This window comes from Sinohyriopsis cumingii, unplaced genomic scaffold (genome assembly GCF_028554795.1).
Source record: "Sinohyriopsis cumingii isolate HCF-2022 unplaced genomic scaffold, ASM2855479v2 utg001505l, whole genome shotgun sequence".
NCBI classification, from domain to species: Eukaryota; Metazoa; Mollusca; class Bivalvia; order Unionida; family Unionidae; genus Sinohyriopsis; species Sinohyriopsis cumingii.
This window is the reverse complement of record NW_028316006.1, coordinates 429,530-541,766: the sequence shown is the minus strand read 5'-3', so window position 1 is coordinate 541,766 and position 112,237 is coordinate 429,530. Positions and strand designations below refer to the sequence as shown.

Sequence of the window (112,237 nt, the reverse complement as noted above, 5' to 3'; positions counted from 1 at the left end):
AGACCACCCACGGAAAGACTGATACATCATGAGTGATTAACAACCGAGTACCATTTCAGCAATCAATGATCTTTATTTCGATCATATATATATATTTAGACAACAGAAATTAACCTTAAAAATCTTGTTCATTTCATACATTTAGAAAACTTGCATGCTGGCTTGACGAGATGCCCCCCTTGTTTAGCTTCTTTTGAATAGTGTAAATTTATCTTACTGTTTAAATATAAAAAGTAATCCTGTGATATGGACAGTTAAATTCCAAATAGCAGCAGCTTTTGTTTAAAAACACAACATAAAAAACACTGAATTTACACTTAAATGTGCACATGTTTAGTCCTTAAGCAGTAATGGCCCATTTACGAGACTGAATATACATGTACACAACTATCAACTAATTGAGTTCTGAATGCACGTGTATTGTAAGGGATTGGCCATTATTTTGATGGGGCTTAATTATTTCAGACTGTCGTATTTTTTTAATTTTTTTTATTCATTACAAGATAAGTTTGTTTCAAGTAAAGCAAGAAATGGCATAGTGTCCTTTTTATACCACAAATCAGAATAAGACAATAGTTTTCAAGCATTTAACCCCTCTCCCTCCTTTTAAATGGTCTCTCTTTAATAATGACCTGCCTTTAGCAAATATTCAGCAGAAAAAAACTATTGTAATTAGAGGTTACTACATTTGTTTGGGAAAATATGAACAAGTTTTTCTGAAAAATGCTGCATGACCTTGTGGAGTGCAGAATATTTAAGAAAAAACGAGTACATATTTTCCCATATAAAATGCTCATTTTGTTTACCTTCAGTAGCTTTTTGTTCTCGAATATAATATTTTTAAAGGCTTATTTGAAAAGTTCACAATTAGAAAATGTCGCTTTTTCTGGTTATGTGCACTGACCTCGTTTGGGACCTCAAAACACTGTTTGAGTCTTGAAAAGAAAAACAACACTGTGTGCGAATATGTGGCAGGTATGTTATTAACCTACCAACCCCAGAATTTTGCACCTGTACCAGTGGATTACATTATGACCATAGCACAATAGATACATTCCTGTCCTTACTACCATACATTAATCTTTTTGATCCAGCATCAAACATCCTACCTGACCTTAGTACAGGACATATTTATTGCTCCATACCTCTCCCTCCATTAACCTTAGCATGAGACACACTACATTTCTTACCCAAGCATCTACTTTCCTGAGCATGCTACTGGATGTATCTTCATTTGTGACCTCAGTGCCTTCCTGAGCATGGTACTGGATGTATCTTCATTTGTGACCTCAGTGCCTTCCTGAGCACGGTACTGGATGTATCTTCATTTGTGACCTCAGTGCCAAACATCTCAACATTACCTCACCTTAGCACCAAACATATCTTTCTAATCCTGGCCGTACTGTCAGATATGTCTACTGTCCTAACCAGACAGTCACCTCCCTGACCTTAGCACTGACACATCACCAAACCAGACTTTAACAACATACTACATTCCTAACCCAGCACCAGACATATCTAACTTTCAGACTGTATCATGGGACATACTATCTTCATGACCTGATTACCAGAAATGTCTACATTCCAGGCCTTAGCACAGGACATGTCTCCCTAACCATGGCAAATGAGATATATTTACCTCTGATGCTAACACACGACATCTCCTTCCCTGACCTTAGAACTGGGGCATATCTATATCTGGACCTTGGGATCTTGAACCAACATCTCAGATATTGCTGAGAAGATTGGAACAAATCTTATATAGCCAACTTCTCTTGCATTTTTCAGGGTTACATAGTTTAAAGTTTTGTAGGGTTACATAGTTCCAAGTTTTGTAGAGTTACATAGTTTAAAGTTTTGTTGGGTTACATAGTTTAAAGCCTAGTGTCATAACAAAGGTAATAGCAACCATAATAAATACAGGAGCTTTTATGAATTCATTTACTTTTGTGGGTATGCCAAATGTGGAACATGCATGGGTATTTAACATTATGGTGTGGAACAGAGATCCCATTCCCATAGAAATTTTAATGTTCCCTGTGTCGTTAAATTTAGAAATGGGGCAACCAAACATTAATCCACAAAAACTGGCACACAAGAAACAAAATAGTAAACTGACAGTAAATGATTTGGTTATATGCACATTTGTTGATGATGACAGTATTATAAGGCAAGTATCATGACAATTCATTAGACTGCAGGGCTAGTTAGGTCAAAAGACAAAATAGCAGCCGTATCTACATCAAGAGGTTTATAACTTGGACAATAATATTCTCATTCAAAGTCCATAACCCGGACAAAAACTGCATTCATCAGTTATTTCCATACCAAGGTCCTGTCATTGATCTTTCTGATTATCTGTAGCAACCATGAAATGAACATACTTTCTATACTTTCTTTTCCAGCTGTAACTCCATTGCTTTCACGCCAGAGTTGCTGTCTAGACTTTTATCTAATGGGGGTGGGGGGACATCCCACTTATGAAAATAAGGGTAAGCAGAACAAAAAGGAGGAAGGAGGAAATGGCCAAAGTTCACTATTGATCTATCACTTCAATATCTATCTAGGTGAATCAAAGAATTTGTGTTACTACTCATTGTTTCAATGGCAATCATTCTTGTACCTGAAAATTGAGTCATAAATAAAATTTAGGGACAATACTTTAAAACACTCCTGAAGAATATGAAGGAGTTAAACTGTGCAGTGGTGTACTGTGGTGGGTATAGGGGGGTGCTCCACACTGGATGACAGCCAGAAAGGGGTGAGGTGCTATTGGAAGAATTGAAATACCAGTACAAGTTTTCAAACCAAATGAAAAATTTGCCAAAGAAAAAGTTATTTCCGAATTGCTTGTGACATCACTGTACTGTTTACATACCTACCTACAAACATAATATATATTTCTGTGTGTTTACATTTTAAGATTTTTTGTGGGGGTGCCAAAGGAAGGATCCACTCAGGGTTCCAAATACTTTTAGGTACACCCCTCAATCCATGTTTATAAGTTCATAAACTAACAATCGCCTAATAAACAGTCCAAAAGATTATACCTATTAAGCTGGTGATCAGACCTATTAAAGTTGCATATCGAGTGTTTGACAAATTAAGAAATTTGACATACATTTGCAGTTTAACAAGCTTTTAAATTGATGTCAATTCTGATGCTGATTAATTCAAACCTCAATTCAGTCGAGGCACATAGCTAAAATTCTCACTTCTAACACTTTTACAACTCAAATAATCTGACAAAACTCATGGCTTTAAAAATATATCGCTATCACTATCATCAGCTAGTATTTGCTGAGCAAAATCATTAGAGGAATGTGCTGGGATTCAGCACTTTTTGATTTTCTAGGTAGCCTGTATTTTAAACAGGCATTTCTTAAATTTTCTTGATGCATGGTTCAAACTACAACAGAATGTCTTGTCCAGGACTATATGTCCTACTTGGTGAAGTTGTTGTTGTTGTTGTTGTTGTTGTTGTGGGGTTTAACACCATTTTTCAGCACACAATAGGCTATGCATGGCGGCCAGTATTAATGGTGGAGGAAGAACCCGGGAAGAACCACCGACCCACGAGAAGCTACTGGCAAGCTTTCTCACATACCCACATTGGCCGAATCTGAAATTCGAATCCATGCAGACAGAGGTGAGATGGCAGTGATCCATAATGGACAGCGCTTTAGACCACTCGGCCACTCAGGGCCCCACTTTGTGAAGTTAAAGAGTGTTAATGACATCATGTGAAAGGGGAGCTATGCATGATATCTGATTAATTCCTGTGGATTATGATAATAGTGGATTGGTTAGCATATGAAAGAAAAAAACCTTACTTCAATCGTCACAAAACATAAAATAAATGACTCAAAAGTAAAGTTTTCAATCTTATTTTATTTTTTAACCAACTCTCTAAAATGTAATGACTTTCAATGACCTTGGTGAAATATTAATGACTTTCAAGGTCTTGAATTGAATACTTATTGCTACTATACAAAAATAACATAAGCGGGTACTTAGAAACTGTACATGTGTTTTACAATAAATACTTCATCATAAATAGCACACTCACTATACATGTGCACAGAAAGCAGTCAACAGAGTATTGAAACTAAGTAAATCCAATGCTCAAATCATCCATACATGAAGAAAATCAAAAGAAAACTACAAGAATTAATATTGGCAATCCAATTAAGTTTAATACAATTAATTCTAACATAAGAAAAGATATATCGCTGTGTTTACTTTTACTACAGGACCTCTAATACATATTCAAACATCAATTACATTTTGAAACTCATCACTACTCAATACCAAAATGGCTGCCATGTATAATAATAACCAATTCAGCTAGTACATTGGTTGCCTTGCAAATGACCACTAATAACATACTATTTTCAAAATAAATAACAGACTTGATTCCAAATACATCACAGAATCAACATTTTCTTATCAAAATTATAATGAAATCAGGTACGGTAATTTTCCATGAACTATCAAACTGCCTTAATGTTTTCATGATCACATATTTATATTTACAGTCAATGTCTTATTTTCATGACTTCAAGTCTTCTTGGCTTTATTATCAATGAAATAAAATACACAGGTGCTTCAATTCTGAGTTTATAGATTGTACATTTATTCCTATTCAGAATTCAGTAAATATCATGAGTTCTCTGGAACTTTTTGGGCTTGAGCTGCAGACTCCAATATTCTTCTCTTCCATTCAGCATAATTTACTTTACTTGTTGTTACATCTATCTTCTGTGCTTTATGATTTGGTTCCAATGAATCTGTGACAGAAAAGCAGTAATATTCTGTTATAGAAAGAAACAAGATGATAAAATTATAGGAAGAAAAAAAAGGCCCAAGAAGGTAGCTAAACATTTGACCATTTTACTAAGCAGGTTAATGTACTATTGTAAGAGCCCAAATCTATGTAATCTCACAACCTTTATAGCATCTCTATTTTACCAGCCTGATAAACTTTTTTCCAAAGATAAAAGCATAATTAATATGTAAAGATCATGCTCAAAATCAAATGCACTCAAAAGCTTTTTGATATAAGCCTATTTAACAAGTTCTATCAAAATTGGATGAGGAAAAAGGTCTCTCCAGTGAAGTAAAAAAAATCAAACTCAGCCAGTCTGATGGAAGATCACCTTATTAACATACACAGATTGCATTTATTATAGTACCAGTCTAATAACATGAAGCTATAAGCTTATCTACCAGATTAAGCACAATCTGATAAAAAGATTCTGTCTCCTGTGTGGATATAGGCTTTCAACTCAGAAGATTAACTCATAAATTGGCTTAGATCTGCACACTGCTCTTGTGGCCTAGTGATTAGAGCAGGTTGCAGATTCAAACCTCTGCCGAGTCATACCAAAAACTTATTATCTAAATTACCTTAATAAGTCTATAATTGTTGTAATTAGATTGGGTTCCTGCAATCTTTTAAAATATAATTCCATGACTTTTTCAAGACCTTTTTACCATTTTCAAGAGTACCTACTACGCAAATTTATGACCTCTAATATTTTTACCCAACACTTAAATATAACACAAAAACAAATTTTACAGCTGGTTTTGGGCATATTTCATCCTACTGGATTTTTCTCCATCTGGATATAGTCAAATAGGCACCAATCAACATGATATAAAGTTTAGGAGATAGTTTACATAGCATGTGTTCTTACACTACCACACAAATCTGCTTAGTGAAACAGTCAACTGTTAAGCAATGCAGAAGAACAGACCCACCTGGGGTTTATTTTTTTAGCATGAAACCATAAACACTCATATTTTGTTAGGTCTAACAGACAATGCAACAACTAAGTATTCCAAACTTTTCTTACTACTCAATTTTAATACATGTATGAATTCACTTTTCCAAGCGTACATTTTTCAGTTGCTGAGGTAAATTATATCAGGCTCATCCTGTTATTGAATCAAGGTTTCTTGGAAAAATAGTCCAGTTTTATATTAATCAGTCAAAGGCTGTTGGAAAGAAAATATGTTTTTATAAATGTAGACAGCATGTGTTGATGCTCATTATTAAGATGAACAATTTCTTTATTTAATGTGCTATATTTACCCTGAAACTGCCTTTCAACTTCATCAAGCAGTGTTCTGGATCTTTTCTTAGTCACTATTTTCTTGCTTTCTGAAAATCCAAAAATAATACAATCCTATAAATAGGAAGACCTGAAATTCTGCATTTTCTTGCATCAAATAACAAATTGAACATAAAAGCTTAAAAGTAAATCTGCATGACTTTCTAATCTTTCCCTAGCTCAATGTCTTTGCCTTTTACTTCTAAAAATAAGACATTTCTGCAATCATAAACATTCTTGTAACCTTTGTCAAAGGGAAAATAATGCATGGAAAAAATAGAGTAAAACCAGCATTTAGTGCAAAGATATATTGGGAATGAATTTTCTGTGTTGAGCTTAAAAAATATGGTTTGTACTGTTTTTTAAGCAATTATATAGAGAGTATATTTATAATAAAACATGTTAATAAGTAATAATGACAATGTCTTTTCTCAAAGGAATAAAACTTTGTTTACTTTTGCCAACTGAAGAAGTATAAATGAAGTTGAAAAATATCTTATTCCAACTAATCATCCAAATATTTTTTCATGAAACCAGAGACACTTGTATTTAGTTAGGCCTAACAGACAACATGGCAACTAAGCAATTAAGTATTTCTTTCCATTTCCAGTTTAAATATATTTTGCTTTCACAAGCTAACATTTGTCAGTTGCCTAAGTGATGGATATCAGGCCAACTTGAGTCTCTTCTTTTTTTAAGGCTTTTATCATTTTATATATATGTGGCCATTACTGATGGAGGAATGGCATCATTTGTATAAGTTTGAAAGCACAGAAACATAGGCTGTCAGCCTTGGTCAAATTTGAAAGTTTTTGAAAAGAAGTCATTTAAAGGTTTCTTTATTTTTAGTAATGGTGACCATATATGAAGGTAGGTCAACATCATCTGTTTAAAATTGAAAGCCCTTTATGCGAGTCAAATTTGGTTGAATTCTGTTGAATGTAAATAGTTTTGGAGAAAGTTTTTTTTTGTTTATATAGTGATGGTGGCCATATTTGATGCCCAATCTGTACAATTCTGAGAGGACAACTCCAGGACATCATATATGAAACTGGGTTGAATTCAGCTGAGCAAGAAGAAAATAAAAGTGTTGATGCAAAGAATCATACCATGAACTCTTCTGGCCTTATGACCAGATAAGCTCATAAACATGTTCCATAAAATAGCACTGAAAATGAGAAGTACACTGGAACAATCTGTTCTTATCAATAATGCACTACTGTGCTCAAACATCCAAAATACATCTGTTGGGGGATTAGGCCTCTCTCATAATGGCACATCTGCTAATGAAGTAATGGAGAATGAGAACCCTAAAGACCTTAAATAAGGCACTATTACAGCAATTACCCTGGTGAATGCTCTGGAAGTAGAAGCTAGGTCAAAAAGGAACACCTCAAAATTGAAAGATATTTTTGGGTCCCAGATAAAGCTACAGAAACTGCCTGTGGAATGGGAGGATGGAGATGTGAAGATAAACATCCTGGTGATCATTCAGTCATTCAAGCCAGATAGCTTTCCTGGCTGAGGCAGTTGTCACCATCTTGAACTGCTCTTCGTGAAGGAAGTTGTCCAATGTGATAAAAAAAAAACCAATGTTAAGTCAACACTATTTCACCACCAATCACCCATCCCATCTTGTAAACTGAAGAAACTGGGGATAAAGTCCCAAACTTTGTTTTTCACCCTCTTTACTGTACCCTTCTTTAGATGTGAGTACACCTCTTCTCATCAATACCAGCTGAAACTGATGGAACAGAATGGAGGTCCTTGAAAGACAAGGAGGGTCTCAGAATCAAAGCCAGTAACACCCTCATTATAAAATGGACACTGTCATCGTCTGAGAGGTCCAACCCTCTGAAAACTGGAACACTGGAATGGGGGGGGGATTGCAAGAAATTTTTTGAATTCTTTTGGGTGATTGCCTCCCTCCTTTGTGAAGGAAGTGAGATCTGTAGATTACCTCCACTGGTCACTACTGCCACCTCATCATGAGAAAGACAGGCAGAAATGGGATTTAAACTGGAACTGATTTCAATTTTGATTGTTGCTCTTTTTAATATGCTTAGGAGAGGGAGTCTTGGACCTTTCAGATTCTGGTTGTTTCTTCACTAGTTCAGCTGCACCTGGTGCCATGGCTGGAGACCAGTGTTGCTAATCCCTTAAATTCTTTGATGCAACTGTAGGGATTAGCCCTTCAAATGCACCTCTGCATCTAGACAGCAGCCATTAAAAGGCTTTTTCTCTGATCCAGCAAACACTTGGGTGTCACTATGGTAATATTTCTCCTGAGGTTTCTCCATCATTTCACCTAGTGGGTGCAGATGGCAAATTGAACTGAGTAGATGGACCAGGTTCTTCTGTCAACAAAAATAAATTTTTTGTTCTTCCTGTTTTCACTCCTGGAGCTTGGCACAATTATTTTGCCTCACTGCCGTCCTGGGAGACAGGGGCCTCCTGATCTAAGGTTCATCAAACCATCTCTGTTCATATCATTTTGATCTTTCTCTGAGGAGGCAGTTTCTGGGACTCACTCTCCTCTTTCATCAAATCTTTTTTGACTGTCACTAGACACATCAACCAGTGCCCAGCAATAGATCTTAACAGACTGTCAGCTGATATAATGCTTGGTGACCAGTTCCCAGTAGCATGGTGCCCATTCACCAGACCACTGGTCAGATGATGTAGACCTTAATGGAGAATCTCTGTCTGGGAAACTCAACACACCAATGAATAAGACCTTGCTTTAATGCAATGTCTACAAGTGTGAGATGACAAATGCTTCCCTATGCTGGGAGGGCAAAGCTTACTTTTTGGGGTTTGACTTCACTATGCCAGGAAGTGCCAACAATCCCTCCCTAAAAAAGCTCCCATTACTGAACTTCCTAATTCCAGACATCACTCTCAATGCAGTATCTAAACTCTGTACAATGTGAAGTGCCATCACCGAAGCAAGCAACTTATGTACAATGGTAGGTGTCAAAGACATCTCCTGAGTACTGAGGGTGTCCTCCTGAGACGAGAAGGACCTTTCCTCCACTTCCAAATGGCAGGCATATTAAAACTAGAGAGAAAAAAAATCTCTTAGAATTAATTAACTTCAATCAGATTTACTTCTAATCAACCTACAGCAAGTAGTATGGGACATACAAGTGTTCTCTGGTGGCACTTTATTTTTTGCTTGTGGCTGTCTTAAGAACAGTTCTGACAATTCTAAGGATCACTGCCCTAAATTAAAATAATCTGTTTTCTCACTTTTTTATAGCTGTATTTACAATTCATTCCGTGTCCATAATTAAGTTGTTTTTGTTGTTATGGGGTTTAACGCCATTTTTCAGCACACGATGGGCTATGCATGGCAGCCAGTATTAATGGTGCTGGAAGAACCCCACAATTAAGTATTATGACCTGAAAAGAAACCATGAAATCAGAATATGAATCGGAGGAGTACCATATATACTCATCTACAAGTCAGGTCCAACCGTATACGACACAGATCCTGACCCGCCATCAGATAATGTGTTGGCTTATCAGAGTCTATGTTGTTTATTATACTAATTACTCCTAAAAAACAGCACAGACCCAGATCTGCTAGTGCATTATGCAATGGTAGATGGGTGCATGCAGATTACAGTTGGAATGACATATTCAAGTATAATATTAAAATTTACCAATAGCTTTCATAGCATGTTGTTCCAAATCAGCAACAAGTCGATCAAAAATGGTTTTCTTCACTCCACATTTCTGCAACAGCTTGCTTCTGTCCATTTTTAATTTCAGATTTCTGCAATGAACAAACTCAATATATATGACAGTCATTTAGAAATTTTGCTTAAATTGTTTCATTATGCTCTTAATTTCTTACATCATTTCCCAGATGAAATTTGATTTCTGAACATAATGTTGTACCACCTGGTGTTAAGTTAGATGGAAAAAACCCAGGTTATTATTGCATCTGTAAATTATTAGAACTAGTCCACCAGCTTGTGAGAAATCAGTCTTAAATTTCTCATTTTTTCAGACACAAGTGAAATGTAACCACGAGCAAGAGGGAGTTGGTTCAGTTCGTCTCTGAGTAAGTGGATAAAGCAATTCAGACATATATAAATTTCAGTCAGATTTTGCCTTCAAGTTTGTAGTTGTAACAGAATATTCAGCAAATCAGGCCAAACTAGACCTGAGAGAATTACAAAACATTATTTCTGCAACTGTAACTTTCAAAAACACATTTAATTAACTTTCATAAATCCTCATTCAATAGGACTTGTGTTCAAAATTCTTGGGATTTATTTAGCAATACCTTAAGTTCTTTTTACATTTTATCACCTGTATTTTAGGGGGAAAATTACTTATTGATTCTCACTCTTTTCTACTACCTATTTTAAGACTATACTGTCATAGAAAATTGTGTGTGCGTGATTAGGATTTTTAATGTAGCTAAAACAAGTTTTCAGTCATATCGCTACGATGTCTGCAGTGTGTCAGTTTATAGACATGTAGCATGATGTCCCACCCAGTCACATTATCCTGACACCAGGCCGACCAGTCCTAACACTAACCTCTTAATGCTGAGCACCTAGCGAGGCAGCTGTTAGTACCATTTTTAAAGTCTTTAGTGTGACTCGGCCAGGGTTTGAACCCACGACCTCCCTCTTTTGAGGCAGACGCTCTAACCACTTGGAAAATTGGGCACTCTTCCATGGATACAAATTTCTCTACAACATTTCAGAAATATTTGTTTTTAAAATTTACCTTGTTTTGGAATTTTTTAAGTACCAGGTATTATGTCACATTTTAGAAATTTTTAGTGAAACCAATGCGCTTTTACAATGTAGTCTAAAGTGGAAAACATTTTTTTTTCAAATTAAACACAGGAACAGTTAGACTACTTGAAAAGGAATGAATTGCTTCAGCTTGACATAAAATATGATCTTTCTGAGGACAAGGCTTCTTTAATGAAGCAAGAAATAATAAAAAATATTTTGGTTCAATATTTGGTAGAAAAGAATGTTTTGGACAAGTTTTTGGATTTTATTAGTGAGTCTGCATCAGGCTCTAACTTAAAAGTTATGGAACTGAAATTAAAACACAAGAATGAAATAGAATTAAGAAAGCTTGTGAAAAATAAATGCAACTGGAGAAAGGGGAAAGAGAAAGATAAGTACCGGTACAACTGGAGTTGCAGAAAGAAGGAGAGACAAATACATTTGCAGTTGCAGAAAGCAGAAAGAGGAGCTATGCTAACACAAATAAAGATGCAATGTGAAAAAGAAAGGGAAAAAGAAGAAAAAAAGCAAATGTCAATTTAGATGTTATTAAATATATCAGGTTAGTACTCCATTTTAAAGAAACAGAAGTAGATAAATATTTTCCTCATTTTGAAGAAGAAACAAAATGCTTAAAATTTGAAATGGCCAAGGGAGGACTGGACTCTTATTACAAAGTGAATATTTTGGTAAAGCTTGTGTCATCTACACTTCCCTGTCAGTACAGCAAAGTGCTGATTATGATCTGGTTAAGGAATGTTAAGGAAGGGTTAAAAGTTGGTACCTGATACTTATCGACAAAAGTTTAGGAACTATAAAAAAGAAACTGGACAAACCCATGTCGAATTTGCAAGAGAAAAAGAGCAACCATTTGCCAAAAAAGTTTCTCAAGATTACAAAAATCTCAGACAACTCATATTAGTTGAAGAATTTGAGAACTGGGCTATAGTGACATTCAGATTATCCTGATGAGTTCAACATTTAAACTTTAGAACAGGGGTCGGCAAACTTTTTTTGTAAAAGGCCACATTCCATAGCTCCTAAAATTTCTTTGTCAGTAAGTCTTTCACTCAGCAGTCTTCTGGTAAAATGTATTTCAGCCTAGTATGAGCACTCAAATCTCAATCTAGCACAACTTTTAGAAATCAAGTTTCCAATAAGATTGATCAGAAATCCATATCTCTTCCTATGTGTACTTATTGCAAGAAGAACATATTATATCTGATTGCTACAAACTGAAAAATAAGCAATAGAATCAAGGCAGACCATTTCTAAATGCTCTTATTTCTAAGAGGTCAAGGTCATGTATTAAGTGTGTGTGTGATTTGGATTTTTAACGTAGCTTTAACAATCTTTCAGTCATATTGCTATGATGTCTGCAGTGTGTCAGTTTATAGTGATGTCTAGCACTGGGGCACAATGCTGCAGACGTGAAGCCTGATGGCCCACCCAGTCACATTATCCTGACACCATGCCAACCAGCCCTGACACTAACCTCTTAATGCCGAGAGCCAAGCAAAGCAGCTGTTAGTACAATTTTTATAAGTCTTTGGTATGACTCGACCAGGGATCCAACCCACGACCTCCTGCATCCAAGGTGGACGCTTTAACCACTAGGCTTCCAGAGCGGTCGTCATGTATTAAAAGCAGTACATTTGTTGGGTCTAACAAACCCCAGTCTGATTTTATTATGGAGAATTATGAAACATTCATGTCACATGGTTTTGTATCACACATTAGTGATGATTATGCCAATCCTATTTGTACTAAAATTTTAACGGACACGGGAGCTTCTCAGTCTTTTATTATCTGGTATGCTGCCTTTTTCTGAGAAGCTTCTTCTAATAAGAGTGTTCTTATTCAGGGAGTTGAGTGTGGCTTTGTTAATGTTCCTCTCCATTGTGTAAATTTATCATCCGACTTAGTCTCAGGACCCATGACAGTCATTCATTACTACACTGTTGTCTTTACCCACTGAGGGCATTCATTTATTACTAGGCAATGACCTAGCTGGAGAAAAGATAACATCATGCTTGTCAAGGCAATAGGCAATCTAATAGCGGAAGAAATATTGATTTATGTATACTCTGTGTCTTTCATAAGATTTCATCTTGTGGAAATTTGTATGACAGGTACATTTGACTAATAGTAGAAAGCTTTGTTGTATAAATCTTTCTTTTTCTTTATGAGGGGAGGTATTATGTAATTTAATTTGCATTGCTTGTTTGTTAGTTTATTCATTTTCATGATATGCTCTGCGTGATGTAAAGTTGTATTTTGTAGCTGACCTTGTCCAAAATTACAATAACATAATTTTTACATTTTTTCACTTTGTTTTCTAAGGAAACAAATTACTTGTTGAAGTTTACAAAAACTGTTGGTTCTCACTCTTTTCTATTACTTATTTTAAGACCATAGAGTCGTAATAGTAAAATTAATTGAGAGTCGTAATAGTAAAATTAATTGTCTTAGCTTCATTATAAGTCATTCCATGTATAACAAGAATCTATCATTACCACCTTGTAATCAGAAAAGTGAATACATATTGCTCAATGCCTTGTTAATAGCTAGCAATGGACATGTTAATGTACGTCAGAAGATTATGTACTTAAATGCCTTATTAATATCTAGCAATGGACATGTTAATGTACGTCAGAAGATTATGTACTTAAATGCCTTGTTAATATCTAGCAATGGACATGTTAATGTACATCAGAAGATTATGTACTTAAATGCCTTGTTAATATCTAGCAATGGACATGTTAATGTACATCAGAAGATTATGTACTTAAATGCCTTGTTAATACCTAGCAATAGACATGTTAATGTACATCAGAAGATGATGTACTTAAATGCCTTATTAATAGCTAGCAATGGACATGTTAATGTACGTCAGAAAATTATGTACTTAAATGCCTTGTTAATATCTAGCAATGGACATGTTAATGTACATCTAAAGATTATGTACTTAAATGCCTTGTTAATATATAGCAATGGACATGTTAATGTACATCAGAAGATTATGTACTTAAATGCCTTGTTAATATCTAGCAATGGACATGTTAATGTACATCAGAAGATTATGTACTTAAATGATTGCTGGTTTTTATGTATACTATATATACTCACTTATAAGTCAAGTTCAACTGCAAACTGCATAGACTCAGATATGCCGGCACATTATTTGCATTATTATGGGTCTCTGCAGTTGTGGGTAATCAGAAGAATAAACGTAGACTCTGATATTCTGGCACACTATGCTTTTGCAGATATGGACTGTTGTTGTGTGCCATTTGATTTGATTTATAAGTGAGTTATGTGGAAACAAGTCTTCTTCTTTAGCAAACTGTGTTCATTACCACACTGAACAAGAAACCTCTGTCAACAATATTTGTGAATTATTGGGGAATATACAGACCTACAAGCTGCACATAATGCAGCTCCTTGGAACAACAGAGTTGTGAAATCCATCTCTTGACATGCTTTACTGTTGTAATCCTCCTCATAACTGAAAGATAGAACCCAGGATAACATAGTCAAGGTCAACAAAAAAAAAAATTGGTTGTGACAATCCATAAAGTGAAATTATTCCACCCAGTGTTGTCGATCACAGACTGGTTACATCATGTGGCAATATAATAGGTGCTCCACAAATATAAAAAAGTTTAGTAATACATTGATTTTTATAACCACGAGAGAGACAGTGAACAAGAGATTCTGCTTTAAACAAGAAATCACATGCTAGTATTGGCAAGTTCATATGAGAAGAAAAAAGATGCTGAAGGAATGACAGCAAATATCACCACAGCATTTCTTGCGATCTTTATTTTGATAACAGTCCATATAATCATGTTACAAATTGCCTCAGCATCTTCTTTATTCTCACATTAACTCAATGAATACTTACATGTGATTTATTTTTCTTTTTGTTTACTAAAAAGAAATCTTCTTCTCTCACATAAATTTATATATATTTTATGAAGTACCTTAATGTTTCTATGGCATTCTCTGCCAGAAATTTATCTTTCATCTCCTGCAACACATTCTTTCATTACATTTTCATGGATGAGTGAATATTATAAATAGCACTTTCTCCTGTAGCTCAGCCAACAGGCAAGTTCCCAGCAATGCAATGGACATTCACTGTTACAAATCATAATTTGGTGATTTTAGGCAAAATGTAGGAGTTTTGGAGGTGGAGGTGACATAAAAGGAGAAACTGACAAAAAAAACTGATCTGGCAAAAAATTGATCAAGTAATTATATCACGCAGAGCTTTTATCAGCCAGGAGCTGGGTGATTTACCTGGCTACTTTTACTTTATACTCTGCTACTTAAAAAAAAACCTGCATCCCTGTTGGGAGATGTCACCACCCACCTTCTTTGGCAACTCACGCTCCTACTTTAAATCTAATGGAAGGCCCTGTCATGGGCATATGGGATCTGAGTCAAATTGTGTTAGAGTCACCAACCCTGCACCTGTGTCAGACATTTTTGTGTGTACAATTTACCTCTCTGTGAGTGCATGCACATGTGTGTGTGTGTTTACTTCTAAGTCTTTTTCATAAAAAAATTAAAATTCAATTCATGTAGAGTAGGGATTATCTTATAAACCAGACATACCAAACATTTTGATAGATCTAAGGGTAATGTTGGGCAAGCTAGATGTCTGCAGTACACAACAATTGTGTAAATTCAAATAATTTTACATTTTCATGCCACTATTCCAATTCAGAAATGTGCATTTGCTATGAACTGTGCTTATCATTTTCATGAGAGTATTTATTACAAATACTTGTATCTAAAGTTATTTGGATTATAATCATTTGAAAGTAAGGCATATGAAATAATACCATCACAAAGTGAAGTGTCCATCAATGCTGTTGACCACTGGTGTTTACTAGTTAGTATACTGCTTCCGTTTTCATACAACCTGTATTTGTATTAATATTTGTGTTTTGTTGCATAGACACTGTGTTTGATGCAATAAAAGTTTGGTTTATTCTGTATTTTTCTTTTCCATAAGTGAGATTTAATTTCCAATTAATATTTCAAAAGTGTTCTGCTAGTTCATGTGGTTTATAAGCCTTTGGTTTGTAAAGGCAGCAATCACTTTGTTTTCAAGTTGTGAATCATTTTGATTGAGCCAAGATGTACTTTCTCAGTGCCAAGTGGAGTTCTACATCTTCTAGTGAATATTTGACCTTACTCCTTTACCTTGTAAAGACAGCACCCTCTTTGTTTTACCATGGGACAACCCTTTGATTGAGCCTTGACTATGATACTGCTCAGTGCCAAGAAACAGAGGGTGTTTATTTTAACTCCTTGTGATTCCACTGCACAAATGACACACGTTTAGTTCCAGCCTTTAATAGATTTCAGTCTGTATCATGCCAGTGATGATGAGGAATGGAGTCAGACGATATTTACAAAGACCAGATGATGATTTACAATGACATTTCAGAACATTATCAGACAATGATGATGAATTCTTGGACCCTGTACCAGATCACATTAGATAGTGACATTTATAAGAGATCATGAATCATTAGAACAAACTGTAAGTTCTCAATTTACTTGTCACACTCAGGGATATAACTGTTTTTGTTTTTATTTTTCCTATCTTAACTTTAAACCTATCAAGTTCTGCTTCTTTATTTTTTCAAAGTGGAACTCTGATTCACTGGCAAGTCGCCCCTTGAGACAGAACTGATTTGAAAAATACACCCCAACTTATAGGAGAGTCAAAACAAAAATGACTTTGTAGCCCTAAAATGGGGTGGGGGTGTTTTTTCTGGCTATTAAGCGAAAGTGTGTATATAAATAAAATTAGAACACCTTGTGTCACTTGAACTTGATTTTTCGTTTTACTGGACAAAATATACATGACTAACATCTGTTGATTACACTGGTCAACAGTGAAATCATTACTGACTTGAAAAGGCCCTAATCTGTAGTATTTTGGTGTGCCGAACACGAATATAACCGTGAAAAATTTGTATTGGCTCTCGTTTTGAAGATATTCATATACCTCATTTTCTATGTTTCACTGTGTAAATTTCTCCAGTAGGACTGCAGCAACATCCGGAATAATGATGTAACATTGCATAATACCATCATGCTCACATCATCCACAGTTGATTGCATCATTTTCTGATGCAATGCAATACTAATGCCATGCGGCTGCTGAAGTAAGTTGACGTCAGCAGTGTACTATACATGTGTAGGCCTATTATACTAATGCCAGGCGGCTGCTGAAGCTGACGTAAGCAGTGTACTATATAAAGCCCAATCAGATAGGTTCAGCATTTAAAATATTTTAGACGTTGTGCGAGACAGTTCAAGCTACTGTTACATAAAACTTATTATTTTATCCATTTACGTACAATAAAGAACAGTAATGCCTCGAAAGTGTGTTAATACCGCGGACAATTTTTGCTATATTTGTGGGGAAGTGACATTTTCCAACCAGAAGAAAAGTATCAATTCTCAAGTGAAGAAGGCATATCATCTTTACTTCGGATGCAAGGTTGGTGACCAAGACAAGCCTTGGGCTCCGCATATATGCTGTGCTACATGTACAACACAGCTTTCACAGTGGTTGAATTGCAAAAGGTCATCAATGCCGTTTGCAGTCCCAATGGTGTGGAGAGAGCCAAGCAACCACCTAAATGACTGTTACTTCTGCTTGGTTCCTCCTCTTTCCGGCGGAATAACGAAGCGAAAGAAGTTGAGAATAGTCTACCCAAACATTCCGTCTGCATTGAGACCAGTTCCACATGGTGAGGGACTTCCTATTCCAGAACCTCCAGCAGAATATTCTCTTGATTCATCTGACGAAGACAAAGGTGAGTCGACCTGTTCTTCTCCTGGTCCATCAGCATGCAGTGATCCAGATTTTCACTGTGGTGCATCATCAACCCCACACAGAATAACACAGGAAGAACTAAATGACCTGATTCGTGATTTGGACTTATCAAAGAACAAGGCAGAATTGCTAGGATCAAGACTCCAACAATGGAATCTTCTAGAAGAAGATGTCACAATTACTGCATATCGAAAGCGCCACCAGCAATTGGAGCCTTTCTTCAGAAAGGAAAGTAATCTGATATTCTGTTCCGATATTGAGGGCCTCATGAATGCTTTAAAAATCACTCATGACCCACAAGAATGGAGACTATTTGTGGACTCTTCGAAACTGAGTCTCAAGGCTGTGCTTTTGCACAATGGAAACATTCTTCCATCTATTCCAGTAGCGTATGCTGTCCACATGAAAGAGACATACGATAACTTAAGGCAGCTACTGAATTCCATTGAGTATAACAAGTACAGCTGGCACCTCTGTGGTGATTTGAAGGTAGTTGCCCTTTTAATGGGACTGCAGCAAGGATATACAAAATACATGTGTTTCTTATGCGAGTGGGATAGCCGAGCAAGGGAAATGCACTACATGAGGAAGGAATGGACTCACAGGCAGAATGTAGCCATTGGAGAGAAGAATATCCAACACCCAGCTCTGGTTGAGGCTCAGAAAATCTTGCTACCACCCCTTCACATCAAACTAGGTTTGATGAAGAACTTCGTGAAAACCATTGACCGGACTTTGCCAGCATTCCGATACCTGCATGAAAAATTCCCTCGACTCAGCGAAGCAAAGATTAAAGAGGGAGTTTTTGTGGGTCCTCAGATTCGAGAGCTTTTCAAAGATGACCGGTTCAACAACTTGCTGGAAGGTGACGCGAAACAAGCATGGAATGCTTTTCGCCTAGTTTCTACAAACTTCCTCGGAAATGTTAGGGCAGAAAACTATAAGGAACTAGTAGAAGACATGTTGATGAAGTATAAGAAACTTGGCTGCAATATGTCTCTAAAGATTCACTTCCTTCATTCCCATTTGGATTTCTTTCCTAGCAACTGTGGTATTGTTAGTGATGAACACGGCGAACGTTTTCATCAAGATATCGCAACAATGGAACAAAGATACCAGGGAAAATGGTCCACTACAATGCTGGCTGACTACTGCTGGACACTCCTCAGAGATGCTCCCGAACAGCTGTACAAGAGACAGGCGAAGAAATCTAAGATGTAGTCAATGACTTGATTTTTTATAGGTAGGCTATTACAGTTGACCTTTTACTATTGGAATGCATTTCGTTATGTAAACATTAATTTCTTGCAGATTACAAAAAAACTAGAGCCAATTTTGCAATTTGACTGTCATATTCGTGTTCAGCACATAAAAATTGATAAGAATTGACTAATTTTATTTCAGTAACATGACTTTTGTAAAAATTTGTTGTCCAGTGTTACTGGTATTAAACTTTAATTCATGTTTCAATGCAACTTTTTTATGAAGGTCTCTTAAATCTATAAAGTTCTGGGACCTTTGATATGTAAACAATTCCTCCAAGTGTTGGAAAATGCATTCCTTTTGGCAACATATTTTGGCATGGATAGACACTTGAAGAAAGAACTGAGCTGTGACAGAAATAACTATAATAAAAAACATGTTGGAAATGACGTTGAACACTATCTGTGAAACAAAGTTACAAGTTTTCAGTGCACTTCCTCTTTATTTCTGAAAAACTGTCTTGTCCATGAATTTCACTTTATATCCTGTATGTAATGCTACTGCATTTGCACAGCTCTAGAAAAAGATTATTTTACCCTAGCATTTGTGCCTGACCTGTGTAGAGCTTCCTGAGCTAGAGTTGTTGCCCCTGTGCACCCAAACTGAACAGCGAGTTCTTTAATGGAGGTTTTCTCTTGAAGATCCAGCAAATTTTCCATTGCCTTTAGGGCAGAACAATACAGTTTCTTCTGCAGTCCAGACAGTCGCACAACACTTGCCTGTAAAAAAACAAGAAAGGATAATGAATGCAAATATATCCTGACACCAGGCCGACTAGTCCTAACACTAACCTCTTAATGCTCAGTGCCAAGTGAGGCAACTGTTTGTACCATTTTTGTAAGTCTTTGGTATGACTCAGCTGGGGATCAAACCCACGACCTCCTGCATCCAAGGCGGATGCTCTAACCACTAGGCCACTGGAGCGGTCTTACAAAGACTAAGAAATGATCCAGTGGCTCATAACCTTGAAACAGTTTTACTTTGAAGAAAAAATGTACATACCAAAAAGTTTTCTCAACAATCATATTTTCAAGTAAATAAGGTTTAATGAAATTTTTTGTCAAAAATATCAGTAAATCATTGCACCATTTTATTTATTTATTATTAATACTGTTGTTGCAGAAGTATCAGTTGTTTTTCAACTTTTTAATTTTGACCCCAAAATCAATAAGTCTCCTTCTCCAAAGTGCAAGCCCTCCATAAACACCGACCTTTGACCTTTTCACTCCAAAATCAACAGGCTTCTTACCCAATCAATAAGTCATCCATTAATTTTGGTGAAGACACATGGTCAATAACTGAAATATTTCTGTCCGTATTCTAGTCTTTCAGTCACAGTGGCCTTGATCTCTGACCTTTTGACACTCAACTCAATAGGCTTCTTCCTTACCCATGTGCAAGCCATCCACAAAGTTTGGTCTGTGGTATAGAACTGTTACTGTATGGAAACCATTGTTCTTCTTTCAGTCAGTGACCATGAACTTTGATTCCAAACTCAACAGACTTATTCCAAGTATAAACAATCCTCCAAGTCTGGTTGCTGTAGATGGAGGAAATTATGAGCTATTGTGCAGAAACCATTATTATTCTTTCAGACAGTGCCCTTAAGTTTTAAAACAAAAAAACAATAGGGTTCCTCTTTACACCAGGTGCAAGCCATCCACAATGTTTGGCAACTATTTTAGCTGTGCATGTTATCATTAAAAGAGTACATCATAAGAACATGATGCAATAGCTGGATAGCAAGTTCAAAGACTTGGACTAGCTGCTGATTGGTGGCAAAATGTGCTGATATTTACAATTCCAGAATTGTACATGTGGTCATTATGATCAAAATACAACTTTAGCTCTCATAATTATGTTTGTGTAACCAAATAAGTAGATCATGTGACATCAAAATCGACCCACATCAAGACTTAGACAAAATGCCATTTGCAAATTTGGATAAGTGTTTTGGGCTAAATGGCAAACTGATGAAGATCGTAATGAGATTCAGAAGAGTGCTAAAGTTGCTAGAACTGATAGTTTGGATGGAATAGCAGCCAAGTGTAGTAAAGTGCATGGTGCCTCGCTTAGTGTTTGGAATAAAACATTTCCGTGGATTGAAAAAATTCAGTCTCACCCTGATGGACAAACAAGAGCTATATGCCAGTGGTATAAAGAATCTGGAAAATTAAACTCAATGGGAACCATTGGTTCTTCTCATCTGGACATTTAGCAACTTCAGGCAAGCCCAATATGCTTCTGGGAGGGGACCGCAACTTTTGCTGGTGGAACTTCTATTTTTAAAAAATAGAAATCCTGGACTCCTTGTTTTAAAATCCTAGTAAGACCTCTGTTAACTTTTTTTTAAGTTTGATCAAATTCAGTTAAATAAGAGTTCATTAAAAGGACTGGTGCTCTTGAGGACAAAACAAATTTCCAGATATTCAAGATAATACCAAATTTTTAATTTTAACTGCCTAGTTTTTAAACCATTTCTGATATCCTTCAGTAATAATTTTTTTCTTCTGAAATGTGATGCTGTAGTGGACATATTAATCAGATTGGAAATTTTTTTGTTATGGACCAACTATGCACCAACCCCATGTTCAAAGAGCCATCAATTTGGGAGTAAAGATGACCACATTGAGGGTCAATTTCCACCATTTTCATTTAGGACCGGTATGTGAGAAAGCTTGCCAGTAGCTTCTTGTGGGTCTGTGGTTCTCTCTGGGGTTTTCCTGGGTTCTTCCTCCACCATTAATACTGGCCGCCATGTATAGCCTATCGTGTGCTGAAAAATGGCGTTAAACCCTATAACAACAACAACATTTAGGACCAACAAAAACCATACAACTTTTCTAACCAAAACCCCTTGTCAAACTGACATTCATTTAAGAGAAAAGACCTTCCTACTACACCTCACATCAGGGCTGACGTCACGTTGTAAAAAGTTTTCTGGTGATAACCCTGTGCTAATATGAGGTTCTATTTTGGTGGAGTGACACACACATGACTTTCAAGGTGTCTACCATGATAGCCATACTGGGTCTCAGATGCACACCATTTCTATTTAGGCCAAACAAATGTATATCTATGAGAAGTAGCAACAATAAGATGGCAACTGCACATTGATTTTGGCCTAACTAAACTATGGGATGAATGTGTATGTAAAATTACTTGGCAGTTCTCCAAGCAGTTTAGGACTGAAAATGACAACAGGTGATGGACGACACATGAAAGATTATCCAAGAAGCTCTTCTGAACTGTAGAGCTAAAAATATGGCTTAAAGAATGTCAACAATATCAGCTGCAAGATCATATAAATATGCATAGATCTAACCTCATTTGAAATCATCTAAGGAATATATTCCATGTTTGATCAGAATATGATCACAAATATGGCTTACCGAGACGTGCAAGATTACATTATTAATATGTGTGGATATCAAACCCATCCAAGATCTTGATGACATAAGCGCATATTTCAAATATGATCAAAATCAGATTACAAATGTGGCTTCCAGAGTGGTGGTTACATTAGCCAGTCAGGTGCAGGACCACCTCATTAACATGCATGCGTCATCAAACTTATCCAAGAGCTTGATATATTTCATGTTTAATCAAAATCAGATCAGAATATGGTCTGCACAGCAGACACAAGCTCAGTCAATTAGATATAAAAATCAGCTCGTTAGTTCATCTGGATCTCTCTCTCATTATCAAACCCATCCAAGATTGTGAAAAAATAACCCCACATTTCAAGGTTCATAAAAACCAGATCAGAAATATAAAATAGCTGCTGATCTGCTATCACATAATTTGCCAAAAGAACACGGTTAATGTAGTTTGTTCTACTCACTCACAAACTGAACATACCCAAAAATGTTGGAGCACTAGGTGATACTGTGAGTGGCAAGATTAAATAAGATTAACAATTCACGTCATTAAAGAAAAGACAAAAGACGAGAAAAAAATTGTCAGGTCGATTGTGGAAAAACAATTTAGCTGTATAAAACTTAAGTATCTTGTAATTTAGCTGTATAAAACTTAAGTATCTTGTAATTTAGCTGTATAAAACTTATCTTGTAATTTAGCTGTATAAAACTTAAGTATCTTGTAATTTAGCTGTTTAAAACTTAAGTATCTTGTTCATGTCTTGTTTATTATGACATCTCAGGGATCGTGCTGGGCTTCGCCAATCTGGCAAATTGCGATTTTTCTTCCTTATTGGCGACAAAATATACCATCTGGTGATTTTTTGGGCGATAACATATTTGGCTGTTGGGTTTGGAGTGAAGAAATTCAAAGGCACAATGACAGGAAGCCACAAACTTGGATATAAAATTGCACTGGAATCTACTGTTACATAAACAAATCCTTTGTTCATATTGATAAACCACCCTACCACAGCATTGTGATATCATAATCTCTGTGTGTGTACTTTGGATTTTTAACATAGCTTTAACAATTTTGCAGTCATATCGCTACAATGTCTGCAGTGGCAGTTTATGGTGATGGTGTTTGATTGGAATCCAGGTAATTTTTGCCTGCCTAGAACTGTACCTGCACTGAGAATTCACAGATATCAGTCTGCGAAAAAGAACAACAAAAGATATGTCCCTTGTAGATTGTTTACACCAAGTGGATACATACTGACTTCATCACTTGAGAAGGTGTTGACATCAACACTTGATTTTAGCACGTGTTCCTTATGTTTTTGGATAATGGCAGCTGCTGGATAAACAAGGTCAAATTAATAATATTGGACTGTACCTTATCCACAGCGTGGCTGCATGCTGAAGCTGCCAAATCCAAACAAAGGACAATCTTACTGGAACCAGTCAGTTTGAGGGCAGACAGGCTGGTGCTACTCGCTCGAATATCAACCAGATGGCTATATTCTTCTGCTTTTCTAGAATGAAATTAAAATAAAACAAATATATTTACTACATATCTTTAAGACAACTTATTTTTTTAATTCTATGATTCCCAGAAGTTTAAAGATGCAGCTGGGAATCTATATGTTACAATCCTTTATTATGTCTCATCAAAACAAACACATGTGGATGATCTCTGATACCAAATTCAATCTTGCAATATGTTGTGATATTTGGAGACCATAAAAAATACATCACTGTTGAAAACTCATGATGCTGAATACATACTGCTGCTGCTGAATCAACACAATTTTCTATATACAAACCAGCAAATGAACACATTCATTTTCATACATATAAATGATATCGATGTAAGTGGGTAGCAATATGATTGCATTTGTTTCAGGCATATAAACAGCAACTAACCAGCCACATACAACTGGTGACAATCAATACATGTATGATAGTGAATTGTTTAGCAGCATGTTTTTGTTGCAAATGGGATATAGATCAAACGAGGACTACCATTTTTTTGTTGTAACTGGGATATAGATCAAATGAGGATTGGGACTCTGGCTTCCAGTGACATCTTTCAGCTGCTGTTTTTGCCCCTTTCCCATCACTGCAGGGCTTGATATAGTCGAACGTAAACAGCAGACAGTTCCTTCATGCCTGCGGAATGGAACTTTTAGGTGGAGTGCAGTCTGCACCCTTTAAACCTGGGGTTCATTTACCATGGCCCAGCAAGCCAGGATGGTGACAGCGAGGTCCGCAGGCCGTAGGTTTTATATCGGAGTTTCCCTCTCCTAGGCGGATGGCCAACCATGACTGAAGAGATCTGCCTTCCCTGCTATTTCAAACCACAGCTGGTCAGCCATAGCTGCGATCGACTAATACATATGATGCGCCCTGGTCCCAGTTGAAAGAAATACACTGTCCATCAAAATGTAAAGATTTTCCTTCCTTGCACATATCTAGGCAAGTAATTAAATTTCATTCATATAGAGTCTGAAACCCTTTTATTTACTTTTAATTCATAAAATTTTGTGCCAAGCAGTGTCAAATAATGTAAAGAATACAAGAAGAATTGGTCACATGACTCTGACAACAAATTTTTATCTAGCTTGTGTAGGCCCATTAGGTATTGTTACATCTTCAGACTCATTTCAGCATGGGTTGTCTGATCAGTATTATAAAATCCAGTTAATAATAATAATAAAAATAATAATAATGAGTAATTTGTATATCGCCTACTCTTTAGAAGCTCTAAGCGCTTTACAACATTAGACAACACCTGTAAGATAAAAAACATAATGATATGATTACAAAAACAAACACCAAGAAATTAGAAAACATTATTAAAAAAAATTATTAAAAAAACAAACAAAAAAAACCAAACATGCTGAGAATATTTAAGGTAGGAAACATTATTAGGTCTTTAAGTTTGTTCTTGCAGTCGAAATAAGTGAGTTTTGAGAGCTCTCTTGAATGTGATCACTGTGTCTTTGTGTCTAAGTTCAGTTGGCAATTCATTCCATGTTGCTGGGCCCTGGTATGCAAAAGAACGCTGTCCATATGACTTTGTTTTCATAGTGGGAATAATGAGTATACGATTGTCAGAAGAGGAGCGCAAATATCTTGCTGGTGTGTAAACATGGGTGAGGTCAGATAGGTATGTTGGACTAGAGTCCGACAGTGAAACATAGCACAGAGAACAAATTTTGTGTTTGATTCTGGATCGAATGGATAGCCAGTGTAGGGTACAGAGCAGTGGGGAGGTGTGCTCTGATCATGGTACTCTAAGTATGATCTGAGCAGCTGTAATGACCCCTGCCATTCCATCAAATTCATAAAAAGTGCTTTCTAGACCTCTGACATACAATTTAAGTTTTCGGCAATTGGGGTTAACTACAAAGGTGCCAAGTAATATAATTTAACATCAAAAATCATAATTATTTATTGGATCCACTACAACTCTACATACAAGACAAAGATCCTAATTTTGAATTTTTTAAACTTCAAAAGTTTTATTAAATGTGTTGCCTTTACATGTGAGTTCCCAAATTTTTCTTGTTTTCTTTAACACCATACTACCAACAGTGTCTGTATTTCTCAGCTGCCATGGTAACAGGACATTCTCTTTTGAAGACCCTCATCTGAGGTCAGACCAAACCAATTTACATATTGCAGTAGGTACTGTCTGATCACAAAATGCCATGAAAATTCATGATGTAAATGCATTGGTCAATGAGTTTTGTCATTATCTTTCATTAAAAAAATTTAAATGTGATAAAGTCATTGGACCAAAATGTCATGAAATTTCATGTAAAGTGTGTTTTGCCATTATCCTTCATTTAGAAATTATTGAATTTGATAAAGAAATAAAGAAAATAAGAGTTCTTTGCACACACATTCCGTCTTTTCACACTTTAGTACTACCAGTGTATCCCCCAGGAGTGTAAAATTCAGGGTAAAAATAAAAACTTGGTGTCAGAACTGGGGGTCAAATAAAAAATGTGGGGGTCAAATATGATTCATACTTTTTCAGCTTGAAATAAGATATTGCAACTTGCACAACAGACTCTCTCTCTCACTCTCTCTAAACATACAAATAAACCAACATCCACAATTAAGAAACAAATGCATTGTCCATTCAAAGAATAATTTTATTAGGTCATTTTTCTTTTAAAGTCGTAATATTAACAGTCTTTTTATAATCAATATGAAGCAATATTATAGCCCAACACATTACATACAAGCCAATACAAAAAGCCAAATAAATCCTTTTAACCAAATGAGTTAATTCACTGCCTTTCATAAAATGTATACTATCATTGGCTTCATTGTACTTCATCATAGAACACATTTATCCAAATATCAAGGAGGATAATGATTCATCTTCTTTCTAATAAGTTACACTTGATCTTTAAGATCTTTCTTTTATTGCGGCAAAGTTAATAACCAACAAAATCTGCAATGACCCACTGACTTTGTAATCCAAATAACACATTTGTCTCTGCAAGTTTACTGATTTCTTTGTTGTGAAAGAATGTTTTGGGTTATAATGTGTTCTCCAGATATCTTGTGGCAAACGAGGGCAGATTTTTTAAAATTCTAAAACCCTGTCATGAAAGGATTATTCATAATTGCAGTCTTCGCAATCATGCAATCAGAAGTCACACTGGTAATCCTAATGGATGTGCCGTATTCCAGTCAAGGGAATTATTTTCTCCATTTTTCATTCAAGTTAGATCCACAGCCACTCTTTTGTGTTCTGCTTCTTTCACTTTCTTTGCTAATGATTTTTAGTGCACAACATTTAAATCTGGAGATCACTTTCTAGTGCAATAAGCATTGAGGTTAAACATCTAGATGACAGCTTGCGAGATTTGGGGAAGCTACTCTGTCATAACATTGCCTATGCTAGTCTGGTTCATTGTTTTGTATGTTCCCTGCGTTGCACTCTACTATATGAATAGAGGAGTGCAAAGCAGGGAGCAAATAAAGCCAGGAACCAGTCAATGCCTATGCTCGAAGTATATATGATGTCATCCATCGTCCAGTGCATTGGGTATTAAATAAATCCTGATCACATTATGATAATCCTTTGCGTCAAAAAAATGCACGGCAACAAAGTGTGTGCATCAATTTTCTCCAGCGTGCGTCCCTGATGCACAAATTGGTACTACTGTCCTTCCGTGTAGTATTATATAGTACATAGATCTATAGATACAATGACACCATCACACATTAAGCAACGGATGGTGTATGGTCAAAGATAAAGTAAAAATGGTAGCAATATGACATTCAGAAGAGTAATGATAATAAAGGCAGAAATAAGTAAGTGAATTCCTTCATACTTAGACAAATTTGGTTATTGTAGCGGCAATGAGATAATATACCTGAACTAAGACGGCCCTGAGAATCACATTTTAATTGTGGCTGAGTTCATTAGACTGTGATTTTGGAAAGCTCCTGCTTTTGAGATAAAAAAAGTCAGGAGCTTCTGAAATTACTGATTCCAAGTACCAATTGTACTATAATCTGACTACACATACCCGTTTGTACCCCCCTACTGATTTAAATAATGGAAATCTTTAATGTGATAAAAAGTGTAAAGAACTGAATCTATTCATTCACTGATTTATAATTTCTAACCTGACTGTGGGTAGAGTGTCCCTAACACCATCATCATCCGCATGTTTCATGCTTAACGGAAGTTTTCAATATAATAGACAGACATGCTCAAAATCAATTTCCAGTTGCTGGATAAGTCTATTTTCAGCAAAGGGGTGTATGAACGACTACATACATATGTCATCTGCTTCTGATATTAACAATGTCAAATCAAGCAAAGGAAAAGAAGGACAACAACAAACTTGCCTTTCACATGGGTTTAACAAGAGGTTTAATTTCTATGTTCAAGTGTGCAATGGGATATAATTCCAAACTCTCAACGTTATGGTAATTTACGGAATTATCCGGCAGTTACTGAATAGGATGAACTATGTTATTATGTTGTCTGATGAAAATAAACTAGCCCAAAGTGTACACAAAATGGCGCTGTGTTAGTATGGAAAGTCTGTTAAGCATTCAAGGTGCTGGGGATGTCAGAATTAGTGCCTAGTCCGAGTTTCCTCTGACCCTTGCCACCCCATTTTTGATATTTGGACATTTATGTTGGGGTACACCCCAACATAAATGTCCAAACAACAAAAATGGGGTGGCAAGGGTCAGAAAAAACTCAGACTATATTAGTGCCATTCTGGTCACAGTCAGGTTAGAAATTATAAATCACTGATTTAATTGACTTAGTTCTGTGCAATTTTCATCACGTTATTGAAATCGGTAGGGGAGTACAAACAAACGGGAATTATTGTGAGACTAAAGTCCTACAACGTAAGTCTTACTTTGTAGGACTAGTACTATTGTACTTGGGAAGAAACTGAACCTGAAACAATTTTGCTGACGCTGATTTTAACATGCATGTACATTATGACTAACAGTTAAATTGTAAGCAACAATACGAGCCCCTGTGATGTGCTGTGGGTGGCAGATGGATGGAATAATGTACTTTTATGTTTGTTACTGTATATAGTGATAGTCAGTTTGGAATAAATGTATGAAAATGTCAGCGACAACCTAGTGTCTGCGTTCAAAAAATATATGATCTGTGTTCGAAATTTCAGCAGACAATTTTATACATATAAGATTACCTAAGTATACGTGCAGATGTGATCCCTAATTTGGATCCGATAATTTTCATATTTTCATCCATCGTGATCTACTTTCCAAATTCCCGCACCAAGTTCTGCAAGCAGGTTTTAAGTCCCGTTTGTTTAGCACAGCAAAATATTCAGATATAAAAGACAGAGACAGTCTGGAAATTTCATTTGGAACTTGCCGTTCAAACATAATACAAGAAGAAATCCAAATACATCACTGGGTGATCACATGACTTCAATATGGTGGGTGTAGTTCCTCTTTCTAGCTAGTGATATTGACCAGGGAAATCTTTACAACGTCAAAATGGTGGGCGTATTCCCTTATTTTTGCTAAGAAAATTGCTAATGCAAAATTTACTGAATAGTTTGTCATTTTCTACAGTGATCTGAAGGACTAGGTCAAATTTGAACATGTCAAAATCATTCTAAAATTGCCTTTCGGAAAATATACGAACGTAGTTAAATGGGGGGGGGGGGGTTGGTTGGTTTCCTGTATTTGTAATTTCCATGTAAAATCTCCTCCATATATTATATAGTATTATTGCACTATTTTACAAATGTCAGTTATCAACTATCATGGTTACTGTGTGTTAGGATATTTTAAATTCCGTTGGTAAGGCATACAACAATGAAAACAATATCGATTATGAGAAAGGTGACTATGAGGATCCCGTTTTGGATTTCGTTTAATGATTTTTTTGTGTGTGAGGGGGATGTCGTTCCCTTTAGTTAAAATCCATTTGCAGATTATAAATAGGGTATTTGCAAAAATTGTGTCTGACCCAATTATGAACTAGGCAGTGTTGATTTTAAAGTTGTGCTTGCCTTCTTAGCAGTTAATCCAGAATTGAAACAGCACCCTAGTGAAAATTAAAATGAACCGCCAACATATGCAAAGACTGGTAATGTGAGCACATGATCATGTCACAACTGGACATGGTCCATTTTAAACTTTCAAGGAAATGGCATCATTCTGTAAGGAACTTAATTATTTTGATCAGTGTTTTTTGTGTTGCTGTTGTTAATTTCTAAATTAATTTCTTTTGGAAGTAAAAGCTGTCAGACTGCACAACTTCACTTACTGTCTTAATGATGTCATATAGGCTGTTCACAAAGTTACATGATCATATGACCATTCAAAATTTTAGCACTTGGTTTGGGAAGATTATCATAAAGGCTCTGTTTTAGTTTGGGATTGAGCTGCATAGAAAGTAAGAGCTCATTCGAAAATTGAAAGGAATTTGCAAGTAAAATGTCTCCTCTAACAGAACTGGAAGTGTCAGGATGCACACTTTGAAAAAATGTTAAAATTAGCTCAAGTGCTAAATGAGTCAGATGTACAGCTTTCCTGGATACCTCTTTAAAACAGAGAGAGAGAGAGAGAGAGATTCAACAAGGATGTACAAGGAAAGTTCATTTTAAACAAAAACTGAGGCAACATCCCAAACAGGACCATTTTACTGTGAGATCAGTTTGTCATGCTAACAAATCTATATGGTAATGCAAGTTTGGGTACACAAACTGATCAAATTTTATGACGACTTTTGACAGTGTGAGTCATGAAAACTTAATTTACAAACTGCACCAGTACAGTCTTGGAGGCAGTATTCTTCCTTAAATCAGGGACTTCCAGAATGGCAGGAGTCAGACAGTTGTGACTGGTTGCAAGGAATCATAGTCCAGAGGTCTCACTAGGATTTTAAAACTAGGAGTCCAGGACTCCCATTTTTTAAAAATAGGAGTCCCACCAGCAAAAGTTGCAGTCCTCTCCCATAAAACTATGCAAATTATAAGAATTATTGGTTGCCATTGAGTTTCACTTCTACATTCTTTATAACATTGACATAGCTCTTGTTTGTCCATCAGAGTGAGTCTGAATTTTGTCAATCCATGGAACGTCTTATTCAGATGTTTTAAGCTAGGCATCACATGCTTCTTACACTTGGCTACTGTCCCATCCAAACTATCAGTTCTAACTACTTTAACACTTTCTTGAATCTCATTATAATCTTCGTCAGTTTGCCATTTAACACCAAAATACTCATTCAAGTCTAAGTCTCAACATTTCTTGATTCTGAGGTCACGTTCACTGCTTATTCCGCTACACTCAGAAATTAACACAATAATGAAAGTTAAAGTTGTTTATTTGATGTACTGTTATTAATTACCACATATACATCTCTGGGTCTTTCTGCCTCTGAATTCAAGCATTGTAAATATCAGTACATTTTTTCACCCAGCTGCCAGTCAAAGCCTTTGATCTTGGTGCCCAGCTATTGCAGCATGTTCTTTTGATGTATTCTATAATTATGGCGACATTTACTTGGGGGGGGGGGGGGCTTTTAGCCACTAAATTCTGTCATTGTAAATATCAGCACAGCTAATTGATCAACACTTTTCCTACACAGCATGTGGCTCAAGCAAAAACTGGTAAGCCTTTGAATTTTGCTGCCCACCTATTACATGTGTATGTAGGACTCCTGCCTAATTGATTTTCTGCATTGCCAATAAAAAAGTGTCAATGTTACTTGTTTAGGCTTGAATAAACAGCAACAAAGAAAGAGTGAAAAGAACAAGCTTTTTAAAATTTAGCAAATAATTTATTTCCCTGGAAAAACTGTGTAAAATTAAAAAAAAGAGAAGAACATAAGGTTTCAATAATCAGATCCAAAAATAAATCTAAGAATAATCCACGAATTAAATTGCAAAAGTCCTAGTAATAAATGTTCTAATAATTTCAAGTTCGAATCCTGATGGAAAATCCAAGATGGATGACGATGACGTATACTGTAGTCAGTACTGTGCTTATCTACAGTTCCTTGTAGAAATACAAATAATGACACTCCGGTGTTGGAAATCCAGATTAAATTTGTAAGCAATGTCTTTCCAAAATTTCTGTGTGAGCACTCCTCAAAATATTTCCAGAGAAACAAATTAATCCTTTTGAAATCCAACTGATTCGAAGAAAATTATAACTCAGAATCTGGCTACAACAAAGTAACTTGACACCAGTGTGAAAAGCCCAAAACTGAGAAATCTCTCTACGCATCCAGGTTGTATTAAATGAAAATGGCACTTATCTGACTCCAATATGGCCACCACTGCAGCCATCTTGAACATCTTGTTATTGCTACTTCCCCTGAATGGAAAGTCGTGTCTTGAAAATATTGTTACACATCTCCCACAATAATTTGTGCAAAATGTGGTCCAATAATATTGATTGCACTATAAGCAATGGCATGAGTTACCGAGGGACCTCCAAAACAATCCACTGGACATAGAGAAAATGGGGGGTGGGGATGGTGGCAACTGGGCTGTTGGTACCATCTTTGACTGAATCTTTGTTTTACAGTTGTGTGGATAATACTTGTCAGTAAAGTGCTTTTTTTAATGAAGTTGTTTGTTATTCTGTATAAATTACATTTATTTTCAAAATGTCTGACATCTGAAAGATTGTTAACATTATTCCAACTGGTTTCAACAAGAGTCACAACGTACGTGAAAACATTGTCTAATGCATCACTGCTTTTTGTTTTGTTGAAAAGTCCGGTTCCTGCAGTGGTGTGTAATAGTGTTGTCTGAAGCAGGGAGTCTATGAAGTAGGGAACCAGGCTGACTATTGATATACCACCAACCAAGATTCCTTCTTTGCAGAAACTAGCAACATTTATTTTGTGAGACAATTATCTACATTGAAACTCAATTTTTGTATTTTTCAGTTAGTTACAATATTGATGCCACGATTTGATTGGATGTATTAGTGAAACTTCTTATCATCCTTGAGGATATCTCTAAGTGACAATTGAGGAATTCTCTGAAACTCATTTGCCCACAATGGTCTGTATCTGTGAAACAAAGATATTTATTTGACAAAGTATTCATTTTGCTTGGTTGCCTTGTTATCTTTGATCACAGTTATGAACGAGTTGGTTAATTTTGTGCTTTTTAATTATATTACATACACAATAAAAATTTATAACAGTATTTGATTGATCAATTGAAATGAATTCACCTGGCATACAACCGTGGCCACTAGATCTTAAGCATGTAGAATTTACATAGCATTTAACTTTTGTTTTATTTTGCTTCCATTATTTGATTCAAAAGATGTTTTTGACCATAAAAGAAGCAATATATAAGAGTTTCAGTTACCAATTTTGATCGAAATTTTCTTTGTGTTCAATAAATAGGGATCAATTTTGGGGTATTTTCTAGTTTTAAAAAAATGGGACCCATGCCTGATCCCCCATTTATAGCGGATTTGTGAGTTATGAGGGTGCAAGTTATTGAGGGAGTGGTTATCTCTACCCATCTCCAAATGCATATCTCTATCAACATGGGATTTTCACCAGTATACTTGTGATTTTTAGTTGGTCCTAAATGAAAATGGTACCAGTCATACATCCAATATGACTGGCCTGACTCTTAAAAATCCTTTTGTCACTACAATAGATGATCATTATAACATGGAGGTCTGACCAAGTCCTCAGTGAAATAGTACCAGTCGTACATCCAATATGGCTGCCATGACAATTGTCTTTAAAGTGTTGTAACTACTTACCAGCATGGATGATCATTATGACATGAGGTTTTTACCTAAAGACTTCTAATGATGTCTTCTTTGTCCTAAATGAAGACCGCTCCAGTGGTGTACTGGTTAGAGTATCGGCCTTGGATGCAGGAGGTTGTGGGTTTGAACCCCAGGTGAATCATACCAAAGACTTTTATAAAATGGTACTAACAGCTGCCTTGCAATGCGCTCAGCATTAAGAGGTTAGTGTTAAGACTGGTTGGCCTGGTGTCAGGATAATTTGACCGGGGGTGGGGTGGGTGGGCATCATGCTACATGTCTGTGGCGTGATGCTCCAGTTAAAGACATCACTACAAAATGTCACACTGCAGACGTTGTAGCGATATGACTGAAATATTGTTAAAGCTGTGTTAAAATCCATATCACATGCACACACTCTTAAATGACAATTTAAAAAAATCTGATAGCTCAATGCCTGGGGTGCCTATAATTTCAGATTGGGCTTTTCTAAATGAAATGCCCATTGAGCTTACCAAGAAAACTTCGATCTCACTCACAAAATGTGGATTTTATTTTCAGATAGTTGAAGAATTTGTAAATTACTAACATTTATCCCCATTTATGCCCCTTACCTATATGAAGATCTTACCATACTTTCATCAAAGCTGTAAACTTTGTGTACAAAGTGATTTGAGGAATGGATTGCCTGGGCTGCCAACAATTAGTCCTTGGCTTTAGCATACATATGATTGTACCAGCAGTAGGACAAAAATATCCTTTTTAAGGCCATCTACCACACATACCATTTTATATCTGAAATCTGCCACTTTTGAAAATAAACTGATTTTTTTCCTAAAAATTGAAAAGAGAATGAAAACAGAATGGTATTTTCCATGTTCTATTCATGTACTACAGAAACCAGTCAGAACTAGTCTACTGAGGACCAAAACTGTTCCAGCAGTCATTGTAATCGGTCCACATGTACATGGCAAAGTAATTGGATTAAAGCTAACATATAAACAACAAGTTGTTAATTGATTACCTTATTGTTGTAATCTGGAAAGTCTGGGACGTTTATTGCTTTTGAGTTGTTATAAGTAATAAAAGGATAAAGTTGTTCCATGATGGCTTCTGAGTCTTCATTTAAAAAAGTGACCACCATATAGTGGAGGTCAGTAAAAGGTAAAGACAGACCAAAAAATGATTTAATTAGAAACACTTGACAAAGTAACGTAACATTGATTAAACATATTTAACGCTTAAGATGCTAATGAATACTGTTGCAATCCAGTTAATAAGGAGGACATTGATAGAGCAATTGGACATGGGTTCAGATCAGGACCTGGAGCAAGACATTATTTTACATTAAAAATATTTTGAGATTTGAATACACAAGCAAAAGTCAATTTAATGTGATTTTGTTTGTTTCTTTTCATTGTGGAATTGGAGTCTATATTTGTGGAACTGTGGAACTTTAGTCAGGGCACGTGATTTTTTTAAGTCACCAGCCCATGTGCCTGTCTGAAAATCTTTGAGCACTGAATGACAAAGATGACAAGATGACATTCATTATGTGTACCAAACAGCTCATTTTTTGAAAATCTAGTTTGTCACTGCAGAATATCTGAGATGGCTTGAAACCTCAACAGTTAAAACAATGAAATTTTGTCTTAAATTTCATTCTTGGAAAGAAAAAAATTCACCAGTAGAGCATCAGACCCTTGTCTGAAAAAATGTAAAAAAAATTTTATTCTTCTATTCATATTTTTTATTTATTTTTCAGCCATCAACACCACAACTCTCACCTCAGGAGGAGCAGGAAAAGCTTCTGGAAGAAGCTTTCGGTGTTGTCAAGACACAGTCCTTTCAGATGAAAAGATGTCTGGTCAGATAGTTTATATGTTGTTTGTTTCATGTAATAACTACAATCAGTACTTACATGTAATTCAGTCCAACTGAAACAACATAGCTCTAGGTCTGACATAATTTAATGTGCTGACAGATCATGGTCTCTATTGATTAGTTGTAACAGACTGCATAGGCCCAGGTCTGGTAGTATGTGATGTGAAATTTGATCAGGGTATGTGCAGCTTGTATTTGGAACTGACTTACAAGCCAGCATATATGATTATTAAAAGGACTACATGAACTGTTGATATCAATGAATACATTTACAAAATCAGCATTGTGAGTTAACAGAGCTGTAAGTGCTGGTTACTCTTCTCTTCAACTTGTCCTATTTCATATACATTTTGCATCCTTAATGCACATGTTCTACCCAGGTTATCACCAAGAGATTGCTTAGAAGATATTTCATGACTCTGTTAATACCTGTGGCATACAGAAACCTTCCTCTCAAAGATTCTTATTTTGATGACAGTAGTTTTCTATGCCAATTGCTATCATCATAATGCTAGTAGATCCTGCCTTCTCTCCAACAGCTGCATATTGGCCTTTTTATGTAGAATATGCAACAGGAACATTCCAGGCAATCTAGAGATAATGTTGTTTGATTCTGATATTGACTGATTGTTTTCTCATTAACAGATTTAGTTATAATGATCACTTGCATAAATTGACAAGAAAATTCTTCAGGCAATTTTTAAAAATTAATTTTGGTAGTAGCTCAGTAGACTGTAATGTACATTTTGCCCAGTGATGTAGCTATGCTTTATTAGACTGGAGAAGATTATTTTTTTTTATAAGCTGCAGGACTAGTCAGTGTGTGGTGGAATATTAAATACCATTTTTAAAAGAATGAAGGTTGCTGGTTAGTTGATAATGATTACTTGATTTTTTTATATACATATCAAGAAGAAACCTTTTTATGGATGAAATTCATGTTTTAGGTGGCTTGAACTCAAAAACATTTTATCACTATTACTGCACAGGCACTGCCAAATGTAAAAAAGAAATCTCGCCAAGCTGGATTTTGATCATGGGTGCATACAAGGGTCCTTTACTCAAGAACAAGCTTCACTGCATTTTCAGTGTTTTAAAGGTTTCACTTTATAGATTATTCTTTGGATTGAATCATGTTTGACAGGTCCTACCACAAAAATATAATAATTTTGAAAAATGGTAATATAATCTATGAATTTAGTTTGTTGTCAGTTCCCTATTGCAACAAATGTGCACAGTGGAAAAGAACCCATATTAATTATGACTAATGGCTCTCACCTGTCATTAAGGTTGATTTGTTGGTAGTGTTTAAGAATAACGGGACTTGAAATTAGTACTTTTTTCGTAACCCATATGATTACTATACTAAAAGTTCGACAAATCCTGCATAAATTTAACTGATCCTGCTAGAATCAAACAGAAGTCAGTTGAGTTTCTAATTCAACATTATTTTGTTATTTATTAACTTCAGTAAAAAAAAATACAGTAGCATCTCTGCTTCACACACAATGCTCATTGAACGTCTTCTGTATATGAGCTGTCATTCATTAGATCTAGATCCATAGAGCAATGTCTCAGACTTTTCAGTTTCTTGACCCAGCAACATTCCACAACTTGATTGATGGGTTTAAACCTTGACGTCTAGTGAACATCATAGGGTGATTCCAGAATTCATCTATGAAAGTTTTATACCCATTAGTGCATGAAGTGCACTGTACACTTTCATATTTCTGCAAATACTCAGTGAAGAACAGCATCATGGATCATACTTTAGCACTTTGGATGCATTTTCCATGCATTTCTAGTACTTTTTTAGTCTTTTATCTTCACTATGTTATGATCATACACTAACTTGTCATCACCTGATTTTGACAGAATGCATTGAATGTTTATCAACAATAATAAAACACGTAATTCTCAGTCATTCATTAGTTGGCCAGTGTGAACTTTTCTGATTGGTCAGTACTAACCTGATACCCTAAATCTTTGGTCATCATCATTATGGAAATCCAGGTTTGTTCCAGCACACCAGGCTAGTACTTTGTGCACAAGGGCTGTTTTCACAATATTAACCCTAATTTATTTGATGCATAATGTAACTCATAAAGTGCAGGCTGTTGCTAGGTACTCAATTAACACAAGAAATGGATTAGTTAACTGAAAGGGAATGGCATTTCCTGGTTTATATGTCACATCCCACACAAAACCCACTTGTTACTTTTATTATAGCAGCTGACAGAAATTTTCATTCCTTCTGCAGATCAGTGAAAGGCTTACTTGGAGTTAGTGGATTATGAGCCCTGGAATGATTCTTTGTTCTGCAGGTTTTAGACACTTTCACTTAGAACAACAATTAATCTTTTTTATCATGCTGGATTTTAAACACAGGTATAGAAATATGGCTTAGTGAAATGATGTGTAATTCTTGTCAGTCATTTTTTGAAAGTACATTTAACTTTTCTTTTTTTTTTTCTTTTCAGGATAAAGGAAAGTTGATGGATGGTTTGAAACATGCCTCCACAATGCTGGGAGAGCTCAGGACATCCATGTTGTCTCCTAAAAGCTACTATGAACTGTGTATCCTTTGTTGTTACCATTATTTGATAAAATGTTTGATTTTATTTATTTGTTTTGCAGGGATTGAAAACAGGTTATCACAGATTAAATTAAGTCAGTCATTTTCAAAGTCAAAACTTAATGCACAGGTCAGAATGACATGAACATTGCACAATACTGTCATCAGTATGACAAATATTTGACACGGTATATCATAGTGACATGAACAGTGCACAATACTGTTGTCAGTATGATAAATATTTGACATGGTATATCTTAGTGACATGATCATTGCACAATACTGTCATCAATATGACAGATATTTGACACAGTATATCATAGTGTGAATTCTGGAAGAGATAGGCTGCAAAATGACATGGTTACAACTTCTTTGATTTACTAAATAATAGAGAATAAAAATTCTTATATAGTTTTATTAATAACAACAACAATCATGTGATATAAAATGATATGATATAAAAAAAATTGCAAGATCTTCAATAATCTTCGGTGATTTGCAAATATTTGTGAAAAATGTTTATGATTCCTTTTGTGGAAAACTGATCTCAAGAATTTTGTGATACTGAAAAGATTCAGTCATCAACATACACTTCTTTGTGTATTTGATTTTAACACTTCTGCAGATTTGATGCATTTTTAAATACTCAGCTATTATTCATGGGTAATTAATGACATGGTATTTTTTCAGTATTTTTCTATGTACTGGCCCATACTTGGGGATAGATATTCTTTTAAAAGCAGCATGGGATGGTGCACTCCAACACATAAATGATGTTGGATTGCTTGGAATCATAGCTATGTAAAAATATAAATTTGTATCTCTATTGGTCATAGACCAGAAGAGCTTAGCACGATATTTCAGCACATGATGGACTATATGTGGCAGCTAGTTTATCTGGTGGATCCTGGGATGAACCACCAACCCAGAAGAAGTTACTTGCAAGCTTTCTCATATACCCATGATGGCTGGGACCAAGATTTCAACCCACATGGACACGTGTAAAATGTCAGTGATCAGTAAAGTGAACACATTAGATCACTCCACCACCCAGGACCACTTAATGTGAGCGTCATTCATCAATGTCAATTGGCACAATTTTTGTTGTTGCTACTTCACCTAAACTGTTATGAGGAATGCCACAGAACATTACAAAAACATTTATTCCAATATATATATTTGGTCCATAATGAAAATGGTGCCACATCTTGTTATTACTATTTCTTCTAAATGAATTGTCATATCTACATAGGGTTGTGACTAAAGACTTTATTGTTCATTCTAGATGAAAATATTACTAATTTTGCATAAGTAGAGCCACCACAGTGGCTATCTTAAAAATCTTGTTAACTCTTCTCCTGAATAAATGTCTATGTCATCATGGGATTTGTGCTCAGACCTTCTAGCTCTATATAAAATGATGCAGATCTGACAAAGCTTTAAACAATTTCACAAAAGCCACTTAACTGAATTTTATCAAATTTGAGAAATAAACATCTTGGCATAAGAGAGCTTTGAATTGTGTGAAAAGGATGTATATCCACTACTGATAATTTTCACAACTTTATATTTTAAAAACCTGAACAGAATTTGACCAAGTTCAACACAGAGCAAAATGGCCTTTCAGTATTGGACTAATAATGCTTATGAACCATCAGATATGAGTCAAGATAGAAAAACTTGAGAAACCTTGAAAAAATTATCTTCATAGCGTATGCAATCAACAACATTGGAATAAATTTCAACTGAAAGCATCCTACCAACCCAGATTTCTTGGCATATCATATCATGTTACATTGTACATGTGTACATTTTTCTGTACACCCATCCAGCTGTTTCCTGTTTTATTTTCACATGATAATGCAAGTTCTACACCATCTGCTATTTATATAACATTTGTAAATAGCTTCCATAAAGACTGAAACATATCAAAGCTGAAAAATCAGAAGTCAATGTCACAGGGACTGAAAGAAGGAAGATAGTTTCCACTCAGTATTTTCACATGTATGAAAAATTCCTTGTCACAGCTTAGAAATGGATTGTATTTATTAGATCATTGTCATTTGGTAATCAATGAAATATCATATTTGCACAAAAAAATGAATTTCTCGACTATGTACTTTCATCATAGTTTGTGAATGGTTTACACTTTGGGTATGAAAACGGTTTGTTTAGGGGTCGTATGATCAGAGGTCTTGTTTAGTGTGTTTACATTATAACTTGAGTTCTAGATACATAGCTTGACCAAAAGTTCGGAGGTTTTCAGAAAGTTTAGAGTTATGGCCCTTGTTTGACCTAGAACAGTGACCTTCAATTATTGCTTAGGATTGCATGGATTGAAACCAAATTTGGTACAATTCTTTACATTAGGAAGACTGGATCAGGTTTGATTTTTACTTTTCTCCAACAAACATTTGTGGGGTTATGGCCCCAGCATAGAACAATTCGGGTTTTATCAAATTTAGCAATATTGTCTGAACTTAAGAAACTTAAAAACATTTTTAAAAGTTATTTTTGTGTACAATGACAAGTTTCTATATCAGTGGACCTTAATAGCTGATAAGATATGGCAATATCTGATGAGCTGAGACATTTGGAGCTGTACCTAGTGGATGAGTTTCAGAAGGGGAGGAAAGTGGCTGATCTATACGAACTCGTGCAGTATGCTGGCAACATTGTGCCCAGGCTGTGAGTTCTGTTATTATTAGAGCTGGGTACCATGAAAATTTTTATACTGCAGTCTACCATGGTATTTCTGAACGTACCACAATATGGTCTGAGTCAGAGGCCTGACACTTAGGAGGGGGGTCCATCTGCCAATAGCTGGGAAAAAAATATCTTTCCCTGATTTATAGAAAAATAACACCATATTATATTCATTATTTGAAGAAAAAGATTATCATTTTAGGATGAAACAAAGTAAAATAAGTTAGTAAAAATCCCCAATAGATAGGTCATTATAATAGACGAATCATTATAATAGATGAATTTGCTATGTATTTGTAAATTGTTGTATAGGTTTTAATTAAACAACTGTAACTGAATGCAATGATTAGGCTGACAATATAGTTACACCTTGTGAAAGACTAAGCACTAACATTGGAGTGCTTATAAAAACAGAAGTTTTGATGCTGAATCATTCAATTTACAATCTACATTATTGATATAATAGATAGAGAAACTTTGAGTGGTGTCAATGCCTGGACAAGATATTTAACAGAGAGGGCCAGTAAATATAAAACACATACTCAGCAAATAAGAAAATATTTAGTTGACTTTAGTAATTACTTAAAATTCAAACAGAAAATAACTGCTTTCCTGAAAATCGCAGTCTTAAAATATGTACTTAAAATACATTAACATACACTAATAAATACGCAAAAGGATTGTAAATATAATTTATATTTGTAATAGTCGCATTTAATTTGTGACAAAACAAATTGCTAAAAAATTAAAAGTATTGGGAATTATTTTGTTGTGAAAATGAAAACGAGCTGTTGATATTATTAAATTCATGACAAGATTACTCAGGAATTTCTGTTCATTCGATTCCTTGCTGGCAGAAACTACTGAAGTACCAGTACAGTGAAAAAGTACCATGGTACATACCACCGGAAAAAAATACAGTAGTAAACCAAACCAGTAATATCACATACATTTAGTTCTTACGACATATTTTCTTCAATCAATTAATTCATTAGATCATATTTTAATGATGATACCTTTTGAATAAAAAATTGGATAATGATTTATCAGACATTTTAATTATTATAAAATGAAATGTGTTTGTATTAGTACCAGTGACCAGGATAACTAATCAATTTTTTTAAAAACAAAATTATTCCCTCATTATAACACTCCTCAATATAACAGTTCTTTTATAAAGTGGTTAGAGTAGAGGGTCTCACTTCATCATGTACCACATATATTTGCTTATAACTCAGTCTAGTTGCAAACAACATAGACCCTGATATGCCATTGCATAATGCATAGCATATTATGTTAATTGATGTTTGTTCTACTGATTACAAACTGCATAGATCCAGATCTTCTGGCACATTATGCAATGGTAAATCTGGGTCTATGAAGTTTGTAATTCGGCTCAATTTTTAAGCTAGTATTTACTGTAATAGTTATGGTAATACACAACTGTCACATGGTACGCTTTCATGGTTCTCATAAACTGCATTATGATAAATGATTACTGTAATTAACCTTTGATTCTACTTTAGAACCATTCACAAGATTTACCAAATTTTTATTTATAACACTCTTCTCTAATGATAAACTCATGAGATACTTTCATGACATTTATAAGGTAGGTCTTCTGGGTGTACACATCTCCCTTGATAACTTGCACACAACAGGGTCCACAAACATAGATCACACTATAAGCGAGGCGCAAGTTACTGAGGGACCTCCAAAAATTGAAGAAAAAAATCGTTTTGACATCAAGAAAATCGTGATGGGGGGCAGCATTAGAGAACTGGGCTGTTTATTGACTGAATCCTCAATTTACAATCACGTCAACAATAATTTTAAATAACGCGCTTTTTCTAATGAAGTTGTTCGTTATTCTGTTAAAATAACATTTCTTTTCAAAATGTCCAACATATGAAAGATCGTTCCAACTGGTTTCAACAACCATCACGTGTACACGAAAAATATGTGTATTACATCACAGCTTTTTGTTTTCTTGATGAGTCTGGTTCCCATAGTGGTGTTATATTATCCTGCCACATTGGGAGTCTACGGAGCAGGGGACTAGACTAACTGTTGATACACCACCTAACAAGATTCCTTTTTTCGAAAACAGCTGACATTTATTTCATGAGACAATCCTCTACGTCAAAACTCAATTTTTGTATTGTTCAATTAGTACAGTATTGATGTAGTACAGTATTGATGTAATGATTTAATTGGAAGTAATAATAAAACTTCTTATCATCTTTGAGGATATCTCTAAGTGCCAGTTCAAGAATTCTCTGAAACTCGCTTGCCCACAACGGTCCGTATCTGTGAAATCAAGCTCTTTATTTTATGAAGTATTCATTTCGCTTGGCTGTCTTGTTATCTTTGATCACAGTTATGAAAGAGTTGGTTTATTTAAGGTAGTTTATGTAACATACACAATAACATTTATAAGTGTTTGATTGATCAGATGAAGTTGAGTTCACCCGACATATGACCGGGGCTGCTAGATTTTAAGTTTGTAGGATTTTTGTGTCTTTTAACTTTTCTTTTATTCCACCTCCTTTCTTTGATTCAAAAGATATAATTAATGTGATAATACAAAGGAGACCAGCTTTTGATTCAATGCAACAATACAATAAATACTTGCAGAAGTCAATTATCAAAACATGGTCGGCACTTAATTAGGTTAATTAGGTTCTCATAGAAACGCTTGCTGACATAACTGTTAGGCTAGATTGATGCATTTTATGTTTAATTACAAGAGGACACATTGCATTTATGATGATTACACTTAAAAGGAACTAAAAGATAGAACTAGAACACAAGTTTTAATAGATAAAAAATTATTTAATTTGTATTTATTTATTACATACACTTTCATTGATCATAATTTCCTTACATATCGTAAATTGCGGTGTACTAGGAATGTCGTTTGGAAAGAAAATGTAAAAAATTATATGACCTATTTTTAAATATGATATTTCATAGTGTTGTATAAAATATTCCAGGTCATATCTATCCTTTTTAACGATAAAACAATCGGTACATCATAGTTTCCATTACCAGTTTGGATCGCAATTTTCTTTAAGTTCAACAAGTAGAGAAAAAAAGTTTGGCATGGGATGCATGCCTGGCCTTGCATTATAAATGGGTTCGTGAGTTATCAGGGCGTGAGTTATCGATGGAGTGGTGTATCTCAGGAGAAAAACTAATCTTGTGTCTATTACATGGTTCCTAAAATAAAAATAAAGATAATTGGGTGGTTTACGATAAATTTAAACACCCAGTTCACTTATTTTCATTTAAATTATGAAGATTTAAATTATCGTCAAATCAGAGTTTTCTTTCTGCAATTTTCTTGTTTCACACTTACAAATTGAAAAAAATTCTTCTTTTTTTTTCTTCTTACATTGCTTGTAACCAAAGCATCTTCATTGTCATCACTAAATGTGTATTCTTGTATGTTGAGTGTTTATCTCCACCCCCAGGTATCTGCTGATTACTGTTGGTGTTGTGTACATCAAAGCCAATGAGCTGTCACGGAAGGACATCCTGAAAGACCTTGTGGAGATGTGCCGTGGTGTTCAGCATCCTCTTCGAGGACTTTTCCTCCGGAACTACCTACTACAGTGCACAAAAAATGCCCTCCCAGATTGTGAGACAGAGGCTAAGTATGTTGATATAAACAGTACTATGATTTTTGTTTCAGTTACCAGAAATATGATTTTATATTTTACAATGGATACCATTTTCTCCTTGTATTTTTCATGGAGAAAAACATTTATTCTATGCAGTAGATGCTTATCCTGTGTCATCAAGAACAATGCTAAAGGCATAAAGCTGTAGGTGCTTGAAATCTTATCACATGTATTTGTATTTCATGTTAGAATATAAAAAATTACTTGAAAAGTAACTATATTAGCAGATAAATGCCTGCTTTTTTTAAAGTATTACAATGTTTAATATAATCCCTTGAACTTGCATTGTCAAGGATTAAGATTAATTACAACAATGAAAATAAGTATTTACCTGTGAAATAGATATCTGTTTTAAAGTCATTATTTCTAAAGTTTGTCATTGCTATTCATTATAATTAGTGCATGTACAAATCTGTATAAAAGTACTTACGTTATGCTCTTCAGGGTTGGAAGAATCTTTAGGTAAGGAGGTGTAAGATGCATAGCTATCGCTAGTGCCTTAGTGTCATAGTTTGACAATAGACAAAATATTCATGACAATAGACAAAATATTCATGCCAATAGACAAAATATTCATGACAATGCATGTCCTCAGTATCCTTCAGGATTCCCATGCCCTCCTGATTTTTAAGGAGGTCCTGGAATCGAACTGGAATTTAAAATCGACAAAAATGTCTTGGAAACCTTGTTGAAAATTACTTTCTCCTTTGAATACAATCCCCAGACTCATTACATTAGGAATATTAGCCTGCTACCTTTCAAATCCAGCCCTACTAAATCATCTTATCCTGATTATTTCAAATAGTCAAAAGGCAGTAACTATTTCTCATTACCACCCCTTGGCACTGCTAAGTGAGATGCTAATGAAGATGCTTGCATGGTGGGGTGGTTGGGAGGGTTTTTAATGATTTTTGATTGGATAAGTATTCTTGGAGAACCATAATTTACTTAAACATTTGTTTTCTTCAAAAATGTTCCCTAATCACATTATAATAGGAGAGTAAGTAATAGGATCATCCGACCCGTACCTTGGATATCCTTCTGGGAAGAATAGCTGGATTCCCCATGTGAACGATAACCTGTTCTCATAATTACATAGGCAACACAGCCTTGGGTCCCTTGACCTGTGATTTATATACGGTTAAAAGATGTTGAAATCTTCATACCTACAAAATTTCACTGGCAAATCCAGTGTAGCTAACAGGTTGTGTTGATTGATTTAGTTGCATCTGCAGAAACAGGTTAGTAGCAAAAATAAATGTATCTCTTTCAAACATGCTGTAATTCTGGCATGTACTTGTATAGATTACACATTTTATGCCCAAATTACTATAGCAATAATTATGCTTATACCTCTCATAGGATTGGCATGTATGATTAATTTAATTTATATTCATAATAATACATTTTATCAAGTTATGTTAGAGAGATTATTTTCTTAAAATTCCAGCGAAAAGATGTATTTATTGTACAATTAAGAGCCACTGTGATTCAGTGATTATTACATTGTAGTCATGACCAGAGGAGTGCATGTTTTATAGCTATCATTCACTCAGTCTAGATTGGTTACCATGGCTTCCGTTGGCAAGGCAGTGAACCGTTTATAACCTTATACATGTTGCTGTGGTATAAAGTACCAAAAATGAACCAAACCTTGCCTTGCGATAGAATTCAAGATGGAACACACATATGCATATTTCAGCCCAGGGGAATATGAAGTTGGGACTGTGTATGACTCAGTTGACTTTATCCAGCTTAACTTCTCCGAGATGAACAAGCTGTGGGTGAGGATGCAGCATCAGGGTCACTCACGTGACAAGGAGAAACGAGAGCGTGAGAGGCAGGAATTGAGGATCCTTGTTGGCACCAATCTTGTACGACTGAGTCAGCTAGAATGCATTGATATGGATAAATACAAAAAGGTCAGTATGTTGGAATGTATACCTTTTTACTTTTATCTTTATATTTTATGTGCTGTTTGTACAAACATTCTAACAGCTTGTACGGAGTACTTTCCTTGGAATTGATACTGGTGGAAGGTGGTCTTTGAGGAAAGAATCTTGTAAAAAGGAAAAAGAACATCACCAATCTTTGATGGTTGACCACTTTTCCATTGCATGTGTCAGAATTGAGTATCAAACCCATTAGCACCAAAAGGGATGTGAATTAAGTTTATTACTGTTGTATTATCCATGCATTTAAAATGGAAAATGGTCCACATCTTTGGTGACACTCTGCAATTTCATATATTGTAAAGGGTTAAATTTTAAGAAAATAAAGAATTTCCCAGGTTTTCCTCATTGGTTATACTGGCTATTTAAAAGTGACCTTGGATATCTTAGGCATTATTAAAAGAATTTTTAATTCTCTTTGTTTTGGTGTTTGATTTATAGTTGTATTTTGGGCATTAGAGTATACAGCTTGGCCTTATTTCAGATGTGCACCCATCAAAATCATTAAAAAAAACTTAACTACGCTTAGTCATTTTCAGTTCCTGGACTTGAGAAGTAAATTGTGAAAAAAAGTCAGTAACGTTTTTTGCATTTTATATATATGGTAATTCATTCTTTGCACTTTCAGAAACTGGTACTGTCTAGTCTGGCAAAATTTGTTTTTCCTATTTTAATAACTGCTAAAGATAGTGTTTTTTAGACTATTTCCTGTTGAATTTTTGAACACATGGGAGTAGTCATTTTGATCAGCTCTCTGCTTAGATCATGTACACTTGCCATAAGTGCAATATCCAATGACAAACATAGAGGTATGCCAGCATTCTTTCCATTATGCATGTTGCAAATGCAAACAACTTCACCTTACACCTGTCACTCTCTGTCTTCTGTCCATAATATCTGTAGAGTTCCCCCTTTCCTCAGAATATATGCGAGGAGCCTGAATCAAAATAAATCACATCTGTATAGCCATTGCTTTCATGCAGAGTAACATTTCCCCTTTTTTTTCATGCTGGTCTACCTTTCCCCAACAAATTTGCTGACCCAAATTCTTTACTTGTTGACCAAATCCACAAAATACCCTCAATCATGTCAATTCTACACTTTTGAATTTTTACCTGTGGAAGGTGATATACAGTCATATTACACAGATGTGAATATGAACAGAAAATATGTCATACTTGCTACATTGTCTTCGAATGAGTCAATGATTCTCTAAACATAAAGTTGAAGCCAGTTTTGATTTCTGAGCTACCATTGACGTGAGAGTTTTTAGTTTAGATTCCTAGGGACCAACATTGGTAATGAGTTAATGTGTTTACCTATGTATAATGTACATCCCACTACAAATGTGTTTACCTATGTATAATGTACATCCCACTACAAATGTGTTTACCTATGTATAATGTACATCCCACTACAAATGTGTTTACCTATGTGTGATGTACATCCCACTACAAATGTGTTTACCTGTGTATAATGTACATCCCACTACAAATGTGTTTACCTATGTATAATGTACATCCAGCTACAAATGTGTTTACCTATGTATAATGTACATCCAACTACAAATGTCATGTAATGCACCAGCAGATCAGGATCAACTCTCACTTGGAACTGTCCATTCTGTAAATCATAATGTGATCATGGATGTATATTCAATGCCATATTGAAACTACTTTGGTGAAAACGAAATTGACCCATCAATCATCATTGTGAAGATCATGCATACTTCAGTGTGTCGCTCACTATGGTTAATGATACAGTCTCAGTCAAAATTGTATGCTTGATTTTTTTAAAATATCTGAACATATTTCATTTGGTTGACGGATTTGATTATGTAATGGTATTTTGATCCAATACCTACATCCATTGACAGCACACTTATGTGTGGTTCAAGCAAGAATTTACATCAGTTTGATGTATCAAGTGACTATCAAGTCTCATTTTGGGATGAGTGTGTTTGAAAATTGTTTTCCTCTGTTCTACCAAAGAATTCGTGCAAACAGCAAATGCAGATCATCTGACAGCCTATCTGGGTCTGTGCTATTCACAGCATGCATGCATATTTTCTTAGATAACGTTGGTACTCACTGATCATATCAAATTGAAAAGACCTTGGTTACTTAAAGCCACAGTATTGGAATTTTAAAAGTAGTTAGGGATGTTAGAAAGTTATAAACATATCTTGATATTTTTTATATTGTACACAATTAGGTCTAAATATTATAAACAAAAAATTTGAGGTATTCCTCAAATATTCCTCAGAGTTAAAACATTGCTCAGTTTGCAGATAATTTATAGATAATATAGCTATATCCTGTAAGTATTTGTTCGAAAATTCGCCATTGCCAGAAGACAGGTAGGAAAGATATAAGGGGTCAGGCTAGATAATAATAATAATAATGAGGACTTTGTATAGCGCCTAATCTTTAGAAGCTCTAAGTACTTTACAACATTAAACAACACCTATAAGATAAAAAAACATAATAATATTATTACAAAAAACAAACACCATGAAAATAGAAAAAACATTTAAAAAAATTTAAAAAAAACATGCTGAGAATATTTCAGGTAGGAAACATTATTAGGTCTTTAAGTTTGTTCTTGCAATCAAAATTAGTGAGTTTTGAGAGCCCTCTTGAATCAGGCTTGGAAGAAGTGACTTCTAAACTATAGAATAACTGGTATTAGTTTTGCAACCTTAGAGAGACATGAATGATCTGAGCCTAATGCATTAATAAAAGGATTGAATATATATATATAAATATCTGGAAATATTATTAACATAGCCTATAGTTTTTAAAGAAATTTTATTGTGACCATTTGTGTCACAAAAAATTGAATGGGATAGGAGTTCACATATTGTCCAGTATCCTTATTACAACATTTTAGTCCAAATTTAATTTTTTTTAAGGTAGTTAACAATAAATATTCCGCTTTATTCATAAGTTATCGATAACATTCAGCCGTATGCTGTAACATTCTGATTTCTGATAATACATTTTGAAATATGTGAATATAATTTATCAGGTGAAAAGATATTTGTAATTGTAATTGTATGGTCAAGAGGTCTGTATTCAGTAGTAGCATGTCATGATAGAAGATTGCTCAATAATTATTACTTAGAATCACACACAAAAATAGATGACTGTTCCCAAGACCTTGAGATCCAAGGTGGTGTTGTTGTTTTGACATGTTTTTCCTAAAGTTGTGCAATTTTTGGTGACTGTTTCACTCATTTTACCTAATAGTATAATCCTGGATATGGGAAAATCAGCCATATTACAAGGAAAGGCAGTAGTGCTGTAATTATGACTTTACCTTTTTTCAGCTTGTTTTACCAGGGGTCTTGGAGCAGGCAGTTAGTTGCAGAGATGCTATTTCTCAAGAATACTTGATGGAATGTGTCATACAGGTATATCTTGTAAAATTAGCTAAATAGAATTAATTTTTGAATACTTGTACCCATCACCTTTTCTTTTTGGTTTTGATTAACTCATTTGGCCCCGATCCCATCTGTAGGCATGATCTGGTTTCTGCATTCATTGGCCGATCCTGCCTGTAGTTGTGGATTGTTTACTGCATTCAGTGGCCAATCCCGTCTCCAGGTGTGATGAATGTGCGTTAGATACAATGTCTCTGATTGGTTAGAAATGTGTTTTTTTCAAAAACTAAACAACTATTAAACCAATCAGAAATGATTTTACTTTCATTTGTGGAAATTTTAATTGTTCAGAAGCCAGGGGTTAGTGTTTGAGAGCAGTTACACTACACGTGTTCTGTTCATGAAAAATCGTAAATGATGGCGGATGTAAGAGTGATTTTTGATGAGAGCAAAAATGAGGAGTTTCTCGGGTTTGATCTAAAAAATATTGAGCAAGCTGAGGAAAGATATATTTGGCAGTTGGATATTTTGCAAGATTTAGATTCAGACATAGAACTTTCTGCGATTGAATCATCAGATGATGAGGATGCTGACAGCGATGATTATAGAGTTCTTGCGGATATATGTTGCACCTAATTTTTGTAAATAGTGTATAAATAAGTTGTGAAAGACTTGGACAAACAGGGAAAAAATACATCACTGTGTAGACAAATTCATTTGGAATAAATGGTGAACATTTTATGGATTTTAATTGGATATAAGAAGAGAAATTAAGGTAAGAGTGAATGCATGTGCACGATATTTTCAGAATTGTTTAAAAAGAAAATATCTAAGGGGAACAAGCAGCTAGACACAGCTTAGTGCTTCTGGGGCATAGCAGCAGAGATTCTGATAACAGTGCTGGGGCCGAATGAGTTAAAGTCTGTCTACCTTGTAATATTCATTTTCAGTGATCCTTGTTAAATGTTAATTTAACAGTCCTGTACATTTTTCAGATAACACAGTGTATAACCATTATGCTTGCTGGCATCATGAGTGCAGAGGCATTGCCAAAAACAACAGAATTAATGCTTAAATGAAGTTCTTTTTGTTTTTAATTTATTCTTTTCTGTCCCAGGGTATTTCAGTCAGTCCAAATGAGATAAATATGTAAACAAAAACCTATATAGTAGGTCAGATACAAATGCTTTTACTGTGTTTTCGTCCGTTGCTATGTGCAGAAATATTTTGTACAGTTCTCAGGACTAATGATTTGTGTGCGTCATCAAAGGAAAGAAATTACAAACATTACATTACAGAAAGTGTAGATAATTTGTTCATTTCAAATAGCCCATAATAACTTTGACTTGAAACCCTTAAACAAAAGCCTTATGTTTAGCAAATGCAAGGAAACCAGTGTTTGCCAAATTTTGCACTTACACACCACATTGCTGCTGTGTGCTTGTAAATACAATTTAATCATCTTTATGTGCACATAGATCAGCACACGATATTTTATTTGTGAATGTCCATTTTGGTGGAATACTCCTAATGAGTTGCATAATACAGGTACATGTCCACTACCTTGCCAATCCAGTCCTTCCAAGGTTCTTCATACAGGTGGAGGGATTGACACCACTACAGTAGTTATTACTTCTATTTGTATGAGGTCACATGCACTTTTTTTGAGACATCACATTTTCAGATCTTTAATATTTCAGTGATTCAGTGGAAGTTTTGTCACCACAGGAAGTACTCGGACTATTTCTGTCAATTTCTCACGCTGTTTCTTTTAGAGATGAATGTATCACAGTTGTTTGACTATGTCTTACAGTACACGTGTTAGCACCATTTTGTTTGCCTGTCCCAGGGTCTATTGTGCTTCAGTTTCAACTCAGTCAGGTTTATGAACTTTGTCTTGTAATTGTCTATTATTATTTGTCATAAGGAAAATTTGTTCATGTAAGTGTCATAATAATTTTTGTTGTCATCAGCATCCTATTCACAGTATGTTCAACATAATGTTTATGAGTGGTGAAATGATTCATTGAGATGTTGATACATCCATACTTTTGTTGTCATTATATACATGTTGATACAAAAGATAGAGAATCGATATAAAATGATACTTACCGTATGCAGGTTATTTTAGCCTTTAGCAGTCGTGAATAATTATTATTAGTTTGCCTTGTTATTTTTTAAATTTTAGAATTCATCTGAAATATCATGTACAGTCAGAGGCACTCATTTTTTAAATTAAAAATGAAAAATACTGTTGATAATTCTTGTTCATCATTTACAAATTAACACAAAGTGACATAGTTCATAATCTGCCCCACCGTACTAATAATCTTAACCCAATGGTATGTTCAGCATATAGAATACATTCCAAAGATGTTCCACATGTATAATAAAGTACTTTATTCATCATAAAGTGCCCCATGTGCCCACCTTAATCTGGCCCTGGAGTACATAGATTAAGCTGGTTGAAGATAACCAAGTTACCTGTCTTTATTGTATAGGGTGCAGTTCAGGCCTCACATACAACATATGTACACACTGGTCAGAAGGTATATTGACTGTCTTGGCCCAACAGGTGACTTGAGCCAGCAGGAGAGCAAAGAGACACACCTGAAAGTACATGGAGTCCATTAACATCCCATTAGCAGAGACTTTGAAGGCAGAAATCTTGCTGGTCCAAAAGAAACATAGGCAGTCCAGACCATTATGGCATTTTATTCAGTACAAGCCCTTCTGTTTCCATGCCTCCACAACCAGAACAGGTTGTACCTCTAGGGCCAGTACAAACATGATATGGTGGCCATCTGGATAATCTTTAAAATCTTGCTACTGGCCACTGTGATTTTCTCCAAGAATAGCCATTACCAGTCATTGACATCATTTGTCAGCTGGCTTTGGACTTAAACCAGCTCTGCCACTGTCTTGACCTACACTGTTGATTTCCAAGACTGGATAACAGTGATCTATTTTCCCAGTATACCAAGTCCTGGCTTTATGAAACATAGCTTCTGACTTGCTATCCACAGCGCTGACTCTGATGCAGATGCCTTGCATATCTAGCACCAAAATTGATGAACCATTTCTTTCCAACCAGTACCAGACTCCTGGAAGTATTGCCAATAGAGAGTGCCAGAACCTATCTTGGCTCCATCACATAATTTGAAATATTCTGCCTGATGACCCATGGCTCTTGCAAATCATTTCAGAGGGTCTCCAGATACATATTCCACAGCCCCATTGTCAATGGCCCCATTTGGTACAGATGATCCAGGAGACTCATTTAGAGCCAGCATTCTTCTCACAAAAGTTTATTATTCTCTGTCACTTAGTGATTGGAACTCTCACACTGTACCCACCGTTAATAGCTCCAGTTATTTTGTTATTTTCTGTCACTAACTGTAGGGTAAAATCATCATTTGGTCCAAAACTATACATGTACATTTTATGATCCTACTGTGCTTTGTAAGTAACAAGCTGTGCTTTGAGCTAAGTATGTATTAAAAGCTGCTATGTTGTGTAACGATGAGGTCGTTTTTTCACATTTATTAATCATTTTGTTACAGAATTCTACATTTATGTTTATGTAAGAATGTTGACCTGCTTTTGTTTTATTCAGGTAATTATTTTTTCAGGTTTTCCCCGATGAATTTCACTTGGCAACACTGAGTGCTTTCCTGCGTGCATGTGCTGACTTGCATCCCAGTGTCAATGTTAAAAACATCATTATTGCTCTTATCGACCGGTAAGTCTCATTTCACACAAAAATATATGTCACTGTGGCTCACAGAACAGATTTACAGAGTACCCAAGTAGTGAAGTGGGGCACTATAGGGTCTATGGGAATTAGCATTAAAAACACCCCTGGGTCGATATAGGGTCTATGTAAATTTAACATGGAGAAAAATCGTGGGTCGATATAGGGTCTATGGGAATTAGCATTACAGACTTAACCTGGGTCTGTATAGGGTCTATGTAAATTTAACATTAATCACCCTGGGTCGATATAGGGTCTATGTAAATTTAACATGGAGAAAAATCGTGGGTCGATATAGGGTCTATGGGAATTAGCATTACAGACTTAACCTGGGTCTGTATAGGGTCTATGTAAATTTAACATTAATCACCCTGGGTCTGTATAGGGTCTATGTAAATTTAACATGGACAAAAAACCCCTGGGTCTGTATCGGGTCTATGTAAAATTGAAACAGGGAGGGTCTCTATTTTTTTAAAAAAAACTAAATAAAAAAAGGGGTAGGCAATGGTAAGGCTATCTCTTTTCGAGACATATGGCTGGCCCTGAAAAGGGCCTTTGGTTTATGTTAATATGCCCTTAACATAAAGGGCATTTGCGACATCTTCTTGTCCTCAAACTTCGTCTTACAGCAGGGCCATACATCAGAGTTCTCTTGAGGCAACCTTGTCTCTCTATATAGACTCTTCTTATCCACAGGCTGCTGCTGGTCCTGTGGACAACGGTCCACTTGGATCGGACATACATGAGCATGTCCGTCCTGAACATCATTGTTGACACAAGGGTTGAAGATTCAACGTCTGTCCACATGTTTAGGCTCCGACAATAGGTGAATCAATGCAGTGAACTGCGCTTATTTATAGGGACAGAAAGGATTGAAACGGATTGAGTTCATTCACCAATCCGAACACGCGTTACAGAATTCAGTCAGCCCGCATCCAATCTGAAGAGAGCAGTCTGTGACGTCACGTAGTCTATATAGATTCGCTAGCGCTTGTGTGCAGTCAATCTATGCGACAGTGATTCAACATGACGGAAACTCAGAAAACGATCCAATGGGGTGCACCAACAGGGGAGACCGCCCAAGGGAACCCGGACTTACTTTCAGAAGAGGTGAATTGGGATTTTGTGGATTTTCTCTCCTCGCAAGAATTTGTTCCGGAACCTTCGTTACCTTCTTCATTACCGCAAGTGGAAAATTTTAGACAGAGACAGAAAGAAGAATTGGAGAAATTTATACAACGACAAAAGGAAGCGGAACAGGCTTTTCTCCTACAGCAACAGCAACAAGAAGAAGAGGTAAGAAAAAAACAACAGCAGCAACAGCAAGAAGAAGTAGCAGCAAAGAAACAAGAGGGTGAAAATCAAACGGTCACGGTACTGTTGGACATTTTAGCGGAGTTAAGAAGTCTGAAACAAATGTATCAGACTTCTTTATCACGACCGAAGAGAATACGACCTTCCCGAGCTAAACACGTCAACCCTGTGACTAAGCCTACCGTACCACCCTTAGTGATTTCAACTCAATCATTATCATCATCATCAACATTACGCAGTCCAGAAGTAGGCCTTGGCCGTGGCAAAGGCATAAGGCAGTTAAAGTTGATTGCTTAAACTTACCCTTTCACCATGAAGAAAAAAGGCCCTTTTCAGGGCCACCCACATTTCTAGAAAAGAAATACAATTTCAATTTGCCAATAACTCAAAAAAACCCCACCCATTTCACCCTTATAGTACGTGTCTGTGTATGAGTGCGTGAGTGTAGCTTCTTATTTTAAAATCAAAACTCAAAGACTCTTACCTTATATCATTCATTTATTCTTTTCTCCATTTTTTACAATCCAATTCACAATTCTCAGCACTTTAATTTAAAGTTCATTGACTTCTTCTGTCTCCTTGTTTAGTGTCTCTGTTTTTTGAATTTCTTCACTGTCACACTCTTTTCCTCTTCTTCCTCCTCACTTTCTTCCCTTCTTCTTTTCTTCTCCTGTTTCTTTTTCTTCACCTGTCTGCTTTCTTCCTCTGAAGAATCCCTCTCTTCCTCTGAAGAACCCCTCTCTGCTTCTGAAGAATCCCTCTTTTCTTCTGACTCCTCTTGTTTCTTTTTTGGGCAATCTGGAGACCAATGTCCTTTTTCTTTACAATAATAACAGGTATCTTGACTTTTGTCTTTTTTAGTCCCTGTTTTTGTTCTTTTTTGACGGTCTGGACACTCTGAAGACCAATGCCCTTTCTTCTGACAGATATAGCAAGTATCTTGACTTTTATCTCGAAAGGAAGGAGAGTAGTCCGTAGGCTGGTCTGAAGAGAATTTTCTAATGACCCCTCGCAAAGCTCTGACGAAACGTTCCATCTGGTTAGTCTCTTCCATCGTTGTGCTCAGCTTGAGAGTGAAATGAATAGTGAAAGGATAAGACACACACCCTTTTATATACGCTGGTCTGCAATGACTATAAAGTAGCTCATGGTGTTTGAACTTGAGTCATTTGACTTTTTGCTTTCAAGATGAAACGATCCCATTCGTTCGAGAAGAAAGAAGAAGAAAGTAAGAGGCAGAAACGTGATCTATCGCCTCGAACCAGGGCTGAAATCTTGGCACAGATTCATGCCAGTGATTTTGAAGAGGACATGAGTGAACCAGAATCCGAACCCTCTAAACCAAGTTCACCACCCTTAGTCAACCCTGAAAAATACTATTCCATTCGAGAGACGGAAAAGCGTTCCTCTAGAAAATTTAGAACCACGGCTTACAAATACACGGTGAAGTTTAAAGATTTCAAGTCCGAAGTACCGTTAGAGAAAGCAGAAGGGTTCATCACCGGAGTGTGGGATTCTCTGCTCACTGCACTCAAGCGACAATGTCAACCCAAAGAAGACGATCGCTTGAGACTTTCCATACAACACGACGGTTTGAAATCCCCTGTTTGGATCGAGTTTAGCACCCCTGCAGAATTGACCGCTTCCAAAGTCATGGACAAGATTCAACACGTGCAACAATCTAATGACCAGTTTGACATCACTGATGGAAAAGCCACATTGGACATGACCCACGTCTCTCCTCCTCAAGGGACCGGACGCAAAAAGATGTTATTGATGAACGACCTTCGCAGCATTAAGCGTAGCCTTGTCCAAATTCACAATCCTCATGACCAGATGTGTTTAGCCCGTGCCATCGTGGTTGGACGAACCTATGTCAACAAGAACGACACGGCAGAATGGAAAAGAGACTGGGAGAACATTCGACAATCGGACCGAGCCAAACAACGAAGTGAAGCAGAACTCCTGTTATGACAAGCTGGCATGTCCAAAGACACACCCTGTGGCATTCCTGAGATGCAAAAATTGCAAGATGCCCTAGCTCCACGATACACTTTGAAAGTGCACCCTCAAGAAGTGCGCGGGTCTCTGTTGTTTCGGGGGCAAGATTTTAAGGACGGAAAATACATTCATGTTTATCATCACGATGACCATTTCGATACCATTACCAGTATCACTGGATTCCTGGGATATGTTTATTATTGTGAGAAATGTGACTATGGTTATAATAATCGAGAGCAGCACAAACATTGTGGATGGAAATGCTCAGGATGTTTGGCCTCTCCACCCTGTCTGAGCGAAGAACCAGTGCCTTGTTCAACTTGTCTGCGCACGTTTGTCAGCCCTACCTGTTACCAACAACATTTGAAGACGCAAGGTTCACAGAAGAAATGCGCTTGTCAACTGCTGAGATTGTGCCCCGCGTGTGGACAAGGCATACGTACCAACAATGCCAAGGCACACGTATGTCGAGGAAAGAAAAAATGTCACATTTGTCACCACATCGTGGACTTGGAACACGAATGCTACGTGCAAAAATACCATCCCCCACCAGAGAAAGAGGACGGTCACAAGAAGAAAGGCAATTTCATCTTTTTCGATTTCGAATGCATGCAAGAGACTGGCATTCACATCCCTAATTTCTGCGTGGCTCATCGAGCGTGCGAGAAGTGCATTCAAGAACCTATCTTCAGTCATTGCCCTCACTGCAGCAAGATTCCCGGAGGGCGTGAAAAAATCTTTCGGGGACCAAACACGTTAGCCGATTTTGCCCAATGGGTTTTAGACCCCATCGACAAGACGTGGAGCCAAGAGGACATCGAACGTTACGGAGATTGTCATCGCCATGCCACAGTGATGGCTCACAATTTCTCCGGATACGATGGACAGTTTCTTCTCAGATACTATACGGAACAAGGCACCGAGCGTCCTAAAGTGACTTTGAACGGGGCCAAAATCATTTTCATGCAAGTGGGACAAGTACAGTTTAAAGATTCGATGAGCTATTTGGCCATGCCTTTGAGTCGAATGCCTAAAACGTTTGGAATGACAGAAATGGCTAAAGGGTACTTTCCACACTTTTTCAATACGGAAGCCAATCAACACGCCGTTCTACCCCATTTACCCGAGGCTCACTATTACGACCCCGACAACATGCGTACCGAACAACGAGAAGCTTTCTACGCTTGGTACCAGGCTCACGCCTCGGACCCTTTCGACTTTCAGGAAGAAATGCTAAAGTATTGTCGTTCCGACGTGGACATTTTATGGCGTTGCTGTGGAAAATTTCGAGAACTGTTCATGGAACACGGAGGGGTCGATCCTTTGAAAGAAGCTTGCACCATTGCCAAAGCGTGTTCCTTAGTGTACCGCCAACGATTCATGCCTGAAAACACCGTGGCTGTCATCAGTCCTCAAACGACCCACTTTGTCAAACGTCAATACTCGGTCAAAGCCCTACGTTGGTTACATTACTTGTGCGACAAGGAAGACAAGTGGATTCAACATGCCCGCAACGGAGGGGGCGAAAAGACCATCGGAACGCATTCGGTCGATGGCTGGGACTTAGAAAAGCCCAAGATCGTGTACGAGTTTAACGGTTGATTATTTCACGGATGTCCTGTTTGTTACCCTGACCGTGGCACTAAAAATCAGTTTTTGCAACGAACCATGGAAGACTTGTACCAGGACACTTGTCAGCGACGCCTAAAGTTAGAACAGCAAGGATACCAAGTGGTGGAAATGTGGGAACACGAGTACGATCACCGTATGAAAACCGATCCCGAGTTTAAACGCCTCGTGGAAAGTTACCAGTTCATGGACCCATTGAACCCGAGGGATAGTTTGTACGGAGGAAGGACCAATGCCACCTGTTTGCTGTACCAAGCCGACGAAGAGAAAGGAGAAGAAATCAAATACTTGGACGTGTGTTCGCTGTATCCCTACGTGTGCAAATATTGTCGCTTTCCTGTAGGGCACCCGCAATTGCTGACGGAACACATCGACCTGAAAAACATTCGACAATACGAAGGCTTGATCAAGTGTAAAGTTTTGCCTCCCACGAACCTATACCATCCCGTCTTACCTCACCATTGTCAAGGCAAACTGATGTTTCCCTTGTGCCGTACTTGTGCCGAAACGTGCAACCAAGACCAACCTTGCCATCACAGCCAGGAAGAACAGGCCTTGACGGGAACCTGGGTCAGCGTAGAATTGTTCAAAGCTCTGGACATGGGATACCAACTGTTAGAAGTGTACGAAATTTGCCACTTTCCCAAGACACAACAATACCACAAGGGTGACCCCACGCAGAAAGGCATTTTCGCAGACTACGTGGATGCCTTTTTGAAACTGAAGCAAGAAGCCAGCGGCTATCCTTCCTGGTGTCACACTCCCGAAGACCAAATACAATTCAAAGAGAAATACTACGAACAAGAAGGCATCACTTTAGACCACATCGAGAAAAACGAAGGCAGGCGATCGTTTGCCAAAGTGATGTTAAATTGCTTGTGGGGTAAAATGGCACAACGACCGTGTTTACCCAAGACGGAATATTTGACAGAACCTTCCCGCTACTTCCAGATGATTCACGACAAAACCAAATACATGAAACACGTGGACGTCGTTCGAGAGAATTTGATCTTGGTCAATTACGAAGAAGATCTGGACTTTGTACAAGACGACCCTTTTGGAAATGTCATCATTGCGGCTTACGTGACAGCCCATGCTCGCTTAAAATTGTACGAAGCTTTAGAACTGTTAGAAGAACGCGTCCTGTACTTTGACACGGACAGTTGCATTTACATCCATCACCCGATTCAACATCACCCTAACATCGAAGGAGACCGTTTAGGAGCCTGGACAGACGAGCATCCCGACGACAAGATTCTAAGTTTCGTCAGTGGTGGTCCCAAAAATTACGGCTACGAATACCGGGACAAACAAGGAGAAGTGCACACGACGTGCAAAGTGAAAGGACTGACTCTGAATTATCGTACCAGTCGAGTGGTCAACTTTGGGGTATTGAAAGAAGCCTTGCAATCGGGAGAGGATGGAAACTTTAAAGTGACCACCTATCAACCGAACAAGATTGTACGTTTACCCACTCACCTCATCGTCAGTCGACCCTTGGAAAAAGTCTATCAAATCGTGTACCAGAAGCGAGTTCGACTTCCCAATCATTTCACCTTACCGTACGGTCACGTCGGTATTGGTCTGTATATAAAAAAGGAACCCTAGGCAAGATCGATAGTTCATCGTGACTACCAAGACCGAGCGAACAAGATGAATACTTTGAAAGAGGCATCGTTCCAGTTTGGGGATTGTAAAAAAGTTGTATCTTCCTCTAGTGTGACTAATATTGGATGGATAAGACCCATGCATTGCGACGGAAAATGTCCGGAAGGAAACTGCGATTGTCCATGTGGTTACCATTGTAATTGCGTAACGGAGTTTGCAGACGAGTGCGATTGTGAGCCTTGCGATGGATACGATGCTGTACCTTGTGACCTGAGCGATGCCGTAAAGCATCATGGGAACTTTGTTCTCACTGCCCCTATCATGGAAAGTGATGCTGTGCGTGTCAAACCTGAGGGATGCGAAAGCGATGCCGCTCGTCCTCTTAGACATTTTACCGGGTTTAAAGGGGAATGTCGACCTTCACGTTTGCCTCCCTACGGATGTCATCCAGCCCTGAGCAAACTCCTACCCATGTCACTCAACCCTCATCGAAACGAACCTGTGAAAGACGAATATTCGTTTCCTGTGCGTTTGTCGGAATACTGCGACTTTGAAAAATCGTCTTCAATCATTCAAAGGAAAATGGCCTAAGTATCTGGGAGGACCGACCCCCGAAGAATTAGCCAGAGCCGGATTTTTCTACTTGGGCGAAGGAGATAAAGTCAGGTGCTTCAGTTGCGATGTGACACTTCACCACTGGGAACCGCAAGATTCGGCCTACGTAGAACATGCTCGATGGTCACCGAATTGTCATTACTTACCCTTAGTGGGACCGAGACATTGAAGTAACTTCTTACCATAATAATCTGTTCATGGATACTTTACAAGAGAACATTTGTGCTTTGCCTGTGGAGTTGAGAGAACGCATTTATCGAGAACTGGTCAAAATACAAGTGAAACGTAAAGAACAATTGCATCCGTTACGTCACCGGTGTTTGAACCACTGGTACCTGAAAGCTATACAAGGATTGATTCAATTGAAAGTGTTCCATCGGACAGACATTGATCAACGATCCTCTAGTTTTAAAAAGGATTGGTTTGGTATGGACGATTGCAGTGACATCATTGTAAACGTACTGCATCGAATTCCAGAGGAAGAGTTAACGAATTACCAACATCTTGAACACAATGTCAACTTAGTGAAAGAGGAAACTTCTGAACGAATTGTAATGTGTAGATTAGTGACTCAACGATTTAAATTCGACACTGAAGTGAAACCATGTTTGTGCAAAGAGTACATTTCTTGTGTCAGACCAAAGAGGATTTAGTATGACCTATTCATGGATACTTTGCTAGAGAACATTCGTGCTTTGCCTGTGGAGTTGAGAGAACGCATTTACTGAGAGCTGGTCAAAATACAAGTGAAACGTAAAGAACAATTGCATCCGTTACGTCACCAGATCTTTAACCACTGGTACCTGAAGGGTATAAGAGAACTGATTCGTCAGAAATTGTTTCAGTGGTCAGACCTTGTTCAATACTTCCAGGCCCCCGATGATTCACGTGTTGATCATTTTGGTTACTTCGAGATTCACCTAGAGCAACCCATTGAGGAAGACGAGGTAAAGGATTACCAACATATTTTCCGTGGAATCTACTTAGCGGAAGAGGAAACTTCTAATCGAACTCTGAAGTTTCGGTTACAGTATGCAAGATTTACATTACCCACTGGAAAACGAACATCACTGGCTAGAAAGTACGTGTATTCTTTTCGAAACAAAGAGACTATAAAAACAGGCAGCTATGCCACGGCTTATGTCGTATGTCATCCAACAGATTCCGTGGAAGGAACTCAATGACCATATTCGAACCGTGGATCATTACCATCGATTATTACAAGAACTTTATCCATTCAATTTGGGACGACAAGTGGTGTGTGTCTTAGTGACTTGTTTTCTGGGATTTCGTTTACCAGCTGATTCTTTGTGGACTCTTTACGATCAGTACTTACCACCTCCATGGCCTTAAATGGTCACGAAAAACTCCTTTTGCTTAAAGCCTTGCATTTTCATCTGGATACTTCTCGACCTCAACAGGAAAAAAAGATTCGTCAACTTTTAGCTACCCAAGACGTGTATGACGATGTGTGTGTAGCTTGTGACTTACATCCCCATTGGACAGATGTCCGTGCCTGGAAAGAATGGGATTTTGAGGCTTGGACCCAAGAAGTGGCCCAGTATGCACGAGAGTTGTTCAAGGAAAAAAGTTACTTTTCAACCCGTGTTAGTGACGGTGCCAGAAGAACCCGTCACCCAAGACAGGACTGTCGTGGACAGACCTGAAAGACCTTTTCGGGAGGACACTTGTGTGACTTTACCCCCTGTTGAACTGGTTAGAACATTACCCAAAACATGTGGTTGTACAGACACTTGTGTTTATTCCACGTTCATCGTTATCATGTGCCTTTTATTCTTGTACTTAAGCCTTTGGCTTTTATGTATTTTTGTCTTTCGTGTTCATATTTGAAACATTCAATAAACGTGTTCTGAAAAAAGTATATAAACTCTTGTCTTGTTTGTTTTTCGTGTCACAAGTGACATTTCTCACACCATGGCTACCTCTGCTGTCTCTGCTCCCTCTTCCTCTACTGTCAAAGTCATCGACGAACACTTAGATCGTGCCAGTTGGGAGGCTTTGTATCTTCGCCATCCCTTTAACATGCTCATTGCTGGACCTGGCGGTTCTGGCAAAACCGAATTCGTCAAACGTTTGATCGAACATAAACATCATTTGATCGATCGACCCCCTCAACGGATCGTGTGGTGTTACAAAGAGTGGCAATCGGCGTACAGCCTCTTGCGAGAAAGTCAAGGCGATTCCATCGTGTTTGTGGAAGGCATTCCTAAAGAAGACGACGGCATCGTCTCTGACTCCCGTCAAACCCATTTGGTCATTTTCGACGACATGTTAGGAGAAGACGAAGAAGAAATTAAATTGTGGTTCACGCGCAAAGGGCATCACCGTAATGCCAGTGTCGTTTACATCACCCAAAATTTGTTTCAACAAAGTAAAGCCCATCGCACCATCAGTCTCAATGCGCATTACGTGGTCTTGTTTAAAAGCCCTCGAGATAAATCGCAAGTGCAAGTCTTAGCCAAACAGTTAGGAACGCCTTGGCTGACTCAGGCGTACGATGATGCCACTCAAACGCCACACGCCTATTTACTCGTCGATTTGAAACCTACGACCCCCGAGGATTTGCGATTTCGTACCCACTTGTTTCACCACTGGTGCCAAGACGGAGGGCCTGTCCTGTACACGTCTCCGTCCTCGACTTCATTTCACTCCCCATCAAAAAATCTATAAAAACCTCAGACCCTTTTTCGTCTGTCTCACACAGTGTGAACATGACGTCCCTTCAGTCGCATCTTCCCGTCAAATTGATTCGTGCCTTGTATGGCATCAGTCGAGAAAAAGATCCACAAACACGAGCCCGTGTCTTAGAAGCTAGTCTCAAAGAAGTCTTACGATGGTTCACGGTGACGGCACGTCAATTACTCCAAGGAATCATTCAGATTCCTCATCAAACCAAACGCTTTTTCGATCGAAACAAAGTCGCTTTGGTCCAACTGGCCGATCCCCGCATCGACACTCAAACCAAAAAACAAATCATTATGAAACCTGGAGGGAGCATTACTCTAGGAGGGGTCATCATTCGCTCACTCTTAAGATGGGATCCTAATGCCCCCAAAGTTATCCCTAAGACAAAAGTTCAACGAAGCCCCAAGAAGAAAAAGACCAGGTCCCCAAAGAGAAGAACTTCTCCAGTGGCGGGACCCTCCTCTTACCAGACACCACCCCGAAAAAAGAAAAGAAGCCCCCAGAAAAAGAAACAGAGAAAAAGTCCTCAGAAAAAGAAAAGTCCACAGAAGAAAACTAGTCGCAAGAGAGGCACTGCGGCCAGGACGCAGCCTTACACTCGCAAACCACGACCTGCCACAGCGTGTCCGGCAGCCTCACGTTTGTCCACTTCTCCGTTGATGTCACCAGGAACTGAAGAGTACTTGGAGACGTTGATTACACCAAGAACTTCTCCGTTGATGACCCCCAAAAGAACTTCCCCAGTGGCAGGACCCTCCCATTTAGCGGCAGTGGCTGCTGCTCACAAATTACCTTCTCCCAAAATCAAAGTCCATGAAAGATCGGGCATGTTACAAAGTTTACTGGATTTGTCCAAGCAAGAACTGACTCGATTTAGTCCGTTACGTACCCCTGCACGACGTGTCATGCCTGTCATGAAGTTGATACGCCGTAAAGACAATCAGTGGCGACGCGTTCCAGTATAAAAAAGGCCTGTGACCAAGTAGGGTATCAGTGTTCTTTTGGTGCTCCTAAAGACTCAAAGATGTCACCTTCCAGAAAACCCCAAGGAAAGAAAAGGAAAGGACTGCCACCACGTTTAGCCAAACATGGGGACCTGTTATCTGTCCTGTCCAAAGCTTCTCCACCCCTACGAAAAAAACTCATTCAAACGGCCTCCAAAGAGGTCATCGATACCGTGTGCGAATGTTGTTTGAACGTTTTGAAAGGCACGATCCCTTTGTCCAAACACCAGAAACAATGCTTAGGCAAACATCGTCACGTTCTTCGCCAAATGGTTCAAAAGAAAATTCCCATTCGTCAAAAAAAGAAGATGTTGGTTCAACGTGGAGGCATTTTGCCTCTCTTGTTAGGCCCCATACTGAAAGGAGTCTTGGGAACCATGTTGGGAGGACTGATGGGAGCAAGATAAAAAGGCCTTCGAAAGTCCCAAGATCTCAGAATCGACCCCTGACAACCCCATGGAAGGACGAAAACTAGCTTTAGTGCCTTACAAACGATGGATGGAATACCATCGGTGGCAAGAACAACGCACCCCGCATTTACCTCCCAATCCCAATTTGAGCGAGATGTCCCAGTTACAACATGAATTGCAGTCCTTGATGGATCGCCAAGATTTGTCCGAAACAGAAAAATCGCAAAAGTACGGTCAAATCTTGCAAAGACTGCAACTCTTTCACCAGAAAGCTTTAGACGAAACAGCTTTACCCACTCTAAAAGATTTTAAGACCTTGATGAAAAGTCCAGCACCATCATCATCATTACCACCACTACCATCCCCAAGGGTCACCAGAGATGCTACCCCACAAAGACCTGAGGAAGAAGAGATGCGCGAAGTGTTTCAAACACCGTCAGCAGCTCCCATTTCGAGTAAGATTGCAGCATCCTTGTTGACCCCGTCCCCTACACCCCAAAGAGAAGAAATGAAAGCTTGGGTTAAAAAGATGATGTCCACGCCTCCTTCGACAGAAGTGAAAAAGAAAGAAGGGAAACCAGAAGCGAAAAAAGAAAAGAAGACCAAAGCCATTCCATTGCCACCACCACCACCACCACTACCTTCGACTTCTACTCCCGTAGCCCATCGGACACGTAAATCCGTTTCTAAACCACCCTTTCGACCCACCCAAAGTAGCATCACCGAAGAGTGGGTGACTTATTAACACACCAACACAAAAATGGAAAAAGTCTTAGCCAGCATTTACTACGATCCCTCACATCCTGCAGGTTACGCAGGAGTTCAAAAATTGTATCGTGCTGCCAAAACTCGACTGAAAAGTCTCCGTTTACCTCAAGTGCAACGATGGTTACAAGAACAAGCTACCTACACTTTACACAAACCCATTCGACGCAAGTTTGCCAGAAGTCGCACCCGAGTGGAAGGCATCGATCATCAATGGCAAGCCGATTTAGCCGATGTCTCTCATTTGGCCAGCTACAATCGTGGCTACAAATATTTGTTTTGTGTCATCGACGTCTTTTCCAAATTTGCCTGGGTCGTGCCCTTGACTTCCAAATCGAGCAGCGAGTTAGTGCGAGCCCTGCAACGGGTGTTGAAACAAAGCGGTCGTCACCCTCTTCGATGGCAAACGGACAAAGGCACCGAATTTCTGAACCAAGCTTTCCAAAAAGAATTAAAGAAACGTGACATTCATTTTTTTACCACCGAGAATCCCGAAACCAAAGCCAGCATCGTGGAACGTTTTCAACGCACTTTGAAAGAACGCATGTGGAAATATTTTACGCATCACCACACTCTGAAGTACATCGACATCTTACCGCACCTGGTGCAAGCGTACAACCAATCTTACCATCGAAGCATCGGACGTGCCCCGCAAGACGTGACTCCCGACAACGAAGTGCTGGTGTTCGAGCGCCTGTTCGGTACGTCCCCGACGAGGGCTGTCCCCGAGAAAAGTGGAGTGTTGACCGTAGGAGATTGGGTGCGCATTGGCAAAACCAAACGCACTTTCGACAAAGGTTACTTACCTAACTGGACGACTGAATTGTTTCGCGTCACTGGACGAGTGCATGGCCGTCATCCTGCCGTCTATAAATTGGAAGACATGAACGGAGAAGTGCTCAAAGGAACGTTTTATTTGCCCGAGTTACAACGTGTCACCAAAAAAGAAGACGACGTGTACGACATCGAAAGCATTCTCGAACGCAGAACCCGTAAAGTGGGCAAACGACGTGTCAAAGAAGTCAAAGTACGTTGGAAAGGATATCCACCCAGTTTCGATTCTTGGATCGACGCTTCACAAGTCATCGACTATAAAAAGAAGAAGTGACCATCATGCCCTTTCACACAGCAGACGCAGCTACGTCGACCACTCCTTCTTCCCCTAGTTCTTCTGTGCAAGATTTACAAAAACAACCCTTGTGGGTGTGGTGTGGAGAACGTGTGCCTAAAACGCAAATCGTCTTTTTCTGCCAAATCTTCGTGGTGTATTGTGTCATCGGGGCAGCCATTGCCAATTTGAGTTTGCAACAAGGAGACAAACAATTGTGGACCATTTTATTGAGCAGTTGCATCGGTTACCTGCTTCCCAATCCCTCCCTGAAATTCTCCTCGAACGGGAACGTTGTGTCCAGTGCCAGTGCCAGTCACCACTCCAACCACAATCAGAACCCCATTTTGGGCGGAGACACACCTCTGGCATCCACTAACCCCTCGGACAGCCACAGAACTCTAGAATTATGAGTCACCAAAACCAATTTTACTTAACCTTACCCAGTGACAGTTCCATGGAGGTGTTTCCCCACAACACGTTGTGCTGTTACACGGCCAAATTACCTCAGGCCATCCCCTTAGATCACGAAGCCCATTGGGAAGTGGCTTTAGTAGAAATGATTCACCCGACCCAAGTCCTCAATGTCCTTCCCAATGAAAATAAATTTGATGTGGAAGTTCATGACGAGCAAATGCAACAGTGGATGGATACCCATAGCAAATATGACAAGAAAACCCGTACACCAAATCTAAAGTGGACCACCTATCACTTGTTCATTCCCCCAGACTATTATTTTAGTGGTCAACATTTGGTCAACACCATAGCCACCAGGTTTAATAGTGTGTTTCTGAAAGCTTTGGAAAGTGTCAAAAAAAGTGTCACCCTGGAGTACCACAAAACAGCTCGTCGCTTCCTGATGAAATTTCCTGAGGGGCCCAAAATCATGTCTTTCTTATTTTGTCATGAATTGTTTGACATGTTGGGCGGTGACATGGAGCTAAGGAAGAAAGTAGAAAAAGAAAAAGGTGAATTACCAGTCATTTCTGACAACGATTCTTTTGCCAAGTATTTTCGTACCCCGGTAGAACTGAACCAAGGACTGAATTTGATCTTTGTGTACTCCGATGTGGTGGAGTACAACGTGGTGGGACACACCTCCGTACCGTTACTGCGTGTCATTCCTTTCAAAGTGGATTCTGCCACGCTCGCTGACGAGGAAGGTGGAAACACTTACCACGTCCACCGCGAATTTGTCCATCCTCACTATTTGCCTGTCAGCAAGTCGTATTTGGACACGGTCAACATTACTATAAAAGGAGATTTAGGACAAAATATTCCATTCACCAAAGGAAAAGTCACGGTGAAACTCCATTTTCGAAAACGGTTTTCTCACGACTCGTAAGTAAGTCATGTATCCAGTGTACCGAGGGGTTGCACGACAGCGAGGACACGGTTTAGGAGACATGTTAAAATCGGCCTTTCGTTCGGTGGCCCCAGTGTTGAAACCGATGGTGACACGCGGATTGCACGCTTTGAAAGATGCGGCACTGACGCAAGGCAAAGAATTTCTCCAAAATGTCATCATCGACAAACAAAACCCTAAAGAAGCCTTCATGAGGGCAGGCAAAAATGTCTTGCTGCAAACGGGTAAAGACATTTTAGGCCGACGAGACACACCTATAAATGCCCTGCACGCTACCGAGTCAGGCATTCAGCAAGGACAAGGCAGAAAGAGACGACGCAGAAAACACCCTTTCACCAGACTTCAAGCGAGAAAGGCCAAGAAAAGAAGAACCGTTCGAGACTTAGACGTTTTCGATTATTGAAACATAGAAAAAATGATGCACCGAGAGTCTTGCGCCTGTTCCAAGACGGAACTGGATCTGTTTGCCATGCCCCCCACCATGATGACGATGCAAGAATCCCAGTGGGTGGAATTTCACCCCGTCTCCTCATTGACAGCCTCAGCTCCCATCGAGTTTGAAATCAAAGGACAGCCCGAAGATTACATCGATCTGAATAGCAGTTACTTGTACTTGAAAGTCAAAGTTGTCGATGAGGACAATTCGACCCTAGATGGCGATGAGGTAATAGCTCCCGTCAACAATTTCATGCATTCCTTGTTTAGCGGAGTGGACTTGTACTTGAACAACAAACTGGTCAGCAGCAGCATGGATACTTACCCTTATCGAGCGTACCTGGAAAATCTCTTGACGTACGGAATAGATGCCAAGAACACTCATCTCAATGCCTGTGTGCTATGGGAAGCTGACGAAGCAGGCCAGTTTGAAAGATTCGAAACTGATGCAAGCAAAACACCAAACAATGACGGATTTGTAGAACGAAGAGACAAAATCAAAAACGGACAAAGTTTAGAACTGATGGATCGTTTACATCTGGACATGTGGTTGCAAGAGAAATATTTGCTAAACGGGGTGAATGTTCGCCTGAGACTGAATCGTAGCAGTGCCGCTTTCCATTTGATAGGTACTACTGTTTGCAAAACTGTCATCGAGGAAGCCAGGCTCTACGTACGCCGTGTGGAAGTGTTACCTAAAGTGGGTAACGACATCAGTCAGACGTTGAGCAGAACGACCGCCAAGTATCCCATACGACGCGTGGAAGTGAAAACGTTCACCATTCCCAAGGGACAGCGATCCATGATCGAAGATCATCTGTTCCAAGGACAGCTACCCAAACGTTTAATCGTTGGTATCGTCGAGAATACAGCCTTCAACGGAGCTGTCGAAAAAAATCCTTTCTACTTTCAACACTTTGGTGTGTCAAAGATCGAAGTCAGTCGCGATGGCAAGACCTTGTGTACCCGACCTTTCGAACCTGACTTTGAGAAGAAGAATTACTTGAGATCGTACTTGTCCCTGTACGAAGCCACCGGCCAGTTAGGAACCAACACCAGTCACGGCATTACGTACGAGGATTACGCAGGAGGTTATGCTTTGTGGGCTTTCGATTTCACTCCAGACCAAGGCAGCGACGAGGGACATTTCCACCCTATAAAATCTGGTCAAATTTGTGTGGAACTTCAGTTTGCAAACCGAGACCCTGATGTAACGGTGAACATCATCCTGTATGCCGAATTTGATAATACCATAGAAATCAATAGTTTGAGAGAAGTCATTCTAGATTACTAGAAAGCCATGGAAGACTGTTCTCCCTCTTTACCTAGTGGAGAAACTTTGGAGATGGAATGTGTTGAAAAAGAAGAAGTGATCATGATGAAGTCGAGATGGCCAGAACAAGAAGCCCATTTAGTCTCCTGTTTTGCCAAACACTTGGTTGACAAAATGACGGAATTGATCAAGAAAAATTGCTATGGATGTCAAAACGATCATCCCAGTCAAATTCAACACGATAAATGCCTGATGTTGAGTCAAGAAGAAAAATTGGACGAGTATCTGGACGAAGCTTGGAGTCTCATCTCAAACAAAGACGTGTTGCACCAGTGGTATAAAGACTTGCGTGAACATTCTTGTCCACCATTAACCACTCAAGAGATCCATCGTATCGAAGCTCTCCTAAATCAGAGTGAGGAAACAGAACGAATAACCGTTTATTCGTCAGACATTTTCAAGCAAAAAGTCAGGATCGAATTGACAACTTATTATTACCTGTGAAGAAGAAGAAAAAAACAACACAGAAAACAATGGATACCTGGGAACTTTATTACCTTTTGAACCACAGTTCGTATACAGCTTCTTGGAATCCTGTCGTCTGTGCTAAAGATGAACTCCCTCATCGCAAACCTAAAGACCATCAAGCTTACGTGATCAACACGGACGACAGTCATCTCCCAGGAATCCACTGGGTAGCCGTCTACTTTCCTCAAGAAGGATGTGTGGAATATTTCGATTCGTACGGATTGCCCCCTTTGGAAGACGATATCATTGACTTTATGAGAAGAAATGCTCAAACCACCCGATTCAATAATGTGAAATTACAAGGCACAGATTCCTTGGTGTGTGGACAATATTGTGTGTATTTTCTGCATCATCGCAGCCTGGGCTATTCCTTAGAACATTTAGTGACTCATTTCGATCCTCGTTCTTCTGCTAGAAACGATGTGAAAGTAGATCGATGGTTTTGTGACCATTATGCTTATCTTTTGTCTCAAGCTAGGAAACGTAGTGTCCATCAATGGCCTAATGATTTCCAACAGTGGAAATCACAATTTCATTCACAACGTTGTCAGCCCTGTTTAAAGTAGATTGTCCATTGAGAAAAAAATGTTTGTGATTTGAAAAAATTGTTTGATGTTATAGTGTTGGATTATTGTTAAAAATGTTAGAGTTGTTGTTAAGTGTTAAGTGATTTTTGAATAAAAAATGTTGTGTTTTGAAAAAATGCTTTTGTCTTTTGTTTAGCTATAAGAATGTTGGATTGATGCTCTTTCATTTCTTACTATCCCTTTCATGACACTCACTAAACGTTGCGACTCGAAAACCGTGTGGGGATGTTTTCCTTCACGTCCGCGCTTTGACTTTAAGAACCGGTTTGTTCCCAGTCTAACCATCCATTGTCGACTCATCCTCTTAAGAAGATGTGCTCCAAACTAGCTAAACTCAACGAAGCCTACGTGAATTTGCATAGGGTCAGACACAGTCTGATACCGAAGCCAGAAGAAATAGAGAATGTGAGAATGTTAAAAATCACTGAAGACCTAATAGAAGAGCTCTTCAGAGAAGAAGTGAACAGGGAAAAAGAAGAATGGACAGAGAAGTACAGACTTCAAAAACAGCAGCAACAACAGCAACAGCAGCAGCAGCAGCAGCAACCTGAACCTGACAGAGGCTTTGTCGATTGTCGTATCGACACCAAAGAGTTCTTCTTCTCTTTCCGAAGAAGCAGACCTATCGCCAGAAAGTCTATCCTCAGAGGACATCGCATTCTTAGAAACTAAAAAAGAATGCCATAGCAAACAAAAAAACAGCCCTTTTCAGGGCTACCCAATACTCTAGAAAAGAAATAACCATCAATTTGCCAATGTGTGTAGGTAGAGTAGTGTGAAAATAAACACTAACTCTTTATTAATAGTGGAAGTGTATGTATTTGTGTGTTAGTGTTAGTAAGTGGTTAAGTAAGTTGGTATGGATAGTAGATTAAAATGATGTTTGTTTTTTTGGCTGTTAGAGGTGTATATTTTGGGTTAGATTGGATTGCTTTGAGTATGTGGATAGTCTATTGAAGTGATTTATAAAAAATTTTAAAATAGTAATGGGTAGAATAAAAAGTGAGTGAGTGTTTCTTTTAGGTCCGCGCGTTGTTGTTTTTTTTTGGTCATGATCTAGGTAAGATGAATTTTATGTTATTAGGGGATGTTTTCCATCACGTCCGCGCTTTCAGTATAAATTGAAACCCGTTCGGCAGTCCAGCTACCCTTGTTGATTGATCAACACCAAAAAATGAACACGAGACTTGAGAAACTGTTGGAGCTTCATGTGCATCTGGAATATGCCAGGCGCATATTAAATGAACTGGCCGCGGAAGCCATTGTCGAGGAGGGAAGGATAAGAGAGGAGGAAAGAAGAAACAAAGAAGAGGAGGAGAGAAGATATAAAGAAGAAGAAGAAAGAAGATATAAAGAGGAAAGAAGAAACAAAGAAGAGGAGGAGGAAAAGGAGAGAAGAAATTTCAAAATCCCAGAGAGCGAAAATTGGGATTCTGAAGCGACATATCCTGCCTCTGCTCTCTCCCCCCAAAAGGTAAAAAGTAACTGGGGGATAAGATGTGTATGTGGCGCCAGGCCTGGAAGGTGCCACCATTAACCAGGTGCCCATGAAGTTCCAAACAAAACAGCCCTTTTCAGGGCTACCCAATACTCTAGAAAAGATATAACTATTAATTTGCCAATGTGTGTAGGTAGAGTAGTGTGAATATAAACACTAACTCTTTTTTAAAAAATGTGAGGGTATGTGTTTGTGTGTTTGTGTTTGTAAGAGTAAAGGTATGTTTGTGTGAATAGTAGATTATGGGTTTCTTTATTGTTTCTTAGCAAATGTGAAGAGTATAGTTTGGGTTATATTATATGAAATGAAAAAGTAGGGGATGTTTTCCTTCACGTCCGCGCGTTGTTCGGTCATGATCTAGGTAAGATCCATTTTATGTTTTTAGGGGGATTTTTTCCTTCACGTACGCGCTTTAAGTATAAGAACCCACAGTATTCGTCGTTCGAACCATTCTGCAAAGAATAAAAAGAAGATGGCGTCAAACCAAATGGACAAAATACAAACCTTGCAAGACGTTTTAGACAACTTAGGAATAATGGAACAGATGCTAATAAGACTCGTTGAAGACCATTATTCCTATAGTCCCCATCGTGTGAAGATGGAAATTAATAACGTAAGGAAAGCAAAGGACAAGATTAGTGGTGTCATGAAAGAGATCAAGGAGGAGAAGGAGGATGAAGAGGAAAGAATAAGAATACGCAAATGGAACGAAAAAATTGAAAAAGAAGAAGAAAATGAAAAGAGGAAGAAAGAAGAGGAGGAAGAGAAGAAGAAAGAAGAGGAGGAGAAGAAAAAAAAGAAAGAGAAGAAGAGTGTAGGAGATAAAATAAGAACTTGGTGGAGGAAAAGAAGAAATTAGAAGAAGAAGAAGAAAACCCAAAGGCCCTTTTCAGGGCCAGCCATATATCTCGAAAAGAGATAGCCTTACCATTGCCTACCCCTTTTTTTATTTAGTTTTTTTTAAAAATAGAGACCCTCCCTGTTTCAATTTTACATAGACCCGATACAGACCCAGGGGTTTTTTGTCCATGTTAAATTTACATAGACCCTATACAGACCCAGGGTGATTAATGTTAAATTTACATAGACCCTATACAGACCCAGGTTAAGTCTGTAATGCTAATTCCCATAGACCCTATATCGACCCACGATTTTTCTCCATGTTAAATTTACATAGACCCTATATCGACCCAGGGTGATTAATGTTAAATTTACATAGACCCTATACAGACCCAGGTTAAGTCTGTAATGCTAATTCCCATAGACCCTATATCGACCCACGATTTTTCTCCATGTTAAATTTACATAGACCCTATATCGACCCAGGGGTGTTTTTAATGCTAATTCCCATAGACCCTATAGTGCCCCACTTCACTACTTACCCAACTTGCAGATTAACCATGTGTCTCACTAGCAGATTAACCATGTGTCTCACTTTCAGATTTAGCATGTGTCTCACTAGCAGATTCAACATGTGCCCCACTAGCAGATTAACCATGTGTCTCACTAGCAGATTAACCATGTGTCTCACTAGCAGATTTACCATGTGTCTCATTAGCAAATTCACCATGTGTCTCACTAGCAGATTCAACATGTGCCCCACTAGCAGATTAACCATGTGTCTCACTAGCAGATTTACTATGTGTCTCACTAGCAGATTACCATGTGTCCCACTAGTAGATTCACCATGTGTCTCATTAGCAAATTCAGCACGTGTCCTACTAGAAGATTCACAATGTATCTCACTTGCAGATTCACCATGTGTCTTTCTTGCAGATTTACCAAGTAGCTCACCAATATATTTCTAGAAAATGAAAATTATTTATTAACCATATTATTTAGTCATAAAGGAGGACACTGAAAATCAGGCCTCTGTTTCAGTTAGTTTCCTAAATCATTTCCATTCAGATTTTACGTTATCTTGCTTAAGATGCTTTTGACATTATTGGGATTTTTCTCAGATGTAGAAAAAGGGGAAAATTAACATTGTAGTTTAAAATTGTAATCTAGAGAATCTCTTTCTTAAAATAAAGATTGGAGGAATTCCTTAAATTTGAGGAAACAAAGTTTCTTGGGGGATAAAACAGTTCTAATTGAATTATGGCTGTTGTAATCCCCATTAATGCCTTTACTTGCTGATAATTGTACCCTTGTACAGTACTTGGTATTGCTGTAATTGTACTCTTTACAGTTTATTTATTTGCAGATAATTGTACTATTTTTCAGTACTTGGCATTGCTGATTATTGTACTCTTGTGCAGTAGTTGCAATTACTGAAAATTGTACTCTTTTGCAGTACTTGTAATTGCTGATAATGGATTCTTTTCAGGACATTTAAATCAAATGTACATGTCTGAAATAGGTTATCACACAAGTATGCCAAACAAAGACATAAAGTTAACATTGTAAAAAAATTATCAAATGAACTTACACAATATATATATATATATATATATATATATATATATATATATATATATATATATATATATATGGGGGAAATTGTGAATAAAATAATTTGATTCCTGAAAAAATAGATTGATCTATTAGGTTTCTATAAGGTACAAATAATTTTCTTCTGTATAATCTTACAGAAACACAGTTTAATTTTTGAAGGACAATTTACAGATACCACATCACTTGTATGTTTGATGAAATATCTGTGCAGTAAAGCTTTTTTCAATCAACCCATTTTTTTATCCATTTAATGTAGAATCACCTGGTATGTCCTAAAAACTTATTTCTATCTCATTCATTGAGACTGGTGAATCTAGATATTCAGTGAGACTGGTGAATCTAGATTTGCACATATGATATTCATTAATGATCATGCCATTTCGATTTCTAAAACAAACTTGAAGAAGATAAAGGTGCCAACATCACTTTTAAATTCTGTGTAATGAAGTCGTTAGAGCATAGACCTTTTCTTCATGGCAGGTCCATTTTCACTCCATTCCATCAAAATAATCACCATTCAACATGTAATTCACTCATCAAGTTGAAAATAATATGTTCCATAATTACAGTGCTTTGGCTAATCTCCTAACAAAAGTTTAAAATTAAAACACTTTCAAAAATTTAAAATGTATGAAATTTACTGGTGATTAAAACAATTAGATAGCCTTAATATTTGTTTATAATCAGATAATTGTACAGTGTAGTTGCAACCCACTCATTCCCAGACTCATTATCTGTCTTGTCCATTTTTTCTTTAGTTACCTCATGTACAGTTTTCTGACAAAACATATTATTGTATAAAGTTATAAAATCACTTCATTTTAATATTTGGTCTTGGCTGTATGTTTAGTGATAAGTCATTGTTGCAGACCAAGCATTAAGGAAGTTCTCTATTTGAGTGAAGAAACCTCCTTATAGATGATGAATTGACAACATATTAAAATTTAACTTTGAACCATGCATTAATCTGAACTTCAGAGAGCAACATGTGTACAGTAGAATTACAAACTTAGAAGTCAAGCATTTTAGTCACTTTACTGTTTTCTCTTTTTACAGGTTGGCTCAGTTTGCCCAAAATGAGGAAGGATCAGGAATTCCCCCTGACATACAACTTTTTGATATCTTCTCTCAGCAGATAGCTCAGATCATCCAGGTGCCAAAAAATGCTTTATGCCAAATAATAATGCTACTGTTGTGTAAAATCATACTGTAAACTCAGGCAACCTGAACATTTTGTCACTGCTAAATATCATTATAAAACCAGCCTTAGCAGACAACCATGCATACAGACACCTGTTTATAAAGAAAACATGTATAGGTCCCTTCTCTTGCATTTATGATCATTCCTAACCCTATATGATGGATATCTGTTTATAAAGGACATATGTCTATAAAGGATATATTTCTGTAAAGGATGTCCATCTATAAAGGAGGTATGTCTATAAAGGAGGTCTATCTGTAAAGGAGGTCTGTCTATAAAATAGATCTATCTATAAAGGAGGTCTCTCTATAAAGGAGGTCTATCTATAAAGGAAGTCTATCTGTAAAATAGATCTATATATAAAGGAGGTCTGTCTATAAAGAAAGTCTATTTATAAAATAGGTCTATCTATAAAGGAGGTCTGTCTATAAAGAAAGTCTATTTATAAAATAGGTCTATCTATAAAGGAGGTCTGTCTTTAAAGGAAGTCTATCTATAAAATAGGTCTATCTATAAAGCAGGTCTGTCTATAAAGGTAGTCTATCTATAAAATAGGTCTATCTATAAAGCAGGTCTGTCCATTAAGATTTATAGACTCCCTCATTTGTATCAGTAAAGGAAAATTCCACCTAAGGATCAAGCCATGTGTCTGATACAAAATTTTGATCCCAGGGATTCAGTTTTCCTATCCAACACTAATACATAATGAAGGATTATTTTTATCACATTCCTTGACACAAAATTTACAGTTCAAGTCATCATTGTGCTGTAACTTTAACAAATTTAAGTTACAGCAAAGAAAATTAGATAATCACTGAAAAATTAAGTCAGATCATCTTTAAACTTGTACAAAGAAAACAAATGTGAACAGGTATAAAATTAAAGCCCACTCTTATCCCAAATATTAAATGAGACCAAAAAAAACCATAATGATGAAGTCTTCCATTCAACTTTGATCTAGAATTGATTTTTCTTTCATAGATAATTTAAAAGAATCTGTAATTACAAAAAAAAAACAATTACAGCAGCAGCTATTTTTACTTGAAACTGGACTACAGAATATGTAAATGTACCTGGGTCGATCGTTGAAAAACATCCTGTTTGGTGGACATTCGCTTCAATGACTGGTTTTAGGTTTTAACATGTCAATGTATTGCAGTGTAAATATTGTGAGAGAGTTTTTGCCAGCACACTGTGTTTGCAGTAGAAGGGTCTGTAATAGAAGACGGCAGTCTTATGGTGAAAGATAGAGCCATTCTACACTATTGTTTGACACTGGAAAATGTGATAATCATTATCACTTACTGTATGAATACCTCATAAACTCACTGACAAGCAGTTAAAGTTTAAGGCAAAACTCTCAATTATATATAAAACTAAACTTGTTTAACCAAGATTTACGTTTCATCACACTCTTACTTGAAACTATATTTGTAAAGATAGGAGAAATCAAGCAGGGATGGGAGTATATTGCAAAGTGAAATAGTGATTATCAAAATTTCAGTGAAACTTTGTTACAAAAGCAGATTGCCAGCTTCTTATGGTAAAAAGATTCACATTTGAATACAGAAATGGCAAAATAAATACAAAAACCATACCAGGTAAACTTGTATTCATTTAAATCCCATGTTTAGAGATGTTACATTCTGAAGGCTGTCAGATTTTACCACAGAGCTTCATCAAGAGATTTGTGGTATCAGTCTGCCAAACTAAAGCACTAATTAGCACTATTTCATGCATTAAATGATGGGGGAACATTTTTAGGGTAAAATACGTTTCTTCAGTAATATTTCCCAATCATAATATGGAACACCCCTCCAAGCCCACAGTTACATACCTTGAAGTATCTGCTCCAGGATATACCTCTGATGCCAACCACTCTATGCAAGGGGAGACAACTCAGGTGTGACTGTCCCCTTGGTATAGCAAGCCAAAGTATGAATCAAAGATATTGTTTTAGCTTGGTGGGGTGGTAGTGGATGTACTCATAACAGGTCATGATTAGATAAATATTATTGAAGAAACATTTACAAATTACAATTTTGTTTTTAAATTAATTGATTTGGTGAATGAATATATAAGAATAAATATATGAGAATAATTTTTTTTACATTTTACATTGTTAAAATGTGTTTTGAAAGCATCATAATGTTGTAGTTTAGCCTTTTGGTACAAACTGTTCATTCATGTTCTAGCAATTGCTGTGATTGCACACATTTTCATGAAAATACATTTTTATGGTTTTACAAAAAAGCAACATTTTAATTGGTTTTATTGATAACTGCTACTGATGGATTTTTATTAATTGTGGTTTTAAATGTTTTTTTTGTTTGTAGCAACCATAAAATCCACAAAATGCCAATAATGGTGAAAAATAAGGAATTCGCGGTATTTTAATCTTGACTATAGTAAATATGCTTTTAATAGCTGATATGTTTTGTTTTAATGCAAGTTTAACTTTTATTCACAGAATCGGCCCGAGATGCCTCCAGATGACATCGTTTCCCTCCAGGTAGCACTAATCAACCTGGCCATCAAATGTTATCCAGACAAAATAGACTATGTAGACAAAGTCTTGGAAACAACAGAGGATATCTTTAATAGACTCAACCTGGATCAGTGAGTAATACCATTAATATGATATGAAGCTATTGAGGTCTCCTGGATATCACTGAGTAATATCTTTAATATGATATGAAGCTATTGAGGTCTCCTGGATATCACTGAGTAATATCTTTAATATGATATGAAGCTATTGAGGTTTCCTGGACATTGCTGAGTAATATCTTTAATATGATATGAAGCTATTGAGGTATCGTGGACATCACTGAGTAATATTTTTAATATGATATGAAGCTATTGAGGTCTCCTGGATATCACTGATATGAAGTGACAAATCTGTTTCATTTTGATGGGTATAATCTAATATCATGACATCACATCAAGTACATGTCTAAAACTACAAATGTAATTGAATTAACCAACAAGAATATATTTTTAAAAAGAAATCATAAGTGTATTTAAACATAAATAAAAGCTTGCAAATGTTCTCATTCCTTGGAAATTTATAGAACTCATTGAGTTATTTCAATAATTTGCCCACCAAGGCTTTCAAAACAGAAACAGTCCAACACATCATAATTGCACATATAATAATCAGTCTTTTAAGTGTCTCTTTGTATGGAATGCATGTGTGATCTTTGTATGGAATGCATGTGTGATCTTTGTATGGAATGCATGTGTGATCTTTGAAATTATATTATTGACTTTGAAGACAATTTAAAAAAAAAGAGACAGATTTTGTTGCTTTATTTGGAGACTTTGTAATGCTGAACATGTTTCATAGATGGGACACACTGACATGTTTCATAGATATGACACACTAACATGTTTCATATATATGATATACTGACATGTTTCATAGATGGGACACACCAACATGTTTCATAGATGGGTCACACTGACATGTTTCATAGATGGGACACACTGGGTCAGTTTCAAGACATTCTTATCCAAATTACATTTTAAATATGTTACAACAAAAACAACATGGCTGTTGTTATTATAATATAATTTTCATTAATTACTTTAATTTATAATTTGTTACATTGCAAATCATCATTGCAAGCATTGTACCTGTCACACTAACAACCCAAACCTTGTACCTATCACACTAACAACCCAAACCTTGTACCTGTCACACTAACAACCCAGACATTGTACCTGTCACACTAACAACCCAAACATTGCACCTGTCACACTAACAACCCAAACCTCGTACCTGTCACACTAACAACCTAGACCTTGTACCTGCCACACTAAAAGCCCAAATTTTGTACCTGCCACACTAAAAGCCCAAATCTTGTAACTGTCACACTAATAGCCCAAACCTTGTAACTGTCACATTAACAGCTAACAAAGTGACACCGCTACAACCCTTCAGTTGCCTGATCATTGTATTGTTTAGATTGGTGTGTTTAAGCTTGTATTTCTGGTACATGAACAAGATGGAATACAAATATACAATCTCGTTGCTTGTGAATGCCCTAGAATTTTTTCTTCAGACATGTACTATTCAGTATTTACTCCGCAAATGTGGTAGCAAAAGCAGGCATATTTTGTTGCTGTTCACCTGTATGTCCACTAATCAGCATGTAGATGTGTCCTCTCATCTGCATACATATATGTCCACTAATCAGCATATGGACATGTCCTCTAATCAGCATACAGATATGTCCACTCATCTGTATACCGATGTGTCCACTCATCTGCATACATATATGTCCACTAATCAGCATATGGACATGTCCTCTAATCAGCATACAGATATGTCCACTCATCTGTATACCGATGTGTCCACTCATCTGCATACATATATGTCCACTAATCAGCATATGGACATGTCCTCTAATCAACATACAGATATGTCCACTCATCTGCATATATATATGTCCACTAATCAGCATACAGTTATGTCCACTCATCTGCATACATATATGTCCACTAATCAGCATACAGATATGTCCACTCATCTGCATACAGATATGTCCACTCATCTGCATACTGATGTGTCCACTAATCAGCATACTGATATGTCCACTCATCTGCATACATATATGTCCACTAATCAGCATACAGATATGTCCACTCATCTGCGTACAGATATGTCCACTCATCTGCATACAGATATGTCCACTCATCTGCATACTGATGTGTTCACTAATCAGCATACAGATATGTCCACTAATTAGCATACAGATATGTCCACTCATCTGCATACAGATATGTCCACTAATCTGCATACCAATATGTCCACTCATCTGCATACAGATATGTCTACTAATCTGCATACAGATATGTCCACTCATCAGCATACAGATATGTCCACTCATTTGCATACAGATAAATATAGATATGTCCACAAATCTGCATAAAGATATTTCCTGTCATGTGCATACATGTATGTCCACTCTGCATATAGATATGTCCACAAATCTGCATACATATGTCTGTCCTGAATTCATTTTAGTACAGTCACACAAAAAAGATTTCATATTCATGCAGAAGCCACTTTACCTAGGCAAACAAAATTCATTAAAGATACTTAACATTTTCAATCCATTCAAACTATTCCTGCTTTTCTTTTGTCTTTTGCACATTTTTGACTTGAACTTTTAGTACAAACCTGTGTAACATAGTTACTCAGAAAATGTTTGACACGCGCATATAAAATTTGGTTGCCTTATTTTTTATTGCTATGTACATGTAGATGATTTGGTTGTGCAGTTTAAATACAATTTGCAAGTTTTAGTAGGGTTGTGGATCTGTTGGCCTTTGTGAGATGGGCTGCAATGGGGAAATAGTGTTTTACAAATGCAATCCAGTCAGAAATGGTTTTGACAAATTGTCATTCATGTTTTGATTTGCACTTTACAATAAATTCCTAGAAATCTACCCAACAATTGTCCAGACATTACTGTCTTACTGAGAGATTGTTAAACTCATGCTCCTGTAAATAAAAAAGATGGAAAAAGTTTTGGCTTCTGATTAAAATGCTGCACATGTTTGAGATATTGTATGCATTCAATTTAATTGTTATGCCCCACATAATGTTACCCACATCCATCTGTCCATATGTCCTTCCAGTCAAGTTGTGCATTTAAGTATGCTTTTAGGCATCCCTGTTCAATGAGCTTCTAGTTTTATTTCACTCTTTTTTAGCCTTGAACATGGCAGTCCTGTGTCAAAGGAGCTGATGCGACTTATGAAGATTCCGATTGACATATACAACAACATCCTTACTGTCCTTAAGTTGCAGCACTTCGGCCCCCTCTTTGAGTATTTCGACTTCCATAGTCGAAAAGTCATGAGTTGCTACCTAGTGACAAATGCACTGGAAAATGAAACTCATATACCAACACAAGAACAGGTAAACATTTGGCTCAAACATCTCATGCACTTTTATCATGTTAACGAAATTATTGACTTACTGTGAATTAACTTTAAATCTTGGATTTCTTTTATTTTTGTTGTTGAATTCATTTAGCTGCTTCTTACTAACAGATGAATTGGAAATGAAACTTACATACCACTTAAATTATTCTGGCTTTTTTTAATATCTTTTGCACTCTGTCAATTGAGACAGAGAAGTTGCCAATGAAAAATAAGATCTTTGGTTAGAGCTGCTCATACACTTACATGCATGAGAGGTCTTTGACAATGTCTGTTTTTCTGTCTGTCAGGTTGATAGTCTTCTGAACATTATAAATGTTCTTGTGCAAGACCAGAATGACCAACAGGAAGACCCAGATGACCCAGAAGATTTTGCTGAGGAGCAAGGCCTGATGGGAAGGTTAATCCAGTTACTCATGTCCGACGATCTGAACCAACAGTACTTGGTAAAGAGACAAGAACATACAATAGAATAAATCTCAAAGAACCAGTGATGAATGTTTGCTAGAAACAGAATTGTAATAAATTCAGTAGTTATTACTTACTTTATGACTCGGAACAGAGTCTGTAATCTGTTATTGTTATAATTTTTTAAAAAATCCAAATTTATTACAGATGGTTTCCACTTTACTGCATGTACTTGCTTATAGGTCAAGTCTGTGTACAAACTGCACAGAAGCAGATCTACCATTGCTTAATGTGTCAGTAGGTCTGGATCTGTGCATTTCAGTAAGACTGATCAGTACTACCAACAGCAAAGACAAATCTGTCTTTGCATTATGCAACTGCAGATTATGATCTATGATGCTTGCAGTTGGTCGTGACTTATAAGTAAATATAAATGGGGGTAATTGATTAGCTCATTGGTTGGGAAGGTGTGTAAAATTCTTAATAGTTAGCAATTTAAATTTACTAAGACATGGAACATCACTCAGCATCCATGTAGAATAATACAAAGTCATTATTTATGTGTGATTAATAGATGTACAGTGGGTTCACTAAACACAGCATTTATGAGGTTTAGTGTTTAATACAGTTTGTACCAACATCAAGAAGCTTGTGGTTTATAATTCAACTAATTTCATACATTATATATGTTACAGACACTCATGTAAGACCTCTATATGCACCTGTAGTATGTCAGTTTTTCATAATTTCAGATTCTGAACATGGCCAGGAAACACTTTGGTAATGGTGGGGACAAGAGAATCAAGTACACATTGCCACCTATAGTTTTTGCAGCTTACAAACTGGCATTCCGATATAAACATCATAAGGATGAGGTATGTAGAATTCTTTTCATAAACATGTAAATTATAAATACAAAACATACAAGAGAATTTCATGTCATAACATACTTTCTGCTTTTCCTTTACAAATACATTTAGTAGTCTTGTTTCTTTTAGCTCACTTTGCCATGAGGCCAAGAAAGCTCGATGCTTCTAACGTATGATTATGCTTCCTTCAAATGTGTTCATCAGTTTTTCATACAGCTGTGAAAAGTCATTGAATTTGTGGGATTGCCTTAAAAACTCATGAATTATATTAAAGTTGTTTTTATTCTTGAGACATATTTGAATTTTTAATTGAATTTATGGCAGTTCTAGCTGTTTCAAGCTTTGTAAAATCTTTCACTTTTTAAATTTACATTTACATACTTGTCTATTAAAAAAAAATTAAAAAAATGAAGATTGCTAAAATTGGGTCAGCTGACTTACACTAGTAGTTAACAAATGAATGTATGGAGAAGGTTAAATTTCCATGTGACAATAAACTCCATGAAAACTTGAAAAAACAATTTCAGTTCTGTATGAATCATGTCACTTACTTAAAATAGACAAACCTTTAGCACTTGATAATAAATGTAAATATGTAGATTCAGTGTGTCTTAAATAGTGGCTACATATCAATGACACTTGCTAATCAAGAACACTTAAAAGAATCCATGCTAAAAATCCAGATACACATCACTCTTAGATGAAGGACGTGTCTTACCTAAACCATTGTCACTTTTTTATTTTAAAATGTCTATCATCACTGCAATTATATACATTTTGCCTCACTTCAAAAATGTAATGAAAGTGTGTTTACTCATTTAAAGATTCATTTTTCGCCAGTCCACTCTTTGGCTGTACAGTGGGAAGGAGACTTCTTTATTGACTGAATAACTGGAAGTAATCTTTAACTCATCTGGCCAAGGGCAAAGTGAACTCATTGTATGGCCCATAATATGTCATCCACCCATCCATCAACACTTGTGTGTGAACACTCTAGAACAGTCATTTATGATCAGATTTGGTATGTACGTTTATATCATTGAGACCTCAGGTCAGTTTGATTATAAAAAGGTTATCTTGTATTAGGACCACTCTGATGGTGGTTAGAGTATCCATCTTGGATGTGGGAAGTTTAGGGTTTGAACCCCGGCTAAGTCATACCAAAGACTCATAAAAATGGTGCTAACAGCTGCCTCACTAGGTGCTCAGCATTAAGGGGTTAGTGTTAGGGCTAGTCTGCCTTGTGTCAGGATAATGTGACTGGATGGGACATGATGCTACATGTATGTCGCATAATGCCCCAGTGCTAGACATCACTGTAACTGCCACCATGCAGACATCATAGCGATATGACTGAAACTTTTTAAAGCTACATTAAAAATTCAAATCACACATACACACACACACACTCATCTTGTATTAGACTGGCCAAGCTTGTGAACACTACAGGCCATATTTCTGGGAATCAGAACTGGTATATCATTAAGCTGTTGGACAAGTTAAATTATGAATGGAATCCACACATATTAATGAGGTGATCTTGAATCTGATTGGTTGAGATTGGGAACACTCAGGAAGCTTTATTTCTGATGAGATCAAATTGGTGTGTAACTTTAAATCATCGACATCTTGGAGGAGTTCTTTTATAAGCAACCTAGTTGTATATTAATTAGGTGATCTTGCATCTGATGGGGCGGGGCCTGTGAACACTCTAAAGGTCACATTTTTCATCAAAGTTTGATCAGATCGGATATGTAAGCTTGTATCATCAAGCTCTTGGATGAATTTGATTGTAAGCGACATACATGAATGTTAAAAAGATGGGCATGCATTTGAATGACACTCTAGAGACCACGTTTCCAAACGGATTTTGATACGACTAGCTATTTAACCTTTTATCACCAAAATGTCAGATGAGTTTGATTGCAATGAGATCCACACAAAAGTAATCAGAATTCAGGTTGATCAGATAGTTGGAATGTATCCACAACTTTCTAGTCATGAGTCCATTGCCTTAACCACTGTGTCACTGACTTGGGTGGGGATTTCAGTAATGTCCAAGTTATGACTTTAGGCATGGGGCATCAGATGATAAAGACAGGTTAAGGAATTGTATAAATGACTTTTCTTTTATATTCCAGAAAAGTAGTCCTATATATACATACATGCCAACCATTATGCTTTTGGCATAATCAGTACGCTTTTTTTCACTAAATTACTCCTTACACATAAATATATTTGGATTACATGTTTTCTATATATCCCCCTCCCCAAAAAAATAATAATTTGTTTTCTCATTTTTATTAACATCCCATTAATCCCACAGACCTTATTCTAGAAAAGATGGCTTCTATGTAACTACGACATTAGAGTACGCTTGTCCGTAGACTTGCATGTACTTTCCTAACAGTATTGTTATATTTATAGCAGCTGCCCTATTTCCAAGAAACATGTTGGTTCTACTTTCAAACTTTTGACCTCTGTTTCTATTTATAGCAGCTGTATGACTTAGTTAGGAGAGAACAGGCTGGTATTCTGACTTTTAATCTTTGCTCGCAGATTGTTTGTTCAAATTCATATCTGGTACAGAACCAGTCTGTAGGTATTTGGCACTAAAAGTCATGTCAAATTTGTTCTAGTCGATGCATGTGCTATAGCAAAAATGTTTTTCAAATAATTTCACAGATGGATTAGGAAAAGACGAAAAATCAATTCAGAGATAAATACATGAAGTACACAATACAGCATTCCATTCTAGGGCAGCTTCACGCCCCTTGCAGGCTGTATGGAAAGGGTTTTAATATTGGTCATGGTGGTAAAACAATGAAACCTTGAATTGGCTTGTTTTACTAACTCCAGTAGGGGGCCCCAAGTGGCCGAGTGGTTTAAAGCGCTCACCGTTCCGGATCACTGCCATCTCACCTCTGTCTGTGTGTGTTCGAGTCCAAGGCTCAGCAAGTGTGGGTACGTGGGAAAGCCTGCCAGTAGCTTCTCGTGGGTCGGTGGTTCTTCCCTGGGTTTTCCAGGGTTCTTCCTCCACCAGTTATACTGGCCGCCATGTATAGCCTATCTTGTGCTGAAAAATGGCGTTAAACCCTAGAACAACAACAACTAACTCCAGTACTAAGGTAACTTCATTTTTACAGCAGAACTAAATTGTGGACATGAATTTTATAAATGCAGAGGCGTTATGTACCGAGTTCTTAATAGAACATGGACTACCCCTAGCGGTAGAAGACTACATTGGTCCTTTGTTCAAACAGATGTTTCCTGATTCCAAAATTGCAGAAAATATGCATGTGGAAGAACAAAATCATCTAATATTGTTAGGTGTTTCGCAGAAGATACTTCACTTAAAATTCCAGAAGCAATGAAAATTGGTCAGTTTAGTATTGCAACAGACAGGAGTAGTGATTATGATGACAAGAAGTTGTACCCAGTCTGTGTAAGAGACTGACAACAAGATGGGCAGAGTCAGAGTGCTCTTCTTTCATTACAAGAATTAACAGTAGATTCCACTGGAGAAATCATTTTTTTATTTGCTTGATAATGCTTTGAATAAATGTAAGTTGGCAGAACTGTTTGGGGTTTTCAACTGATACTGCATCAGTGATGACTGGAATTCATAAAGGAGTTTCATTCTATATTTTTAAAAATGTCTCCATCATTGTTCATATCAGGTTATCTGTATCATATGATGCACCATGCTGCAGGAAAGGCTACTGATAAATTAGAAGAACTCCAGAAGTATCAAGTTGGCACTCTACCTGACAATGTACTTCATGTGGACAGAGTTGATTTTTTTTCATCTTATTTCCCAGTTAAAAGACCCAGTAACTGGAAGATATAAATTTCCTCTTCTTTGTCAGGTTATGAAAGGAATATTGGTTCTTTACCATTCTAATGCTGACTGGGAGAGATTGTTCAGTATTGTTAACAAAAGTGAAACTGAATTCAGATCCAGGCTCTGTAACCCAGCACTTAGTGCCCTACCTGTGTTCAAAACATTCGTAGTCTCAGCTGGTACAAAGTGTTTTGAAATGCAATATGAGAGTCTGTTGCTTTTTAAAGCTCAAAGTGTTATATATGAAAACTTGAAGCAGTAATTGAAGTTAAAAGTCCAGAGGGATAAATAAATCATTTTGTACATATGCTTATTGAATTTTTATCATGTTATATGTGGATTACTCTTTTTCTGCATGGATTACTCTTTTTGTCCACTTGGATTACACTTTTTCCTCACCAGGGGTTGGCATGTATGTATATATGGTCTTGTTGTTGTTGTTGTTGTTCTAGGGTTTAATGCCATTTTTTAGCACAAGATAGGCTATACATGGCGGCCAGTATAACTGGTGGAGGAAGAACCCTGGAAAACCCAGGGAAGAACCACTGACCCACAAGAAGTTACTGGCAGGCTTTCCCACGTATCCACGCTTTCCGAGCCTTGGACTCAAACCCATGCAGACAGAGGTGAGATGGCAGTGATCCGGAACGGTGAGCGCTTTAGACCACTCGGCCACTCGGGGCCCCTATATATGGTCTAGGATTAGGGATGATAGTGGTTTTGTGTGGTTTATTTCCATTTTTCAATACATTATATGCTATACATGGTACCCAGTATATTTGGCAGAGAAATATCCCAAGAAGAACCACCAACACATTGGAAGCTTCTCACATACCCATGTTGATTGAGGCAAGTCTCAAAATCATGTGGACAGACATTAGAGATGCAGGTGATCCTTAAAGGTGATTGCCTAAGACCACTTAGCCACCCTGGCCCCTCTATATGTTCTTTCATGAGACATAAATGATACCAGCATTAATAGACACCATAGCAAGTACTGGTACATGCTTCAAGCTTTTCTCTTCTCTCCTACAGTTTCAGTATCTGTGTAAATTTTGTATTCATAAGCTGACATGTGTCAGCTACAAAGACACACTTGGGCCTCTTGTTCTTTATGAGCCTGCTTGATCATAAAGCCAAGTGTTCTTACGGTATGGCCATGTGTCTGTCATCCATCATCTATTATCTATCTACCATTTGTCCACTGTTGGCTGCTAATTACCACTCAGTTGGATATATATTTTGTACCTCAGTTTGATTGGCCTTGACTTGTATAATCAAACTCTTGATCATGTTCAACCATGAGTAGGATTTGTTACCACTCTGCAGACCATATTCCTGATGCAATTTTTGTAAAAACCCGGTGTATGGGCAGATGAGTGTGACGATGGGCAAGATCTACTCATATCATGTAGGTCTTATTGGCTGAGCCTGTTACTATTCTGTTCCCATAGCAGATTTACATTTGCATTATCAAGATTGTGCACTTTTTTGTTATTGTATGAATTCCATACATATTAATCAGGTGAATTTATATCTGATTGGATCAACTTGCTACTGCACAGGAAGTCATTTTTAGATACCTGTTTTGTGATGGAGTCTCTCATTCTATGACCCATTCCATCTGACCATCAATCTCTGTCAATTTACACTGACTTTTCTGCATAATAACTTCAGTTCCGCAGTACCCATCTTCACCGAAAATGACAGGTAAATTCTTCTTGATGAAAGGAAAAAGCATTTCAGTTTTGGGGTCAGAAGGATAATGGACACTGTCACTGATTGATTTCAGCATACAAATTTATGTTCTTGACTATGTATTTTCATTGAGTTAGTGGATGGTTTTCTATTGCTTGTTGAGGTCAAAAGGTTATGGTAACTGACTAAAAGAAGAAAACTGAAGGACAGGTTTGTCCTGTTCCATAGCAGTTTTTTAAAGATATCGTGTTTGTTTTATGAGACTTGATACAGAATCTGATTCGTTTTCTTCGTGAATAGAGTATAAGTAGTACTGTTGATATTTTTTATACCTTCAGGATGAAAATTGGGAAAAAAAGTGTCAAAAGATTTTCCAGTTTTGCCATCAGACAATTGGCGCTCTGATAAAAGCAGAACAAGCAGATATACCACTACGACTCTTCCTACAGGGGGCGCTAGCTGCAGGGGAGATAGATTTTGAAAATCATGAAACAGTTGCATATGAATTCATGTCTCAGGTTGGTACATAATTTCTCTTTGATTATTTTCAGAAATATTAGGACAAGTATTTTAAGGTATCATATTTCCAGTTGGATTTTTTTTCTATTAATTTCCTTTGAATTGCAGTGGACTATTGTAAATCAAGAATTTTGTCAGCATATCTCATTTCAACAAATTTCATTTTCATTGATGTAATAATAAAATTAGAGTAAAGTGTAAAAGTTTTAACTACAGTAATTCATGTTATTTTTCATGCCCTCCAAATTCATGTACTCCATACAACCATATAAAATCATTATTAAGTGTGTCACATTATTTTCTTCATTACATGATAGTTTTCTTCAAATACTTAAACTTGTGTGCTAAAAAGTTTGAATGAAGATATATGTGATCACAACAGATTGAAAATATAACCAAATTTGTCAAAAAGATAATAGCAAATTAAAGGTATATTCACCACTCCCTCAATTACTAGTACACAATGAGGTCCAATGACATTGACCACTGCATATGTGAGGTTGTGAGTTACTGAGGTGCCTTTAAAACTAAGAAAGAGGTTGAGGTCAACAGATAGAAGAGAAAGTAGAGTTGGGGGTTAAGAAATCATTATAAAATTGAATCCAGGATAACTGTGAATTAACACACATTTATAATGTAGTTCTTTACTTTTCTTTATAAATTGCCTTCTTTTGACATAAATAATCTTGAAAAGATCATTAAGACAAGTATTTCATGAGGTTTCAGTACACTTCATATGTATACTAATTAAAAAACCCACTGTGTATTACATTGCTGCAATTTACATTTGAATATGATACATTTTAGTGTCATTGTTGACTCAAAATAATATCACAATTTTGTTTTCAAAAAGGTAGATGTTATTTTAGAGAAACAACAACATCAAAACTTATGTTTTTTCTTTATTTTTCTGTCACTGGATTGGTAGAAATGATATGTTGGAATGTTAAAAAAAATACTAGAATAATGTAAACCATTACTAGGCATGAAATTTAATGGGTCCTAACTTCAGAGAACATGTAAAGAATAAAACAAAAGCACAATATCAGAAGACAACAATATTTGCAGTTTGTGATACATTTTGCAAATATCAGTTCACATTTTGAAGAAAAAATATGACTAAATTATTTTCTCTGATCCCTTTATTTTCCTAGACTTGAGAAAATCTGAGATTTTTAAACTAGAAGAAGAGTCAGCTTCAATATGGCAGATTGTGGTTCACAATGTTTCTTCTGTTCATTATTTGTAACAAAGTGTATAAGCACATCATACAACAGCAGATTTGGGTCTGTACAGTTGGACTTGTTTTATAAGTGATTTTATTTGGTAATAAAATATGCTCTAAGAAGCTTTAACTTACCAGTGACAAATAAACCAATGTGAAATCAGTGTGTGAGCATTCATACTTCTAGGTTCATTTCTATTTCATTTTGTAATTTTGTCTGTTTTAATTTTCCATCTGATTTGATTTCGGTATCCTTGCCATACAGTGGTACCTTAATAAGAGGAAGACTTTAAGTATCATGCAACCCCTTCTATAACATGTAATTGTGGATTTGATCTTAATTTTATTATTGTTACTTAATTTGTTTTCTTGATTAAAAGTTAAAATCTGGTGTCACATCATTAAAAACAATATTCTTTTGTATGCAACATGTCACATTATAACATATCCTCACTTGTAACATTCCTCAGTGTATGGCAGCTGGACATAAAAGGAATTTCATTTTGATGGCTACCCAGTTATAATGTTGCTGTTTGATATTTGCCTTGCAGTTCACTGCTGACAGTAACTTTTTCTAGTTTAATTAAAAAATCTTAACATTCCTACCGTTGTGCCATTTCATTCCTTCTGTTGTGCCATTTCATTCCTTCCATTGTGCCATTTCATTCCTTCCATTGTGCCATTTCTTTCCAGGCATTCTCGCTGTATGAGGATGAGATAAGTGACAGTAAGGCTCAGTTAGCTGCTATTACTCTGATAATTGCTACACTGGAAAAGATGTCATGTTTTGGAGAGGAAAATCATGAGCCACTCAGGACACAATGTGCACTTGCAGGATCCAAGCTTCTGAAGAAACCAGATCAGTGTCGTGGTGTGTCCATATGCTCTCATCTCTTCTGGTCAGGAAAGATTGCAACCACTGGAAAGGAGGTTAGTGCTTGTACTAGTCAAAATTTCTAACCAATCACCCTCAATCATAAAAATGGCATCTCAGCCCTGTCAATCTTTCTGCATATTGTTAGTTTATTCACTATCATGTAGTTTTCTATTCCCATCTTGATGCTACCAGATATTGGAAAAATGGTTTGCAGTATTTAATCATGTGATCAGTTGTGCATGGAATGGCTTTATACATGTCCATTTTAGATGCCAACAGTTTCATTCTGTATTCTTTCATTCAATTACATTTCAGATGCGAGACAGAAAGTGGGTTGATGATGTCACTTACACTGTCCTTCATTTCTCTACTTGGAAAAACCATTTCACATCATGTGCATTTGTACATTAATAGAGTGGCCACAGCTAACATGTCTGTAAAGTTTAACTCCTGAAATAAAACATATGAATGACAGAGATTTAAACTACTGAACCCACATCGATCAACTCTGCATAATATTGAAGCTGCTTCCTGCCATCTGAAAAATGGACAGACTTATCATCCAGACCATCTACATCCTATGCAAGAAATGTCATTCAGTGCATCGCCATAACCTTTTTTTTTTGTTATTATTGTATGAACAACCTCAAAATTCACAAAATTAACATAATTAATGCATAAACATGTTATACATGCCACCATTGTTCTTTTACCATCTATACTCGCTTATAATTGAGTCAGATTGAAAATACCTGCAGATTAGGGTCTATGTTGTTTGTTCTACTGATTATTACTAACAAACTGCACAGAACTAGAGCTGCCAGTGCATTATGTGATGCCAGATCTGGGTTTTTGCTGTTGGACTCGTCTTATAAGTGAGTACATATGGTAACTTTCAGTTAAGCTGTACTGGCTTTTAAGAATGCTGTTGAGGGCACTGGAGATTTGTGCTTGTTCAAATTGTAAACTAAAGTTTTTAGAAACATATTGAAAATATTCCATATACTAGAGTGATGAGTTAGAAATTTTGACCAGTATATTATCTATCTTTTTGTTAATTAGAGTTAATTAGAGGGATGAGTTTTTATTATTGCCTTAACAAGGCATGAACATCAATTTTATGGAATTATCTACTTAGTTGTCAGTTTCATCTTCAGATACATTATTCAGAAAATAATATATTAAGAGTACATTGACTGCTTCACAAATTTAGCCCTTCCAAGCTAAAACGTGATGTTCACCATTACTTTTGGCTTGTTTAATCAACAGAAGTGTTAGCATGTTGTCTGCTTCCTAAGGTGGAAGTCAGACTAGAGTGGTCTGCCCATTCATGGGGGAATGGTGCATTATCCCACAAATCACCAGATACTGTTTCTGCTTGTGCCTTTTTGGCATTCGCTTTGCTGAGAACTACTGAATTTAATTGTGCTGTTTTATTAGGTGAGTGATTCTGGGGAGTTTTCTTATCTCCAGGAAGCATGATCTTGCAGTATTTATGTCTTTCTTGCTGTATCTTCATTGTAGATGAATTTTTACACCTCATTTTTCTTACATCAACATGTAGTAGGCTTAACAGTGCCATCTTCATTACTGGCCCTTGGTGTTTGACCCTATTTGTAAGTTCTGTCAAGTAACTGATCATTTATTACATGTAATAAGTCTGGCATTTTGTTTTTATTCATAATGTCCCCTTCTCATTAAACTCAACACACAACATTTTAGGGCTGTTCCATTTAAACATAGTGGTTTCCAAGGGAAGGCAGTTTTTAAAAAAATATATGCCAAGGTACTTTGATTTCACAGAGTTCATATTAAAATGATAAGAAATTTAAATTGCATCTTTGGGTGTGTACCTCACTTTAAAACTGCCTTCTATGGGTTCCATGTACCTTTTAATTGAACAGCCCTTACTGATTTCACCCATGTGTGCCATTGTTCTGCTGTCTTTATTTACAGACTTAAACACAATGAGCAGAATTTAATGCATAGGGTAAAAGCATTTCAAGCTGGCTGAAAATACAATTCTAACTGTATAAATTGTATGTGGTACAGTTTGGGCCACACACATGATGTGTGTTCACACCAGAGCAAACATCACTGCCAACAACAAACTCAGTTGACCAAGATAGCTGAGATGTGAACACTCTTAGTCTTGATGCCTCTCCCATCTGTGAACAAATGAATCTTTACTGAATCCCTGAAGGTGGAAAGCACAGAAAGATACAGAAAGGCCCACAGCCATGTTCACCATCCTGTGTAACCTGTTTCCCCAGCTCAGTGGCCCTACCTTTCTGGATACGGAAAGGCCCACAGCCATGTTCACCATCCTGTGTAACCTGTTTCCACAGCTCAGTGGCCCTACCTTTCTGGATACGGAAAGGCCCACAGCCATGTTCACCATCCTGTGTAACCTGTTTCCCCAGCTCAGTGGCCCTACCTTTCTGGATATGGAAAGGCCCACAGCCATGTTCACCATCCTGTGTAACCTGTTTCCACAGCTAAGTGGCCCTACCTTTCTGGATATGGAAAGGCCCACAGCCATGTTCACCATCCTGTGTAACCTGTTTCCCCAGCTAAGTGGCCCTACCTTTCTGGATATGGAAAGGCCCACAGCCATGTTCACCATCCTGTGTAACCTGTTTCCACAGCTAAGTGGCCCTACCTTTCTGGATATGGAAAGGCCCACAGCCATGTTCACCATCCTGTGTAACCTGTTTCCCCAGCTCAGTGGCCCTACCTTTCTGGATATGGAAAGGCCCACAGCCATGTTCACCATCCTGTGTAACCTGTTTCCCCAGCTCAGTGGCCCTACCTTTCTGGATATGGAAAGGCCCACAGCCATGTTCACCATCCTGTGTAACCTGTTTCCACAGCTAAGTGGCCCTACCTTTCTGGATACGGAAAGGCCCACAGCCATGTTCACCATCCTGTGTAACCTGTTTCCCCAGCTCAGTGGCCCTACCTTTCTGGATATGGAAAGGCCCACAGCCATGTTCACCATCCTGTGTAACCTGTTTCCACAGCTAAGTGGCCCTACCTTTCTGGATACGGAAAGGCCCACAGCCATGTTCACCATCCTGTGTAACCTGTTTCCCCAGCTCAGTGGCCCTACCTTTCTGGATATGGAAAGGCCCACAGCCATGTTCACCATCCTGTGTAACCTGTTTCCACAGCTAAGTGGCCCTACCTTTCTGGATACGGAAAGGCCCACAGCCATGTTCACCATCCTGTGTAACCTGTTTCCCCAGCTCAGTGGCCCTACCTTTCTGGATACGGAAAGGCCCACAGCCATGTTCACCATCCTGTGTAACCTGTTTCCCCAGCTCAGTGGCCCTACCTTTCTGGATACGGAAAGGCCCACAGCCATGTTCACCATCCTGTGTAACCTGTTTCCCCAGCTCAGTGGCCCTACCTTTCTGGATACGGAAAGGCCCACAGCCATGTTCACCATCCTGTGTAACCTGTTTCCCCAGCTCAGTGGCCCTACCTTTCTGGATATGGAAAGGCCCACAGCCATGTTCACCATCCTGTGTAACCTGTTTTCCCAGCTCGGTGGCCCTACCTTTCTGGATACGGAAAGGCCCACAGCCATGTTCACCATCCTGTGTAACCTGTTTTCCTAGCTCGGTGGCCCTACCTTTCTGGATACGGAAAGGCCCACAGCCATGTTCACCATCCTGTGTAACCTGTTTCCCCAGCTCAGTGGCCCTACCTTTCTGGATAATCCTACTTTTCATTGATTAATTGCTGGATCAGCTTCTTTTCATCAGTTCAACAATGTCCATGAGAAGACACAATTTCTGCACATCAACTCAAGGGGCTTTCTGACTCCTGAATTCTGTCCACTTCAACATCCATTACCTCCTACATGTTCTATCATCTGTCAATCTCTTTGTCAAGAAAGTTTGGTCAAGTTGCTTATATCCTACATTGCTTGGAAAGGGAGATCCAAGGCCCAGTGTCAACAGGCATGTCTTTTCACATTGTCAGCTTATATTTAATTTCAGCCTGCTTTCCATTTGACACACACCAGTTTATTACACTAAAGTACCACTGGGTACCAGTGGACTGCACCAGTGGGCAACAGATACATTGCAAGCCTTGGAAAGTTAAAAGCCTCTTTAAATATGCAAGCCTTTGTTTGAATTCAGCAACTGATTCAGGATGACTTTGCAATAGAATCTGCTCAACTTCAGTTTCTCAGTTTTTCAGTAGTCCTAACACAGCTTAAAATCCTTCTGTTAAGAGCCCCACTGATGGTCATCTTTTGCAGACTGTCTCTCGTGTGCCTAATGTTTTTAACAGAGCAACTCAATGCTTACTTTCCAGTGCCATTGTTGTGTCTGTTAATTTACAATTTGTGGAAAGAGATGGCTTTCTCTCCACATATGCTATCCTGATAAATTACCACTACACCATTCTCTGATTACAATCACCTTTATTCCACTCTTCATTTCCACAACCAGATTGAATAAATCAGGAAATAGGCTGCCAATGAAGCTAGCCACTAATAGGCCTGGCAACCCAGTGACTGTCCCTTGTTTCACAGGACTTGTCAAACAAAAATACAGAAAGGATCCTTCCAAGGCATGCCATTGGGAAAACCATCCTCAAAGCCCTTTCCCTTCACAAGAATTCAGTTTTCAAGGGCCACTGACTACAAGACATGGAAAGACAAAGATTGGTTCTGACTTGACTTCTGTCCCCACCAACCATTTGCATAAAATGACATCAATTCACGCCAAAAGACATGTACCAAGATGGTGTTCTACAGCCAGAAATACTTTCTAAAAATAGCACAGGGTCTGTAGGTGACCTTGAAAACCATGAAAAGCCTTGAAAAATGAATTGTTCCTTCAAGGCCTTGAAAACACCTTGAAAATTCAAAATTTTGTATGGGTACCTTGAAAAGCCTTAATTTTCATGAAATCAAAAGGAATTAATAAATAGTTTTAATTTTAGAGAAATAAATAACCTTGAAAAAAATCCTTGACAATTTTGAAAGAATATGCTACTAATGCTGATAACAGTTTGTAGAGATTGAACACAATGCAAACTCACTGGGATTCTGCTCTAGACTTTTCCTGGTTTCCAAAACCAATGGCATGCTTTGTCCAAAGGTTTGGACTGTCTCAACCAATTCATTTTGGCACTATTGTTAGAATGGAGACCCTGAGATCAATTCTGATTACTTCAGAAGGGAGACTTCTATATGCACTGGGATCAGTTCTAATTGCTATTCAGAAGGGAGATTTCTGGAGACACAGATATCAATTCTAATTGCTGTTCAGAAGAGAGACTTTGGGAGACATGGCATCAATTCTAATTGCTGTTCAGAAGGGAGAGTTCTGGAGACAGAGATCAATTCTAATTGCTGTTCAGAAGGGAGACTTCCATATGCACTGGAATCAGTTCTAATTACTGTTCAGAAGGGAGACTGCTGGAGACATTGGATCAGTTCTAATTGTTGTTCAGAAGGGAGACTTCTTTATGCACTGGGATCAGTTCTAATTGCTGTTCATGGGGATCAATTGTAATTGCAGTTCAGAAAGGAGACCTATATGCACTGGGATCAATTATAATTGCTGTTCAGAAGGGAGACATCTGGAGACATGGAGATAAATTATAATTGCTGTTCAGAAGGGAGACATCTGGAGACACGGAGATCAATTCACATTGCTGTTCAGAAGGGAGACTTTAAAGTCAACCAAGATCTCCATGATATATACCTTCATAATCCTATTTACAATCTTCCCATACTGGGGCATTGTGCACCAATTCAGGTTACCCAGTCCCTGGTTCTTCACAAGAACAGACCTGTTTACCCCTTACAGATTCTCTGTACTTTGTATGGATAAAGCCTGAAAAATACTCACTATGGATTGCTTAGGCAAAACTATGGGAAACAGATGAATTGGCAAAAAATTATATCTTAACATTTCTTTCCACTTCTAATATTTCTTTTTGTTAAAAATTATTTGATCATTGTCAAAGAAGTGCTTTTTCAGTGGTTCCTTTGCAAACTGGTAAGTGGTCTGCAGGCATCGAAAGTAGATATTGGCAGTTGTTTTTGAAAATGGCAAACCACCATTGTGTGAAAAGAAAATCAGAAGAAGTCTAATAGTTGAGTGTTAGCCAGAATTTTCTAAAGATTTATACAAATATTTTGCCATTTATAAAACAGTCTAACAAAGGAGTTCATTGTGTTCACAGTTGTGTGTCTGAATTTGGGTTTTTCCATCACATGTTTTGGTAGAAGTGATGTAAAAAAGACATGTTGAGTGCAAATACCACAAGATATGGACCAAAATAAAAGACAAATAAGTATCTTCCTCATTCTGTAAAGCACAGTGTCTGACAGGGAGGAAATGCACATTATCCATGTCAAAGTGATGATAGGTCATCTTTTTTTTCTAAGTTAAACTTGCCATTGAAAACAGCTGAATCATTAAAATGGGACTAAAAGAAAATGTTTCCTGTAAGGTCCTTTCTCAGAAAATGTGAGAGCCTTCATTGGTTTACACAGGGCATTCCACTGCAGAATCAACTGGTGGAAATCACAATCAGACTCTAGCATGTCAGGCTGTCCACTTGCTGCCCTTCTTCCAAGATATTAGCAAGATTTGTCTCCTTCAGGAGCACTAATGGGACATCCATCTCCCAAAATGAAGCCCAAAGTTGATGTCTTTCATTGTATTGAAAGGACATTGTCACAAGGCAAGGGGGAACTAAGTCCTCTGCCTTCTACCTTGGGATTTTCTCAGCTTATTTCATGATCAACATATTCCACATACTTGGTTGTCTCAGTGTCATTTATTCATTCACCCCTCAGTCTCCAGTTGATTCTGTGCTCAGTTTTCAAATGAATATGTTTTGATTTGGCAAACACAAAGTTTCTGACCTTCGTCTCACCAGTTAAAGTCCAAAAGCCGAAATCATCACTGCATTTTCCCAGAAATGGAGCAGTCTTGGTGTATATGCCTTTCCCTCAACAATGCAGATTCACACTGTATTGCAAAACGTTAGGGAATTGGAGTGCCACTTAATCCAGATTAATCCTTTTAAGAAGAAAAAATCATGGATCAGTAATCCATTGAACTTAGCAGCAGAGATTCCCAGGAAGATCATGTTCAAATAATCCAAATACAGGTTTTTCTTCCAAACAGATGCTGAATCTTTATGGATGGCTTATTTTAAACAAACCTGAGAAAGAAGCAGTTTCAGAACAAAAGGTGGATAGAATTGCTTGGGCCAGAAAAGCCACCACTTTCAAAGTTTAGTTGTAGAAATGGAGAGTTTACTTTCAATGGTGTGAGCAGAAACACATCTCTCCCTTAAAAACTTTATTATCAGCGATATTGAAACTTCTCCTATGTCTCTTTGAGGAGAAAAAGTTAGCCCCTATCGCTATAAAGGGCTACTATTGCACGATTTTAGACATGTTTTGACACCACAGAAGGGAGGATATAGACCATAACACAGAATTTCTCCATGGGTTCTGACATGGTTGAATAAGATAATAGAACAACTTTCTAACCAATTTTAGATGTTCCATTATCTATCTCTTATATAAAACCTGCTTCCTTGATACTCAACTACTACAGGCAAAATCAGTGTTTTGTTTTCTATTGTAATATCCTCAGCTGATATTGGCAAGAACTGGCTGATAATCAAGAGTAACTGGTCTTTTGTCTTGAAACCGCTGCTTTCTTTAGACCCTTCATCCCAGGGTTATCTGCAAGACCCCATCAGGGCTCTGAAGTGTTACCTATGGCAAGCAGAGCTTAATAGAAGAAGGGGACCTTGCTCATTACCCTTCCTGGACTTAATAGGTTATCCTACAAGGTGCTAAGTCAAGACAAGATGAGCTTCTTGCAAGTATCAGCTCATGAGGTTAGGATGGTCACCACAAGTATATCATTTGAACACAAGTGTCCCTGAGGGTAGAGGTCAGAGACAACATCCTTTAGCTTTTTGCCTTAGAGACCTTTCATTCAAAAGGGTACGCTTTGACCTTGTGGAACTTACTTCAGCAGTTTCAATGGTTACCTTCCCATGATAATCTGCAGCCTTGCTGGATTGGTGGGAGTGAATACATTTTCTCCAACCAAATCATGTTACTCTGATTATATTTACCCAATCATGATACTGGTATATCCTCTCAAGCCCTCATTAGTTACAGCCCTGGAAGAATGTGCATGTCCTCTCTAAGAGTAACTAGTGATTTGGTGCCAATGCCTCTAAGGGGAGACCACTCTAATCTGACTTGTACCATAGCACAAAACTGAGGACCATTATGGACTTTTGCTTTAAAAAACCCAAACTAAATGATGCAGCCAGTTTTTTATATTTAGGGAGGGTTGGATTTGTGAGATATTGCATGTAGTCCTAATTTATTATGATCAGGTAAGTATTGTCTGAGAAATATTTTTACTGTAGAAATTGATTTTCATGATTTTAGTTAAAAAATTACATTGGTGGGTATTTCAGTTCAGATATATTTTTCTGTCTTCAAATTCACAGTAAATGGACAAAACTCCTGTACCTTGTACATGTAACTATTACCCAATACCATGTACATGTATCTATTACCCTATACCATGTACATGTATCTATTACCCTATACCATGTACATGTATCTATTAGCCTATACCATGTACATGTATCTATTACCCTATACCATGTCATGTATCTATTACCATGTACATGTATCTATTAGCCTATACCATGTACATGTATCTATTAGCCTATACCATGTACATGTATCTATTACCCTATACCATGTCATGTATCTATTACCATGTACATGTATCTATTAGCCTATACCATGTACATGTATCTATTAGCCTATACCATGTACATGTATCTATTACCCTATACCATGTACATGTATCTATTAGCCTATACCATGTACATGCATCTATTAGCCTATACCATGTACATGTATCTATTACCCTATACTATGTCATGTATCTATTACCATGTACATGTATCTATTAGCCTATACCATGTACATGTATCTATTAGCCTATACCATGTACATGTATCTATTAGCCTATACCATGTACATGTATCTATTACCATGTACATGTATCTATTAGCCTATACCATGTACATGTATCTATTACCCTATACCATGTCATGTATCTATTACCATGAACATGTATCTATTAGCCTATACCATGTACATGTATCTATTACCCTATACCATGTACATGTATCTATTACCCTATACCATGGCATGTATCTATTACCATGTACATGTATATATTAGCCTATACCATGTACATGTATCTATTACCCTATACCATGTACATGTATCTATTAGCCTATACCATGTACATGTATCTATTACCCTATACCATGTACATGTATCTATTAGCCTATACCATGTACATGTATCTATTACTCTATACCATGTACATGTATCTATTACCCTATACCATGTACATGTATCTATTACCCTATACCATGTACATGTATCTATTACCCTATACCATGTACATGTATCTATTACCCTATACCATGTACATGTATCTATTACCATTTACATATTCTGAACCACTAGCTCAAAACACGACTTGTACTGGACTAATCAGTTTTACATATATATAGTTTTTTCTTTCTTCCTGCAGATGAAGGATGGAAAGAGAGTGTCTGACTGTCTGAAGAAAGGCGTTAAGATAGGAAATCAGTGTATGGATACATCTGTACAAGTACAGCTGTTTGTGGAGTTATTAAATCAATATATCTACTACTATGAAAGGGGGTGTGACCAGGTAAGACAGTGCTGTTGTCAGATGCAGTTTGTAAAAGACCAATTGGTTGATTATGCGATATCATTAGTTACAAACATCAAATTCCAAGAATACTTCCCCAACCCAGAAATGAGTTTATTTGGCATGTTGTTAGTACATGTTTTAGGACATATTGTTAGTACATGTTGTTAGTACATGTTTTAGGACATATTGTTAGTACACATTGTTAGTACATGTTTTAGGACATATTGTTAGTACATATTGTTAGTACATGTTGTTAGTACATGTTTTAGGACATATTGTTAATACATGTTGTTAGAACATGTTTTAGAACATATTGTTAGTACACATTGTTAGTACATGTTTTAGGACATATTAGATGATAATAATGAGTCATCATTGCAACATTATACTTTACCATTGACACTGAGGAAAATAATACAGACTGATATGGTTTTAAAAAATTGTAGTGATTTTAATTTAGAGCTGTTGAGGCAGTGTGAAGGAGTAGAGGGTAGGAAGTTAAGGAAAAATCAAACTCAATTAACAGAATCATTCACTCACATCAAAACCCCTGACAGTATTTTTTTGGTATGTTTTTTGGTCATGATCTAAGACATTGGTACTCAGCAGTTTTTTATGATCTAAAACATTGTTACTCAACAGTTTTTTATTGGTACTCAGCAGTTTTGTATTGGTATTCTGCAGTTTTTTTACTTCCTATTATTGCTACAACACTGGTACTCAGTAGTTTTTTTACTTCCTATTATTGCTATAGCATTGGTACTCAGCAGTTTTTTTTACTTCCTATTATTGCTTTAACATTGGTACTCAGTAGCTTTTTTACTTCCTATTATTGCTACAACATTGGTACTCAGCAATTTTTTTACTTCCTATTATTGCTATAGCATTGGTACTCAGCAGTTTTCTTTACTTTCTATTATTGCTACAACATTGGTACTCAGCAGTTTTTTTACTTCCTATTATTGCTAAAACATTGGTACTCAGCAGTGTTTTTACTTCCTATTATTTCTACAACATTGGTACTCAGCAGTTTTTTTACTTCCTATTACTGCTATAACATTGGTACTCAGTAGTTTTTTTACTTTCTATTATTGCTACAACATTGGTACTCAGCAGTTTTTTTACTTCCTATTATTGCTATAGCATTGGTACTCAGCAGTTTTTTTACTTCCTATTATTGCTAAAAATATTGGTACTCAGCATTTTTTTTACTTCCTATTATTGCTATAACATTGGTACTCAGAAGTTTTTTTACTTCCTATTATTGCTACAACATTGCTACTCAGCAGTTTTTTTACTTCCTATTATTGCTATAACATTGGTACTCAGTAGTTTTTTTACTTTCTATTATTGCTACAACATTGGTACTCAGCAGTTTTTTTACTTCCTATTATTGCTACAACATTGGTACTGAGCAGTTTTTTTTGCTTCCTATTATTGCCACAACACTGGTACTCTGTAGTTTTTTACTTCCTATTATTACTACCACATTGGTACTCAGCAGTTTTTTTTACTTCCTATTAATGCTACAACATTGGTACTCAGCAGTTTTTTTTTACTTCCTATTATTACTATAACATTGGTACTCAGCAGTTTTTTTTTACTTCCTATTATTGCTACAACATTGGTACTCAGCAGTTTTTTTACTTCCTATTATTGCTATACCATTGGTACTCAGTAGTTTTTTTACTTTCTATTATTGCTACAACATTGGTACTCAGCAGTTTTTTTACTTCCTATTATTGCTGTAGCATTGGTACTCAGCAGTTTTTTTTACTTCCTTTTATTGCTAAAAATATTGGTACTCAGCAGTGTTTTTTTTACTTCCTATTATTGCTACAACATTGGTACTCAGCAGTTTTTTTTTAACTTCGTATTATTGCTATAACATTGGTACTCAGCAGTTTTTTTTACTTCCTATTATTGCTATAACATTGGTACTCAGCAGTTTTTTAACTTCCTATTATTGCTACAACAGTGGTACTCAGCAGTTTTTTTACTTCCTATTATTGCTATAGCATTGGTACTCAGCAGTTTTTTTACTTCCTATTATTGCTTTAACATTGGTACTCAGTAGCTTTTTTACTTCCTATTATTGCTACAACATTGGTACTCAGCAGTTTTTTTACTTCCTATTATTGCTATAGCATTGGTACTCAGTAGTTTTCTTTACTTTCTATTATTTCTACAACATTGGTACTCAGCAGTTTTTTTACTTCCTATTACTGCTATAACATTGGTACTCAGTAGTTTTTTTACTTTCTATTATTGCTACAACATTGGTACTCAGCAGGTTTTTTTTACTTCCTATTATTGCTACAGCATTGGTACTCAGCAGTTTTTTTACTTCCTATTATTGCTATAACATTGGTACTCAGTAGTTTTTTTACTTTCTATTATTGCTACAACATTGGTACTCAGCAGTTTTTTTACTTCCTATTATTGCTGTAGCATTGGTACTCAGCAGTTTTTTTTACTTCCTATTATTGCTATAACATTGGTACTCAGCAGTTTTTTTAACTTCCTATTATTGCTATAACATTGGTACTCAGCAGTTTTTTTAACTTCCTATTATTGCTAAAAATATTGGTACTCAGCAGTGTTTTTTTTACTTCCTATTATTGCTACAACATTGGTACTCAGCATTTTTTTTTATAACTTCGTATTATTGCTATAACATTGGTACTCAGCAGTTTTTTTTACTTCCTATTTTTGCTACAACATTGGTACTCAGCAGTTTTTTTAACTTCCTATTATTGCTACAACAGTGGTACTCAGCAGTTTTTTTTACTTCCTATTATTGCTACAACATTGGTACTCAGCAGTTTTTTTACTTCCTATTTTTGCTACAACATTGGTACTCAGCAGTTTTTTTTTTACTTCCTATTATTGTTACAACATTGGTACTCAGTTTTTTACTTCCTATTATTGCTACAACATTGGTACTCAGCAGTTTTTTTGCTTCCTATTATTGCCACAACACTGGTACTCTGTAGTTTTTTACTTCCTATTATTACTGCCACATTGGTACTCAGCAGTTTTTTTCACTTCCTACTAATGCTACAACATTGGTACTCAGCAGTTTTTTTTTACTTCCTATTATTACTATAACATTGGTACTCAGCAGTTTTTTTTTACTTCCTATTATTGCTACAACATTGGTACTCAGCAGTTTTTTTACTTCCTATTATTGCTACAACATTGGTACTCAGCAGTTTTTTTACTTTCTATTATTGCTATAACATTGGTACTCAGTAGTTTTTTTACTTTCTATTATTGCTACAACATTGGTACTCAGCAGTTTTTTTACTTCCTATTATTGCTGTAGCATTGGTACTCAGCAGTTTTTTTTACTTCCTTTTATTTCTAAAAATATTGGTACTCAGCAGTGTTTTTTTTTTACTTCCTATTATTGCTACAACATTGGTACTCAGCAGTTTTTTTAACTTCCTATTTTTGCTACAACATTGGTACTCAGCAGTTTTTTTTACTTCCTTTTATTTCTAAAAATATTGGTACTCAGCAGTGTTTTTTTTTACTTCCTATTTTTGCTACAACATTGGTACTCAGCAGGTTTTTTTTTACTTCCTATTATTGCTACAAGATAGCCACATACAGTCCTGATAGCAGTGTGTGATGTTGAAAATATAATTTTGTAGTCATGTGTGGTCCCATTTTTCAGGCCAGTGTAATGCCCATTTAAAAACTTAGTAATGTTTGGATGCTAGACAGTTAACTTGCAGCTAATTTATAGCTAAAAGTGTTCATGTTCACAATTCATTTTTGTAACATATAAGTATATTGACCTTATGCAAACATAATTACTTTTATCAGTAGTATGTCATTCTTATTTTATCTATCTTAGCATTTAAAATAACTTAGCTGGGATTATCTTCTCCCAAATATTTTATAATTTGGTTAAAGATAACCATGTATATATCCATCTATTTGAGTTAAAATTGTATTTAATCTGTTTAACAAAAACACACTGCACATATTTTCGCAAACATTACTTTTTCAAATTTCACAAGACAGATTATTAATATTGATTGCAAAATAGCGATACTTTGTTTATAATGCCATGGAGCAACTGAGAAATTTTTATGTTGTAGATATACCAAGCCGATTGATTAATTGAAAAGAGAAGATATTCTAAGTTATGCCTTTGATGCTACTTATCAGTGAAGAGAATATCTTTTTTACCCATGTATAACATGCCAAATAATGACAATTGGTGACAAATGGAATACCATTTTATTTCCATCAGACCTGATAATACTTTGGATAGTGCATATCCACTGCCATCCGTACTCGCTTATAAGTCAAGTCAAAACTCTAAACAGCAAAGATCCTGATCTGCCATAGTATAATGTGCCTGCAGATTAGAGTCTGTGTTGTTTGTTCTACTGATTACTCATAACAAACTGTACCAACCCAGATCTGCCAGTGCATTATGCAGTTGGACTCATCTTATAAGCAAATATACATGGTATCTTTAGAACTATTTATAGGATGGATAAATGTCATACTTGCTGCTCAGTAATATTGACTACATTTAAGGGGGCCCCGAGTGGCCGAGTGGTCTAAAGCGTTCTCCGTTACGGATCACTGCCATCTCACCGCTGTCTGCGTGGGTTCGAGTCTCGGATTCGGCTAATGTGGGTATGTGAGAAAGCTTGCCAGTAGCTTCTCGTGGGTCGGTGGTTCTTTCCCGGGGTTTTCCCGGGTTCTTCCTCCACCATTAATACTGGCCGCCATGTATAGCCAATCGCGTGCTGAAAAATGGCGTTAAACCCAACAACAACAACAACAACAACGACTACATTTAAAGAAGGCACATTTATTCCATTTAACTTGTACATTGATTTGATGCATTATCTCTCCAACTGATCTGGTGGCCTAATGGTTTGAGTGTCCATGTCTTCGAACCCTGGCTGAGTCATACCCGAGCATGATAAAAATGGTACTACTAGCTGCCTTTCTTGGTGCTCAGCATTAAGAGGTTATGGTAGGACTGGTCGGCTTGGTGTCAAGATAATGTGACTGGGTGGGACATCATGCTACATGTCTGCGGTATGATGCCCCAATGCTAGACATCAGTGTCATTTGGGTTGACAAGCAGTGTTTGGTTCAATTGGAATCCCAGATCAGTCATTACGTACACCTGGTTCTGACATCTTCTAATGCCCCAGCATATTATTGTCCTGTTCTGGGTCACAAAGTCAGCTCAAGCTTTCATTGATATGCAATGGAAAGTCAGAGCATGGTCTGGAGAAAAAAAAGAGACAAAACTGAGGTACTCTTTAGTTTTAAAGTAAATAAATGATCACAACAAACCAAGCCAGATTACCTCTTTAAGGCACAAAAAGTAGACCTTGTTACTTCAAAATGATATTGTAAGAGTTTGTATACACAGTTCCCTCACTTTAGCACATCGAGATAACTCATGATCATTTGTATGACATGGGAACAGGTGTGAATCACATTTTTTCTTACAAGAAGTACCAAAACAATAGGCCCTTTGCTGAGCCTCGATAAATTCACATATAGTATTAATAAATTAAATCTTCATTGTGTGCGAGTTATCATTTATATTGGGCTCTCTGCTTTTGAACTTCATTTTGTGCAAGTGATCATTTATATTAGGGTCTGTGTTTTTGGACTTGATTGTGTGTGAGTTATCATTTATATTGGGCTCTCTTTTTTTGCCTTCATTGTATGCGAGTTATCATTTATATTGGGGTCTGTGTTTTTGGACTTCATTGAGTTATCATGGGAGATGTTTATTAGCCTGACATCATTTTTGACATCAAACCCCTTCTGATATCATGATCTTGATGATGCCACTTTTATGTCTTTTATTCTGGAGTTACTTTTCCTATTCCACCTGATAACTTCATTTTTGCAACATGTACTTCCATCAGATGTTGTTGATAGCTTGCACTTGGGGCAAAGAATAAACCCATCAATTCAGACTCAAAAGGGTCAAAGGTCCAGGTCATAATGACTGAAATAAGACAAAATGGTTTCTGGACAATACCATTAGTTCTACATCACAGACCAAGACCAAACTTACTGGATGGAATGCACTTGGAATAAGAAAGAACAATATTGACTGCATCATTAAAGGTCAAAGTAGGTGTGACTGAAAGAAGAAAAATGGCTTCTGTACAATAACTAGTGTTCTCCATCGTCAGTAGTTGCTAAATATTATGGATGACTTAATCTTGTGATAAGCAAAAATAGTCAAAAGGTCATGGTAACGTTAATTGACTAAACAAAGAAAAATGGTTTCTGCACAATGTTATTACTTATACATTACATACCTGGACAAAACTTTGTGGTTAGGTAACACTTGTTGTGAGGAAGTCTATCAGTTTAGGGGTCAAAGGTCAAGGACACTGACTGAATGAAGAAAAATAGTTTTGCCCAAAAAACTCAGTTATTGACAGAGTATCTTGATTGGAGTTTGTGGATTACAAACACAGTAGATACAAAAGAAGTCAAATAACTTGGAAGGTGAAAATGTCAGAGGTCAAAGGCATTGTAACTAAAAGAAGAAAGATGCTTTTTGCATAACTTTAGTTCCAGACAGCTTGCTATGGCCAAAGTTTGTGGAGGGCTTGCACTTAAGGTGTAGAAGAGACCTGTTGGTTGGGGGTTAAATGTCATGGTCATTGTGGCTCAAAGAAAATTGGGCCTTGCATAATAACTTTTGTCCTTGACCAAAACTTTGTGGATGGCTTGGAGTAAGGATAATAAAGAAACCTATTGATTATAAGGTGTCCTGGTAAGTCTTTTAAGAAAATCATGGTTTCTGCACATTCAGTTGAAGACTATACCATGACCAAAGGTCAAGGTCATTGTAAGCTGTTGGTTAATAGTATCCATAGCCAACCATACCCTACAAGTGTGTACATAGTGAAGTGTTAAATTACAGGCATATAATGTGCTGCTCAGAGTACTTTAATTAAAGGGATGAGACTGATATGTATCTGTCTGATGTAAAATATACATTTGTTGATGCATTAAATTCTCTGTGTAGATAGAGGCTGGGCAGGCCAAGACTAATCTGCTTGGAATTACCCCTTATCTCCCTGTGCATTATGTACATGCAGATCTTGGTGTACATAATTTGTAAGGGAGCATTCATTACACACAAACAGATACATGACATCCCACCTGGTTTTCAAATGAAAATAATACTTACACTATTTTTTGCTATGTATACTTTAAAATCTGAAATACTCATGGATAATTTCATTTTGTTTGTGCTTATTGAATGCCCACAAAATTAAATCCATCACAAAGAAATTGTATGAAAGATCATGTGTGACTCCATGAAATTTAATCTTCCAAAAATTGTCTGTTTACTCCCAAACCACAAAATTTTGTCCTGCAAATATTTATGGTTTTAAGGTGAACTTTGCAATTAACATCCATGGTTGTGTGACTCTTAACCATGCTAATAGAAACAGTCATGCATGGAGTCATCACGATTCACTCATGCTTACTTACTTTTAGTGCAACTGAGTCATTTCTTGAATCATGTTGTCATGGTTACATACACAACACTCACAAGTTGAAATTCTACAATTAATATTATTGAATCTGATTGAACAATTGTTTTCTCTATTGCAGACAACAGTGCAAGTGCTAAATCAGCTGATATCTAAGATTAAGGAAACCATCCCCACACTAGAGGCTAATGAGGAGACAGAACAGATACACAAACATTTCCAAAATACCTTGGAGCATCTGCAGCTAAGAAAAAATAATCCTGATAACGTGGGCCCATCATATGCAGAATTAGTTCTTTAACGTGTATCTAACAGACTTCATTTTACAAGCATTGATATGAACAACATGTGTATATGATATGGAAATGATGGCAAATTTGTTATGTAACATATATACTCACTTATAAGTTGATTCCAAACTGAGCCCGTGCAGTTTATTAGATTATTAAGTAGAACAAACAAAATAAATGCTAATCTGCCACATATTATGTGATGGCAGATCTGGATCTATGTTGTTTGCTTTTGGACTTGACTTATATGGAAGTATATACAGTACCACACTTTAGATAACTGACTAGCAGCCGTATTAGCGGTCTGTCATGTAAAAAACAAAATGGAAGAAAAATCTTCAGAGACTTTTAATTAAGGGTACTAATTTTGGCAGATTTCATTGTCATTATGAGCCATAAGTTTTATTATCCAATGTAATAAATCTCTGCAGCTTTACATTTATTTTGTCATAGCTATATCCACAAATAAAGCAGTAAAACTTAATTTTTTGGCAAAAACCAAAACAAAACTGCCTGTACAATTTACATTAATTCCCAGTACCTTTTTGTACATTGGTACATTGTCTTTGTCCACTCATTAACCTCTGGCTATCAGGGTCCACCCACCAGCCTCTAATTATCAGGGTCCACCCACCAGCCTCTAATTATCAGGGTCCACCCATCAGCCTCTCATAAAGAAGCATTTATTTGAGTCATTAATATTGAAGAAAAGACCATCAGATATAATTTTATTATTTCCAGGATTAATATCTGTCCATAGATTCAGTCAGTAATTGTATGTGTGAAATTCTCTTTGACCGTCAAGTATGCATATCGGCAGAAATTTATGAATCATCATGTTGTTGCTTCTTGATGAAGTTTTTCCAAGTTCTGATAAGAACAAGTGAGATACTTTGAGTTTTTATTACGGCGTATATCAATACAAAATGTTCTAATGTGAGATCTTGATCACATTTCAGGGACATATTACCATATCCTAAAAACCCAAGAACATTTTAAAAGATAAATTACAGGTTTTTTTTCAAAAGTATACTGCTGTTGTGATACCGTACAGTGAAAGAAGAGTTAGTGTGTCTGACAAATTGCATTTTTTTCCAAAAGTGACTACATCATTTTGTTTCCTTGTTAAGATAATGAAATTCATAATTGCCTTTTTATCAAAAGCAGCTACGTCATTTTGTTTCCTTGTCAAGACAATGAAATCCATAATACTTGGCAAGAATATATGTTGTATTTACACATGTACAATATTTTAAGGTAGACTATAATTAAAAATACCTGAGGACTGTGACCTCATTAATTTAAGACTTATGAAATAGCTTCAAGATGCTATGTTGTTTTTGATTTATCAATAGATATAGCATTGCAAGTACTAATTTAAATGGTGTGAAGCTGGTTTAATAATTATTTCACTTTATCGAATGATATTCTTTTTTGTTTATTCTGTTGACTAACTTTGTCATCTTCATTGAATATATCTTCCTTTAATTTTTTTTTATAAATTTGATCTTGTACAAATTTGTCCTTGTCCAATATGGGTGGCTTGACTTTTGTATTGAATTTATTTGTATGTTTCTCTGTGGAATTTATTTTGTTAGCTCTATCAGTCATATATAAGAAGAGTTCATGGAGTGGCCTGTTGTCTGATGTCTGGCATCCATCATCCTACTATTTACACAAGTTTTATTAGACTTCTTGGAGAATTGCCATGAAAATGTACACATGCACTCATCTCAAGGAGATTAACATGAAACTTTTCACGCATCCATCCCAAGTTCAAGTTGTTGTTCCTAAATGAAAACGATGCTGTCATGACATCTTATAGTTGCTATTCCTTCTGAATGGATGGTCATATTAGTACTAAAATACTTCTTGATGTCCAGTTGCTCTTGGATGAACATGGTGCCATTCTGATGTCGTATATGGCTACTGTGAGGGCCACCTTGAAATCTAATCAATGATCCTCCTGAACAGAAAGTGATTTTGTTATGTGGCTTTCACTAATTATGACATCTGCTTGGCCCTAAATGAAAATGATGCCAGTTCATGTACTAGAAGTTAATGCTCGTGTTATAAAATAGCACAAAGAATTTACACCTATCAGGTTTAAGATTTACCTTTCCATAAATGACAAACATTTGATATTCATTTCATTAAAATGAGTATATTTCATTTCTGCAAAATATAAGAACTGTAAACATAATTGTTTGCTGAACCAGTGTTATCTTCATATTCTGTTTGTATGTATAAATCTGTATTTTATAGGTCTTATCACTTGTACATTTTAGCTCTTTGAGAAGCAAATTATGTCTAGAGTATATACAAGTATTTTACTGTTCTGTTTTTAGTACACACACATCTGTCTGTATGTTTATAGTACACACACATCTGTTCTGTATGTTTATAGTACACACACATCTGTCTGTATGTTTATAGTACACACACAGATCTTTCTGTTGGGTTGAATTAAAGTGCAAGGCATAACTATGGCTTTTTTGTCATTATTCTCCACAGGTAGATGATGAAGTGAACTAATTCAGTGGCTATATATATGCAAGATTAAAGTGAGCAAATTGGATGGCCATATGTGTGTAAGATTAAGGTGAGATAATTGGATGGCCATATATGTGTAAGGATAAGGTATATAATTGGATGGCCATATTTGTGTAAGATTAAGGTGAGCTAATTGGATGGCCATATGTGTGTAAGATTAAGGTGAGATAATTGGATGGCCATATGTGTGTAAGATTAAGGTGAGATAATTGGATGGCCATATATGTGTAAGATTAAGGTATATAATTGGATGGCCATATTTGTGTAAGATTAAGGTGAGCTAATTGGATGGCCATATGTGTGTAAGATTAAGGTATATAATTGGATGGCCATATGTGTGTAAGATTAAAGTGAGCTAATTGGATGGCCATATGTGTGTAAGATTAAGGTGAGCTAATTAGATGGCCACATATGTGTACGATTAAGGTGAGATAATTGGATGGCCATATGTGTGTAAGATTAAAGTGAGCTAATTGGATGGCCATATGTGTGTAAGATTAAGGTGAGATAATTGGATGGCTATATGTGTGTAAGATTAAGGTGAGCTAATTGGATGGCCACATATGTGTACAATTAAGGTGAGATAATTGGATGGCCATATTTGTGT

At 36.9% G+C, this 112,237-nt stretch overlaps 2 protein-coding genes across 3 annotated transcripts; one reads left to right on the top strand and one right to left on the bottom strand.

The window, feature by feature from the left end:
• Positions 1 to 3,871: 3,871 nt before the first annotated feature.
• Positions 3,872 to 29,222, bottom strand: LOC149772436 (origin recognition complex subunit 6-like). Its single transcript, XM_089947810.1, has 7 exons — positions 29,089 to 29,222; positions 23,769 to 23,907; positions 19,566 to 19,729; positions 14,298 to 14,387; positions 9,785 to 9,897; positions 6,098 to 6,166; positions 3,872 to 4,790 (listed from the first exon to the last, which is right to left on the bottom strand). Exons 1-7 carry the CDS (start codon positions 29,148 to 29,150, stop codon positions 4,663 to 4,665), a joined length of 765 nt encoding a protein of 254 aa, XP_089803936.1. The 5' UTR covers positions 29,151 to 29,222; the 3' UTR covers positions 3,872 to 4,662.
• Positions 29,223 to 29,286: 64 nt separating this feature from the next.
• LOC149772435 (vacuolar protein sorting-associated protein 35-like) lies at positions 29,287 to 111,561 on the top strand. 2 transcript variants are annotated; one of them, XM_089947835.1, is made up of 17 exons: positions 29,287 to 29,340; positions 35,412 to 35,513; positions 38,011 to 38,107; positions 40,670 to 40,793; positions 44,288 to 44,470; positions 46,200 to 46,419; positions 49,781 to 49,864; positions 53,467 to 53,576; positions 75,949 to 76,045; positions 78,564 to 78,712; positions 81,815 to 82,022; positions 82,336 to 82,491; positions 83,206 to 83,328; positions 89,203 to 89,382; positions 91,302 to 91,538; positions 101,121 to 101,264; positions 108,909 to 111,561. In XM_089947835.1, the coding sequence occupies exons 1-17, from the start codon at positions 29,338 to 29,340 to the stop codon at positions 109,086 to 109,088; spliced, it is 2,397 nt and encodes a 798-aa protein (XP_089803961.1). In that variant the 5' UTR covers positions 29,287 to 29,337; the 3' UTR covers positions 109,089 to 111,561. The 2 variants fall into 2 exon arrangements, with proteins under 2 accessions (XP_089803961.1, XP_089803960.1); XM_089947834.1 differs by having other exon boundaries at positions 29,324 to 29,404.
• Positions 111,562 to 112,237: the final 676 nt, after the last annotated feature.

Excerpts from the sequence above, each read along its gene's own strand:
- LOC149772436 (XM_089947810.1), bottom strand. The coding sequence starts at position 29,150 with ATGGATGAAAATATGAAAATTATCGGATCCAAATTAGGGATCACATCT. Across the intron at positions 23,908-29,088 it reads ACATCTGCACGTATACTTAG|AAAAGCAGAAGAATATAGCC; the intron begins GTAATCTTATAT and ends ATTTCATTCTAG. Across the intron at positions 14,388-19,565 it reads GCTCAGGAAGCTCTACACAG|TTATGAGGAGGATTACAACA; the intron begins GTCAGGCACAAA and ends TCTATCTTTCAG.
- LOC149772435 (XM_089947835.1), top strand. Across the intron at positions 53,577-75,948 it reads ATTATTGCTCTTATCGACCG|GTTGGCTCAGTTTGCCCAAA; the intron begins GTAAGTCTCATT and ends CTCTTTTTACAG. Across the intron at positions 78,713-81,814 it reads AATAGACTCAACCTGGATCA|CCTTGAACATGGCAGTCCTG; the intron begins GTGAGTAATACC and ends ACTCTTTTTTAG.